A 144,179-nucleotide genomic window follows, 5' to 3' on the forward strand; every position below is an offset into this window, starting at 1 on the left:
CCAGCAAACCTAAAAGAGAGAGAAGGAAGTGAAAGAAAAGTGAAAGTGGAGGGAAAGGGAAAGGAAAAAAAAAAAAGAAAGTAAAAAGGTACGGGAGATTAGTTGCGATTTTCCCCGCGAACAAGGTGTCAATCGGGGGGGGGGGGGGCAGATGTCACCCGCTAAATACCGGTGATTTACACATGTTGCTGAAATTACATGACTTTCCACACATTTTCCTCACTTTTTAGTAAAATATACTTGTTTATGCGTTTGTTGGAAATTGACTTATTCCTAAATTTACAGTCGGGCAAGAAATATGCTTATTGAGTGGCCTATGCCCGCGGTACGGCGGGGGTCGGGGCCTCGAGCATCAAAATATGCTCATCTGACCGTAATTTATTGCCTAAAACCCCTGAGCTTCTGGGGGCTCTGCTCCCTGGATTCCACCTAGGGCCCTAAAGCGGGGCCCTAGACGCTCATCTGACGGTAATTTAATGCAAAAAAACAACAACAAAAAACAGAGCTTTTCGGGGCTCAGCCCTCTGGACGCCACGCCAATTAGTGACCTGCCAGTGTCATGAATAAGATATCAAAATATGCTCATTTGACCATAATATGCCGATACCCCCTGAGCTTTCTGTGGCTCCGCCCCGAGATCCCACACCCATTTACGCTACGCTTTACCTGATCGTAAATACTTTAGCCTCCCCCACACACTTTGAAAAACGTTTAGGGGGGGCCTGCATATAAGAGAGGGGGGGGGGGGTGGTGCGGATTTTTTGCACCTAGGTGGGTTCAAGGGGGCAGAGTCCCGTAAGCTCAGGGGTTTGAGGCATTTAATTATGGTCAGATGAGCATATTTTGATACCTCATTTTGTGACATTGGCAGGTCACTTATTTTTTTTCTCTCTCTTTCTTTCTTATTCTCTGTAACATACTTTTTCAAAAATTGAGGGGGGCTTGTGCCCCCGAGCCCAGTCGTTCCGCAGGCCCTGACATAAGGCTTCTAAATAAGCATATTTTTCGCCCGACTGTAAATTTGGGAATTTCTAGTAAGTTTTCCAATAAACGCATAAAAAAGTATGCATTACAAAAAAAATTGAGCAAAATATCAGAAAATATCATTCAGCAACATTTGTAAATCACTGGTATAGTATTAGAAATACCCCCCCCCCCCATCAGTTCGCCAGCGTTCAGTGGTCCATGTCTTTTCATCCCGATAATAAAAAACACAAACGATCCTCTCACAATATTTCCACGATATGCGCGTATCCATATTATAAAAACCTCCATTGATAAATATAGGTGGCATGCGGAATGTTAGGAAATTTAATTCCTGTTAACTTTCCTTTTCTTTGAATGGAATATAACTTAGGCCTATATATATATCAATTCAGGTTTTTATTATTTTTATGTCATGTTTAGTTAAAAATACAAACCATCTTTACTCCTTTACAGATTTTCTTCTTTTTTTAGGAGGGGCGGGGGCAAAAATGCGTTTTGCCCCCCTTCCACTTCCGGCGCCTATAATGATTAAACTTAAGAACGAGACTAGGAGTCAATAGTCAAATTTGACCGAACGCCCAGAATATAACAAACAAGAACAACAATATTCACCCACATAGAGTGGTGAAGTGTACGTCATCAAAAATCTTTTTTTTAAATTTTTTAATTTCTCAATTTTTTCTTCATTTTTCGAAAAAGCATCAAAAATAAAGTCCGAATGTAGAAAACCAATTGAATATGTTAAGTATTGGCTGAGATATGACCATCTGAATAAATATATTTCCAATGGACTTTATTTTGCTCTGGCTCATTTAGGAGCTAGAGCACTTAACACTGAGCTCTTATCACTGACCTCTAGAGGTCAGTGGCTCATATATAGGAAATCTATTTATTCAAATGGTCATAGATATTAAATGGGTTTGACATTTGAACTTCATTTTTCATGCTCTTTCCGAAAATGAAGAGAGAGAAAAAAAAGAGAAATTCTAAAAATAGATTGTTATGAAGTCACAGCTTCGGTAGGCCTACTCGAGTAAAGAGTTACAATTAATTAAATGCATTGAAGAGGGCGCTATTTCATACGGTTACGATCGCAGAAATTAACCCTCTGTTTGGAAGCTAAAATTTCACATTATCGGAAACGTTATCTTGAAAAAACAGTTCTTCATCACTAGGATGGATATACAAACGGGAAAACCAGCTGACGTTGAAATTCAAGTGAGAAGCGATGGAAGAGATAGGGGTGGATTAAGGAAGGAGGTGAATAACACGTATGCTGAGAAAACGGTGGCCGACATACAAGCCCGGAGAGACCCCGGTTCGAAGCCCGTGTTCATGCGCCAGTCAGACATCCCAAATGCGGAGCGGAACCAGCCTACAGGAGAGGAGATTTATCTCACACTATCTAAGGTAGTATCTCCTGATACCATCATTGGCATACAGAAGGTGGGTGGACTGTGGCGCATATATCTCAAGGACAGAGAAAGTAGATTACCTTTGCTGATACAAGGATTGAGAATGAGAGGGGTGAATGTGCCAGTTTTTGACACCAACCCTTTTCTAAGGGAAAACAGTGAAAATCTTCTCCGAGTTACTGTAAAAGATGTTCCCCTGTCTGTGAGTGATGAGGTAATTATTCATGAGCTAGAAGGAAAAAAATGTAAAGTGAGAGGGAAAATAGTGAGACAACGTCTGCGAGTGAATGGCCAGCTTACATCATGTTTGAACGGCGACAGGGTCCTGTACATGGAATTGCTGGAGAAACCGCTCGACCGCCATGTTAGGCTTGCCTCGTTCAAGGCTCGCATCTTCCACGATGGTCAAATATCAGGAGCGTCTTTAGCAACGTGCTCGAGATGCCTAGAGACCGGTCACCATGCATCAACGTGCGTCAAGCCATTCGTATGCAAACGATGCAAAGGAACAGGTCACAAAAGCTATGAATGTGAAGCGTCACGTGATCAGACCCCGAGCGTCGGCACCACAGGTGAGCATGAGCCGAAGAATGGTGAACGCCCTAGTGGCACTGAGAGTTCGGTGAACACGAGTCACACAACACGAGTAGTAAACACAGCTGTGGAAAAAAATGTAAACAACACAAGTTCATTGGCGCAGAAAGAGGTAAATAGTCGTACAACACACGATGAGCGATCGACACAACGAAGTCTGACGGATCTTTGGTCAAAGAGCACACCTGTCAGTGCAAGTCAAAGCTCGGATCCCGAGAACAGCGATAACACTGACGGATATGAATCAACCGACCACCGATCAGAAAATGCGGAGAGCGACAAAGATAAGAAACGAAAAGATCGACAAGAAAGAAAAAGGAGAAAAAAGGGTTCAAACAAAAAATAGTTCAGGTAACTATACTCAACAGAAGAAAATCGAAGAAACGAAGGAGAAGCCTGGTTACATATAACAACTTTGGGACATTATATCAATGATCGAAGGTGTTAATTGTTTAAATCTCTTTTCTCTGAATGTGAGAGGGCTAAGAAATAAGCAAAAAAGAAATATGTTGTTTCAATTTCTTGTTAGACAAAAGTCAAATGTAATTTTATTACAGGAAACATTTTTGACAGAAGAAATACAAAAAAAAATTGATGAAGAATGGGGAGGTAAAACTTTTCACTCGTTTGGATGCAATTCAACTTTAAATTTATGTATAATATTTTACCAACACCTGTTAATTTATTCAAATGGAAAATCAAAGAAAACAATTTGTGTTACTGCTGTAATAAACCTGGTACTATTATACATGTATTTTTTGAATGCGAAAATATTTACCGATTTTGGAACGTTATCGAAATATTATTATGTAACTCCTTCTGTAAAGATTTTAAATTCTCAACCATTTGTGTTGTATATGGTTTTCATGACGCAAAAGAAAATGTTATAGATATTGACCTAATACTTCATTATGCTTTATTTGCAATCTATAAAGCGAGTGTTGGAAATCAATTTAATAAAAATGTAGTGACGAGAATAATAAGCAAATATTTTTTGTTTATGTTAGAATACAAAATAGAAGTTGAGGAAAACAGAACTAAAACAACGAATTTGAATATTATTAAGTGGAAGGAAACTATAACTAATTTAAAATCTGCTATTAAGTAAATAGAAATATAATTTGATTTGACCTCATTTAGACATGTGATTCAGTGATTTGTTATGAATATTTATGTACTATGATGTTATCCATGATTTTACCTGAATAAAGATTTATTTCAAAAAACAAAAAAACAAAAAATTAAATGCATTCACTCTCAGTATTGACATTTTCTAGCTCTGACATTGTAAACAATGCAAGTCACGTGGTCGATCGTGAGAACTAGTGGTAGAAATTACGGTAGGTAAATGTATGGTTTTGACTACACACTTGCATCAATCAAGTTATTGCATTGTACATTTGTATTGCGCTAATCTGTAATTCACTCTTGCTGATCTAAATATGCGAAGTCGTCTTGGGTACCATGTGCGAAGGTGCCTGAGCTGAGCATCCGTACCTGTACGACTCTCCCTGCCTGTACGTAGCCCATTGGCGGATCCAGGGGGGGGGCCGAAACGGCCGCGGCCCCCCCCCCCTATTGGCGGCGCAAAAAAAAAGAGAAAAAAAAAAGGAGAAGAGAAGAAAAAAAGGAGAAGAGAAAAGAAAGGAGAAGAGAAAAGAAAAGAGAAGAGAAAAGAAAGAAGAGAGAGAGAGAGAGAAAAAAAAAGAAGAAGACCCCCCCCCCCCAACCTCACTCCCACTCCGGGGTCGGAGGGACCGATTTTGTGTTCCCAAAATTTCCGATGAAGGGTTACTTTTCACGCAACAAAGTCCGGCCCGTAATATACACAAATCCGGCCCGCACTGACTCTACACACCGAAGATAAAGGGGTGCTTTCAAACTAAGAGAGGGAACATACATGCGCATACCCTAGATAACACTGAGTGGGTGGGGGGGGGGGTGGGAAGGGGAAGAGAAAAGTCGGGTGAGAAAGGGGGAAAGACAAGGAAATGGCGCTAAGTGACAGTAACGACGAATAAGGGAAAAACTGTAATCGGGAGATTTGGGGTCATTCCAGAAGGCTTGGGAAACGTTATTGAATAGAGGGGGCCGGGCCGGCCGCATAAAATCTCGAGCCACGGATTAAAAGTTAAACGTTACAAACAGCCCCTGCTTTTTGAAAAAAAATGAAAAGGGCACAATGTTTTGGATGTCTTTCAAATAGAAGCTATATACTTCACAGTCAAATTTTTAATTAACGGTAGGGCCGCTTCACAATTCTTATTTTGCCCTTCATTTGGATTCAGCTCATACCAACTCGCTTGTGCTTATATTTGAACTCATGTAGGTAGTGATAATGGACAGCGGCGGCGATCCTGGGCCCGATAGAGAGACACGTCCCCCCGGAAATTTAGATATATAGCTAGAAAGAAATATACATGTAACGGAAAGAACGTACATATTGGACTAAAGGATTTTCTAGAATGCATAATTTCAGCATTCTACATTGCAAAATCTCGCTTGGTCGCTCCGCTCCGGCCCTCGCCCGATAACACAAAACTAAGATATATGACGCTCCCGGTCGCGATTATTTCATGGTTGGTGTTTACATAGATCTTTTTTCCCCTTTCATTTCTACTGACCTAACTGTATGCTATCACAATCATTATTGTTTCATTTTCCCTTTAAAGCATGCGTAGCTAGGGGCTGTAGGGGCAGTAAGAGGACATAGGACGAAAAAAGGAGCAGACAAAGAAACATTTTTGACAAGTCTAAAACGGGACAACGAATCATCTTCTAATTTAATGAAAACATTTAATGAATAATTTAATGAAACGTTAAGCTTCTGCGCTTTGCGCTGGAGGGGAAAACTGAATTCAGAGAAGGATTAAGAGTCGGGAATGGAACAACGAATTATCTTCTTTCTCTAATAATTTCATTAAACTATGAAAGGTCAGAGATTCCGCGCCTCGCGAGGAAGGTGGAAAATGAATTCAAACAAGGATTAAGAATCGAGCATGAGACAACGAATCATCTTCTTTCTCTCATAATTTGATAAAGCGTCAGAAGCTTACGCGCTACGCGCGGGAGGAGGAAAACTGAATTCAGACAAGGATTTAGAGTCGAGAATGAAACAACGAATCATCTTCTTTCTCTAATAATTCAATGCAACGTCAAAGCTTCCGCGCTTCGCGCGGGAGAGGGGGGGGGGGGGGGGGGGAACTCAATTCAGACAAGGATTAAGAGTCGAGAACGGTACTCTTTCTCTAATGATTTAATGAAACGTCAAAGCTTCTGCGCTTTGCGCTGGAGGGGGTAATCTGAATTCAGAGAAGGATTGAGGGTCGAGAATGGAACAACGAATTATCTTCTTTCTCTAATAATTTCATTACACTATGAAAGGTCAAAGCTTCCGTGCTTCGCGCGGGAGGGGGAAAACTGAATTTAGACAAGGAATAAGAGTCGAGAATGGTACAACCAATCATCTTCTTCCTCTAATAATTCAATGAAACGTCAAAGCTTCCGCGCTTTGCGCGGAGGGGGGAAACTGAATTCAGACAATGATTAAGAACCAAGAACGGAACAACGAATCGTCTTCTTTCTCTAATAATTTAATGAAACGTCAAAGCTTCTGCGCTTCGCGCGAGAGAGAAAGGGGGGAACTCAATTCAGACAAGGATTAAGAGTCGAGAACGGTACTCTTTCTCTAATAATTTAATGAAACGTCAAAGCTTCCGCGCTTCGCGCGGGAGGGGGTATGGAAACTGAATTCAGACAATGATTAAGAATCGAGAACGGTACAACGAATCGTCTTCTTTCTCCAATAATTTAATAAAACGTTAAGCTTTTGCGCTTAACGCGGGAGAGGGGGGAACTCAATTCAGACAAGGATTGAGAGTCGAGAACGGTGCTCTTCTTTAATGATTTAATGAAACGTCAAAGCTTCCGTGCTTCGCGCGGGAGGGGTATAGAAACTGAATTCAGACAATGATTAAGAATCGAGAACGGTACAACGAATCGTCTTCTTTCTCTAATAATTTAATGAAACGTCAAAGCTCCCGCGCTTCGCGCGGGAGAGGGGGGGGGGGGGGGGGGACTCAATTCTTACAAGGATTAAGAGTCGAGAACGGTATTCTTTCTCTAATGATTTAATGAAACGTCAAAGATTCCGCGCTTCGCGCGGGAGGGGGTATGGAAACTGAATTCAGACAATGATTAACAACCGTGAACGGTACAACGAAACGTCTTCTTTCTCTAATGATTTAATGAAACGTCAAAGCTTCCGCGCTTCGCGCGGAAGGGGGTATGGAAACTGAATTCAGACAATGATTAACAACCGAGAACGGTACAACGAATCCTCTTCTTTCTCTAATAATTTCAAGAACATTAAAGCTTCTGCGCTTCGCGCGTAATGGGGGGGGGGGGGGGGACAGTGAGCTGCCCGAATATGAATTTTTTATATCTTTTCTCGTGTATTTTGGTGATAAATAACACTTTCACAAAATACATATTATCCTCAAATTTTTGCTCGCTCGCTTCGCTCACTAGCCGAATTGTGAAACCAGAAAATTACTTTTTCGGGCAAGAGGCTTCAGCCCCCCCCCCCCCCCCCCCCCCCCCCCCCCTATGAAAATGTCAAAAAAAATTACCGGTATGGTGCTTCTAATATGACCTTGTCAGTATTGGCATCGTGAGTTGAAAAACTGTCTGCGCAATTTTCAAATTTCCGGCCCCCCTATTGGACAATCCTGGATCCGCGCCTGGTAGCCTATAAATATTCATTAAGGGGCGGGGCTATCGTCAACGTTTCATTCGTACGGTGACGTGCGCAAACCTCAAAGATAGAAATTTTGGAACACGTAGAATGCAGCTTGGAACATGTACAATGCAATAATTTCGATGATGGGAGTGTGTAGGCAAAACAATATTATCCCCCAAAGATAGACATTTTGGAACACGCAGAATGCAGCTTGGAACATGTACAATGCAATAATTTGAATGATGCGAGTGTGTAGGCAAATAATATTATCCCCCAAAGATAGAAATTTTGGAACACGTAGAATGCAGCTTGGAACATGTACAATGCAATAATTTGAATGATGGGAGTGTGTAGGCAAAACAATACAATTACCTACCTACCTTTTTTGCATGTTTGTCTGTATTGCCAGCCACCTACTATACATTACTCTCATGTTATGTTGCACATTCAGTATCAATATGGCTTAAATGGATGATGAAATTTGTAGATTGTATGAAGACAATATTAGCAATTTATGTGACGGTTATGATATCCCTAATGTATATTGTAATTTTCATACAGAAGATCAATTTTTTGAAACAGCATCTAAATATAATCATGCGAACAGTGCATTAACTCTTCTTCATTTAAACATGCGTAGTGTTTTTAAGAATTTTGACAAAATGTTAAGATTCATTGATAATATCAATCTAGGACGTGTAATACTTGGTGTCGCTGAGACATGGTTTACGAGTGAAGCCGATAGGAGCCTTTTTTTCCATTTCTGGTTTTAGTCTTGTGAACAACAATAGACAAAGTAGACGTGGAAGAGGTGTTGCTTTGTATATTCCTTCCCAAGTAGAATACCAGATACATCACGATCATGATATAATGTTAGATCATATAAAAACTATCTTTGTTGAGATGTTAACCCTGGTCAAAAGAATCATTTTATAGCAGTTGTATATAGGCCCTCAAATGGTAACTTTAATGATTTTGTAAATGAAATTCAGTCAATTTTAGACAATCTACTTTTAGTTGGAAAGTCACTTTATCTCATGGGAGACTTTAATTTGAATTGATTACTTTGTAATAACGATAATCGACTTGATGTTTTTCTAAACATGTTAATGTCTTTCTCATTATTGCCCCTAATCACTAATCCAACAAGAATAACAGAAGTTTCCAGTACTTTAATTGACAATATTTTTTGTAATGTACAACCATATCCACCCTCTGGAATTATAGTATCTGACATGTCTGATCATTTTCCTGTATACTGTATGTTGTCTTCGGTGAAATTGAATTGTGAGCCTAGAGGCCGCACGTCTGTCCGTATTAAGGAACTCCTGAAAATATTGCCAAATTGAGAGAGGCATTAATTGCAACTGATTGAAATGATGTTTTTTCAGACCAAAATGTTGAAAGTGCTTTTGATAATTTCTTTAATAAATTCATGTTGTTGTATGGTGAGAATGTTCCTCTCGTTGAATATAAAAAGAAGAATTATAATAAAGTTCTCGTATACCATGGATAACTAAATCAATATTAAAGATAAACTTTAGTACTGGTAATGCGATTGCATTGTGAAAGAAAAGGTGTGGAAAGGATCAGAAACAGTTGATCATGTAGCATGTAAGTATTGGTGTGCCATGCAAGGTTCTGGAGTCATCAAAAGCATAATACATTTGACCGAGTCTTGGTAAAGTAACAAGCACTATACACAGAAAGCTATATATGGGACAACACACATGGTGTCGGGGCTATAGCACTACCTTGATTTCTTTGTCTTTCTATGCTCATTACTCAGCCAGTATACATTTTCTTCCAAAATTGTTTGGCACATGTCATTTATTTATAATCCTGAACATTCAGTGTAAGTTTCGTTTGATTCTGTGAGAATTAATTTTCTTTTTTTTTTTCTACCAGAACTGGAGTTTATCTTTAAGGTCAATTACTAAGAAAAATAAGTTGTATAATCAATATAAAAGGAGAAGCTCTGATTTTTTGTGTAGAAAGTATTCTTATTATAGAAATACTCTTACTTCTGTATTGCGTGATGCTAAGAAAAAATATTACTCTGTTCAATTTCAAATGACATTTAATAATATTAAGAATACATGGAAAGTAATTAGAAGTTTTTTAAAACCATCAGTAAAAACTACAAATGTCGAATGTATAAATGTGAATGGTTGTTCCGTAGAAGATAGACACATTATTGTGAACAATTTTAATGATTATTGTTGTAATGTCGGGCTGAAACTTCAGGACTCTATTCCTAGATGTCAGAAAAGCTTTATTGAGTTTATGCAAGAACCCAATATAGATAGCCTGTTGTTAATGCCCACAAATTAAATAGAATTGTTTAAACTTGTGAGCTCGCTTAAAAGTAATAAGAGTCCTGGCTTTGATGGCATAAAAATGAATTGATTAAGGATATTATACATGGAATTGTGATACCACTTGTTCATATTTATAATTTGTCTTTCTTATCTGGTATTGTACCAGGAAAAAATGACAATTGCTAAGGTAGTGCCAACATTTAAAAAGGGTGATCCTCAAACATTAAGTAATTATAGACCCATTTCATTATTGACATCCTTTTCAAAGCATTTAGAAAAGCTTATATGTGATAGAACAGTGATATTTTTTAAAAAGACAAAAATATTTTCAAAATTCCAGTTTGGCTTTTGTGAAAAGCACACCACTATACATGCATTTTTACACTTTGTTGATAAAATAGCTCAAGCACTAGATGGTCACCTTCATACAATTGGTTTGTTTTTGGATTTCTCGAAGGCGTTTGATACGGTTGATCATGAAATTTTAATAAGTAAATTGTCATATCATGGAGTGAGGAGCATCTCTTAGCTGGTTCAGGAGCTATTTAACAGGCAGAAAACAATATGTATCATTAAATGGAACTGACTCAAGTCATCAACCTATATCTTGTGGGGTCCCTCAGGGGTCCCTTCTTGGCCCCTTCTTTTTATATTATATATTAATGATTGTTATCTTTCATCTGATTTACTATCTTTCATATTTTTTGCAGATGATTCAAGTGTATTTTTTTCTCATAAAACCCTAAAGTTTTATTAGATACAGTTAATATTGAATTAAAGAAAGTTATTTTGTGGATTCATGCAAATAAGTTGTCCTTGAATCTTCAAAAGACAAACTATATGTTTGAATGATGGGAGTGTGTAGGCAAAACAATATTATCCCCTAAAGATAGACATTTTGGAACACGTAGAATGCAGCTTGGAACATGTACAATGCAATAATTTGATTGAAGCTTGGATACAGGATTTTCCAAAAGGGAGGGGGAGGGGGGGGGGAAATTTAAAAATTGCGCAGACCGTTTTTGTCCAACTCAATATACCAATACTGACAAGGTCATAATAGAGGCACCATACCGGTACATCGGGGGGGGGGGGGCTATAGCCCCTTGCCCGAAAAAGTAATTTTCTGGTTTCACAATTCGGCTAGTGAGCGAAGTGAGCGAGCAAAAAATTGAGAATAATATGTATTTTGTGAAAGTGTTATTTGTCACCAAAATAAATGAGAAAAGATATCGAAAATTCATATTCGGGCAGCTCGCTGTTCCCCCCCCCCCCTATTACTGGCGAAGTGCAGAAGCTTTGATGTTTCATAAAATTATTAGAGAAAGAAGAGGATTCGTTGTACCATTCTTGACTCTTAATCCTTGTCTGAATTCAGTTTCCTCCCGCCCGCGAGAAGCGCGGAAGCTTTGAACTTTCATTAATTATTTGAGAAAGAAGACGATTATGTTGAACCATTCTTTACTCTTATTACTTGACTGAATTCAGCCCCCCCCCCTCCTCCCGTGCGAAGCGCAGAAGCTTTGACGTTTCATTAAATTATTCAAAGAAAGAAGACGATTCGTTGTTCCGTTCCCGACTCTTTGTCCTTGTGTGAAAATCAGCTTTCCCCCTTCCGAATGAGGCGCGGAAGCTTTGACGTTTCATTTAATTTAAGAAGATGATTCGTTGTTCATTTCTCGACTCTCAATCTTTGTCTAAATTCAATTTTTTTTCCCCGCGCGTAGCGCGTAAACTTCTGACGCTTCATTAAATTATGAGAGAAAGAAGATGATTCTTTGTTCCATTCTCGATTCTTAATCCTTGTTTGAATTCAGTTTTCTTTAAATTATTAGAGAAAGAAGACGATTCGTTGTACCATTCTCGTCTCTTAATCCTTGTTTGAATTCAGCTTTCCCCCTTCAGCACGAGGCGTGGAAGCTTTGACGTTTTATTAAATTATTAGAGAACGAAGATAATTCGTTGTTCCATTCCCGACTCTTAATCCTTGTTTGAATTCAGCTTTTCCCCTTCAGCACGAGGCGTGAAAGCTTTGACGTTTTATTAAGTTATTAGAGAACGAAGATAATTCGTTGTTCCATTCCCGACTCTTAATCCTTGTTTGAATTCAGTTTTCATTAATTTTTTTAGAGAAAGAAGACGATTCGTTGTTTCATTCTCGACTCTCAATCCTTGTCTGAATTCAGTTGCCCCCGAGCGAGCGAAGCGCGGAAGCTTTGAAATTCAATCAATCAAATCAATCAATATCAATCAATCATATCAAAGTTTATTCAACACTCTTCATAAAAAAACATTTAAAACATACAAATAAAGAATGGAGTTATACAAAAAATATTGAAAAAAACCAAGAAAGTTATAACAAATACAATGGCAATTTATAAGAGCATTTGGGATAGGCAGAAAGGAGGGAAGTTCCTTATATAAAAGCCTACCCCTAAAAACACACATAAAGGCAAACGAGAACAAAAGAACAGAACAAAAAACAAAGAACATATTAAAAATTACTATCACACACGATTAGAGTATAAAAAAAATGTCAAAAATTGCCCATACTATTAATACTGATTTTTATACTTGTTTAACAGAAATTGTTTATATTTAATTTTAAAAAAGATTGAGAGTTTTGCATTTTTTAATTTCCTGAGCTATTCTATTCCATATTAATGGTCCTTTAAAAAAAAAATGAATTTTTCATACAAGTTGTTCTAATCTTGGGGAGGTGATAATTTAGGGCATTTCTAATATTAAAATTATGCACATCACAATTCAAGTTAAAACATGTTGATAAAAAGGTAGGCAAGTTGCCATTAAATCTTGAAAACATGAAAACTGCAATATAAAAATTATGCATATCGATTACATTCAAAATTCCTAGTTTACAAAATAAAGGATTACAGTGAGCATAATATTGGGAATGAGTTATAATGCGTATTGCTTTCTTTTGAAGCTTAAGTAACCTTAACATATCATTTTTATTAAAATTTGCCCATGCAACTATACAGTAATTAAAATATGGTGTTATTAAAGTATGATACAACATTTTCAAAATATTTAAGGGATAAAAATGAACTTTATATAAAATACCAATATTTTTTGCTATTTTATTGCACACCACATTTTTATGCTCATGCCACTTCAATTTATGATTAATTACAATACCTAAAAACTTAAGATTATCTACACGTTCAAAATTATGATCATTTACTCGTAAGTGAATGTTGTTAAAATCAATATTTCTATTTGTAAAAACCATAAACTTAGTTTTATCATAATTTAAAACCAATTTATTATATAAGAACCAATTAGAAAGTTTCAAAATTTCTTGCTTAAAAACAGTTTGTAAAACCTGGACATCAGAATGAGACATAAAAACACTTGTGTCATCAGCAAATAAAATAAACTTCAGTTTATCAGAAACACTGCACATGTCATTTACATAAATAATGAATAAAAGAGGCCCAAGGATGGATCCTTGAGGCACTCCACATCTAAAAAAAAATTTATATTAGACTTATCTTTATTTATTTGAACAAATTGGGTTCTAATTTCTAAATAACTTTCAAACCATTTTAAAGTTACTCCACGAATACCATAATAATAGATTTTTTTCAATAAAATAGTGTGGTCTAATTTTAAATGCTTTACTTAAATCTAAAAAAAGGCCCATTAAGATATTATTATTTTCAAAAGTTTTCAAAACATTATAAATAAAATGCATAATTGCATTAGATGTAGAGTGCCCAGGTCTAAAACCATATTGACATTCAGTGATAATATTACACTTATTTAAAAACATAAGAAGTCGATTATAAACAGCTCTTTCTAAAATCTTTGAGAAAACAGGGAGTATAGATATAGGTCGATAATTAGAAACATTTTCTTTAGTGCCATTTTTAAAAACAGGAATAACCTTTGCAAGTTTTAATTGCTCTGGTACTATACCTGCAGATAAAGAAATATTAAATATTGCACTTAAAGGACATGATATAATATGAACAACTTTTTTCAATAATTTAACACTTACATCATCATGACCACAACTCTTATTATTTTTTAATTTACTTACAATATTGATTATTTATGTGGGGGTAATGGGATTAAAAAAGCTGTACATGAATTAAAATCAATATTACTATAAATGTCATCATTATCTATGTTGTCTAAATTATCAGTTAAGCTAGGTCCTATATTAAACAGAGCATATTTCTTTCTTATCACATATAGCTTGATCATTACACATAACCGAGTCGGGCATATTATGCTTACTCGTACTCTTACCGAGACTTTCATTGATTAGTTTCCATGTTTTCCGTATGTTTCCTGATGCATTTTCAAATTTGGCCTTAAAATATTCTATTTTAGCTTTTTTAATTTTACCATAAACCATATTTTTATATTTGTAATATTTATCTTTTTTATATTCAATTGGATCTTTCAAGTACTTCTGATATAATTCACACTTTTTTTTTGCACATTTTGCGTAACTCTTTAATAAACCATCGGTTATTATATTTTTTTTTTTACTTTTTACACATTTTTTCAAAGGAAAACATTTATTAAAAATACGAACATACTGTCTTAAAAAATATTCATAACTATAATTTGGATCATTAGAACATAAAGTCCAATCAGAGTTATACATTTCATGCATAAATTTTCCAATATTTTCCTCATTTAGGTCACGTAAAAGAAAATTATTATCTTCATTTTGTATACACTGTTTTTTATTGATTAAAAATACTGGCAAATGGTCACTTACGTCACTTAAAATTGTTCCACACCAAACTTCTTCTAAATTATTCGAAAAAATATTATCAATTAAAGCACAAGACCTGTCAGTTATTCGGGTTGGACAATGAATCATGGGATATAAAAAATGAGTCATCAATAATTCTAAAAAATCATTAACAGATTGACAAGAGTTAACATCAAATAAATTAATATTAAAATCGCCCATAAGATATATGTCTTTATTTTCCTTATGAACAACATTCAAAGTATCTTCTAAAATATCTAAGAACGATTGTACTGGTTGATTTGGAGGCCGGTAAATAACACCAATTAAAACATTTTTCTTTACCTTTTCAATTTCTATAAACATTGACTCAAAACATTCATTATTTACATCTAAATCCTTACGTTGTTTATATTTTAAATTATTATTTAATAAAAGCCCTACACCTCCTCCTTTCTTACCTTGTCTTACATTCAATAAAAAAAAATCATTAAAATTGTAGAATGGGACAGCCTCTTTAATCCAAAATTCAGTAAAACCAATTGCAGAAAATTGCACATCAATAGCATCTAAAAGCGAACATATTGCACTATAATTCTTATTTAAACTACGACAATTTTTATGAAGGTAACTTGATGTAAAATATACTTTAGAATGAGAATTAAAAGTGTTTAAACGTATAACAAAAACTATTTGGTCCATATTCTTCATCCTCCCCTGTAGTTGGACTCAATAACTGATGAATATCTTGGGGTTCTATAGGCATTTGTATTTCACATTCATTCCGGTCATTTTTACTGGCATTTTGACATAAAAAATAAAGAGATAGTAAAAAAACGTGTACTTGACACAAATAATATAAACGAACATTCAAAACTAAGGTTTACGAAACCAAAGCCTGAAACACACACAATTAAAACCAATAACTTAAAACAATTCTACAACTTAAACAAACTACACAAAAGTTCAGAGATTTAAAATATTGTTGAAATAAAAGAACAATTCATCAATGGAAGAAAAAATGAAGTCAAAAATTAATGACAACAAGTAACATTCAAAATTTACTTATAATAAGAATACAACACGAAATATTAAAAACAAATCAGGACTAATTTGGTAAATTGTGGGGAAAATGCTAGTCAGAGAAGTGGAATGTATCATCGCATGCATGTGTCCATTTATTTATTGTGGTATTTTATTCAAATCATGTAATTTCATTTATTGTTAGAGAAAGAAGACGATTCGTTGTACCGTTCTCGACTTGTCAGAATTTCCAAAAATGTTGCTTTGTCTGCTCCTTTTTCGTCCTATGTCCTCTTACTGCCCCTACCGCCCCTAGCTACGCGCCTGCTTTAAAGGGAAAATGTAACAATCATGATTGTGATAGCTCATAATTAGGTTAGTAAAAATGAAAGAAAAAAAACAGATCTATTACACCAACTATGGATAAATCACGGCCCGGGAGCGTCATACCATAGTTTTGTGTTATCGGGCGAGGGCCGGGGCGTATGTAGCGACCAAGCGAGATTTTGCAATGTTGAATGCTGAAATCATGCATTCTAGAAAATCCCTAAGCCCAATATGTACGTTCTTTTCGCTAGATTTCTTTCTAGCTATATTTCTAAATTTCCTGGGGGACGTGTCCCCCTATCGGGTCCAGGATTGCCGCCCCTGTCCATGATTACTACCAACATGAGTTCAAATACAAGCACAAGCGAGTTGGTGTGAGCTGAATCCAAATGAAGGGCAAAATAAGAGTTTTGAAAGCGACCCTACCGTTAATTAAAAATTTGACTGTTGAGTATATAACTTCTATTTAAAAGACATCCAAAATATTGTGCCCTTTTCAAATTTCTCACTAAAGAGTGATGACCGCAGGGGCTGTTCTTAACGTTTAATTTTGAATCCGCGGCTCGAGATTTAATGTGGCCGGCCCCCCTCTATTTAATAACGTTTGCCAAGCCTTCTGGAATGACCCCAAATCTCCCGATTACAGTTTTCCCTAATATTCGTCGTTATTGTCACTTAGCGCCATTTCCTTGTCTTTCCCCCTTTCTCACCCGACTTTTCTTTTTCCCCACCCCCCCCCCCCACACCCACTTAGTGTTATCTAGGGTATGCACATGTTCCCTCTCTCTGCACCCCTCTATCTCCGGTGTGTAAAGTCAGTACGGGCCGGATTTTTGTGTATTACGGGCCGGACTTTGTTGCGTGAAAAGTAACTTTTTATCGGAAATTTTGGGAACACAAATTCGGTTCCTCCGACCCCGGAGTGGGAGGGAGGGGGGGGGGGGGGGCTTTCTTCTTTATCTTTTCTCTTCTCTTTTCTTTTCTCTTCTTTTTTTCCTCTATTTTTTCTTCCTTTTTTTGCGCCGCCAATAGGGGGGCCGCGGCCGTTTCGGCCCCCTGGATCCGTCACTGCTATGACAACGAAAAAGGCGCAATTATCAGAAGGAAAATGGTACTAATTAACGAGGATATTAAATGTGTCAAAAAAGAAGGGCAAATTATCAGAGGAGAAAAGGGGCACTTATTACAGAGTTAAAGGAGGCATCTCTCAAGTTTGAATAAGGGCACTCATCTGGACTTGAGAAATGGTGGAAAGATGCCCCAGATAAATATGATGAAAACCCCAACCAAGCAAAACCATGGATAGGAACAACAGTCTAAAGACTGAATAATCCTGGATCAAGTGAGTAAGATAAATAGGGGCACTTATACGAGAAAAAAAAAATCCCTCGCACAAATTATGTAAAAGCGGTAAGTAATAGCGTCCCGCAGGACACAACAAAATTCCCAGGTTGGTTTCCGGAAGCTGGAGAAGAATCATTTTCGCATTGTTTACTGATTATATCCATCTTGTTTAACAGTAATGACCCATATGTGACACTGATAAACGATATGCATGAAACTAATTTTGTTAGGCATAATTTTGCAGATTGAATGCGCAGATTAAAAAAGAAAAATGTTGACTGACAGTTCATCTTCTGCGCACCTGTACAACTGAATGGAATGTTTTTACCCAGATTCTTGCGATAAAAGTGTGTAATTTTTTGAACAAATTTGGCTTTTACGATCGCCTTTATGGAACTGGAACTTATGAATTCACAAACTGCCGAACTCGAAAGCTTTGCTGACGTCCTTGACGATGCCCCACTTCTAACTCGTTTTGTTTTAGTCCTTTTTTCTTCCCTTTTCCTTTCCTTTCCTTTCCTTTCCTTTCCTTTTTTTTTTAGAGGGGGGGAAGGGGTGCTCCTGGACCCGTTGGCCACCCCCACCCCCCCCCCCCCGTGTATCCGCGCCTGGTGACAGGAGTAGTATAAGAAGTCTGTTTAAGTCTGTTAAGTCTATGTAAATACAGGGTCAATGACAACGAATGTTTAGAAAACAGGATTTCGTGTAAAAGTGGAATATATGACAAACGACTGACTTTTAATGAATAACACGTGTGTCTGTGGGATTTTGACGTTTTTAATTAACATAGCGAACTTTCATTATCCTCTTGACATTGTTTTTTTAGAGCAAAAATGACTTTTCACATGTGTGTTTCCCATTTTTCGTGTGCATATATGATTGAGAAAAAACACGAGGGAAAGTCGAAATTTCAGATATTTTTCTTTATTACATGCAGAGGCCAAAGCAATATTATCACAGAGTTGCCAATTTGTGTTTGACGGATTGCAACTTAACAAAGTCAACTTTCTTATTTTTAATCCGCGAATTTTTTCATAACTCTTATTGATCTATCCCTCTCATTTTTCTGTCTCTATTGAATTAAAATCAACTTAATATCAGGGTGGACTTCCCTTTTAGTGGATCCTAATTACCTAGGGGTTTAAGTATTGTGTAATATAGTTATGGGTTGTAAATAACGAGGAATTTGGCCTTTTAAACATTTTCTTAGAGATTTTTCATCCTACGGACTTATTTTTTTTTCTCGAGCAAATAGTGACTTAAAACACGTATTTCTATGGGAATTTTAACGTTTTGAATTTCACTCGTGTGTTTTTTTATGGGAATATTTGACGTTTTGAATATTGGATAGGCATTTTCTTGTAGGACTTAATTATAACACATGATTGTATCTATGGAATTCATTCATCAAATATCATACCTCTTTTCATTCATCTGATTTTAAACCCCTCTCCCTCTCCATCGAATTCATACCTCTATATTTCTTCATCGAATTCATACCTCTATCTTTCTCAATCGAATTCATATCTCTATCTTTCTCAATCGAATTCATATCTCTCTTCTACATCAAATATCTTACCTCTCTTCTTTCATCGAATTTCATACTTCTCTTCATTCATCGCATCTTTACCCCTCTCCCTCTCCATCAGATTCATACCCCTGTCTCTAGTCTTCCTCTCTCTATCGAATTCATACCTCAGCTTCATTCACCGAATATTATACCCCTAGCTCTCCCTCTCCATCGATTGAATTCTTACCTCTTTTCATTCATCGCATAATTACCCCTCTTTCTCTATCAAATTCATACCTCTCTTCATTCATCGAATATTATACCCCCTCCCTTTCCATCGAATGTCTATACTTTGTGTTTGACTTTCTGAGGAATGTTTACGCCGTTGGAGGTTGGACCAATATCTAATGTTCGATCAACTAAATAAAGGAACAAAGGGTATAGGTCTAGGTGTCTTTTGTATTTACAATACCTCTTTTCAGACTCATTTCTCTCTTAAGACTTCTGCCCAGTTTGATTTTTCCAATGTATGACGACGCATTGACTCCTGTCTCCAAGGACGCTCTGGATCCATCTCAACAGGTTTCCGCTAACGCCATGAGCTCTGATCTTCTTGAGTAGTCTCTGGTGCGGTACAGAGTCGAAAGCCTTGCCACATCAACGCCACCTTCTTCATCAATCATGCCAGTCCACTCATTTAACACTTCTATCAATTGTGTTACCCACGACCTGCTGGGACCGAAGCAATGATGGTGATCACTCAAAAGCTGATTAACATCCATAAAATCCATAATCTGGTCACGTAGAATAGACTCCATCATCACCTTACACACAATTGAGGTAAGGCTTACAGACCAATAGATTCCCGGAGATGTAGTTTTTCCTTTTTTTGTAGATAGCCCTTACATGAGCAACCTTCCATGAACCAGGAAGTTTTCCCTCCTGGAGTGACTTGTTGAAGATGGTGGTCAATGGATCAGCGATACTATCTGCAGTCTCCTCCAGTACTCTGGGGTGTATGCCATCTGGTCCAGGAGACTTTGATAGGTTTATTTTTTTTAATTTCTTCTCCACTTCAGTAATACTTATGTCGTATTCTTCTAGGGCTGCACCTTCAAACTTTGATTCGACATCATTATACACCACTGCATTATTTGCACATGCCATTAAGTAGGGTCGCTATAGGCACAATCAGGGTGCAACTATTTTACCTACAATGTTACGCATCTCTCCTGGAAACACAAAGTCATTTAATCAAATGTTTGTGGCCTGAAATGTTGGACCATATGAGTTTTCATCAGGCAGCAACTTTTGTTGGAATCATATTGCTCCGATTGTCTCATTTTCGCTCGCGTGAACATTGCCAGCACAAACCACTGACCTCTACCTCCTGAACGGATCATCGCCCATTCCCATTCACTATACGTTACGTACTAAAAGGCTGTATTGTCTGACCGTTCATGAATATTCATGTTTTTGCTAAACTCGGCAAAATGTTTGCTTTTACTAAATGGAAAAATTACGGTGGGGGGGGGGGGGGGGGGGGTTGGATGAAATGGACATAATGAAATAGGCAGAAGTGATCCATGATAATTCATGCTTTTTATGTTTCGTGTGCTCGACATGTGTATTATAGGCAATGACGAGCTTGCAACCTATTTTGAAAAATTACGGTGGGTGAACTTTCAAAAGTCAATGAGACATGAGGGCTCCAATGAAAGAGCTAGTGATAACATACGTCGGGGTGGATGTGCTTTTCGTTTAAACAAAAAATGAATTTTTAACGATTTTTAAAAAGTCCATAGGCTAACATGTTAGGCTGCTGACTCTGATCATGCTCTGACGATAAGGGGCGTTGTGAAATGAGACTAAACGGAGCCATATGTTAACTTGTTTTAGCTGTGGAAATAGAGGGCCAAAAATACCACTTTTTGGCTGTTACCCATTTGTACTTTGAAAATGGATTTTTTTTTCATCAGTTGTTAAATATGCTATGTCTTTCCATGTCCATGACGGCTTGAGAATTGACCCAAGAAATTGCGATACAGTGGTTATTTCTGTAAAGAGACAAGCGTAACACTTTTTTGAAAAACAGCTAAGTGCATACTATTGCCTCTATGATTAATATATTTCAGCTTTATATTAATTGGTTATTGGTTATATTTTCTGGGTTACATATTGTCCTATCATCATCAGAAAAAAAATCGAACATAGATACAAACTTTACAAAAATATATCCCCCATTGCGAGCATAAATTTTGTCCGGAATTTCCTGTAGTGTCCGTAACGGTGTCATTCCTGCTATATGAAAATGTTTTCAAAGTTCTTATATAGTTTGCTTCGTGTAACTACCCCGGGGACTAGCTGTGGTAGAATAATATTCAAAATATATTGCACCCTGATTGTTGCAATACCGAGTACGTACACAGACCCCAAATCCAGAGTTTCCATTGCCTAATATTGTTTTCCATTTTCCTTTCTTTGTTTTTTGTTTTGTTCTTGTTTATCATGTATGTGTGTGCGTGTGTGTGTGTGTGTGTGTGGGGGGGGGGGGAGGGGGTACAACTTAGTTTTTTTTATAGTGCTTGCTATATTCCTAAATGTCTCTAAAAGAATTGGCACCATTTGTATAGCTTGCAGTGTGAGGGTTTTATGATTACAGTAATATATAATCACAAAACGAAAAACAACGTTGTGGGTCACAGAAAAAGCTTTAGTGATAGCCACTTCAACTCTTCCATGGTTTTGAAAATAATAAAAGCAACAACAGTAGGCCTACTAGAATACATAATTCATTTTATAGATATAAGAAACGATAATTATAATGATAATAATAAAACAAATAATAATGAAAAATATGATAATATAATGATGATATTTACGAAATGATATTTACAATTTCTGATTTTCAAACTGAAAGATATAGGCCTGCATCGTCATCACTATTTATATCTCGCTCTCCCGTCTCTCCTTTTCCCTCGTCCCCTCTCTCCTCTCCTCTCTTTCACACACCAATACATAAACACCAACTCGGCCCTTTCCCCCTTCCCCTTAAAGGTACTATGTCCCATTTGCAGGCCAAAAAAATGAAAAAGTTAAATTCCAACTGCATTTGAAAGATAATACTAATTTAGAACTTCTCTAAAAAAGGTGGGGCTTGAAAATGTCTTCAAGTGGGAAAATAACGACTATTAGTTGTCAAATCGACTTTAGGGCTATAGAGCCCAAAAGTAATAGTCTTCATTTTTAGACAATTGTACCGAATGGTCATACGTTTTATGCTGCGCAAAGATTTAATCAGTTTAATCTTGGCCATCACAAGAAGTGGATTATTGATGTAGACAAATGCTCATGTACCCTTTACAACTCTTTTCATATATGTTATTACCAAAGAAGAAAAAAGCCAGTCAGTCACTCAATAGTCTCTGACAGTGAAGTGTAGCAAGTAAACGGGTTTCCTTGCATAATTTGAATATAAGGACACTGCTAACGTTTAAATTTCACAGATAGTACATACATGACATATTCGTAATTCCTGCAAAGTTCTACAGAATTTGAGGTTGGCTGCAAAAGGGACATAGTACCTTTAACACTCTTCATTTCCAGTCATATTTTGTTCCCTTCTATGGTAAACCAAGTCTCTTTAGAATAGTACTACAATAAATCATTATTATTATTGTTATTATATTGGTTTGGTTGTTTGTTTGTAAATGTGTATTTCTATTGTACTTTGTTTTTCTGTCTTGCTTTCTTGTATTGCCTCTTATTGGTTTTGGAAAGCATATTTCCAGATTTGTGGACAAGAATAAATAAATGATGATTGATCAATGAATCCAAAGGGTTCTTGCTATAGCCCTGTTTACTGGCGACTCACAAATATGGGTCTTACTCGAACTAGGATGTCTCTACCGGGACCTGGGGGGTGTTTCACAAAGATCCTTAGTTGATCTTAACTCCATGTTGGACTTAAAAATTATGGAGAGCCATTTGTAGCCTTAAAATTTAATATATTCAAAAGCAAAAGTTATTCTAGACTTTTTATAAATTGCACATTAAGAACATGAAATCTCCTTGATATTAGAAAATATGAATGATTTGAATCAACATTTTATGCCTTTTAAAATAACTTTTACGAAATATTTTCATAGATGCTAACGGCTTCCCATGACTTTTAAGTCCAACTTAGAGTTAAGTTCGACTTAGAATCTTTGTGAAACACCCCCCCCCCCCTGATCTCATATGTCCCGGTAAACCCCAGTGCTTTCTTCGTTAAACAAATATATATATATATATATATATATATATATATTATCTTCTTGTTACGTATAAAATGTGATAACCAAAAAGTGAGAAGACTAAGAACTTTTCTTATTTTGTTTTGCTTAAATTTGTTATTCATTTCAAAGAAGAAAAAAAAAAAGCAAAAAAAAAAAGCAGAAATTACAATAATCTGAAGGAAAACAATGCCGCAGTTTCCCGAGGCATATTTGAGGGAGCCGTTATTGAAATCGAAATGAAGTGTATGTACTATTAGTAAATAGTGATATCCATTGAAAAAAGATGCTATATAATATTGGATTTTATACATCTACCTTGATTATAAATAACATGAATACTGAAAATGAAACTTCAAAGAAAAGCAGAACCATGATATTTGTTTAACACCAAGAATTAAGTTTATTGCACATTGCCAAAAAAGTTTTATAATGGTACATTTCAAGTAATTTATGACTGTCTTGTTTTACAGTAGAACATGTGTTAGAGCCTTTCAATTCTAGATAGATGTGATCATCTTTCCAACTATTTGAGTTGAACATTTCTGCCGCTCTTCACTATGGCAAATAACCAAGATTAATGCTGTTTAAATTTGTTGTGACGGCAAACAGAACGGGTGGCACGTAATAGAGATAGCTGACACAGTGGACAAGGTTGCTGGTTCTATACAAGTTTGTGCTAAACAATGGCGTGGTGATCACACCAGCGCTAAACACTGAATTTGCCCCAGTCTAGTCCGATGCTTGAATGAATGAGTTCGAAGTTTTATAGAAGTGACAAGAGTATTGCCTCAAAATATTGATGATTTTATGAGCAGCATACTTTTTAACCATAATGCTATCAATGTTTCCGATCAAGATCATGTTAATGCCTTTAATATAAACACATTATTCCTTTGCTTCTCGTCGGTAATAAATGATTTTTATTTAAATTACTGAATTGGTTGAGATTTTAATTTCGGAGCAACAACTCCAATGGAATGTGCACATTCCGGACCAGCCAAAGATATGTGCAGATTCCATGCGAGAACTGTTGCTCTATCCAATTAACTTAAAAGCTCTTGAGTTATTTTTATTTTTTCTTGTTTAGGGATGGCATCAAGTACCATCTTATCATTGCGTGACATTTGAATCAATGGAAATACTTCAATCATGTAAAGGAAGGAAAACGTAATGGATGTCAATTATATACATGATTAAGCATTGACATAATTAAGTATATGACATAAATATCATAAAATAGAGGTTGAAGATTTTTCCACCAATTAACACATTATAATGACTGTGTGCTTATAGATATATACAACAGATTCAAATTCCTTCGAATAGAAGGTTTGTTGAAAAAGAAAAAGGAAATTTCCCCCACATTCAGTTCAATTTTAAAAACGGATGTCAGTAAAGATTGCTTTGAATGTTAAGTTTATCTCAGACACAATGTTAACCAGATTGAATCTATAGTTTACAGTTTAATAGTGTGTATATTGCACAATAATTGGACAGAGTTCCAATAGAAAATGGTAATGCTGATAACTATACAACGTTCACAGACCTCCTCAGCGAATCTTCAAATAACATGAAGTGCTTGGATGCCAACGTAATTGATTCTTTGTCTAGAAAGTATAATTGAAGTTTACAGCATTAATACCTTAAACTACATAGCGACAGTAAAGTATACTTTAGTGTGATAGTTTTCTTCAAAATGGCGGCAGGTGAACCAAAACGTAATGACAGATATTTGAAGATCTTTGTATTATCATTCCAATATAAACACTATGCCCTTTTGCGAACAGAGATGTCAATTTATGTGTCTAGTTTGAGGAGAGTCACTTCCGTTTGTATATATATATATATATATCTATATATATATATATATATATATATATAAGGTGACGAGAGTTCATAGGTCACAGGTCAATTGTGGACAGCTTTTCCCCGCTCCTGCGTTGAGGTTGAAAAGGGCCATTTCCATATAGGCGTCAAAGGTGAGAAGAGTTTAAAGGTCATAGAAAAGAGTCGGGTCTGCACACCAAAGTAAGTCAAGTGTTTCAAATGTCAGCTGGAAAAAAAAAGAAAAAAGGAAAAGAAAAGGCAAACACTTTGGTTAGAATAGAGTAGGATACTGAATGTAATAAATATTTGTGAGCTATCCATTACTATTTTTCTTTATTTAAGTGAACCGGTAACATTGTAAAAGGTTGAACAAAGAAGTGCGTAAGTATTGTACGACATGTTATTTTTATATTCCTTTTACTGTACAGGCCCTCTAACATAACAATTATTAATTATAGGTATTTCTATAGCGCCGTCTATCTAGAAATTCTATTCCGAGGCGCATTAATTATTACCCCGGCTTTAGCCTAGCTGCCATTACAGCGCTCCAGCATTTCAAGGAATAATTCTTGCTAGGTACCCATTTACCTCACCTGGGTCGAGTGGACATTAGTGCCGTATCGGGGATCGAACCACGACCTTTGAATTTCAAGTCAAGTGCTTAAACCACTCGACTACAACACTTCTACAACATGCAAAAAATCCCGAAAACAATTATTGAACCCCAAAGATATTTATGGTTTTCTTAGAAGGCTTAACAGTACATTCCTACCAGATTCAACCTTTTTCCAAACCGTTTTTCAATGAAAAAAAGAATTAAAGCAGGCATTTAATGATCTTGTTCACACTTTAAAGTTTGGAATGGTATATAGATGAAATGCAGTGCTATGTGACGATTTACATTAACCTAATATTAATTTTATGTGAAGTATAATAATATAGTTCGAAGAATTTAGGAATCGATCAGATAATTGTTTCCAATTGTTATCAGTGATAGTGGTCTGTTTTCATTAAATTTTCAGATTATCATTGATTGTACATCTATCACTGAAGTCACTACCTTAGTACCACTTTTTCTTATCTGAACAATGTTACCAAATCCCTTAAATGATAGAACAATCTTTGATTGTACGTCTATCACTGAAGTCACTACCTTAGTACCAGTTTCTCTCCTCTGAACAATGTTACCAAATCCCTTAAATGATAGAACAATCTTTGATTGTACATCTAGCACTGAGGTCACTACCTAAGTACCACTTTCTCTTATCTGAACAATGTTACCAAATCACTGAAATGATAGAACAATCTTTGAATGTATATCTAGCACTGAAGTCACTACCTAAGTACCACTTTCTCTTATCTGAACAATGTTACCAAATCACTGAAATGATAGAACAACGTAAAGGCAATGCACATTATAAGAGCAGTGGTATCACAAAAGGCCAGTTTGTAAATACAATATGCGCATGAGCACATAAAGGTCATTTGTCCAAAATTTTAAACCAAGCGATTCGAATACTGGATACGTGCTCATGAAAGATTGAAATGTATGTACTTATTATTCATTAAAGACCGTCAATACTACTTGACCAGAAGGAATTAGACTGCGAGGTCACTAACAGGTGGCTATCTCATTAACTCAGCTTTCAACTAACATAAGAAAAAGAGGATCATGGGGGACCAACAGGCACCGATTGGGGAAATTTTCTATATAAAGGGAGCAAGTAGCTACAAGTAGGACAGTGGAGCTTTAAGAACCGACAGTACATGTTTTTGTACACAGGTGCATAGAGTTGGACTTCTCTATGGACGTGTAAAAGATCTTTGTACATTTTGGGTCACTTTTACTATGTGCTAACTGTTAGCAAGGCATAATATAAAGGAAGTAGGGTAGTCCACATGGCAGGATTAAATGTTCAGTAATCACAAAGTACATGCAGGTTCGGATAATATTGGCCGCCTGTTTGTGTAGTTTATTCCTGACTATGTGCATTCATTTTTTAAAAATATAAATAATGCTATTTTTATTTTTTAGAGCCAAACTGTGCTAAGGTATACCTTTTATACATGTCTATTAAAAAAGCGACGTGCTCTGTACATGCTAAAATATTTTCCCATTATTTCTTAAGCTACATTTAAACACTTTAACGCTTTGTTTCTCATCACATTTGCAAGACATTCCTGTCGGATACTGCAGTGCTTTTAGGGAGCAAATACAAGGGTTTTAACACCCAACACTGTAAAATCGGTAAAAGATAAATAACTAAATAAAAATGAAAGTACCTAAAAGTGTTCTATATGAGACAATATATGTATATGCTTTGGAACAGATGATTATACAAATGAAAACAAAACTACCTAATATTGCTCCCTGCTTTCGGGTCGGGAAACATGGTTAAACAGGTGAAAATGAAAGTACCTATTGTGCTCCCTGAGGGACGCTACTTCTTTAGTGGCAAAGAGCATACAGCACGTAGCTTCTCGTAGCAGCATCCCATGGCAATTCCATCGGAATTCAGAAGGCAGCAGTCTCTCTCTGCGTTATTTCCACTGACCTGACTAGAGAATCCGATGCTAAGTAAACAATGAGAATTGAGAAGACATGTATTTAAAAACTCGTAAGTACAGATTTTGATTTGGGATTATTTCCTACTTTTTCATTAACGTACACTGCAATACACATAAGAGTACTATGATGTTTATTTCTAATTGGTCTATTTTTTATTTTTTATTTCAACAATAATCTGGTCACTAAATTAACTGTTGCGTTAAACAGAGTCATGGCATGGATTAAGGAAAGTCGTCTTGTTCTTAACACTGAAAAAACTTGTGTCATGTTAATAGGCTCTCCTGCTAATCTCAAAAAATTGAATCTTTCACCATTTCATTAAACGGCAATTTGATCAAAAGAGTTCAATTCACCAAATGCTTAGGACTTTTGATAGATGAAGAATTGTAATGGTCTAAACAAATCGAAAACGTAAGTAAACTTACCCAGAAAAACAATAGCATGATAAAGAGAGCAAAGAGTTTTTTGCCTCAAAAATCCTTAAAGTTACTTTATAACAGTCTAGTGTTGCCACGATTAGATTACTGCTCTGTTGTATGGTCGAACCGATTTCATTCTCATACAACTAAGCTGCAAAAAATTCAAAAGAGGGCCGCAAGAATAATATTGAACAAGACATATGACACACCGTCGGCTGATTTGTTCACAAGTCTTAAATGGATGACACTAGACAAGCGGTTTGAGTTAAGTCGCGTTATGATGATATATAAATGCGTTCATAACTTAGCACTTTCTTACCTTCAGGTAGGCTTAATCAATCCTAATGATGTACATGAGCATCGTACAAGGCAAATAGACAGTGGATGTTTACGTGTGCCTAGATTTCACACTGATTGTTATAAGTGTAGCCCAATTGTTTCTTCCATATTTGAATGGAATAAGCTAGATAATTCATTGAGAACGGCTTCCTCTGTCAATTCATTTAAGAGATTGTTTAAACAAAGTTGTAATTTGTGAATGGCTCAGCCGTACATACACTACGTGCATGTTCTGTAATATTTACATGACGTATTCACATAATTGCGACTTAATTAATATTTTCCTATTGACATTACTGTTTACTAGGTTGATGATTATGTTTATTTTGCAAAACGAGTATTATTTTTGTAACTGTTCTGTATAAATGTTATAAACGATGTAAATATGTTCATTCAGGGCCCCATGGAAGACCACTACTTGTTGGCGAATGGGCTACCCTGTCAAAATATCAGAAATAAATAAATAAATAAAAAATAAAATAGTGCTTAGTACGGGAATGACGTGTAGGAAATCAGCCGCAGGAAAATTATTGCTGAGCTTGTGTTATTCAACCCCAGATGCAAGTGCACGTAGGCGTGTCACAAATATTACTACTTCTACTATCAATACTAATACTACTCGTACTACAACTACTACTATTACTATTCGTACTACTACTACTACTACTACACTGTCGCTCATATAGTTGGAATATTTTTGTTTTACCCCAATTTACGGAATTATTCTAAAAATAATTTATTCCTAATAGATTTAGATAATAGTATACATTCTCAGATTTTATTGAATAATTATTTGCCAATGTGTGTTTTGCGTGACTGCTAAAGCATGTGTATGCTACTATGCTTATCAACTAGGGGACCTACGCCCTTAAGTCATAAATGACAAAAATGAGGATTAATGCCCCACAAAAGGGCACTAAAATAGCACATCGACACGGTTTTGATCCTGGGGCCTCACAGTTACGAGGATATTGCTTTGTCACTGAACCATGACTGTACGCAGCGGGGTCTAGGGTAGGGGGCAGTTTCCATTAATGAAAAAACCCAAAGAAAATGCAATACATTTTAAATAATCTATTGCATGTTACCCCGGTCCCCAACATAAACAAATCCTCTGGACGGTCATGCATTATGGCTCAAGGCATGGGCACACAGAGGATTTTGTTATGTTGGGGACCGGGGTAAAATATATAGTATAGCAAAGCGCAAATCAGGCATCGATTGCAACGTCCCTACCTCCTTCACACACACACACACACACACACACACACACACACACACACACACACACACGGACACTCTCGCGTTCATGTACAGGCTCATTGCATGGCATAGGCCTATATAAATTATGGTTGTCTTTTCTGAACTGAATTGCCATTTTGGGTCATTAGCATTTTGACATGATATAATGTAGTACAGAAGTTGTTTATAAATTGTTCATTTTCACAAAGAGGGATTATTATTAAGCAAACATCTCTTTAATCAATTTTTTCATGATACGTTGCTGCCTGAAGCATGTGAAATGCATGCCGATATCTTTCGAATCCATATCCAATTAAATAAAAAACAAAGCTTTACCTTTGTCAATACGTTTCCTTTCTAAATTCCTAATTCAGCATCAACAATATGTTTCTCTGGCCTTGTGACTTTTAAGATGAATTAGAAATTTAAAAAGGAAACCTTTTTTGTTGCACCTGCACGGGGTGGTAATCACCTCGAACGTTCTTGCAGGTAAGGGGGTAGTATTTTCTTGAGGAGAATACAAGGCGGCCTCGTCGCAAGTCCATCGTAAGAAGGACGTGTGAATCGCAGGAGTTGGCCTACAACCCGACCGCAGCTGCGGACCTGCACTTGCAAAAAGACCCGCGGCGAGTTGTGACCGTTTTACATAAATACTCACTCCTTTAGGAATGGTGTTTGGATCTTCTTTTCCTCGACCTGGTCATGACAGCCAATCCAGGAACCTTCGCTCACAAACGTACTGCCTATGCCAAGGAGTCCAAGGAGTTGGCTACGGGTGCTCGCGTCCCGGAATACCAATAAGCTTGCTCCTTCCTTGCGGCATTTCTGTCGGGTACATATTGAGCATCGGTTAAATATTCATCCACTTTTATCAATACTATTAACTTCTATCAACATTACGTACATGCTACAAATATATATATATATATATTAAAAGCTAATAGTTATATTTCTTATTGGCGGTATATTTCTTTGTAATAATGCTTTTTTGTTATGACACCTTGTATTATATATTTTATCAATATTTTTTTCGGGTTGCAAACGTGTAAGAGTTTTTAAATATTTCTTTTCTCAGATATGTATTCTTTTTTAAATGAATGTAAATCTTAATTTTGTTGTTGATTGATGTATATTCCATAATGATTTTAAATTCATCATGAAATGACCAAAAATTTGAGAAACTTGTCTAAACTCTTGGGGCATTGCAACCTCAACTACATTCTCGATGGACAGTCACCTTAGACGTATCTATGTATTTCACGTATTTGCAGGGTTCGTAGCTTATGAACCCTTGGTCATAATCTCTGGAGTTAAAACTAGCAAGGGAAGGCTTTTACCCTACATTCATTAACGCTTATATTATAACGGGAGCTCTTTGTCTGTGCACCTCAAATTTGACTTGAAATTATTCAGGATTTTCTTTTATATTCATGTATAATGCTGAATTTGATACAATTCAACATTTTATAAAGACTTAAAGTGTGGCAAAGGTTCTGTCATTATTTAAGTAAGAACAATTTTATTTTCACAAGAAAAGGCGGCGTGACCATTCTAACATTCCAAAAAGACAGGTTCCTTTGTCAGACCACTCGTTATTTCGAGCGCAATTGTCACGTAAATTTCGAGGATTTTAGATGAAAATGTCTTCAATTATAATTTTCACGATAGACTTTAATGTTTTTTTCACGGATACTTAAAGCTTCAATAGAAATTAAAAACTTTCGTTCGGTACCTAGTTTTGTCTTCTTCTTGATCTTCTACTATATTTACGTGTGGCGCACACAAATTACCTGCTTCGAAGACACGGACACTTTAGCTATTTTATATCATTAATTACTTCAACAGAAACTAAGTCTCGTTCAGATATGGCACTGCAAAGCCGCTGCAGTTTTTGTTAATGATGACGTAAGGTGGAATTCATTTCGTATTTTTGTATCGAATTATATCACAGAGCTCAGTTAACACGCGCAGGACTTGCTTTACTGACTGTATAATAGGGCCCGACAGTGCCTTAACAGGACGTCACATTGCCTTAAAAGGAGGTCACATTGCCTTAAAAGGATGTCACATTGCCTTAAAAGGACGTCACATTGCCTTAAAAGGACGTGACATTGCCTTAAAAGGACGTCACATTGCCTAAAAAGACGTCGCATTACCTTAAAAGGACGTCACATTGCCTTAAAAGGATGTCACACATAGAGGTCCACGTTCTCGTCGCGTAAATCTAAAAGTTCCTATCATCTCACCTTCTCACTGGCTTCCCAGGTATCGGGTGTCTGGAGTAGACGGACACAGGTATCACCGCTTTTTTTCACCAGTTTTCGTTAATGATGACGTAAGGTGGAATTCATTTCGTATTTTTGTATCGAATTATATCACAGAGCTCAGTTAACACGCGCAGGACTTGCTTTACTGACTGTATAATAGGGCCCGACAGTGCCTTAAAAGGACGTCACATTGCCTTAAAAGGACGTCACATTGCCTTAAAAGGATGTCACATTGCCTTAAAAGGACGTGACATTGCCTTAAAAGGACGTCACATTGCCTTAAAAGGACGTCACATTGCCTTAAAAGGACGTGACATTGCCTTAAAAGGACGTCACATTGCCTTAAAAGGACGTCACATTGCCTAAAAAGACGTCGCATTACCTTAAAAGGACGTCACATTGCCTTAAAAGGACGTCACATTGCCTTAAAAGGATGTCACATTGCCTTAAAAGGACGTGACATTGCCTTAAAAGGACGTCACATTGCCTTAAAAGGACGTCACATTGCCTTAAAAGGACGTGACATTGCCTTAAAAGGACGTCACATTGCCTAAAAAGACGTCGCATTACCTTAAAAGGACGTCACATTGCCTTAAAAGGATGTCACACATAGAGGTCCACGTTCTCGTCGCGTAAATCTAAAAGTTCCTATCATCTCACCTTCTCACTGGCTTCCCAGGTATCGGGTGTCTGGAGTAGACGGACACAGGTATCACCGCTCTGTATGTAATGTTGTGGGCATCCTGGGAGGCAGCAAGATAGAGGGAAATATGTTATCATTTATCCAGTATTATATTTTGTGTTTGTTTATTTTGTGTCATCTAATTATGTTCGTTCTTTCCTTATTAATTCATTTAATTCTTTTACATGATTATTCAGAGGGGTGTGTTAATTACTTCAAAACTGATCCACCACAAAGACATGATTAGATAAAAGCTTACATATAAACTATCGAAAGGTCTATGCCTGAATTGAAGAATTCAGAGAAAAATCAGAAAATATTCGAAATGACAGGACAGAATATGATTGTTACATTATTATAAACACAACAGAAATACACAAATGATAATAATGTATGTCAATCAGCATGTTACCACAATATTTTAAGATATGAAGGTCAACATTCTATTTCAAGAGACCTCTAAATCTGAGAATTAAATAAAAGTTAGAGAAAAGAGAAGAACGATGGTAATAATGCAAACGCTACAATCAAACAGATGTTATAAAAGAGATGTTATACGTCACAAATGTGAAAATTTGTAGATTTTTTGGTACAAATAATATGACTGTTGCTAACTATTCTTTTAAGTTCTGAAGTCAAACTCGCTTATTTGCTTACGATTCAGTTCACATACTGCAGGAAGTTTATCGTGGCAACACTCTTTTCCCCATCCGCCAGACCCTATGTTCACACATCGATCACTGTCTGAAGATCTGCCAGGAAGTTTAGAGAAAGTCGACCTGGAATAGAAGAAGAAAAAAAATCATTCAGCTTAGCTACGTCAGGTCACATCAGGCCATGTTAATTCATTCAGTTCAGCCTCAGTTCAGTCAGTTCAGCCTCAGTTCAGTCAGTTCAGCCTCAGTTCAGTCAGTCCAACCTCAGTTCAGTCAGTTCAGTTGAGGTCAGTATAGGCTCATTTGAGGTACATGTATATTTAAAAGGTTAAGGTCAGTTCAGGGCAGTGCAGGTCAGTTTAAATTTAGTAGGTTGAGGTCAATTGAGGTCACTTTTGTTCACATAAATTCAGTCATTCCCGGTCAGTTCAGTACAGTCATAATTTCTTTTCACTTTTATTCAGTTCTGTACAGCAAACATAAAATGTGCATGAAAGTTTTGAGTACAGACTTACTTACAAGATTTTTATTACAAGGTTATACGATGTAATGTATATAAAGAGCATAAGTTCCTAAGTGGGAAGACCTGATAAAGGCTACGCTTGTACTTTGATCCTCAGAATACCCCCACATACAAGTAAGGTTGATCGTAGACCTAAGCCTAAGGTCAAACAACCCTAAATCCACGCCAAGGGCTTAAACGTGATCCCACCTCTGATCCCAACCCCAAAGGTTGATCGTAGACCTAAGCCTAAGGTCAAACAACCCTTAATCCACGCCAAGGGCTTAAACGTGATCCCTCCTCTGATCCCAACCCCAAAGGTTGATCGTAGACCTAAGCCTAAGGTCAAACAACCCTTAATCCACGCCAAGGGCTTAAACGTGATCCCACCCCTGATCCCAACCCCAAAGGTTGATCGTAGACCTAAGCCTAAGGTCAAACAACCCTTAATCCACGCCAAGGGCTTAAACGTGATCCCACCCCTGATCCCAACCCCAAAGGTTGATCGTAGACCTAAGCCTAAGGTCAAACAACCCTTAATCCACGCCAAGGGCTTAAACGTGATCCCACCTCTGATCCCAACCCCAAAGGTTGATCGTAGACCTAAGCCTAAGGTCAAAAAACCCTTAATCCACGCCAAGGGCTTAAACGTGATCCTACCCCTGATCCCAACCCCAAACCTCACCCCAGGCATTTTCTTTATTATGTCACTTACCATGCCCCCTATTCCTTTAACTCTGAACCTAATGCGCTCGAATGGTTAAAGGGAAACAAAAACCTTCATACTAAGTTACTTTTATTGTTAAGTTCAAGATATTTGAATAAAATCAGTGAAAATTTGAACAAAATCGGGCAAGGAATAAGGAAGTTAAAGCTTTTTTAAATGACTGGTCACTAGAAGGCGATATTCAATTTTATGACATCATCTGTGGACAACTCTCCATGCCTTTTGTACATCCAATTTCATGTTTTTCCTTCTTTCTTATGATAATCTATTCCCTGAAAGCAAGGTATAGAATGCAAAATGATATTCTACTTCACATGTTATGAAGTCGGATCAAGAACACAAATAAATACGAAGAAAACGAAAGAATTGTGAAATTTGATGTACAGAGCTTTTGAAATTTACAGGATTTCTTGCAGATACGCTGATAAACTAACATGAAAGTAATATTTAAGTAACAATTCAATGCAAATAAGTAGCGCAAAGATTTAACATCAGTACATGGTGTGGTGAATTTTTAATTTGCCCTTTTTATAAGATAAGAAGCATTTATAGGTCTCTTGTAAACTCACAAGAAATTTGTACTGGAAGAACACATAAAATGCTTAAACTGGTTACATAATTGAGAGCAATATTACATGAAGGAAAACAATACACAAAGAAGAACAACTAATAATTTACTGTATAACCCAAATTTTCTTTGAGTTGCAATGACATTTTAACAGAGAGAAGGAATGGCATTTAAATTATCTCATTCATATCTTGTTATTCTTATGATAATGATAATTATTATTATTATTATTATTATTATTAACATCATTATCATCAAAAACATCATTATTATTTATTTGTATTACTATTATTATCATCATCATCATTATTATTAATATTATTATTATCCTTTTTATTATCATCATTATTATTATTATTATCATTATTATCATTGTTATCACTATTGTTAAATTATCATTAATATTAATACTAATAACATTACCATTACTTCCATTATTATTATTATCATAACTATTATTGTTATTGTTATTATCATTATTATTGTCATTATCATCTTCATTAGTTTAAATCTTTTATTGTTATCATCACTATAATTCCATTCATTATCATTACTATGATTGTTATTGTTATTATCATTATTATTATTATAATTATCTTATTATTATATTCATCAAATGAGATGGAATCAAATCGAATCATATCAAACTTACGTGAGAAGTTCAGTGGTTTGATAGTTACTACTCGAGATGAGATTGTGTAGGTTAAACCATGCTGGCTTGCCGTTGGCTGGCGATTCAGATTTGTAGAATGCAAGCAGAGCTTCATTTTGTGCTTCGTTCAGAGATGGGGCTAGGCGACCTTTGAGCCTTCTGCATTCCTTCAAATTTAGTGGAAAATGCGTGGTTATTATTATTTATTAACCCTGCAACTACTGCAACTACTACTACTACTACTACTACTACTACTACTACTGCAACTACTACTACTACTACTACTACTACTACTACTACTACTACTACTGCAACTACTGCTACTACTACTGCAACTTATACTACTACTGCAACTACTGCTACTACTACTGCAACTAATACTACTACTGCAACTACTGCTACTACTACTGCAACTACTACTACTACTACTACTACTACTACTACTACTACTGTAACTACTACTACTACTACTACTACCACTACTACTACTACTACTACTACTACTGCAACTAATACTACTACCACTACTACTTCTACTACTACTACTACTACTGCAACTACTACTACTACTACTACTACTACTACTACTACTACTACTACTACTACTGCAACTACTACTACTACTACTACTACTACTACTACTACTACTACTACCGCTACTACTACTACTACTACTACTACTACTACTACTACTACTACTACTACTGCAACTACTACTACCACTACTACTACTACTAATACCACTATTTAAAGGTATTAAAAGGTACTCTTGAACTATACCTCCTCCTCGTTTTAATGATTTGTGGATACTTGAAATTAGTTTAACAAGTGCTGCCTCTGAAGTGGTCCTATGTAAACCTTCATTTGTCCACATTATGGTCTTGTCACAAGAGAAACCATGATTCTAGATTATCGCTGTCAGTAAGATGTCCTTCAAATATGCCTTTCCAGTGGACATGCACAGAGCCATCAAAATGCCTTTACCTAATTTGCCGAACCTTCATCTAGCTGGCTATCATATGGCGAATACTACTACCAAATAAAAGAATAATTTTGATGCACCATGTTATGACTATTAAACCGAAACCAAGTTGGCCAGACTCTGTATATAGATCGCTGTGGTCATGTGCAAACATTTTATTGTTGAGTGAATATTAGAGGTCAAAGGTCAAACTTACATGGCATTGGGCTTCAAAGGAATCCGGATTGGTTATAAACCTCAGGCAACGATCTTGGAAGAAGATGTACCCGCTAACATCACCGCACTCTTATGTCACAAACAAGAGAACAAACAAAGAAATTCAGCATGAATTTACAATTGACAACTTTCTAATGTCATTGCATTTTGCCCCGATCCCCTACATTATGTGGGCATGCCTTGAACCATAATGCATGGGCTTTCTCTAGCTGTTGGGGACCGGGGGAAAGTGCAATGAATTATTGATCATTTATTGCATTTTCTTTGTTTTTTGTATTTGTGGGGGGCGGCGACGTACAGTGAGTGAGCTGAATGAGAAATGACGCTACAAACCTTCAAATACTCTAGATGCAGATATGGGAGGGAGGATATTGACTGAGCTGAATGGGAAATGACGCTACAAACCTTCACATACTCTAGATGCAGATATGGGAGGGAGGAAAGTGACTAAGCTGAATGACACTACAAACCTTCAAATACTCTAGATGCAGATATGGGAGGGAGGAAAGTGACTAAGCTGAATGACGCTACAAACCTTCACATACTCTAGATGCAGATATGGGAGGGAGGAAAGTGACTAAGCTGAATGACGCTACAAACCTTCACATACTCTAGATGCAGATATGGGAGGGAGGAAAGTGACTAAGCTGAATGACGCTACAAACCTTCACATACTCTAGATGCAGATATGGGAGGGAGGAAACATTAAATAGTACGCACTTTGCCCGCTATTCGGGCACAAATCATCAAAATTATCAATTTTAACTTTTCTCCCATAGCTCTTTCCATCTTTTGCATGTCGGCGCCCTATGTCACCCCAACCCCTCTGTCACCCCCTATGTCATCCCCACCCCCCTGTCACCCCACCCCCTATGTAGATACACAATTGAGAACATCCATACCGGGATCGCCGATGGGCCCAGTTTCACAAATAGCAGGATGGCGGGTGTAACAACATTCGTTGGTCCATTTGCCGTTCTGCGCACTTACAGACACACAATCGGGTCCTTGTCCTTTGCCACTTGCTCGTTCTGGCCTCTTGTTCTTAAAGTAAGTGAAGGAAAGCCTGGACAACAAAAATAATACAATGATTACAGAACTCTCTGTAAAAGAAGTTTTTTTTTTTAAACTACCCTGTATGAAGAACAAAAACTAAATAAATAAGTAAATAAATCGATGAACATTTTGTTTAATGAATGCATAAAAAAGTTGTCTGAATAGCTGAATAAATTTAAACATGAATTAGAATACATTTTTTTTTTTTAAATACCTCTCTACAGTATTTTGAATAAAATTAGTCATCTAATTGGTCAAAATTGGAGTCATGATTTTAGTCAGGCTCACAAAGAAACGAACCATGCCCGTTGCCCTGGCGAAAGGGGATAGTCAATTAAAAATATGCCCGTTGCCCCGGGTATAGTTAAATTTGCTGAGATCCCCATTGGTTTACGTGAAAAAAGTTTCTTTATGCGAGCGCGGATACCATACAGTGTGTGTACGATTCCCAAATGATCTTAAAATTCAGGCAACTTTCCATCGAAGATTAACATACAGTGTCTCAGATTATTTGTGATGTTTGAACCAATCTTTACTTAAGAAGAGGATAATAAGGCAAGTATATTTTGTAGACTATATTGTGAATTTGGTATATAAAAGTTAAATAGACTACTGACTCTCGGGGCGTTACATCCTGCTAAGAACCCTTGGCGCACCGAGGGGTGATTGGGGTGGACATTGGGGTGGTGGACATTAATGCACCAAATGTGGTTCTCAAATGAAGTGCCTGAAAATGCGCCTAATGTGGTTCTAAAATTGCAAATGCTTCCTACTCAGGGAGGGGGTTCTGAACGTATCATTTTAAAGAGTAACTAATATAATAATAATAATAATATTTTAAAGTCCACTCCAAATTGTAATTGAATTAAAGCGAAAATGAAAATTCTTTTTGCCAAATTGATCGTGAGCCCGGCAGCCACTGAGCAGCGCCAGATCGACGTTGCTCTATCCCCTATTGTTGAACGCCAAACAAGGTAGCAGCAACTCCCGTCTTTTAACGTCTTTTGGTGTGACGCGGCCGGGGTTCGAACCCACGACGTCCCGGTTGTGAGGCGGACGCTCTACTGACTGAGCCAACACCCCGTCTAATGATACCTTATTCATACCTCTGCGGTCCAAGATGACAATACATTTTTTCTTCTTCAAACATTATTTCACCAAGTTATGTCCGTCCAGTAAGAATTGCTGATTTATGTATATTAACTTTTGTCCATTTTCAATAGAAAAGGTGTCAATGTCAACTCAGACTGAAGATTGGTAATGATATTCCGGTCAATCGAATCACAACATTTGATTTCGACGATATGTCTGGGGACAAAGCCACTGGCGATGACCTCATTTCTTGTCGCCTTCTAAAAATGACGAAATAGGTGATTGCAGAATCGTTGACCGATATCACAAACAAACCTTTGACCACGAGACGTGTACCCAAATGGCTGGAAAGCAGCTCGAGTAATTCTAATTTTTAAAAGCTGGTGATATGTCTGATCAAAGCAATTACCGCCCAATTTATATTTTGTCTGTTGTTAGCAAAATCATAGAGAGGGCTGTACATCACCAACTTTATGAGTTCATTAACGATAATATTATCTTGAATTAATCAATCTGGGTTTCGAGCGAAGTATTCTACAACAGCACTCAGGAAGTTATTTATCTTGGAACATTGAAAACATAAAGATCTCTGATGTCGCTTTTATCGACCTTCGTAAGGCATTTGACACCGTTGATCACAATCTTGTATGAACAAAATTAACTACTATTGGATGTTCTCATGAATGTGTGAAATGGTTTAGATCCTATTTAACACGCCATAAACAGACTGTTCATTTTAATAGTGCTAAATCTAATCAATTAACAGTATTGATGGGCGTATACCACGGGGATCTATATTGGGTCCTTTATTATTTTTCAATCTATGTGAATACTTTACCAAGTTTTATATATGGTGGTAATGGGGATATGTATGCAGACGATTCCACTTTAACCGTAAATGGAAGCAGTGTAGCTTTGCACTGCAAGCATTATTGGTTTGGGATAATCAACTAAACACAAACAAAACATGGTCATGGTGATAGCTCCGCGTGCAAATTTAAACAAAATAACAACCTTCAACGTTTCTATAAATCGAAAGGTACTGATAAGAGTTAGCGTCGTCAACTTTCTTGGTACAATAATTGGTGAAGAATTGAATTGGCCCAAACACGTTGACAAAGTAACAAAAGTAATGCACAGAAACACCATCCTTTCAAAACGAGCTATTAAGGACTGTTTACCAATAACTTCTTTAAAGTTGTTGTATAATGCACTCGTATCGCCTAACTTTGCTTATTGTTACTATGTGTTGTCAAATAGGTATCGGGAACAAACGGATAAACTCAAGAAAGTTCAAAATCGATCTGCTATGATAATTTCAAACAGAAGTTACGAGACTCCATCAAGTGAATTGATTAGCAATCTAAAATGAATGCCAATTGAGAAACGTCTTTAATTTCAGCGTGAAAATATGATGTACATGCAAACATAATTTGGCGCCATCCTATTTACAAGAAAGGTTTATTAAAGTAAGTGACATTCATCGGTATAATACGGGGCACGCAGTTAAAGGTTTTCTTTCTGTGCCAAAGTAGACAACAGAATGTTTTTTAAACATAGCCCCCTCGTTTCTTCAATTATAGCATGGAATCAGTTGGACAGATCATTGAAAATTGCAAGCCTTTAATACATGTCTAAACAGTCTTGCAATATCGATTCCCTTTAAGATAAAATGACAAAAGGAATTTTGTTTAGTGTCTTAACACAAGTTTTACTTTGATTCCTTTTTTTTATTTTTTTATTTTTTTTAGCTTTCTAGCACATTTCTCTTGTAAAAATCAAACGATTGGTTAATGATGCGCTTGCAGAACAACATGATAAAATTTGGTTTTCATATACATCCTCATTGCTAGGAAAATGTCACTTGATGCTTTTTATCAAAATTAAAAAAAGTTAATTGAGATGCTAGCTGTATCTCTTTTTAATGGAAATCCTCTGTCATTATATTTGGTAGGTATAAACATGTGTTCTTTCTTGCATTTCCTAAATCAATGAGGGTGGTCAACCTCAATCTCATTATGCGTATGAAATGGTGCAACAGAGACCTTATATATCATGAGACAATAAGTTGGTGGGCTAAAGATAATTTAAGGTTATCCTGTTGACTTATACAAGACAAGAAGTTGGTGGGCTAAAGATAATTTAAGGTTATCCTGCTGACTTATACAAGACAAGAAGTTGGTGGGCTAAAGATAATTTAAGGTTATCCTGTTGACTTATACAAGACAAGAAGTTGGTGGACTAAAGATAATTTAAGGTTATCCTGCTGACTTATACAAGACAAGAATTTGGTGGGCTAAAGATAATTTAAGGTTATCCTGCTGACTTATACAAGACAAGAAGTTGGTGGGCTAAAGATAATTTAAGGTTATCCTGTTGACTTATACAAGACAAGAAGTTGGTGGGCTAAAGATAATTTAAGGTTATCCTGCTGACTTATACAAGACAAGAAGTTGGTGGGCTAACGATAATTTAAGGTTATCCTGTTGACTTATACAAGACAAGAAGTTGGTGGGCTAAAGATAATTTAAGGTTATCCTGTTGACTTATACAAGACAAGAAGTTGGTGGGCTAAAGATAATTTAAGGTTATCCTGCTGACTTATACAAGACAAGAAGTTGGATGGCTAAAGATAATTTAAGGTTATCCTGCTGACTTATACAAGACAAGAAGTTGGTGGGCTAAAGATAATTTAAGGTTATCCTGTTGACTTATACAAGACAAGAAGTTGGTGGGCTAAAGATAATTTAAGGTTATCCTGCTGACTTATACAAGACAAGAAGTTGGTGGGCTAACGATAATTTAAGGTTATCCTGTTGACTTATACAAGACAAGAAGTTGGTGGGCTAAAGATAATTTAAGGTTATCCTGTTGACTTATACAAGACAAGAAGTTGGTGGGCTAAAGATAATTTAAGGTTATCCTGCTGACTTATACAAGACAAGAAGTTGGATGGCTAAAGATAATTTAAGGTTATCCTGTTGACTTATACAAGACAAGAAGTTGGTGGGCTAAAGATAATTTAAGGTTATCCTGTTGACTTATACAAGACGATTAGTTGGTGGGCTAAAGATAATTTAAGGTTATCCTGTTGACTTATACATAACAATTAGTTGGTGGGCTAAAGATAATTTAAGGTTATCCTGTTGACTTATACAAGACAATTAGTTGGTGGGCTAAAGATAATTTAATGTTATCCTGTTGACTTATACATAACAATTAGTTGGTGGGCTAAAGATAATTTAAGGTTATCCTGCTGACTTATACAAGACAAGAAGTTGGTGGGCTAAAGATAATTTAAGGTTATCCTGTTGACTTATACAAGACAAGAAGTTGGTGGGCTAAAGATAATTTAAGGTTATCCTGCTGACTTATACAAGACAATTAGTTGGTGGGCTAAAGATAATTTAAGGTTATCCTGTTGACTTATACATAACAATTAGTTGGTGGGCTAAAGATAATTTAAGGTTACCCTGTTGACTTATACAAGACAATTAGTTGGTGGGCTAAAGATAATTTAAGGTTATCCTGTTGACTTATACATAACAATTAGTTGGTGGGCTAAAGATAATTTAAGGTTATCCTGCTGACTTATACAAGACAAGAAGTTGGTGGGCTAAAGATAATTTAAGGTTATCCTGTTGACTTATACAAGACAAGAAGTTGGTGGGCTAAAGATAATTTAAGGTTATCATGTTGAGTTATACAAGACAAGAAGTTAGTGGGCTACAAGACAAGAAGTTGGTGGGCTAAACATAATTTAAGGTTATAACAAGGTCCTGTGAAAGCTTAGATACACATGATTCGCTTAAGCATGAATCTGAATTCAACATTTAAAATGATTTAAGAACAAAGTAACACGTGTATAATAATCCTTGACCCATTACAATCAGTGCATCATCCTGCACAAGGGCAATTAGACGGCACTGTTTAAAAACCAGTTTGCTCAGTCACCCGTTGCGAAAAATTATGAATAGGGTAACGTTAGATAGAATACAAGTTACACTGTACATGTTTTACAAACCTGTTTAACTCAAAGTCAGTAAAGACATTGCTGACAACAAGAGATTGGGGTCCAATCCACACGTCGTTTCTGAGGTTCTCTGTGTGATATCTTTGTAGAACTTCGGCTTTGTCTTCGGAGCGAGGTATTGCAAGTTGTCCCTTCTTGGCCTTGCATTTCTAGAAGGTAATGTTTGAATCTGATATTATTACCAAAAACTATATGTGGATAAAAGGGTTAAGCTTATAAAGCGTTTGGGGAGCTGCGAATTATATGTTTACTAGAAGAATGCTGAGGATGCCGTTGACAGATAGAGTGAGTAATGAGCAGAAGAGAGAGATGATATGTAAGAGATGGATTCAGCAAATGAGATTAATGGGATATCCGATACGAAAAGGAGGTTTGGGGAATGCTCAATTTCAATCTCAAATTTTGCCCTGAGCCAATCAAATGCCACGATTTCAGTAGCTACTAAGAGTTATTGATGACAACTTTTATTAAAACAGGGCCCTCACATTGATATCAAGGATGGGGGAAGAGGCGGGTAGTGGAAGGAGTGTAAGTGTAGTCAGCAAAGATGGGGCAATTAGGATCGAGAGAGGAATGAAAGGCCAGGGAATGAAGCTGTTGGCAATGCAAGAAACAAGGAGTTATAACGCAAATAGGTAAAGAGAGATATATCTATATATATATATAGAGAGAGAGATAGACCAATAACTTACAGCGCTCATATATACAACAATTTTAACTCACTAACGGAATTTCTTGCATTTCTAGCTTATGTATGAAATAAATTTGTTCAAAAAGAAAGACATTACCAACAAATAAACAATGAAATAACAACATGCAAACAAACAAAAATAAAATAACTTTTTATCAACAACAACAAAATAAATTAACTTTTTATTAACAATAACAATCAGTCAGAGTATCTTAGTATGACGGAATCACCTCACACACTGAATTGCTTACGCTATTACTATGTTTAATATACAGACAACTAAAAATAAGAGAGCGTTTTTGTATGAATCAATAAAGGTTATTGACTAGATTTCATAAATGTCGAGAAAAGAGCTATGTTTAAACAAGTTCAGATTGTTTCGAATTTACGATTACTCAATCATAGGCTCATTCACATACCACTGAACATTCAACAACCTTTGTGCACGGTAAATTCGATACAAGAATTAGTTGAGCCTCGTACAGACATGACGCGGCAAAACCACGGCGGTTTTGTATGATTACATAACGTGTAATACGTTTCACATTTAGTTTCTGTATCTTATATCACATCAGAGCTCAGTGAATACACGCGGGACCTTTGTTGTGCGCAATTGCCATACATGTACAGAAACCGCGTCATTTTGTAACAAGCCTTTAAGCTGCCCATCACTCTTCCTTTAAGCCCCTTCCACACCGGGCCATGCGTAGAGTTGCGAAGTGTTGCGTACCGACTACGCCGAGCGTACGCTGCCCTACGTGGCCTACGTAACTAAACGCGGCTGGACGCAAAGGGGAACGCGAGATGGACGCACACAATTAAACATGTAAGCAAGAACCTCAGTAAGCGACTTCGTTGAAATAAAACATTGCACGGGACAGTTTGCATCATTCGGGTCGTAATTTGATGCTATTGATATCCATGGCCCTGTCCTATAACAGAGATGCGATTGATTACAAGTGACTTTCAATTCATATCGATCGCAAATCTTTAGTACACACGGTTGACATCAATTTATTGTAATGTATCGCTAATTCTCTTTCGAAGCAGGACCCAGAGCATTCAATTAATATATGCATGTTTATTCAATTTTCATATAACAATTTCTTCGTGTACAGAGCATCATTATTTCTTCTACTTTTGTGTATTTTCTTGAACTCCAAGCGGAAATCTAGCCTTTCTTAAAGTGCATGTTCATAATACATATATTTATATAACACCAAAGACAAGGAAGAAGAAAAGTTTTATCATACAGTTTTCATGTTCCCCTTTCCCGCGTGGTGTGTAAATGAAATATTAAACCAAGCCTCCCCTTTCCCGCGTGGTCTGTAAACGAAATATTAAACCAAGCCTCCCCTTTCCCGCATCGTGTGTAAACGAAACATTAAACCAAGCCTCCCCTTTCCCGCATCGTGTGTAAACGAAACATTAAACCAAGCCTCCCCTTTCCCGCATCGTGTGTAAACGAAACATTAAACCAAGCCTCCCCTTTCCCGCACGTGTGTAAACGAAACATTAAACCAAGCCTCCCCTTTCCCGCATCGTGTGTAAACGAAACATTAAACCAAGCTTCCCCTTTCCCGCACGTGTGTAAACGAAATATTAAACCAAGCCTCCCCTTTCCCGCATCGTGTGTAAACGAAAAAAAAAATTTGGATTTTATTTCATTTCTGCATTTTTTCCACATAAAATATAACTGAATAACAAAGAACATATAAATGTAAGGTATAATACAACATAAATAAACAATAATTTCTTCATGTCAAAATGTTTTTTTTACATAATATATGTACACATAATAACGAAACCTAATATTTCCATAACATATAATCATAAATTTAAAGTATTAACCGAACTATTCTGTTGGAAAAGTGCAGGAGACCGCAATCATAAGCAAAGCTTGACAAGGATGGCGGCCTAAAAAAAAAAAAACAACAAAAAAATATTAAGGTAAACCTTAAAATGAAAAAGTGTTTAAACGACCTTTGTGTATGAGTTGGTGAGGGTGTTGTGCAAATGTATATGTATATATATATATATATGTATTGTGTGTGTGTGTGTACGCGTGTGCGTGCGTGTGTGTGTGTGTGTGCATGTGTACGCGAGCGTGCGTGGTTGTATGTGTTTGTAACGAATATATGAAAGTGCACGTAGCTCTGTGTGGTATAGAGGAGTGGAAACCATTAAACCAAGCCTCCCCTTACCCGCATCGTGTGTAAACGAAACATTAAAGGGATTGTTTAACAATGTTAAATCTGAGATACACGGTCCTACATGTTACCAGTGTCTGTGATATGGTGTAATATTGAAGCCCTAAAAAAATCGCGCTTCAAAATGATCAAGAAGTGCAAAAAAAAGTAAAAATCTTTGAGTGACAGGTTTTACCATACTCGTTTTCCCCAATAGACTAGTGTTATGAAAACCGTTCGGCGAACGGTTTTCGAAATTTGTAATTCCAATCATTAATATATTGATAATCAGACAGGCGATCGGCTTGCAAAAGTCATGGAGTACCTGACTGACCTAAAGGTTTATAATTATCATTGCAGCATGAGCTAAATCAAGGATTATTTCTAAAGGATCTAAGACAAAGTTACCGGATCCCTTTAAACCAAGCCTCCCCTTTCCCGCGTTGGTGTAAACGACTTACCCGTGCCTGTACTTCCCATATGTCGGCCTTGCTTATTATGAGGAAGCAATATTTCCCTTCAAAAAGTTCAAAGCCTCTTGGACATCTGAGGGGAGTTCCTTGGGTTGAACTTCTTTCCGCTATAGGGATGCGCAATAGAAAATAAAATGAAAAGAATATGACTCGTCAATTCTCTCCCCATATTTATAATATCACCAAAGTCAACGAAGGTCCGCGTATTACAACAGTTAGACTTTCTGTAGATAAGTACAAATATTTGGTTTTAAAGGTAGTTTAAGTCCAACTCCTGCGCTTCCTATTACACTGTAGCTAAGGAGCAACTATGAAATATTAGGCTGAATTCTCAGGGATCTGCCCGAATACAGGAATATAAATTGTGTACCATGAAAACACAGAGTAACACAACGAAAGACGGAAAACAAAAACGATAAGAACGCAGAGTAGCATAGCGAAAGACAGAAAGTGAAAAATGGTAAAAGTATATTAACATAGAGTAACATAACGAATGTTAGAAAGGGAAAATGATAGAACGGTATATATAAGGAATATATCAGGGAAGGAAAAAAAGAGAGGATATCAACACAAAGTAACAGAACAAAAGACAGAAAGTAAAAATGATATCAACACAGGGTGGCTTAGCGAAAGACAGAAAGTAAACAAGATAAAAGGATATCAACACAGAGCAACATAGCGAAAGACAGAACGCAAAAATGATAAAAGGATACCAACACAGAGTAACAAAATAAAGAAGTAGAAAGAGACAATGATAGCACGTTATAAATAAAGAATATATCAGGGAAGGAAAAAAGAGAGGATATCAACACAGAGTAACACAACGAAAGACAGAAAGCAAAAACGATAACAACACAGAGTAACATAGCAAAAGACAGAAAGTGAACAAGATAAAAGGATATCAACACAGAGTAGCATAGCGAAAAACAGAAAGCGAAAGTGATAAAAGGATAACAATACAGAACAACTTAACGAAATACAGGAAGAATAATGATAAAAGGGTAACGAAACAGAATAACATAAGGAAAGGTAGAAATCCGAACTTTTGAATTGATAAATACACAGAGTAACATAAAGAAAGGTGGAATTACAAAATAATAACAAGATACCCACAGAGAATAACATATGTGAATGGGACCTTGGCTTTTAACACAATACATACCTTCGCAAGTGGGTGGATCTTTAGACCACTTTCCAGTGGGTGCGTTACCGCTTAGTTCACAGACGGTATTTAGTTCTTCAGAGGTGGCGGTGAAGCCGGGTTTGCAGGAATAGGTATAATCCTGGTTAAGGTTCCTTCGTCCACCAGACACTGGTATTGTATTAGTACCTGCTCCAGGCTTAGCACAAATGATCTCTGTATTGGTTAAAGAATAATGTGGAGGGCTCATGTAGTTCAGCAGTTCAATGAAGATACACAATAGAAATTAAAATTAAAAGAATATGCCTCATCAATTCTTTCCTCAAATTTATCATCTCACCAAACTGAACGAATGCCCGCGTATTTCAACAGTTAGACTATCTGAGGATAAGTACAAACATGTGGCTGTTAAAGGTAGTTTAAGTCCAATTCCTGCGCTTCCCATTACACTGTAGCTGAGGAACAACTATGAATTATTAGGCTGGAATCTCAGGGATCTGCCTAAACACATGAATAATTGTGCAGCGTAAAGACGGGTTGAAATTATGCTACATTTGCAGGTCCTTCCACGCAAAGGAATGAATCTACAAAAGAGGATTGAGACAACGTTCATTTTATTTCTCTACGTCACTAAAGGATTCATTTGTGAACCATGACGATATAGCCGAAATACAAAATTTCAATTCGAAATGAATACAAATGGGGAAAATAGAATCACTGTCTTTCCCGTCGGACGGACCTCCCGAATAGCATAGAGTAACTAGCGAAAGACAGAAAGTGAAAAATTATGAAAGTATATCAACACAGAGTAACATAACTAAAGTTAGAAAGGGAAAATGATAGCATGTTATATATAAAGAATATATCAGGAAGGAAAAAAAGAGAGAATATCAACATAGAATAACACAACGAAAGACAGAAAGCAAAAAGGATAACAACACAGAGTAACATAGCAAAAGACAGAAAGCGAATGTAATAAAAGGATAACAATACAGAACAACTTAACGAAATACAGGAAGAATAATGATAAAAGGGTAACGAAACAGAATAACATAAGGAAAAGTAGAAATCCAAACTTTTGAATTGATAAATACACAGAGTAACATAAAGAAAGGTGGAATTACAAAATAATAACAAGATACCCACAGAGAATAACATATGTGAATGGGACCTTGGCTTTTAACACAATACATACCTTCGCAAGTGGGTGGCTCTTTAGTCCACTTTCCAGTGGGTGCGTTACCGCTTAGTTCACAGACGGTATTTAGTTCTTCAGAGGTGGCGGTGAAGCCGGGTTTGCAGGAATAGGTATAATCCTGGTTAAGGTTCCTTCGTCCACCAGACACTGGTCTTGTATTAGTACCTGCTCCAGGCTTAGCACAAGTGATCTCTGTATTGGTTAAAGAATAATGTGGAGGGCTCATGTAGTTCAGCAGTTCAATGAAGATACACAATAGAAATTAAAATTAAAAGAATATGCCTCATCAATTCTTTCCTCAAATTTATCATCTCACCAAACTGAACGAATGCCCGCGTATTTCAACAGTTAGACTATCTGAGGATAAGTACAAACATGTGGCTGTTAAAGGTAGTTTAAGTCTAATTCCTGCGCTTCCCATTACACTGTAGCTGAGGAACAACTATGAATTATTAGGCTGGAATCTCAGGGATCTGCCTAAACACATGAATAATTGTGCAGCGTAAAGACGGGTTGAAATTATGCTACATTTGCAGGTCCTTCCACGCAAAGGAATGAATCTACAAAAGAGGATTGAGACAACGTTCATTTTATTTCTCTACGTCACTAAAGGATTCATTTGTGAACCATGACGATATAGCCGAAATACAAAATTTCAATTCGAAATGAATACAAATGGGGAAAATAGAATCACTGTCTTTCCCGTTGGACGGACCTCCCGAATAGCATAGAGTAACTAGCGAAAGACAGAAAGTGAAAAATTATGAAAGTATATCAACACAGAGTAACATAACTAAAGTTAGAAAGGGAAAATGATAGCATGTTATATATAAAGAATATATCAGGAAGGAAAAAAAGAGAGAATATCAACATAGAATAACACAACGAAAGACAGAAAGCAAAAAGGATAACAACACAGAGTAACATAGCAAAAGACAGAAAGCGAATGTAATAAAAGGATAACAATACAGAACAACTTAACGAAATACAGGAAGAATAATGATAAAAGGGTAACGAAACAGAATAACATAAGGAAAAGTAGAAATCCAAACTTTTGAATTGATAAATACACAGAGTAACATAAAGAAAGGTGGAATTACAAAATAATAACAAGATACCCACAGAGAATAACATATGTGAATGGGACCTTGGCTTTTAACACAATACATACCTTCGCAAGTGGGTGGCTCTTTAGTCCACTTTCCAGTGGGTGCGTTACCGCTTAGTTCACAGACGGTATTTAGTTCTTCAGAGGTGGCGGTGAAGCCGGGTTTGCAGGAATAGGTATAATCCTGGTTAAGGTTCCTTCGTCCACCAGACACTGGTCTTGTATTAGTACCTGCTCCAGGCTTAGCACAAGTGATCTCTGTATTGGTTAAAGAATAATGTGGAGGGCTCATGTAGTTCAGCAGTTCAATGAAGATACACAATAGAAATTAAAATTAAAAGAATATGCCTCATCAATTCTTTCCTCAAATTTATCATCTCACCAAACTGAACGAATGCCCGCGTATTTCAACAGTTAGACTATCTGAGGATAAGTACAAACATGTGGCTGTTAAAGGTAGTTTAAGTCTAATTCCTGCGCTTCCCATTACACTGTAGCTGAGGAACAACTATGAATTATTAGGCTGGAATCTCAGGGATCTGCCTAAACACATGAATAATTGTGCAGCGTAAAGACGGGTTGAAATTATGCTACATTTGCAGGTCCTTCCACGCAAAGGAATGAATCTACAAAAGAGGATTGAGACAACGTTCATTTTATTTCTCTACGTCACTAAAGGATTCATTTGTGAACCATGACCATATAGCCGAAATACAAAATTTCAATTCGAAATGAATACAAATGGGGAAAATAGAATCACTGTCTTTCCCGTTGGACGGACCTCCCGAATAGCATAGAGTAACTAGCGAAAGACAGAAAGTGAAAAATTATGAAAGTATATCAACACAGAGTAACATAACTAAAGTTAGAAAGGGAAAATGATAGCATGTTATATATAAAGAATATATCAGGGAAGGAAAAAAAGAGAGGATATCAACATAGAATAACACAACGAAAGACAGAAAGCAAAAAGGATAACAACACAGAGTAACATAGCAAAAGACAGAAAGCGAATGTGATAAAAGGATAACAATACAGAACAACTTAACGAAATACAGGAAGAATAATGATAAAAGGGTAACGAAACAGAATAACATAAGGAAAAGTAGAAATCCAAACTTTTGAATTGATAAATACACAGAGTAACATAAAGAAAGGTGGAATTACAAAATAATAACAAGATACCCACAGAGAATAACATATGTGAATGGGACCTTGGCTTTTAACACAATACATACCTTCGCAAGTGGGTGGCTCTTTAGTCCACTTTCCAGTGGGTGCGTTACCGCTTAGTTCACAGACGGTATTTAGTTCTTCAGAGGTGGCGGTGAAGCCGGGTTTGCAGGAATAGGTATAATCCTGGTTAAGGTTCCTTCGTCCACCAGACACTGGTCTTGTATTAGTACCTGCTCCAGGCTTAGCACAAGTGATCTCTGTATTGGTTAAAGAATAATGTGGAGGGCTCATGTAGTTCAGCAGTTCAATGAAGATACACAATAGAAATTAAAATTAAAAGAATATGCCTCATCAATTCTTTCCTCAAATTTATCATCTCACCAAACTGAACGAATGCCCGCGTATTTCAACAGTTAGACTATCTGAGGATAAGTACAAACATGTGGCTGTTAAAGGTAGTTTAAGTCTAATTCCTGCGCTTCCCATTACACTGTAGCTGAGGAACAACTATGAATTATTAGGCTGGAATCTCAGGGATCTGCCTAAACACATGAATAATTGTGCAGCGTAAAGACGGGTTGAAATTATGCTACATTTGCAGGTCCTTCCACGCAAAGGAATGAATCTACAAAAGAGGATTGAGACAACGTTCATTTTATTTCTCTACGTCACTAAAGGATTCATTTGTGAACCATGACCATATAGCCGAAATACAAAATTTCAATTCGAAATGAATACAAATGGGGAAAATAGAATCACTGTCTTTCCCGTTGGACGGACCTCCCGAATAGCATAGAGTAACTAGCGAAAGACAGAAAGTGAAAAATTATGAAAGTATATCAACACAGAGTAACATAACTAAAGTTAGAAAGGGAAAATGATAGCATGTTATATATAAAGAATATATCAGGGAAGGAAAAAAAGAGAGGATATCAACATAAAATAACACAACGAAAGACAGAAAGCAAAAAGGATAACAACACAGAGTAACATAGCAAAAGACAGAAAGCGAATGTGATAAAAGGATAACAATACAGAACAACTTAACGAAATACAGGAAGAATAATGATAAAAGGGTAACGAAACAGAATAACATAAGGAAAAGTAGAAATCCAAACTTTTGAATTGATAAATACACAGAGTAACATAAAGAAAGGTGGAATTACAAAATAATAACAAGATACCCACAGAGAATAACATATGTGAATGGGACCTTGGCTTTTAACACAATACATACCTTCGCAAGTGGGTGGCTCTTTAGTCCACTTTCCAGTGGGTGCGTTACCGCTTAGTTCACAGACGGTATTTAGTTCTTCAGAGGTGGCGGTGAAGCCGGGTTTGCAGGAATAGGTATAATCCTGGTTAAGGTTCCTTCGTCCACCAGACACTGGTCTTGTATTAGTACCTGCTCCAGGCTTAGCACAAGTGATCTCTGTATTGGTTAAAGAATAATGTGGAGGGCTCATGTAGTTCAGCAGTTCAATGAAGATACACAATAGAAATTAAAATTAAAAGAATATGCCTCATCAATTCTTTCCTCAAATTTATCATCTCACCAAACTGAACGAATGCCCGCGTATTTCAACAGTTAGACTATCTGAGGATAAGTACAAACATGTGGCTGTTAAAGGTAGTTTAAGTCTAATTCCTGCGCTTCCCATTACACTGTAGCTGAGGAACAACTATGAATTATTAGGCTGGAATCTCAGGGATCTGCCTAAACACATGAATAATTGTGCAGCGTAAAGACGGGTTGAAATTATGCTACATTTGCAGGTCCTTCCACGCAAAGGAATGAATCTACAAAAGAGGATTGAGACAACGTTCATTTTATTTCTCTACGTCACTAAAGGATTCATTTGTGAACCATGACCATATAGCCGAAATACAAAATTTCAATTCGAAATGAATACAAATGGGGAAAATAGAATCACTGTCTTTCCCGTTGGACGGACCTCCCGAATAGCATAGAGTAACTAGCGAAAGACAGAAAGTGAAAAATTATGAAAGTATATCAACACAGAGTAACATAACTAAAGTTAGAAAGGGAAAATGATAGCATGTTATATATAAAGAATATATCAGGGAAGGAAAAAAAAGAGAGGATATCAACATAAAATAACACAACGAAAGACAGAAAGCAAAAAGGATAACAACACAGAGTAACATAGCAAAAGACAGAAAGCGAATGTGATAAAAGGATAACAATACAGAACAACTTAACGAAATACAGGAAGAATAATGATAAAAGGGTAACGAAACAGAATAACATAAGGAAAAGTAGAAATCCAAACTTTTGAATTGATAAATACACAGAGTAACATAAAGAAAGGTGTGGTATGTGGGTAAAAGGGGGGAGAGAGAGGATGATTGGGTTCAGATACACTTACGATTGCAGGAATTTCCATCGCCTACGAATCCTTCATTGCATTCACACTCATAAAATCGTTATCAGAATCATTCGCGCAATCCTCATTTTCAGAATAACCAGAGATTTTATTTTCAATACCTGTTCTTGCATTAAAATCTCCTAAAATTCAAAATAGCATATTATGTACACGTTTTACCATGAAAAAATAAGAAACAATGTCATCAACATAGACTCGTTGAAATATTTAGAAACAGCATCAAGTATAAAGGCAAATCCAAATGCTTTTTCGCTGATCTTTAACCAAAATACTGGTTCGGATTTAACCTGTTTAATAATTGACACAAAATTGAACATTTCTTTTCGTAATAGAACACCAAGTCCATGAACGCCACGTAATTAGAAGTTGCTTTGACTTGGTTTGCCTTTAAACAGGTATTTGAAGCCATCTGGTAAAATAGATTCATGAATATTTTCAGTTTTAGTTTTATTTAAACTTACAATATTAAAATCATTAATGTACTGTTGTAATATTCCATCATTTGATTTTATTCTTAAAGGTAATGCAAAGTTTAGGCCAATAATTTCGAAAATTGGATTGATAGTAATTCTTTACAATTTAGGTATATTTGGACGCCCCTGTAGATGTGTTATAAGCACTAGAAAATGTAGCCCCTTAAACACTTTCACTTTCGAGAAATTGAATAATCAAAAACTTAACGGTGCTCCCGTTAAATTTCTAATATTTCCAATAAAGCCTAAGGCCATTCCATGGTACATGCGACCATGAAAATATCAGAATATGCAGTTCTGACAGTTACGTACGCAAGATTTTTTCAAGGGGGGGGGGGGGGGGGGGGGGGGGGGTAAGAGCACATTTTTTTTGTGTCCCAAAATTTGAAAATTTTACCGATCGATATTGGGGGGGGGGGGTAAGGTCTGCTCTTTTGGGTCATCAATTACCACAACTTTATTTTTTTTTTCATAATTATTATGGAAAAAGAAAAAAAGGGGGGGGGGGGGTATCCAAAACGTACACATGAGAATTGTTAAAGGGGGGGGGGGTTCCCCCCCCCCTGTGTACACGCCTGAGTTCTGATATATAATTCCAAACGGGAATAGCAAATTGGTCGATCGTAGTCAAGAGACATTGTTTTAGAGCTAAAGTAATATTAGTCTTGAGAGGGCGCTATACAGCATAAAGAGTTTATTATCTACAATTTCATCACTTTGGGCTCGATTTCAACCGCGACAACGATCATTGAATATTGTAAAATCGCATATGCTTCCAAATTCATTTGAACCAAATTCATGACCCCATACAAAAACGTTACCTTTAACCCGCAATATTAGATGCGCTCAAGGTAAGCTACGCTTAATTTGGCACCTTGGTAGAAAAAGATCAAGCTGACTCTGGACAATAAAGGGGATGTCTAATTTATGGGAAATTTGTAAAAATACTAGTTGTAATTAATGGGTCAAAAATTATTTATGTTTAGAAAGATCTCATTAAAAGAGATCGGACAATTTTAAGTCGTTTTCGCTGTGCAATCATTACCTGCCGATTGTAGCTGGTCGACATTCAAATACTCCCATGAAAATGAGGTTATGAACGCTTTGCAATTTGCAATCAATTTGGGACGAGTTTCATCACTTGTTTGTTTGCCCTGTCTTTCGTTCAGACAGAAAATTGTCCATCAATAAATATTTAATTGAAAGACCAAATACACTGAAAATGGGTCAGCTGTTTAAAGGCCCACTGCACTACTTGTAGCTACTTGCGCCCTCTATATAACAAACAATGCCTAATCGGTGACCATTGGTCCCCCATGATCCTCTTTTTCTTATGTTAACTGAGAGCTGAGTTGATGAGATAACCACCCGTCCAGTGACCTTGCAGGGCGGTCTAATCCCTCCTGTTAACTACGGCAGGTAAGCTTTAAGTCCTGGCCATGTGAACAAACACGTTTAAACTTAGTAAAATGCTGTTGACAAATAATGCTTTGTTCTCTTTAATTTAATTATGTGCACAAAACATGTTATGAGTTCAATATTAATAAACTTTATGTTTCTCTTTTTTGTGTTTTATCAAATTATTAAATTGATATCAAGAATATTTTCAGTAATTCTATACATTCAGATATCAGTTAATTGATGCCAGTAACTTTCCTTTTTTCTTCAATTGCTTCCATCAATAAAATTTTGTCATTAATTATTGTTGTTATTATTATCATCGTTTATAAAAAAAATAGTAGTAGTATTATCATTATAATTAAATATAATATTGTTATTACTATCTTTATAATTATTATCATTATCATCATAATTTTTCTCACTATTGCCGATAGTGTAATTTTATTGAAAGTGATAGTTAAGTTCTTGTTTCAGACCGCAAATACCTTCAAAGCGCATGGTTATTGCTCTTATTCTTATTTATGACATTTCTAGTGCTCTGTTAGAACCTAACATTGCTAGGAAGGTAATTATAGACCCCAAAATGTGTGAAAATTATCCAATACGATCATACCTTAAAAAATTAAAAAACGGTGACCGTTAATCAATCAATTAGTTAATAATAATAAAATTTGGGCCGGCTGGCTGTGCGTATTATTATCAACATGAAAAAGCCAACAAAAAGCCAACATCGGCATTGGCTGCAATAAAATGTATAAGGCTCCATCTCGTTTTTTCCAACTGCTGGCTATGTGGGGCTCCCCACGTATTAGAAATCGTTATATTTATGGATAATTTTATGTCAGCCGTCTCTGAACCGATTTTGATCAAACAAAGATGATTTTGTCATTTAATTTGTATGTACTTTCAAATGTAACACTCAGTTTTTCATTATCTCACACAAATTATTGTGTGTAGCGCCCTCTGCAACAAAACTCAACTATTAATTCGATTTGAATTGTATATTGTACAATGTTAAATTGACAAATTCAAACTGATTGTAGTTTAACTTCCACAATACCCCAATGTGGGTGACATGAGAATAAATTGTCATTGTCATTGTCATTGCTCTAATCTTAAACCTGGCCATGGGTTATGTAAATGTTAATTAGGCGTATTGGGTCAAACACAAAATGTGGAATGTTGTCTCGAAAGGGTTTACTCACCAACTTTGACGGTCAGGAGATACTTGTAGGTGCAGCATGCACCGCCCTCACAGGCCTTGCATTCAATATCGCATTCGCCGAGGGCGACCTGCAGTCGTTTTCCGCTAACATAGGGACCACAATCGAGCGATTCGACCTCTCCAGATATTGTTTTCCATTCTGTTAGCGTGACCCACGTGGACGTTTCGTCGGAAGCCAGGTAGTGAACCTCGTCCTCATGCGAAATGACGGGACACACGGCTGCGTAAAATAAGAAGTGAAATTTGGTTACTTTTGGAAGTTTTGGGCGGACTCTTTGTATTTTTTTGTTTTGTTTTAGTAAGATCTCGAAATCAATGTCTTTCTTCCAGGAAGAGGGGTCATGGTTTAGTGGATACGTCAGGGACTATGGATCACACGTTTGGTTCGCGGATCGAGCCCCGCGCTTCGACACGACGTGTGCGATTTGACTGTAGCTACTATACTATACTCCCTTCACACAAGACGTTATTTCGATCTCGCAATACATGAATAGCTGCGCCATCAAGCCTATCAAAAAATATATTAGCACAATATTTAATAACATTGCGAATTTAAAGTTAGAAATATATATGCATTTTTCTTTCCAAGTTAGTTGAACTGTTTTTTAAAATAATTTATTTTATATTTTTCCCGTATCGAAATTAACCTTATTTGCAGAATTTCCTCAAATTTATTCCAAGTAATCAGCCGCAAGCATATCAGTTACTCCTATACACAGAGTGTGGAGAGTGGCAAATGTTGAAAAAAGGTTTTGCCGTAAGCCTAGTTATGCCAGGTTGGTATTCAATCCCTAATTTGTGAAGGTGCTGTGGTCCAGTGGATACGTGGCAGGACTGTGAAGGGCAAGGTACGACATTATTAAAAGGTACTATTTGCAGTCCAAAAATTGAAAAATTTGAATTGAAAGATAAAACTTATTGAGAACTTCCTTCAAAACGAAAAGGCTTGAAAATGTCTTTTTTTCGTGGGAAAATAACGACCATTAGTAATTGTTGAATTGATTTAGTAGATATTCTGATTTTGTTACCCCTATACCAAATGGTCGTATGTTTTGACCTGCGTAAAGATTTAATCAGTTTAATTTTGGCCATTACAAGAAGTGGGTTATTGATATATAGACAAATGCTCATGTACACTATACAGTTCATTTTATGTCTATGTAATTACCAAAGAAAAAAAGAAGTCGGTCAGTCACTCAATAGTGTTTGACAATAAAGTCCAGAAAGTAAACGGGTTTCCTTGCATATTTTGAATACCAGATTACCGCTAATGTTTACATTTCACAAATAGGACAAACGTGACGTATAATTCATAATTCCTGCAAAGTTCTGCAGAATTTGATGATGGCTGCAAAAGGGATACAGTACCTTTAAAATTCCTATTGCAGCAGCTAATGTCCTCTGGCAATACATTAATCTACATTTTCCACACTCCACCCAGTAAAAAAGATAAAGTTTACCTCGCAGGAACTAATCATTAAAACACACTATATATACAAAATGGTAATTAAGATGCAAACTAAAATTAATATCTAAACATTGAAGCCGAATCAAACACCTTCGTTGAACATAAATCAAAATACAATCGTATTAACAACAATAAAACTCAGGAAAAAATGATTTTCTTCGATTCACACTGAGACTCTTCCATACTGGAGCCCTATATCCCATGTATTCAAAGATTCAAATTGCAGTATTGTTAAATAATCTTATTTTATTATGAAATTAACAATTAATCCGGAATATTGTTTCAAAAGAACGAAAAGACATTTTGTACAATTGAATCATCCTATGTTGATTTCATCGCACAGGCAGTTCTTACCAATTTAAGACAGGAAATAATATTCTTATCAACTATAATTGATTTTGTGGATGTGAACCAAGTTTTATTTTCGGCATTCTATTCTGTACTTTTGATAGTCTACCAGGTATTCCTCAAGAGATGACCATGCCCAATTGCAATAATCCAAGAGTGCTGGGCAGACTAATGGAACAACGTAACATTTTCAAAAAGCTCATTCGGTAATACAGGTTAACATATCGTCTCAAGAGCCTGATTCGTTAAGAGACCTTTTTATCAAGCATTACGCCAACTTATTTTAATATCTAAACTCTTTTAATCTGATTATCATGGAGAATTAATTATACATCACAAAATGTTCGAAGTCTGTGACGTGTACATAATAACATAATCGATAATCGATAATCGATTTAAGTGTCAGCTTTGAAGAAAAATGTAATATTTGTAGTCCGCGTTGCATATAATTTTGTAAATAATGTGCATTTTGCCCCTTGTGATCCATAAGTCCGCTGACTTGGTCAATATATATTACAGATATCACTCCACACAACACATTCACAAACGTCCACGCACACAAATACACCCACACAAATCAAATTAGCAGAGAAAATCAGGACATTTGTAAATCATGTGCATTTTGCCCCTTGTGATCCACAAGTCCGCTGACTTGGGCAATATAAATATAAATGAGTTTAACATAATGATACAAAGTTATTAGGCGCGGAATCTCCCTATTAGCCTATGTAATAACTTTAACATATCATATACAAAACTTCGTTTTCTGCTGAAAAAACACACAACATTTGTCATACAATATTGTTTATAATTACTCAATATCATGGTACTTACGAATAATAACATTTGCGTTCGTGCCCACGAACAGGGCTGCCAACATGAGCCCAATCACACGCCACATGCTGGCTTTGGTCCTGAACTTCTGCGTAGAACTTGTAGAATAAAATCGTCTTCGTTTTGCGGCTGCTCTCGTCCAATAGTTAGGATGGAAGTGATGACTGGGTCTTAAGCAGTATACAATATCAAGGGATCCGAGAAGCAGAGAGAACGCAAAGGGTGTAACCACTCTCTTTCTAGTGGGACAGGTGCAGCCAATAGCAGTAAGTATACTAGGAAAGGGCGTAACACATACACCATAATTTCTAGCTATATCAAAAAAGCACGCACTAAATAGACAAAGGTGTTGCAAAATTGTGGATATATGACAGCTTTATCCAATAAAAACAAGCATTACAATCAACTCCATATTTGGTAGCGCTTTGAGTGATGTAAGCGTCAGAAACAGTGCTTCAGAAATCTGTATGGGTTTAATTTTGATTATTAACATCCGTAAGAGACAATGATAAAAATAAAACACTTTCATTTACATATGTTCAGCTTTGTCCAATAAAAGCATTCATGAAGTACGAAAGGGCGCTACCTTCATTTGCATATTAGTCTAGTACAGCCAGTATATTTTAGGTAGTAATGACGTCTTTGATTGTATTTACATAATGTAAAATGATGCAAGAGGGGTTTAGGGAGTTTGGAGTCTCTCTTTTCCATCTCTTCTTCGCCCTGGGTTGCGCTCATGCTGGGCTCAACACCACGCATGAAGGGGTGATATGGGGACTATGTCTTTTCATCCATTCCCCAGTCTGTGTAGGACTCAATCCCTTTCTGTCTTCGGGAGACTTCAATCTAGATCATGTCAAATAATGCCTCAAAACATATCTATTTCGGCAAGTGTGAAAAATACTCTTTTCATTGGAGGGGCCTGTGCTTTTGAATGTTCTTTAATCAGAAATATGTCACCATATAAACGGAGTAAATTATCAGTACCATCATCATCATCATCATCATCATCATCATTATCATCATCATCATCATCATTATCTTCATCAACATCATCCCCCACCCTCTTTAAAATTGTCTTCTCTTTTCATTTTCGCCATGATACGCATACCAGAAAATAAAATAACGACATAACCGGATAGCACTAAATTAATATTTTAAAAAACCGGCGAGAATTCTACCTTATAACATTTTTTAAAACTGAAATCTTACCGATAGAGCTAACTATTGATTAACAATCTTTATCATTTCTCATCATACACTGTCGCTCATAAAGGTGGAATATTTTTTTTTTATTCCAAATTATGAAATTATTTTAAAAATAATTAAAAAAATAATAGATCTTGATAATAGTATACATTCTCAGATTTTATTGAATAATAATTTGCCAATGTGTGTTTTGCGTGACTGCTTAAGCATGTGTATGCTACTATGCTTATCAACTAGGGGACCTATGCTCTTAACTCATAAATGACAGTAATGAGGATTAATGCCCCACAGAAGGGCACTAATATAGCACATCGACACGGTTTTGATCCTGGGGCCTCACAGTTACGAGGCCATTGCTTTGTCACTGAACCATGACTGTACGCAGCGGGGGCTAGGGTAGGGAGCAGTTTCCATAGATTTAAAAAAAAAACCTCTTCTCCTATTACGTATTATGAGGTTCGCTATTCATAATAGGAGAAGAGGGTCGCTATTCATAATAAGAGAAGAGGGTCGCTATTCATTATAGGCGAAGAACTATTCATAATAGGAGTAGAGGGTTGCTATTCATAATACGAAATGAGGGTCGCTATTCATAATAGGAGAAGAGGGTCGCTATTCATAATAGGAGAAGAGGGTCGCTATTGATGATACGAAATGAGGTTCGCTATTCATAATATGAGAAGAGGGTTGCTATTCATAATAGGAGAAGAGGGTCGCTATTCATAATAGGAGAAGAGCTATTCATAATAGGAGTAAAGGGTTGCTATTCATAATACGAAATGAGGGTCGCTATTCATAATAGGAGAAGAGGTTCGCTATTCATAATAGGAGAAGAGCTATTCATAATAGGAGTAGAGGGTTGCTATTCATAATACGAGAAGAGGGTCGCTGCTCATAATAGGAGAAGAGCTATTCATAATAGGAGTAGAGGGTTGCTATTCATAATACGAGAAGAGGGTCGCGGTTCATATTACGAAATGAGGGTCGCAATTCATAATATGAGTAGAGGTTCGCTGTTCATAAGAGGAGTAGAGGTTCGCTGTTCATAATACGAAATGAGGGTCGTTATTCATAATAGGAAATGATGGTCGCTATTCATCATAGGACTAGAGGTTCGCTGTTCATAATAAGGAAGGAGAGTCGCTATACTTAATACGACTAGAGGTTCGCTATTCATAATACGAAATGAGGGTCGCTATTCATAATGCAAAATGAGGGTCGCTATTCATAATACGAAATGAGGGTCGCTATTCATAATACGAAATGAGGGTCGCTATTCATAATAGGAGAAGAGGGTCGCTATTCATTATAGGAGAAGAGGGTCGCTATCCATAATACGAAATGAGGGTCGCTATTCATTATAGGATAAGAGGGTCAATATTCATAATACGAAATGAGGGTCGCTATTCATAATAGGAGAAGAGGGTCGCTATTCATTATAGGAGAAGAGGGTCGCTATCCATAATACGAAATGAGGGTCGCTATTCATAATAGGATAAGAGGGTCAATATTCATAATACGAAATGAGGGTCGCTATTCATAATAGGAGAAGAGGGTCGCTATTCATAATGGGAGAAGAGGATCGCTATTCATAATACGAAATGAGGTTCGCTATTCATAATAGGAGAAGAGGGTCGCTATTCATAATAAGAGAAGAGGGTCGCTATTCATAATAGGGGAAGAGCTATTCATAATAGGAGTAGAGGTTCGCTATTCATAATACGAAATGAGGGTCGCTATTCATAATAGGAGAAGAGGGTCGCTATTCATAATAGGAGAAGAGGGTCGCTATTCATAATACAAAATGAGGTTCGCTATTCATAATATGAGAAGAGGGTTGCTATTCATAATAGGAGAAGAGGGTCGCTATTCATAATAGGAGAAGAGCTATTCATAATAGGAGTAAAGGGTTGCTATTCATAATACGAAATGAGGGTCGCTATTCATAATAGGAGAAGAGGGTCGCTATTCATAATAGGAGAAGAGGGTCGCTATTCATAATAGAAAAAGGGTCGCTATTCATAATAGGAGTAGAGGGTTGCTATTCATAATACGAGAAGAGGGTCGCTGCTCATAATAGGAGAAGAGCTAGTCATAATAGGTGAAGAGGGTTGCTATTCATAATATGAGGAGAGGGTCGCTGTTCATAACACGAAATGAGGGTCGCTATTCATAATATGAGTAGAGGTTCGCTGTTCATAAGAGGAGTAGAGGTTCGCTGTTCATAATACGGAATGAGGGTCGTTATTCATAATAGGAAATGATGGTCGCTATTCATCATAGGACTAGAGGTTCGCTGTTCATAATAAGGAAGGAGAGTCGCTATACTTAATACGACTAGAGGTTCGCTATTCATAATACGAAATGAGGGTCGCTATTCATAATGCAAAATGAGGGTCGCTAATCATAATACGAGAAGAGGGTCGCTATTCATAATAGGAGTAGAGGGTCGCTATTCATAATAGGAATAGAGGGTCGCTATTCATAAAACGAAAAGAGGGTCGCTAATCATAATATGAAATGAGGGTCGCTATTCATAATATGAGTAGAGGTTCGCTGTTCATAAGAGGAGTAGAGGTTCGCTGTTCATAATACGGAATGAGGGTCGTTATTCATAATAGGAAATGATGGTCGCTATTCATCATAGGACTAGAGGTTCGCTGTTCATAATAAGGAAGGAGAGTCGCTATACATAATACGACAGAGGTTCGCTTTTCATAATACGAAATGAGGGTCGCTATTCATCATAGGACTAGAGGTTCGCTGTTCATAATAAGGAAGGAGAGTCGCTATACATAATACGACAGAGGCTCGCTTTTCATAATACGAAATGAGGGTCGCTATTCATCATAGGACTAGAGGTTCGCTGTTCATAATAAGGAATGAGAGTCGCTATACATAATACGACTAGAGGTTCGCTATTCATAATACGAAATGAGGGTCGCTATTCATAATACGGTATAAGGGTTGCTATTCATAAAAAAAAAGTAAATTAAATAAGCAATAAACATTAGTAGGCGAAATAATGGATAGGGGATACCCCACGTCTGTAGCGTAGGCGGGAGGGGGCCATATGGCCCCGAATATTTGTAGAAAACATTTATTGAAAACATATTGAAAACATTTCTGAACAAAAGAAAAGAAAAAGGCGTGCCCCCCCCCCCCCCCCATCAGTCCGACCATTCGGCCTACCCTCCCTGCAGTATTTCCGTGGTACAAGTACATATTACTGACAATTCTCGTCCAATTAGTTCATAGATGGCGTAGACTGTTTGTGTTTCACGGGGGGGGGGGGGGGTGCGGTTGGGGGGTAGCAGTGTTGCCATCAAGGGGTTGATCTATCATGTCCCTTACCTTCAGCAAAGGATGGAAGCGACAAAAAGGGGGTTGTAGGCAGGGGCGTCGCTAGACCTTTTTCAGTTTCAGGGTGGGGGGTGAAGAGGCCACCGAATACCGACAAAAATAGCTACCACTTATATATTAACATACATATATATGTTAATGCCAATGTCCCAATGTCTACAAATTTAACCCTATAAATCCGGGGCCAGAAGCGAAATTATTGTCACCCCCCCCCCCTTCCGGTGCGAAGCGCGGAAGCTTTGACGTTCCATTAAAATATTAGAGAAAGAAGACGATTAGTTGTACCGTTCACTACTCTTAATCCTTGTCTGAATTCATTTTCCCCCGTATAAGTGCCCTTTAAAGCTTATTTTGATCCCTCCCCTGTTGTTTTCTAGAACTTTCATGATGACCTAGTACATTGTATAATGCTTTACTTGCAGATGGTTTACCTAGTAAGAGGCATGTGCTTGCTTGCATTGAGGTCAATTCAAGTCTTACATATTGATGAGCTGTTTGAAATTAACTAGGAGGTATGCGCGTATTGGGGAATGTGGCTTGCTGCTCTACTTTTTAAAAAAAACTTCCCACGACATGTAATGAGTGTTTAGTGTACATTATATGGGACGTACAGTGATAGATGGAAAGTTATTTCAGTATATTCGAAATGAATTTTAGGTAACTCCTTTTTCCTCCCACATCATCAACATTCATTCATTTCATTTCATCTACATTAGTTCATGAAATGCATTCGAAAAATTAAGAAAAAAAGAAACGAAAATAACCCGTTAAAGCGCGGAAGCTTTAACGTTTCATTAAAATATTAGACAAAGAAGACGATTCGGACGATTCGGGCGACTCTTAATCATTGTCTGAATTCATAAAAATGTTTCTTTATCCGATAAAAAGTCACACTTCCTAGGGGAAAATTACCGACTTAATACATCTCACCGACTTCAAACTTCTACATAAATATAGTATACGAAGATCGAGCAAGAATACCGACACAGCGGACCCGACACAGCAACAAAATTATCTATGCGTATCTTTCTTGCTCCCTCGACGTGGCGACTCCACCAAACATAACCCTCTCTCTCTTTCTCTTTAATCCCCTTTTTCTTTTGCTCCTTTTCTTTCTTTTTTCTTCTTTTCCTTTCTTTCCTCTCCTTCGTCTTTGTCTTTTTTCTCTTTCTTTCTTCTCTTCTCTTTCCTTTCTTTCCTTTCTTTTCCTTTTCTTTCCCTTTCCCTCTCCTTTTTCTCCTCCCCTTTTTCTCATTTTTAAGCGTGAGGATGTTTCATGATTAAAATGTTATTGATTAAAATTCTCAATTATGTTTACAACATTGGATAACAAATTTCAAACCTACTTAAAAACAAGACAAATATTTAGGGCCATGTATCGCCTTGGGGGTGTCCTCCGTCCAATATTTCCATTTGTTATGACCATTTTGGATATTGCTTAGGCCTATTTCATTTTATGAATAAAAACCCTCATCCCGTATTATGAATAGCGACCCTCTACTCCTATTATGAAAAGTGACCCTATTATGAATAGCGACCCTCATTTCGTATTATGAATAGCAACCCTCTACTCCTATTATGAATAGCTCTTCTCCTATTATGAATAGCGAACCTCATTTCGTATTATGAATAGCGACCCTCTTCTCCTATTATGAATAGCGAACCTCATTTCGTATTATGAATAGGGACCCTCTTCTCCTATTATGAATAGCGAACCTCATTTCATATTATGAATAGTGACCCTATTATGAATAGCAACCCTCTACTCCTATTATGAATAGCTCTTCTCCTATTATGAATAGCGACCCTCTTCTCCTATTATGAATAGCGACCCTCTTCTCCTATTATGAATAGCGAACCTCGTTTCGTATTATGAATAGCGACCCTCTTCCCCTATTATGAATAGCGAACCTCATTTCGTATTATGAATAGCGACCCTCTTCTCCCATTATGAATAGCGAACCTCATTTCGTATTATGAATAGCGACCCTCATTTCTTATTATGAATAGCGACCCTCATTCCGTATTATGAATAGCAACGCTTTACTCCTATTATGAATAGCGACCCTCATTTCTTGTTATGAATAGCGACCCTCTTCTCCTATCATGAATAGCGATCCTCTGCTCCTATTATGAATAGCGAACCTCATTTCATATTATGAATAGTGACCCTATTATGAATAACAACCCTCTTCTCCTATTATGAATAGCGACCCTCTTCATCGATCATGAATAGTGACCCTTATGAATAATGACCCTTATGAATAGCGACCCTCATTTCTTGTTATGAATAGCGACCCTCATTTCGTATTATGAATAGCAACCCTCTACTCCTATTATGAATAGCGACCCTCTTCTACTATTATGAATAGCGACCCTCTTCTCCTATTATGAATAGCGACCCTTTTTTCTATAATGAATAGCGACCCTCTTCTCCTATTATGAATAGCGACCCTCTTCATCGATTATGAATAATGACCCTTATGAATAGCGACCCTCATTTTGCATTATGAATAGCGACCCTCATTTCGTATTATGAATAGCGACCCTCATTTTGCATTATGAATAGCGACCCTCTTTCTGTGTTATGAATAACGACCCTTTTGTAATATTATGAATAGGGACCCTTATGAATAACGACCCCGATCTCGTATTATGAATAGCGACCCTCTTCTAATATTATGAATACCGACCCTCTTCTTTGATTATGAATAGCGGTCCTTATGAACAACGACCCTATAATCACCCTTTTCTCCAATTATGAAAAGCGGACCTTATGAATAGCGGTCCTTATGAACAGTGGACCTTATGAATAGCAAACCTTATGAATAGCAGTCCTTATGAATAGCGATATTGACCCACTGTGAGGCCCCAGGATGAAAACCGTGTTGATGTGCTTTATTAGTGCCCTTTTGTGGGGCATTAATCCTCATTACTGTCATTTATGACTTGAGAGCGTAGGTCCCCTAGTTAATAAGCATAGTAGCATACACATGCTTTAGCAGTTCCGCAAAACACACATTGGCAAGTTATTATTCATTAAAATCTGAGAATATATACTATTATCTATATCTATTATTTTTAAATAATTTTTAAAATAATTCCATAAATTGGGGTAAAACTAAAATATTCCACCTTCATGAGCGACAGTGTATCTAAATGCTACATCTTATATATTTGATATCAAAGCATGGATATTCAATATGATATGATATCATAACCGGGCATGGTGGCTCAGTGGTTAGAGCGCCCGCCTCATGAACGGGAGGTCGTGGGTTCGAACCCCGGCCGAGTCATACCAAAGACTTATAACAATGGGACCTTCTGCCTTCTAGCTAGGCGCTCAGCATATTAGATTAGAGAAGGGTAGTAATAACATTATGTTATGCAGGGCCCGCTGGAAGAACAGTTTCATAACTGAAGTGGCTACCCTGGTTAAATAAACGTTATTATTATTAGTATTATTTATCATAATCTACCCATATAATATAGTAATATCATTTTTCCACATTCGCAATTTATTCCGAAAATTGATGACAGCAACTAAAAGTATCTAGGAAATCAATGCACATGTATTTCCCTGGCGTTTGATTTCTGTTTCGTCTTCGATATTCTTTCTTTCTTTCAAAATATTCTTTCAACCTGAAATTCCTGCCAAATTCAAAACCATCTTATTTTATGAAATCGCAAAGATTTGTAATTCAATTTTTTTTAATCAGCATTAATATGCTCTCTTAAAGTAGGTCGGATAGAAATTGTATAATGAAAAAATATGCATCAGTATAAACAATTATATGGTCTCGAACAAGCTTGACACTTCTATGGCGTGGGAAAGGGGTGTACCCTGTTGTTCAGACGAAAAACAAATCCGTCAAATTATTAACATTTGCATTTCATAAAGTAAGGCTTGTGTCTCTTTCGATTAGAAGCCTTTTGATTATGTAGGACAGTGCCATCGTAAACAGACAGTAAGGTGGCAAATTAATTGTTTAGTAATAAAAACGAAAAATCTAATAACCAACAGATGGAGCGTTCTCTGTGATACAAATATTGTTGTATTAACAATAAATTCTGTCTGTGTGGGAGGCAACTCTCTCGCCCCCTTATTGTACCTTGCTGTGCCAGTGGCGGATGTATATTTAGAAGATAGTGGCAATTAACAAAAAAGTTATTAACTAATTTCATATAGCCTTTCATTTTTTTTCAAAGTGAATGCAGAAAAATCGGAGAAACATGCCCGTCTTTTAGAAATAGAAAAAATATACCACATAATAAGTATTTAGATATAGGCCTAAGATATTTCTAGATGCTTCGGAGTAGAGAACACAGTAGATAATAGCAAAACTGATATCGGCGAACTGGTTGATCAATTGTGACCGTGTTTAACTCTCCCATTTCTAGGGCATAAAAGTATCAATATACATTTCTTCATTAATCTTTTATCGGATTGTTCTCAATTATGTTCACACATTGATACGAGCAATAACTGCATGCCTTCAACAAAAACATTAAAGGGATTGGGTAAATTTGTCTCAGATTCTGAAACAAAATTCTGGATTTAGCTCATGATGCAATGATAATTATAAACCTTTAGGTCAGTCAGGAACCCCATGACTTTTATAAGCCGATCGCCTGTCTGATTATCAAGATATTTATGATTGGAATTACAAATTTTGAAAACCGTTCGCCTGACGGTTTTCATAACACTACAGTCTATTGGGGAAAACAAGTATGGTAAAACCGGTCATTCAAAGATTTTTTACTTTTTTGAGGCACTTCTTGATCATTTTGAAGCGCAATTTTTTTAGGGCTTCAATATTACACCATATCACAGACACTGAAAACACGTAGGGCCGTGTATATCAAATGTAACATTATTAAACGATCCCTTTAAGAAATACCATGTTTATGTCTGGAGCAAGTCTCAAGCAAATGAATGGGGGAGAGGTCCACCATTAAATATCCTGATCTTACGTTGTATCATTATTTAGCTAGGTTGTTTTTCAATTCAATAGTTACCGCCACAGAAAACCAACAAATGCAATTTACGAAGTGTTAATAAATATGACGGATTTCCATGTAAAACTAAGCGATTACAGAACAGTGCTCTTCCCAATCTCACACTTATATTATACTTTCACTATGTAAATCCAAGCTAATAATTGCTTTAACAAATTACTGTGCAATGTTATGTTATTTTTAACAGTTAGGCATGATCAATCAATCACTTTAAAGTCCGTATATATTTTACTACGTATCAAATTTTAAATTATGCTTGTACACATCATATTTAATATCATTTTTCCTGATCTCATGTTGTCATTTCATACTTGCATCGTATTTTACCTGCACTGTGAAAGCATGTATAAATCAGTCTATGACTGCCATTCATGACATAAGCCTTGATTGAATTGAATTGAATTGATGTTTCCCCACAAAATCATCCTTTTCGATTGTAATTATCTTCGAGAATGTACTGTATAAAACCAGGGAATTGGTCCATTCCAACTCCCTGGTAAAACGTATAGAGATTTCATGAGCACGCCTCATATGCGCTATGTAAAATATAACTTATATCTGTGCGCCCCTCAGAAAATAGTGCTATTTCTAGCCACCTCGATCAATATAGACTATAGAGCCTCTCGGTGCATGGTATATTTGTTTATTATTGTTATTATTATTAAAATGTCTACATCTGACGAAATAATGATTGACCTGCCAGTGTCACAAATAAGGTATCTAAATATGCATATTTAGATCCCTTATTTGTAAAACTGGCAGGTCACTAATTGGCGAGGGGTCCAAGGGCAGGGCCCCCGGAAGCTCAGGGGTATTAGGTATTGAATTACGGTCAGATGAGCATTCAGGGCCCCCCTTAGAGCCCCCCGGAAGCTCAGGGGGTTTGGGCCCATATATTCTAATTTCGGTCAGATGAGCATTCAGGGGGCAGCCTTATGACCCTCAGGCGCGGATCCAGGTGGGGCCGAGCGGGCCTTGGCTCCCCATTCCCCCGCAAAAGAAAAGTGAGAGATAGAGAGAAAGAAGGAAAAAGGGGAAAGGGAAAAAGGAGAGCAAGAGAAAGAAAAAAGAGGAAGAAGAAGAGAAAAGAGGGAAAAGAAGGAAATCGGGGGGGGGGGTAGCCTTATGACCCTCAGGCGCGGATCCAGGTGGGGCCAAGCGGGCCTTGGCTCCCCCTTCCCCCGCAAAAGAAAAGTGAGAGATAGAGAGAAAGAAGGAAAAAGGGGAAAGGGAAAAAGGAGAGAAAGAGAAAGAAAAAAGAGGAAGAAGAAGAGAAAAGAGGGAAAAGAAGAAAATCGGGGGGGGGGGGGGCTCTTGCCTCCCCCCATCAAAACAAAATAAGAGAGAAGGAAGGAAAGGAAAAGAAAGCAGGAAACGAGATTATAAAGGGAAGGTAAATAAGAGGAGGAAGAAAAGAAAAGAAGAGGGAACCATAGACAATGCGTGTAATGCATGGGCGGAAAACGTACAGGATCTGTATTATGACCGGAGTTAAATTGTTTTTTCTCTCTCTCTCTTTATGTCTCTTTATGTCTCTTTATGGGTCGTATTTGGTATCATTAGAAAGAGGATTTCATGGTTGTTATTGTAAACCACTCTCTTTTTTTCTATGATAATCCTATCGAAACACGTGATGTAAAATAGATTTATAGGACAAAATGGCGTCTTAAATGGCCCCCTTGACCAATTTCAAAAATCCGGCCACGAGGTGCCCTGCGTATTGGAACTCGGCATGTTTTCAAAGAAAAATAAGGACGTTTAAAGGGCGAAAAGTAGTCTGAAAAAGTGACGTCTTAGACGATACGTGTTAGATTCGGGCGGAAACTTGGCGGAATTCGTGTAGTGACCTTTAATTGTTCAAATGCAATTTACTCACAATTTTCTGTGTGAACATATATTATACTTGGTATCATTCGAAAGGGCACTTCATGGCGGTCAGGTTGACACCATTGTTAACTGCGCGCAATGTATTGCACGCACTTAACGCGCTATTACGTAATGCATAGTAAACTCATCATTTTGGCGATAACTTTGCGCTGACATATTTGAATTTTACCAAACATAGCAAACAGTTGTCACGTATATGGATACATATGTCTGCCAAGTTTCATTGATGTAGGTATAAAGATCGCCATTTTAGAGCAAGTTGAAGTTATTTTGGAATTCTCTTGAAAATGGCGAATTTGGAGGGCATTTTTCTGAAAGTCGGTCAGTGTTAGGGTATATAATTTTGTATATGGCTGGAAAAGGCATATCTTCAAGTATCTAAATCCACAAAAGGGTACGGGTTTGCCAAGCCATAATGGAGATACGGCCACAGAAAGAAAGCCAATTCCCAGAACTTTAGAGGGCGCAATTTATGTTGTGCAAAGCCATTGGAACTTGAAATTTGGCATGGCTATGTGCAATTATGAGATAAAGATACTGTGAGATTTAAATTCAAAACGGAATTTATATGAGAAAGTTATGGCAGTTTAAGATTATTTAGGGGTCAATTTTTCAAGAATTTGAGAGATTGTTGACGGGGTCGGTTTCAGATTTGAATTTTGAGTATGAAGATGGCACTTTGAAGGGACAGGTTATACATCGCAGATTAAAGAACATCACTTAGACTATCTACAGGAATTTGTTAGAAGTTTGTAGGATCTAGGATAGTGGAGATAGGAAGGAAGATAGAAAGGCCTTATAATGGACCAGAAACGGACAAAATAGCGCCTGGACGGTTATGCATGAGTGATTTCGAAAATCGAAAAAGTAGGTGACCTTGATGAGATGCTAGAGATGATGCCTACGAAATTTGAAAGGAAAAGAACTTGAGAAAAGTACCTAACTAGGAATAACAAACACTACGTGCAAAATGAATGGGATTCCGGACGATAAGGACAAGAAGGATAAGTATATTAATGGGGCAGAATGTGAACGAAAACAAGGCAATGGCGAAGGTCGTCATTGCAATAAGAGGAGAAAGAAAAGAAAAGAAGGGGGATATCAGTTGCAACTTTCCCGCCAACAAGTTGTAAACGGGGGGGGGGGGGAGGGGGGAGAGGCCCTTGAGGAAGAAGAAAAGAAAAGGGTGAAAAGAAGGGGAGATCAATTGCGACTAATCCTGCCAACAACATAGTAGATCGGGGGGGACCGAAAGACCCTTGCCTTCCTCCTCCCCCCAGCAAACCTAAAAGAGAGAGAAGGAAGTGAAGGAAAAGTGAAAGTGGAGGGAAAGGGAAAGGAAAAAAAAAAAGAGAAAGTAAAAAGGTACGGGAGATTAGTTGCGATTTTCCCCGCGAACAAGGTGTCAATCGGGGGGGGGGGGGGCAGATGTCACCCGCTAAATACCGGTGATTTACACATGTTGCTGAAATTACATGACTTTCCACACATTTTCCTCACTTTTTAGTAAAATATACTTGTTTATGCGTTTGTTGGAAATTGACTTATTCCTAAATTTACAGTCGGGCAAGAAATATGCTTATTGAGTGGCCTATGCCCGCGGTACGGCGGGGGTCGGGGCCTCGAGCATCAAAATATGCTCATCTGACCGTAATTTATTGCCTAAAACCCCTGAGCTTCTGGGGGCTCTGCTCCCTGGATTCCACCTAGGGCCCTAAAGCGGGGCCCTAGACGCTCATCTGACGGTAATTTAATGCAAAAAAAACAACAACAAAAAACAGAGCTTCTGGGCGCTCAGCCCTCTGGACGCCACGCCAATTAATGACCTGCCAGTGTCATGAATAAGATATCAAAATATGCTCATTTGACCATAATATGCCCATACCACCTGAGCTTTCTGTGGCTCCGCCCCGAGATCCCACACCCATTTACGCTACGCTTTACCTGATCGTAAATACTTTAGCCTCCCCCACACACTTTGAAAAACGTTTAGGGGGGCCTGCATATAAGAGAGGGGGGGGGTGGTGCGGATTTTTTGTTAGTCTTCCCTCCCCAAACTTTTTTGCTCATAACGCCATTGTTGGTCACCATTACGTACCAATATTTGACTCGCATGATTTTAAATTTGGGCCCCCCTAAACAAATCATGGATTTGCACCTAGGTGGGTTCAAGGGGGCAGAGTCCCGTAAGCTCAGGGGTTTGAGGCATTTAATTATGGTCAGATGAGCATATTTTGATACCTCATTTTGTGACATTGGCAGGTCACTTATTTTTTTTCTCTCTCTTTCTTTCTTATTCTCTGTAACATACTTTTTCAAAAATTGAGGGGGGCTTGTGCCCCCGAGCCCAGTCGTTCCGCAGGCCCTGACATAAGGCTTCTAAATAAGCATATTTTTCGCCCGACTGTAAATTTGGGAATTTCTAGTAAGTTTTCCAATAAACGCATAAAAAAGTATGCATTACAAAAAAAATTGAGCAAAAATATCAGAAAATATCATTCAGCAACATTTGTAAATCACTGGTATAGTATTAGAAATACCCCCCCCCCCCCCATCAGTTCGCCAGCGTTCAGTGGTCCATGTCTTTTCATCCCGATAATAAAAAACACAAACGATCCTCTCACAATATTTCCACGATATGCGCGTATCCATATTATAAAAACCTCCATTGATAAATATAGGTGGCATGCGGAATGTTAGGAAATTTAATTCCTGTTAACTTTCCTTTTCTTTGAATGGAATATAACTTAGGCCTATATATATATCAATTCAGGTTTTTATTATTTTTATGTCATGTTTAGTTAAAAATACAAACCATCTTTACTCCTTTACAGATTTTCTTCTTTTTTTAGGAGGGGCGGGGGCAAAAATGCGTTTTGCCCCCCTTCCACTTCCGGCGCCTATAATGATTAAACTTAAGAACGAGACTAGGAGTCAATAGTCAAATTTGACCGAACGCCCAGAATATAACAAACAAGAACAACAATATTCACCCACATAGAGTGGTGAAGTGTACGTCATCAAAAATCTTTTTTTTTAATTTTTTAATTTCTCAATTTTTTCTTCATTTTTCGAAAAAGCATCAAAAATAAAGTCCGAATGTAGAAAACCAATTGAATATGTTAAGTATTGGCTGAGATATGACCATCTGAATAAATATATTTCCAATGGACTTTATTTTGCTCTGGCTCATTTAGGAGCTAGAGCACTTAACACTGAGCTCTTATCACTGACCTCTAGAGGTCAGTGGCTCATATATAGGAAATCTATTTATTCAAATGGTCATAGATATTAAATGGGTTTGACATTTGAACTTTATTTTTCATGCTCTTTCCGAAAATGAAGAGAGAGAAAAAAAAGAGAAATTCTAAAAATAGATTGTTATGAAGTCACAGCTTCGGTAGGCCTACTCGAGTAAAGAGTTACAATTAATTAAATGCATTGAAGAGGGCGCTATTTCATACGGTTACGATCGCAGAAATTAACCCTCTGTTTGGAAGCTAAAATTTCACATTATCGGAAACGTTATCTTGAAAAAACAGTTCTTCATCACTAGGATGGATATACAAACGGGAAAACCAGCTGACGTTGAAATTCAAGTGAGAAGCGATGGAAGAGATAGGGGTGGATTAAGGAAGGAGGTGAATAACACGTATGCTGAGAAAACGGTGGCCGACATACAAGCCCGGAGAGACCCCGGTTCGAAGCCCGTGTTCATGCGCCAGTCAGACATCCCAAATGCGGAGCGGAACCAGCCTACAGGAGAGGAGATTTATCTCACACTATCTAAGGTAGTATCTCCTGATACCATCATTGGCATACAGAAGGTGGGTGGACTGTGGCGCATATATCTCAAGGACAGAGAAAGTAGATTACCTTTGCTGATACAAGGATTGAGAATGAGAGGGGTGAATGTGCCAGTTTTTGACACCAACCCTTTTCTAAGGGAAAACAGTGAAAATCTTCTCCGAGTTACTGTAAAAGATGTTCCCCTGTCTGTGAGTGATGAGGTAATTATTCATGAGCTAGAAGGAAAAAAATGTAAAGTGAGAGGGAAAATAGTGAGACAACGTCTGCGAGTGAATGGCCAGCTTACATCATGTTTGAACGGCGACAGGGTCCTGTACATGGAATTGCTGGAGAAACCGCTCGACCGCCATGTTAGGCTTGCCTCGTTCAAGACTCGCATCTTCCACGATGGTCAAATATCAGGAGCGTCTTTAGCAACGTGCTCGAGATGCCTAGAGACCGGTCACCATGCATCAACGTGCGTCAAGCCATTCGTATGCAAACGATGCAAAGGAACAGGTCACAAAAGCTATGAATGTGAAGCGTCACGTGATCAGACCCCGAGCGTCGGCACCACAGGTGAGCATGAGCCGAAGAATGGTGAACGCCCTAGTGGCACTGAGAGTTCGGTGAACACGAGTCACACAACACGAGTAGTAAACACAGCTGTGGAAAAAAATGTAAACAACACAAGTTCATTGGCGCAGAAAGAGGTAAATAGTCGTACAACACACGATGAGCGATCGACACAACGAAGTCTGACGGATCTTTGGTCAAAGAGCACACCTGTCAGTGCAAGTCAAAGCTCGGATCCCGAGAACAGCGATAACACTGACGGATATGAATCAACCGACCACCGATCAGAAAATGCGGAGAGCGACAAAGATAAGAAACGAAAAGATCGACAAGAAAGAAAAAGGAGAAAAAAGGGTTCAAACAAAAAATAGTTCAGGTAACTATACTCAACAGAAGAAAATCGAAGAAACGAAGGAGAAGCCTGGTTACATATAACAACTTTGGGACATTATATCAATGATCGAAGGTGTTAATTGTTTAAATCTCTTTTCTCTGAATGTGAGAGGGCTAAGAAATAAGCAAAAAAGAAATATGTTGTTTCAATTTCTTGTTAGACAAAAGTCAAATGTAATTTTATTACAGGAAACATTTTGGACAGAAGAAATACAAAAAAAAATTGATGAAGAATGGGGAGGTAAAACTTTTCACTCGTTTGGATGCAATTCAACTTTAAATTTATGTATAATATTTTACCAACACCTGTTAATTTATTCAAATGGAAAATCAAAGAAAACAATTTGTGTTACTGCTGTAATAAACCTGGTACTATTATACATGTATTTTTTGAATGCGAAAATATTTACCGATTTTGGAACGTTATCGAAATATTATTATGTAACTCCTTCTGTAAAGATTTTAAATTCTCAACCATTTGTGTTGTATATGGTTTTCATGACGCAAAAGAAAATGTTATAGATATTGACCTAATACTTCATTATGCTTTATTTGCAATCTATAAAGCGAGTGTTGGAAATCAATTTAATAAAAATGTAGTGACGAGAATAATAAGCAAATATTTTTTGTTTATGTTAGAATACAAAATAGAAGTTGAGGAAAACAGAACTAAAACAACGAATTTGAATATTATTAAGTGGAAGGAAACTATAACTAATTTAAAATCTGCTATTAAGTAAATAGAAATATAATTTGATTTGACCTCATTTAGACATGTGATTCAGTGATTTGTTATGAATATTTATGTACTATGATGTTATCCATGATTTTACCTGAATAAAGATTTATTTCAAAAAACAAAAAAACAAAAAATTAAATGCATTCACTCTCAGTATTGACATTTTCTAGCTCTGACATTGTAAACAATGCAAGTCACGTGGTCGATCGTGAGAACTAGTGGTAGAAATTACGGTAGGTAAATGTATGGTTTTGACTACACACTTGCATCAATCAAGTTATTGCATTGTACATTTGTATTGCGCTAATCTGTAATTCACTCTTGCTGATCTAAATATGCGAAGTCGTCTTGGGTACCATGTGCGAAGGTGCCTGAGCTGAGCATCCGTACCTGTACGACTCTCCCTGCCTGTACGTAGCCCATTGGCGGATCCAGGGGGGGGGCCGAAACGGCCGCGGCCCCCCCCCCCCCTATTGGCGGCGCAAAAAAAAAGAGAAAAAAAAAAGGAGAAGAGAAGAAAAAAAGGAGAAGAGAAAAGAAAGGAGAAGAGAAAAGAAAAGAGAAGAGAAAAGAAAGAGAGAGAGAGAGAGAAAAAAAAAAGAAGAAGACCCCCCCCCCCCCAACCTCACTCCCACTCCGGGGTCGGAGGGACCGATTTTGTGTTCCCAAAATTTCCGATGAAGGGTTACTTTTCACGCAACAAAGTCCGGCCCGTAATATACACAAATCCGGCCCGCACTGACTCTACACACCGAAGATAAAGGGGTGCTTTCAAACTAAGAGAGGGAACATACATGCGCATACCCTAGATAACACTGAGTGGGTGGGGGGGGGGGGGTGGGAAGGGGAAGAGAAAAGTCGGGTGAGAAAGGGGGAAAGACAAGGAAATGGCGCTAAGTGACAGTAACGACGAATAAGGGAAAAACTGTAATCGGGAGATTTGGGGTCATTCCAGAAGGCTTGGGAAACGTTATTGAATAGAGGGGGCCGGGCCGGCCGCATAAAATCTCGAGCCACGGATTAAAAGTTAAACGTTACAAACAGCCCCTGCTTTTTGAAAAAAAATGAAAAGGGCACAATGTTTTGGATGTCTTTCAAATAGAAGCTATATACTTCACAGTCAAATTTTTAATTAACGGTAGGGCCGCTTCACAATTCTTATTTTGCCCTTCATTTGGATTCAGCTCATACCAACTCGCTTGTGCTTATATTTGAACTCATGTAGGTAGTGATAATGGACAGCGGCGGCGATCCTGGGCCCGATAGAGAGACACGTCCCCCCGGAAATTTAGATATATAGCTAGAAAGAAATATACATGTAACGGAAAGAACGTACATATTGGACTAAAGGATTTTCTAGAATGCATAATTTCAGCATTCTACATTGCAAAATCTCGCTTGGTCGCTCCGCTCCGGCCCTCGCCCGATAACACAAAACTAAGATATATGACGCTCCCGGTCGCGATTATTTCATGGTTGGTGTTTACATAGATCTTTTTTCCCCTTTCATTTCTACTGACCTAACTGTATGCTATCACAATCATTATTGTTTCATTTTCCCTTTAAAGCATGCGTAGCTAGGGGCTGTAGGGGCAGTAAGAGGACATAGGACGAAAAAAGGAGCAGACAAAGAAACATTTTTGACAAGTCTAAAACGGGACAACGAATCATCTTCTAATTTAATGAAAACATTTAATGAATAATTTAATGAAACGTTAAGCTTCTGCGCTTTGCGCTGGAGGGGAAAACTGAATTCAGAGAAGGATTAAGAGTCGGGAATGGAACAACGAATTATCTTCTTTCTCTAATAATTTCATTAAACTATGAAAGGTCAGAGATTCCGCGCCTCGCGAGGAAGGTGGAAAATGAATTCAAACAAGGATTAAGAATCGAGCATGAGACAACGAATCATCTTCTTTCTCTCATAATTTGATAAAGCGTCAGAAGCTTACGCGCTACGCGCGGGAGGAGGAAAACTGAATTCAGACAAGGATTTAGAGTCGAGAATGAAACAACGAATCATCTTCTTTCTCTAATAATTCAATGCAACGTCAAAGCTTCCGCGCTTCGCGCGGGAGAGGGGGGGGGGGGGGGGGAACTCAATTCAGACAAGGATTAAGAGTCGAGAACGGTACTCTTTCTCTAATGATTTAATGAAACGTCAAAGCTTCTGCGCTTTGCGCTGGAGGGGGTAATCTGAATTCAGAGAAGGATTGAGGGTCGAGAATGGAACAACGAATTATCTTCTTTCTCTAATAATTTCATTACACTATGAAAGGTCAAAGCTTCCGTGCTTCGCGCGGGAGGGGGAAAACTGAATTTAGACAAGGAATAAGAGTCGAGAATGGTACAACCAATCATCTTCTTCCTCTAATAATTCAATGAAACGTCAAAGCTTCCGCGCTTTGCGCGGAGGGGGGAAACTGAATCAGACAATGATTAAGAACCAAGAACGGAACAACGAATCGTCTTCTTTCTCTAATAATTTAATGAAACGTCAAAGCTTCTGCGCTTCGCGCGAGAGAGAAAGGGGGGAACTCAATTCAGACAAGGATTAAGAGTCGAGAACGGTACTCTTTCTCTAATAATTTAATGAAACGTCAAAGCTTCCGCGCTTCGCGCGGGAGGGGGTATGGAAACTGAATTCAGACAATGATTAAGAATCGAGAACGGTACAACGAATCGTCTTCTTTCTCCAATAATTTAATAAAACGTTAAGCTTTTGCGCTTAACGCGGGAGAGGGGGGAACTCAATTCAGACAAGGATTGAGAGTCGAGAACGGTGCTCTTCTTTAATGATTTAATGAAACGTCAAAGCTTCCGTGCTTCGCGCGGGAGGGGTATAGAAACTGAATTCAGACAATGATTAAGAATCGAGAACGGTACAACGAATCGTCTTCTTTCTCTAATAATTTAATGAAACGTCAAAGCTCCCGCGCTTCGCGCGGGAGAGGGAAGGGGGGGGGGACTCAATTCTTACAAGGATTAAGAGTCGAGAACGGTATTCTTTCTCTAATGATTTAATGAAACGTCAAAGATTCCGCGCTTCGCGCGGGAGGGGGTATGGAAACTGAATTCAGACAATGATTAACAACCGTGAACGGTACAACGAAACGTCTTCTTTCTCTAATGATTTAATGAAACGTCAAAGCTTCCGCGCTTCGCGCGGAAGGGGGTATGGAAACTGAATTCAGACAATGATTAACAACCGAGAACGGTACAACGAATCCTCTTCTTTCTCTAATAATTTCAAGAACATTAAAGCTTCTGCGCTTCGCGCGTAATGGGGGGGGGGGGGGACAGTGAGCTGCCCGAATATGAATTTTTTATATCTTTTCTCGTGTATTTTGGTGATAAATAACACTTTCACAAAATACATATTATCCTCAAATTTTTGCTCGCTCGCTTCGCTCACTAGCCGAATTGTGAAACCAGAAAATTACTTTTTCGGGCAAGAGGCTTCAGCCCCCCGCCCCCCCCCCCCTATGAAAATGTCAAAAAAAATTACCGGTATGGTGCTTCTAATATGACCTTGTCAGTATTGGCATCGTGAGTTGAAAAACTGTCTGCGCAATTTTCAAATTTCCGGCCCCCCTATTGGACAATCCTGGATCCGCGCCTGGTAGCCTATAAATATTCATTAAGGGGCGGGGCTATCGTCAACGTTTCATTCGTACGGTGACGTGCGCAAACCTCAAAGATAGAAATTTTGGAACACGTAGAATGCAGCTTGGAACATGTACAATGCAATAATTTCGATGATGGGAGTGTGTAGGCAAAACAATATTATCCCCCAAAGATAGACATTTTGGAACACGCAGAATGCAGCTTGGAACATGTACAATGCAATAATTTGAATGATGCGAGTGTGTAGGCAAATAATATTATCCCCCAAAGATAGAAATTTTGGAACACGTAGAATGCAGCTTGGAACATGTACAATGCAATAATTTGAATGATGGGAGTGTGTAGGCAAAACAATACAATTACCTACCTACCTTTTTTGCATGTTTGTCTGTATTGCCAGCCACCTACTATACATTACTCTCATGTTATGTTGCACATTCAGTATCAATATGGCTTAAATGGATGATGAAATTTGTAGATTGTATGAAGACAATATTAGCAATTTATGTGACGGTTATGATATCCCTAATGTATATTGTAATTTTCATACAGAAGATCAATTTTTTGAAACAGCATCTAAATATAATCATGCGAACAGTGCATTAACTCTTCTTCATTTAAACATGCGTAGTGTTTTTAAGAATTTTGACAAAATGTTAAGATTCATTGATAATATCAATCTAGGACGTGTAATACTTGGTGTCGCTGAGACATGGTTTACGAGTGAAGCCGATAGGAGCCTTTTTTTCCATTTCTGGTTTTAGTCTTGTGAACAACAATAGACAAAGTAGACGTGGAAGAGGTGTTGCTTTGTATATTCCTTCCCAAGTAGAATACCAGATACATCACGATCATGATATAATGTTAGATCATATAAAAACTATCTTTGTTGAGATGTTAACCCTGGTCAAAAGAATCATTTTATAGCAGTTGTATATAGGCCCTCAAATGGTAACTTTAATGATTTTGTAAATGAAATTCAGTCAATTTTAGACAATCTACTTTTAGTTGGAAAGTCACTTTATCTCATGGGAGACTTTAATTTGAATTGATTACTTTGTAATAACGATAATCGACTTGATGTTTTTCTAAACATGTTAATGTCTTTCTCATTATTGCCCCTAATCACTAATCCAACAAGAATAACAGAAGTTTCCAGTACTTTAATTGACAATATTTTTTGTAATGTACAACCATATCCACCCTCTGGAATTATAGTATCTGACATGTCTGATCATTTTCCTGTATACTGTATGTTGTCTTCGGTGAAATTGAATTGTGAGCCTAGAGGCCGCACGTCTGTCCGTATTAAGGAACTCCTGAAAATATTGCCAAATTGAGAGAGGCATTAATTGCAACTGATTGAAATGATGTTTTTTCAGACCAAAATGTTGAAAGTGCTTTTGATAATTTCTTTAATAAATTCATGTTGTTGTATGGTGAGAATGTTCCTCTCGTTGAATATAAAAAGAAGAATTATAATAAAGTTCTCGTATACCATGGATAACTAAATCAATATTAAAGATAAACTTTAGTACTGGTAATGCGATTGCATTGTGAAAGAAAAGGTGTGGAAAGGATCAGAAACAGTTGATCATGTAGCATGTAAGTATTGGTGTGCCATGCAAGGTTCTGGAGTCATCAAAAGCATAATACATTTGACCGAGTCTTGGTAAAGTAACAAGCACTATACACAGAAAGCTATATATGGGACAACACACATGGTGTCGGGGCTATAGCACTACCTTGATTTCTTTGTCTTTCTATGCTCATTACTCAGCCAGTATACATTTTCTTCCAAAATTGTTTGGCACATGTCATTTATTTATAATCCTGAACATTCAGTGTAAGTTTCGTTTGATTCTGTGAGAATTAATTTTCTTTTTTTTTTTTCTACCAGAACTGGAGTTTATCTTTAAGGTCAATTACTAAGAAAAATAAGTTGTATAATCAATATAAAAGGAGAAGCTCTGATTTTTTGTGTAGAAAGTATTCTTATTATAGAAATACTCTTACTTCTGTATTGCGTGATGCTAAGAAAAAATATTACTCTGTTCAATTTCAAATGACATTTAATAATATTAAGAATACATGGAAAGTAATTAGAAGTTTTTTAAAACCATCAGTAAAAACTACAAATGTCGAATGTATAAATGTGAATGGTTGTTCCGTAGAAGATAGACACATTATTGTGAACAATTTTAATGATTATTGTTGTAATGTCGGGCTGAAACTTCAGGACTCTATTCCTAGATGTCAGAAAAGCTTTATTGAGTTTATGCAAGAACCCAATATAGATAGCCTGTTGTTAATGCCCACAAATTAAATAGAATTGTTTAAACTTGTGAGCTCGCTTAAAAGTAATAAGAGTCCTGGCTTTGATGGCATAAAAATGAATTGATTAAGGATATTATACATGGAATTGTGATACCACTTGTTCATATTTATAATTTGTCTTTCTTATCTGGTATTGTACCAGGAAAAAATGACAATTGCTAAGGTAGTGCCAACATTTAAAAAGGGTGATCCTCAAACATTAAGTAATTATAGACCCATTTCATTATTGACATCCTTTTCAAAGCATTTAGAAAAGCTTATATGTGATAGAACAGTGATATTTTTTAAAAAGACAAAAATATTTTCAAAATTCCAGTTTGGCTTTTGTGAAAAGCACACCACTATACATGCATTTTTACACTTTGTTGATAAAATAGCTCAAGCACTAGATGGTCACCTTCATACAATTGGTTTGTTTTTGGATTTCTCGAAGGCGTTTGATACGGTTGATCATGAAATTTTAATAAGTAAATTGTCATATCATGGAGTGAGGAGCATCTCTTAGCTGGTTCAGGAGCTATTTAACAGGCAGAAAACAATATGTATCATTAAATGGAACTGACTCAAGTCATCAACCTATATCTTGTGGGGTCCCTCAGGGGTCCCTTCTTGGCCCCCTTCTTTTTATATTATATATTAATGATTGTTATCTTTCATCTGATTTACTATCTTTCATATTTTTTGCAGATGATTCAAGTGTATTTTTTTCTCATAAAACCCTAAAGTTTTATTAGATACAGTTAATATTGAATTAAAGAAAGTTATTTTGTGGATTCATGCAAATAAGTTGTCCTTGAATCTTCAAAAGACAAACTATATGTTTGAATGATGGGAGTGTGTAGGCAAAACAATATTATCCCCTAAAGATAGACATTTTGGAACACGTAGAATGCAGCTTGGAACATGTACAATGCAATAATTTGATTGAAGCTTGGATACAGGATTTTCCAAAAGGGAGGGGGAGGGGGGGGGGGGAAATTTAAAAATTGCGCAGACCGTTTTTGTCCAACTCAATATACCAATACTGACAAGGTCATAATAGAGGCACCATACCGGTACATCGGGGGGGGGGGGGGGCTATAGCCCCTTGCCCGAAAAAGTAATTTTCTGGTTTCACAATTCGGCTAGTGAGCGAAGTGAGCGAGCAAAAAATTGAGAATAATATGTATTTTGTGAAAGTGTTATTTGTCACCAAAATAAATGAGAAAAGATATCGAAAATTCATATTCGGGCAGCTCGCTGTTCCCCCCCCCCCCCCATTACTGGCGAAGTGCAGAAGCTTTGATGTTTCATAAAATTATTAGAGAAAGAAGAGGATTCGTTGTACCATTCTTGACTCTTAATCCTTGTCTGAATTCAGTTTCCTCCCGCCCGCGAGAAGCGCGGAAGCTTTGAACTTTCATTAATTATTTGAGAAAGAAGACGATTATGTTGAACCATTCTTTACTCTTATTACTTGACTGAATTCAGCCCCCCCCCCTCCTCCCGTGCGAAGCGCAGAAGCTTTGACGTTTCATTAAATTATTCAAAGAAAGAAGACGATTCGTTGTTCCGTTCCCGACTCTTTGTCCTTGTGTGAAAATCAGCTTTCCCCCTTCCGAATGAGGCGCGGAAGCTTTGACGTTTCATTTAATTTAAGAAGATGATTCGTTGTTCATTTCTCGACTCTCAATCTTTGTCTAAATTCAATTTTTTTTCCCCGCGCGTAGCGCGTAAACTTCTGACGCTTCATTAAATTATGAGAGAAAGAAGATGATTCTTTGTTCCATTCTCGATTCTTAATCCTTGTTTGAATTCAGTTTTCTTTAAATTATTAGAGAAAGAAGACGATTCGTTGTACCATTCTCGTCTCTTAATCCTTGTTTGAATTCAGCTTTCCCCCTTCAGCACGAGGCGTGGAAGCTTTGACGTTTTATTAAATTATTAGAGAACGAAGATAATTCGTTGTTCCATTCCCGACTCTTAATCCTTGTTTGAATTCAGCTTTTCCCCTTCAGCACGAGGCGTGAAAGCTTTGACGTTTTATTAAGTTATTAGAGAACGAAGATAATTCGTTGTTCCATTCCCGACTCTTAATCCTTGTTTGAATTCAGTTTTCATTAATTTTTTTAGAGAAAGAAGACGATTCGTTGTTTCATTCTCGACTCTCAATCCTTGTCTGAATTCAGTTGCCCCCGAGCGAGCGAAGCGCGGAAGCTTTGAAATTCAATCAATCAAATCAATCAATATCAATCAATCATATCAAAGTTTATTCAACACTCTTCATAAAAAAACATTTAAAACATACAAATAAAGAATGGAGTTATACAAAAAATATTGAAAAAAACCAAGAAAGTTATAACAAATACAATGGCAATTTATAAGAGCATTTGGGATAGGCAGAAAGGAGGGAAGTTCCTTATATAAAAGCCTACCCCTAAAAACACACATAAAGGCAAACGAGAACAAAAGAACAGAACAAAAAACAAAGAACATATTAAAAATTACTATCACACACGATTAGAGTATAAAAAAAATGTCAAAAATTGCCCATACTATTAATACTGATTTTTATACTTGTTTAACAGAAATTGTTTATATTTAATTTTAAAAAAGATTGAGAGTTTTGCATTTTTTAATTTCCTGAGCTATTCTATTCCATATTAATGGTCCTTTAAAAAAAAATGAATTTTTCATACAAGTTGTTCTAATCTTGGGGAGGTGATAATTTAGGGCATTTCTAATATTAAAATTATGCACATCACAATTCAAGTTAAAACATGTTGATAAAAAGGTAGGCAAGTTGCCATTAAATCTTGAAAACATGAAAACTGCAATATAAAAATTATGCATATCGATTACATTCAAAATTCCTAGTTTACAAAATAAAGGATTACAGTGAGCATAATATTGGGAATGAGTTATAATGCGTATTGCTTTCTTTTGAAGCTTAAGTAACCTTAACATATCATTTTTATTAAAATTTGCCCATGCAACTATACAGTAATTAAAATATGGTGTTATTAAAGTATGATACAACATTTTCAAAATATTTAAGGGATAAAAATGAACTTTATATAAAATACCAATATTTTTTGCTATTTTATTGCACACCACATTTTTATGCTCATGCCACTTCAATTTATGATTAATTACAATACCTAAAAACTTAAGATTATCTACACGTTCAAAATTATGATCATTTACTCGTAAGTGAATGTTGTTAAAATCAATATTTCTATTTGTAAAAACCATAAACTTAGTTTTATCATAATTTAAAACCAATTTATTATATAAGAACCAATTAGAAAGTTTCAAAATTTCTTGCTTAAAAACAGTTTGTAAAACCTGGACATCAGAATGAGACATAAAAACACTTGTGTCATCAGCAAATAAAATAAACTTCAGTTTATCAGAAACACTGCACATGTCATTTACATAAATAATGAATAAAAGAGGCCCAAGGATGGATCCTTGAGGCACTCCACATCTAAAAAAAAAATTATATTAGACTTATCTTTATTTATTTGAACAAATTGGGTTCTAATTTCTAAATAACTTTCAAACCATTTTAAAGTTACTCCACGAATACCATAATAATAGATTTTTTTCAATAAAATAGTGTGGTCTAATTTTAAATGCTTTACTTAAATCTAAAAAAAGGCCCATTAAGATATTATTATTTTCAAAAGTTTTCAAAACATTATAAATAAAATGCATAATTGCATTAGATGTAGAGTGCCCAGGTCTAAAACCATATTGACATTCAGTGATAATATTACACTTATTTAAAAACATAAGAAGTCGATTATAAACAGCTCTTTCTAAAATCTTTGAGAAAACAGGGAGTATAGATATAGGTCGATAATTAGAAACATTTTCTTTAGTGCCATTTTTAAAAACAGGAATAACCTTTGCAAGTTTTAATTGCTCTGGTACTATACCTGCAGATAAAGAAATATTAAATATTGCACTTAAAGGACATGATATAATATGAACAACTTTTTTCAATAATTTAACACTTACATCATCATGACCACAACTCTTATTATTTTTTAATTTACTTACAATATTGATTATTTATGTGGGGGTAATGGGATTAAAAAAGCTGTACATGAATTAAAATCAATATTACTATAAATGTCATCATTATCTATGTTGTCTAAATTATCAGTTAAGCTAGGTCCTATATTAAACAGAGCATATTTCTTTCTTATCACATATAGCTTGATCATTACACATAACCGAGTCGGGCATATTATGCTTACTCGTACTCTTACCGAGACTTTCATTGATTAGTTTCCATGTTTTCCGTATGTTTCCTGATGCATTTTCAAATTTGGCCTTAAAATATTCTATTTTAGCTTTTTTAATTTTACCATAAACCATATTTTTATATTTGTAATATTTATCTTTTTTATATTCAATTGGATCTTTCAAGTACTTCTGATATAATTCACACTTTTTTTTTGCACATTTTGCGTAACTCTTTAATAAACCATCGGTTATTATATTTTTTTTTTTACTTTTTACACATTTTTTCAAAGGAAAACATTTATTAAAAATACGAACATACTGTCTTAAAAAATATTCATAACTATAATTTGGATCATTAGAACATAAAGTCCAATCAGAGTTATACATTTCATGCATAAATTTTCCAATATTTTCCTCATTTAGGTCACGTAAAAGAAAATTATTATCTTCATTTTGTATACACTGTTTTTTATTGATTAAAAATACTGGCAAATGGTCACTTACGTCACTTAAAATTGTTCCACACCAAACTTCTTCTAAATTATTCGAAAAAATATTATCAATTAAAGCACAAGACCTGTCAGTTATTCGGGTTGGACAATGAATCATGGGATATAAAAAATGAGTCATCAATAATTCTAAAAAATCATTAACAGATTGACAAGAGTTAACATCAAATAAATTAATATTAAAATCGCCCATAAGATATATGTCTTTATTTTCCTTATGAACAACATTCAAAGTATCTTCTAAAATATCTAAGAACGATTGTACTGGTTGATTTGGAGGCCGGTAAATAACACCAATTAAAACATTTTTCTTTACCTTTTCAATTTCTATAAACATTGACTCAAAACATTCATTATTTACATCTAAATCCTTACGTTGTTTATATTTTAAATTATTATTTAATAAAAGCCCTACACCTCCTCCTTTCTTACCTTGTCTTACATTCAATAAAAAAAAATCATTAAAATTGTAGAATGGGACAGCCTCTTTAATCCAAAATTCAGTAAAACCAATTGCAGAAAATTGCACATCAATAGCATCTAAAAGCGAACATATTGCACTATAATTCTTATTTAAACTACGACAATTTTTATGAAGGTAACTTGATGTAAAATATACTTTAGAATGAGAATTAAAAGTGTTTAAACGTATAACAAAAACTATTTGGTCCATATTCTTCATCCTCCCCTGTAGTTGGACTCAATAACTGATGAATATCTTGGGGTTCTATAGGCATTTGTATTTCACATTCATTCCGGTCATTTTTACTGGCATTTTGACATAAAAAATAAAGAGATAGTAAAAAAACGTGTACTTGACACAAATAATATAAACGAACATTCAAAACTAAGGTTTACGAAACCAAAGCCTGAAACACACACAATTAAAACCAATAACTTAAAACAATTCTACAACTTAAACAAACTACACAAAAGTTCAGAGATTTAAAATATTGTTGAAATAAAAGAACAATTCATCAATGGAAGAAAAAATGAAGTCAAAAATTAATGACAACAAGTAACATTCAAAATTTACTTATAATAAGAATACAACACGAAATATTAAAAACAAATCAGGACTAATTTGGTAAATTGTGGGGAAAATGCTAGTCAGAGAAGTGGAATGTATCATCGCATGCATGTGTCCATTTATTTATTGTGGTATTTTATTCAAATCATGTAATTTCATTTATTGTTAGAGAAAGAAGACGATTCGTTGTACCGTTCTCGACTTGTCAGAATTTCCAAAAATGTTGCTTTGTCTGCTCCTTTTTCGTCCTATGTCCTCTTACTGCCCCTACCGCCCCTAGCTACGCGCCTGCTTTAAAGGGAAAATGTAACAATCATGATTGTGATAGCTCATAATTAGGTTAGTAAAAATGAAAGAAAAAAAACAGATCTATTACACCAACTATGGATAAATCACGGCCCGGGAGCGTCATACCATAGTTTTGTGTTATCGGGCGAGGGCCGGGGCGTATGTAGCGACCAAGCGAGATTTTGCAATGTTGAATGCTGAAATCATGCATTCTAGAAAATCCCTAAGCCCAATATGTACGTTCTTTTCGCTAGATTTCTTTCTAGCTATATTTCTAAATTTCCTGGGGGACGTGTCCCCCTATCGGGTCCAGGATTGCCGCCCCTGTCCATGATTACTACCAACATGAGTTCAAATACAAGCACAAGCGAGTTGGTGTGAGCTGAATCCAAATGAAGGGCAAAATAAGAGTTTTGAAAGCGACCCTACCGTTAATTAAAAATTTGACTGTTGAGTATATAACTTCTATTTAAAAGACATCCAAAATATTGTGCCCTTTTCAAATTTCTCACTAAAGAGTGATGACCGCAGGGGCTGTTCTTAACGTTTAATTTTGAATCCGCGGCTCGAGATTTAATGTGGCCGGCCCCCCTCTATTTAATAACGTTTGCCAAGCCTTCTGGAATGACCCCAAATCTCCCGATTACAGTTTTCCCTAATATTCGTCGTTATTGTCACTTAGCGCCATTTCCTTGTCTTTCCCCCTTTCTCACCCGACTTTTCTTTTTCCCCACCCCCCCCCCCCCACACCCACTTAGTGTTATCTAGGGTATGCACATGTTCCCTCTCTCTGCACCCCTCTATCTCCGGTGTGTAAAGTCAGTACGGGCCGGATTTTTGTGTATTACGGGCCGGACTTTGTTGCGTGAAAAGTAACTTTTTATCGGAAATTTTGGGAACACAAATTCGGTTCCTCCGACCCCGGAGTGGGAGGGAGGGGGGGGGGGGGGGCTTTCTTCTTTATCTTTTCTCTTCTCTTTTCTTTTCTCTTCTTTTTTTCCTCTATTTTTTCTTCCTTTTTTTGCGCCGCCAATAGGGGGGCCGCGGCCGTTTCGGCCCCCTGGATCCGTCACTGCTATGACAACGAAAAAGGCGCAATTATCAGAAGGAAAATGGTACTAATTAACGAGGATATTAAATGTGTCAAAAAAGAAGGGCAAATTATCAGAGGAGAAAAGGGGCACTTATTACAGAGTTAAAGGAGGCATCTCTCAAGTTTGAATAAGGGCACTCATCTGGACTTGAGAAATGGTGGAAAGATGCCCCAGATAAATATGATGAAAACCCCAACCAAGCAAAACCATGGATAGGAACAACAGTCTAAAGACTGAATAATCCTGGATCAAGTGAGTAAGATAAATAGGGGCACTTATACGAGAAAAAAAAAATCCCTCGCACAAATTATGTAAAAGCGGTAAGTAATAGCGTCCCGCAGGACACAACAAAATTCCCAGGTTGGTTTCCGGAAGCTGGAGAAGAATCATTTTCGCATTGTTTACTGATTATATCCATCTTGTTTAACAGTAATGACCCATATGTGACACTGATAAACGATATGCATGAAACTAATTTTGTTAGGCATAATTTTGCAGATTGAATGCGCAGATTAAAAAAGAAAAATGTTGACTGACAGTTCATCTTCTGCGCACCTGTACAACTGAATGGAATGTTTTTACCCAGATTCTTGCGATAAAAGTGTGTAATTTTTTGAACAAATTTGGCTTTTACGATCGCCTTTATGGAACTGGAACTTATGAATTCACAAACTGCCGAACTCGAAAGCTTTGCTGACGTCCTTGACGATGCCCCACTTCTAACTCGTTTTGTTTTAGTCCTTTTTTCTTCCCTTTTCCTTTCCTTTCCTTTCCTTTCCTTTCCTTTTTTTTTTAGAGGGGGGGAAGGGGTGCTCCTGGACCCGTTGGCCACCCCCACCCCCCCCCCCCCCGTGTATCCGCGCCTGGTGACAGGAGTAGTATAAGAAGTCTGTTTAAGTCTGTTAAGTCTATGTAAATACAGGGTCAATGACAACGAATGTTTAGAAAACAGGATTTCGTGTAAAAGTGGAATATATGACAAACGACTGACTTTTAATGAATAACACGTGTGTCTGTGGGATTTTGACGTTTTTAATTAACATAGCGAACTTTCATTATCCTCTTGACATTGTTTTTTTAGAGCAAAAATGACTTTTCACATGTGTGTTTCCCATTTTTCGTGTGCATATATGATTGAGAAAAAACACGAGGGAAAGTCGAAATTTCAGATATTTTTCTTTATTACATGCAGAGGCCAAAGCAATATTATCACAGAGTTGCCAATTTGTGTTTGACGGATTGCAACTTAACAAAGTCAACTTTCTTATTTTTAATCCGCGAATTTTTTCATAACTCTTATTGATCTATCCCTCTCATTTTTCTGTCTCTATTGAATTAAAATCAACTTAATATCAGGGTGGACTTCCCTTTTAGTGGATCCTAATTACCTAGGGGTTTAAGTATTGTGTAATATAGTTATGGGTTGTAAATAACGAGGAATTTGGCCTTTTAAACATTTTCTTAGAGATTTTTCATCCTACGGACTTATTTTTTTTTCTCGAGCAAATAGTGACTTAAAACACGTATTTCTATGGGAATTTTAACGTTTTGAATTTCACTCGTGTGTTTTTTTATGGGAATATTTGACGTTTTGAATATTGGATAGGCATTTTCTTGTAGGACTTAATTATAACACATGATTGTATCTATGGAATTCATTCATCAAATATCATACCTCTTTTCATTCATCTGATTTTAAACCCCTCTCCCTCTCCATCGAATTCATACCTCTATATTTCTTCATCGAATTCATACCTCTATCTTTCTCAATCGAATTCATATCTCTATCTTTCTCAATCGAATTCATATCTCTCTTCTACATCAAATATCTTACCTCTCTTCTTTCATCGAATTTCATACTTCTCTTCATTCATCGCATCTTTACCCCTCTCCCTCTCCATCAGATTCATACCCCTGTCTCTAGTCTTCCTCTCTCTATCGAATTCATACCTCAGCTTCATTCACCGAATATTATACCCCTAGCTCTCCCTCTCCATCGATTGAATTCTTACCTCTTTTCATTCATCGCATAATTACCCCTCTTTCTCTATCAAATTCATACCTCTCTTCATTCATCGAATATTATACCCCCTCCCTTTCCATCGAATGTCTATACTTTGTGTTTGACTTTCTGAGGAATGTTTACGCCGTTGGAGGTTGGACCAATATCTAATGTTCGATCAACTAAATAAAGGAACAAAGGGTATAGGTCTAGGTGTCTTTTGTATTTACAATACCTCTTTTCAGACTCATTTCTCTCTTAAGACTTCTGCCCAGTTTGATTTTTCCAATGTATGACGACGCATTGACTCCTGTCTCCAAGGACGCTCTGGATCCATCTCAACAGGTTTCCGCTAACGCCATGAGCTCTGATCTTCTTGAGTAGTCTCTGGTGCGGTACAGAGTCGAAAGCCTTGCCACATCAACGCCACCTTCTTCATCAATCATGCCAGTCCACTCATTTAACACTTCTATCAATTGTGTTACCCACGACCTGCTGGGACCGAAGCAATGATGGTGATCACTCAAAAGCTGATTAACATCCATAAAATCCATAATCTGGTCACGTAGAATAGACTCCATCATCACCTTACACACAATTGAGGTAAGGCTTACAGACCAATAGATTCCCGGAGATGTAGTTTTTCCTTTTTTTGTAGATAGCCCTTACATGAGCAACCTTCCATGAACCAGGAAGTTTTCCCTCCTGGAGTGACTTGTTGAAGATGGTGGTCAATGGATCAGCGATACTATCTGCAGTCTCCTCCAGTACTCTGGGGTGTATGCCATCTGGTCCAGGAGACTTTGATAGGTTTATTTTTTTTAATTTCTTCTCCACTTCAGTAATACTTATGTCGTATTCTTCTAGGGCTGCACCTTCAAACTTTGATTCGACATCATTATACACCACTGCATTATTTGCACATGCCATTAAGTAGGGTCGCTATAGGCACAATCAGGGTGCAACTATTTTACCTACAATGTTACGCATCTCTCCTGGAAACACAAAGTCATTTAATCAAATGTTTGTGGCCTGAAATGTTGGACCATATGAGTTTTCATCAGGCAGCAACTTTTGTTGGAATCATATTGCTCCGATTGTCTCATTTTCGCTCGCGTGAACATTGCCAGCACAAACCACTGACCTCTACCTCCTGAACGGATCATCGCCCATTCCCATTCACTATACGTTACGTACTAAAAGGCTGTATTGTCTGACCGTTCATGAATATTCATGTTTTTGCTAAACTCGGCAAAATGTTTGCTTTTACTAAATGGAAAAATTACGGGGGGGGGGGGGGGGGGGGGGGGTTGGATGAAATGGACATAATGAAATAGGCAGAAGTGATCCATGATAATTCATGCTTTTTATGTTTCGTGTGCTCGACATGTGTATTATAGGCAATGACGAGCTTGCAACCTATTTTGAAAAATTACGGTGGGTGAACTTTCAAAAGTCAATGAGACATGAGGGCTCCAATGAAAGAGCTAGTGATAACATACGTCGGGGTGGATGTGCTTTTCGTTTAAACAAAAAATGAATTTTTAACGATTTTTAAAAAGTCCATAGGCTAACATGTTAGGCTGCTGACTCTGATCATGCTCTGACGATAAGGGGCGTTGTGAAATGAGACTAAACGGAGCCATATGTTAACTTGTTTTAGCTGTGGAAATAGAGGGCCAAAAATACCACTTTTTGGCTGTTACCCATTTGTACTTTGAAAATGGATTTTTTTTTCATCAGTTGTTAAATATGCTATGTCTTTCCATGTCCATGACGGCTTGAGAATTGACCCAAGAAATTGCGATACAGTGGTTATTTCTGTAAAGAGACAAGCGTAACACTTTTTTGAAAAACAGCTAAGTGCATACTATTGCCTCTATGATTAATATATTTCAGCTTTATATTAATTGGTTATTGGTTATATTTTCTGGGTTACATATTGTCCTATCATCATCAGAAAAAAAATCGAACATAGATACAAACTTTACAAAAATATATCCCCCATTGCGAGCATAAATTTTGTCCGGAATTTCCTGTAGTGTCCGTAACGGTGTCATTCCTGCTATATGAAAATGTTTTCAAAGTTCTTATATAGTTTGCTTCGTGTAACTACCCCGGGGACTAGCTGTGGTAGAATAATATTCAAAATATATTGCACCCTGATTGTTGCAATACCGAGTACGTACACAGACCCCAAATCCAGAGTTTCCATTGCCTAATATTGTTTTCCATTTTCCTTTCTTTGTTTTTTGTTTTGTTCTTGTTTATCATGTATGTGTGTGCGTGTGTGTGTGTGTGTGTGTGGGGGGGGGGGGGGGGAGGGGGTACAACTTAGTTTTTTTTATAGTGCTTGCTATATTCCTAAATGTCTCTAAAAGAATTGGCACCATTTGTATAGCTTGCAGTGTGAGGGTTTTATGATTACAGTAATATATAATCACAAAACGAAAAACAACGTTGTGGGTCACAGAAAAAGCTTTAGTGATAGCCACTTCAACTCTTCCATGGTTTTGAAAATAATAAAAGCAACAACAGTAGGCCTACTAGAATACATAATTCATTTTATAGATATAAGAAACGATAATTATAATGATAATAATAAAACAAATAATAATGAAAAATATGATAATATAATGATGATATTTACGAAATGATATTTACAATTTCTGATTTTCAAACTGAAAGATATAGGCCTGCATCGTCATCACTATTTATATCTCGCTCTCCCGTCTCTCCTTTTCCCTCGTCCCCTCTCTCCTCTCCTCTCTTTCACACACCAATACATAAACACCAACTCGGCCCTTTCCCCCTTCCCCTTAAAGGTACTATGTCCCATTTGCAGGCCAAAAAAATGAAAAAGTTAAATTCCAACTGCATTTGAAAGATAATACTAATTTAGAACTTCTCTAAAAAAGGTGGGGCTTGAAAATGTCTTCAAGTGGGAAAATAACGACTATTAGTTGTCAAATCGACTTTAGGGCTATAGAGCCCAAAAGTAATAGTCTTCATTTTTAGACAATTGTACCGAATGGTCATACGTTTTATGCTGCGCAAAGATTTAATCAGTTTAATCTTGGCCATCACAAGAAGTGGATTATTGATGTAGACAAATGCTCATGTACCCTTTACAACTCTTTTCATATATGTTATTACCAAAGAAGAAAAAAGCCAGTCAGTCACTCAATAGTCTCTGACAGTGAAGTGTAGCAAGTAAACGGGTTTCCTTGCATAATTTGAATATAAGGACACTGCTAACGTTTAAATTTCACAGATAGTACATACATGACATATTCGTAATTCCTGCAAAGTTCTACAGAATTTGAGGTTGGCTGCAAAAGGGACATAGTACCTTTAACACTCTTCATTTCCAGTCATATTTTGTTCCCTTCTATGGTAAACCAAGTCTCTTTAGAATAGTACTACAATAAATCATTATTATTATTGTTATTATATTGGTTTGGTTGTTTGTTTGTAAATGTGTATTTCTATTGTACTTTGTTTTTCTGTCTTGCTTTCTTGTATTGCCTCTTATTGGTTTTGGAAAGCATATTTCCAGATTTGTGGACAAGAATAAATAAATGATGATTGATCAATGAATCCAAAGGGTTCTTGCTATAGCCCTGTTTACTGGCGACTCACAAATATGGGTCTTACTCGAACTAGGATGTCTCTACCGGGACCTGGGGGGTGTTTCACAAAGATCCTTAGTTGATCTTAACTCCATGTTGGACTTAAAAATTATGGAGAGCCATTTGTAGCCTTAAAATTTAATATATTCAAAAGCAAAAGTTATTCTAGACTTTTTATAAATTGCACATTAAGAACATGAAATCTCCTTGATATTAGAAAATATGAATGATTTGAATCAACATTTTATGCCTTTTAAAATAACTTTTACGAAATATTTTCATAGATGCTAACGGCTTCCCATGACTTTTAAGTCCAACTTAGAGTTAAGTTCGACTTAGAATCTTTGTGAAACACCCCCCCCCCCCTGATCTCATATGTCCCGGTAAACCCCAGTGCTTTCTTCGTTAAACAAATATATATATATATATATATATATATATATATTATCTTCTTGTTACGTATAAAATGTGATAACCAAAAAGTGAGAAGACTAAGAACTTTTCTTATTTTGTTTTGCTTAAATTTGTTATTCATTTCAAAGAAGAAAAAAAAAAAGCAAAAAAAAAAAGCAGAAATTACAATAATCTGAAGGAAAACAATGCCGCAGTTTCCCGAGGCATATTTGAGGGAGCCGTTATTGAAATCGAAATGAAGTGTATGTACTATTAGTAAATAGTGATATCCATTGAAAAAAGATGCTATATAATATTGGATTTTATACATCTACCTTGATTATAAATAACATGAATACTGAAAATGAAACTTCAAAGAAAAGCAGAACCATGATATTTGTTTAACACCAAGAATTAAGTTTATTGCACATTGCCAAAAAAGTTTTATAATGGTACATTTCAAGTAATTTATGACTGTCTTGTTTTACAGTAGAACATGTGTTAGAGCCTTTCAATTCTAGATAGATGTGATCATCTTTCCAACTATTTGAGTTGAACATTTCTGCCGCTCTTCACTATGGCAAATAACCAAGATTAATGCTGTTTAAATTTGTTGTGACGGCAAACAGAACGGGTGGCACGTAATAGAGATAGCTGACACAGTGGACAAGGTTGCTGGTTCTATACAAGTTTGTGCTAAACAATGGCGTGGTGATCACACCAGCGCTAAACACTGAATTTGCCCCAGTCTAGTCCGATGCTTGAATGAATGAGTTCGAAGTTTTATAGAAGTGACAAGAGTATTGCCTCAAAATATTGATGATTTTATGAGCAGCATACTTTTTAACCATAATGCTATCAATGTTTCCGATCAAGATCATGTTAATGCCTTTAATATAAACACATTATTCCTTTGCTTCTCGTCGGTAATAAATGATTTTTATTTAAATTACTGAATTGGTTGAGATTTTAATTTCGGAGCAACAACTCCAATGGAATGTGCACATTCCGGACCAGCCAAAGATATGTGCAGATTCCATGCGAGAACTGTTGCTCTATCCAATTAACTTAAAAGCTCTTGAGTTATTTTTATTTTTTCTTGTTTAGGGATGGCATCAAGTACCATCTTATCATTGCGTGACATTTGAATCAATGGAAATACTTCAATCATGTAAAGGAAGGAAAACGTAATGGATGTCAATTATATACATGATTAAGCATTGACATAATTAAGTATATGACATAAATATCATAAAATAGAGGTTGAAGATTTTTCCACCAATTAACACATTATAATGACTGTGTGCTTATAGATATATACAACAGATTCAAATTCCTTCGAATAGAAGGTTTGTTGAAAAAGAAAAAGGAAATTTCCCCCACATTCAGTTCAATTTTAAAAACGGATGTCAGTAAAGATTGCTTTGAATGTTAAGTTTATCTCAGACACAATGTTAACCAGATTGAATCTATAGTTTACAGTTTAATAGTGTGTATATTGCACAATAATTGGACAGAGTTCCAATAGAAAATGGTAATGCTGATAACTATACAACGTTCACAGACCTCCTCAGCGAATCTTCAAATAACATGAAGTGCTTGGATGCCAACGTAATTGATTCTTTGTCTAGAAAGTATAATTGAAGTTTACAGCATTAATACCTTAAACTACATAGCGACAGTAAAGTATACTTTAGTGTGATAGTTTTCTTCAAAATGGCGGCAGGTGAACCAAAACGTAATGACAGATATTTGAAGATCTTTGTATTATCATTCCAATATAAACACTATGCCCTTTTGCGAACAGAGATGTCAATTTATGTGTCTAGTTTGAGGAGAGTCACTTCCGTTTGTATATATATATATATATCTATATATATATATATATATATATATATAAGGTGACGAGAGTTCATAGGTCACAGGTCAATTGTGGACAGCTTTTCCCCGCTCCTGCGTTGAGGTTGAAAAGGGCCATTTCCATATAGGCGTCAAAGGTGAGAAGAGTTTAAAGGTCATAGAAAAGAGTCGGGTCTGCACACCAAAGTAAGTCAAGTGTTTCAAATGTCAGCTGGAAAAAAAAAGAAAAAAGGAAAAGAAAAGGCAAACACTTTGGTTAGAATAGAGTAGGATACTGAATGTAATAAATATTTGTGAGCTATCCATTACTATTTTTCTTTATTTAAGTGAACCGGTAACATTGTAAAAGGTTGAACAAAGAAGTGCGTAAGTATTGTACGACATGTTATTTTTATATTCCTTTTACTGTACAGGCCCTCTAACATAACAATTATTAATTATAGGTATTTCTATAGCGCCGTCTATCTAGAAATTCTATTCCGAGGCGCATTAATTATTACCCCGGCTTTAGCCTAGCTGCCATTACAGCGCTCCAGCATTTCAAGGAATAATTCTTGCTAGGTACCCATTTACCTCACCTGGGTCGAGTGGACATTAGTGCCGTATCGGGGATCGAACCACGACCTTTGAATTTCAAGTCAAGTGCTTAAACCACTCGACTACAACACTTCTACAACATGCAAAAAATCCCGAAAACAATTATTGAACCCCAAAGATATTTATGGTTTTCTTAGAAGGCTTAACAGTACATTCCTACCAGATTCAACCTTTTTCCAAACCGTTTTTCAATGAAAAAAAGAATTAAAGCAGGCATTTAATGATCTTGTTCACACTTTAAAGTTTGGAATGGTATATAGATGAAATGCAGTGCTATGTGACGATTTACATTAACCTAATATTAATTTTATGTGAAGTATAATAATATAGTTCGAAGAATTTAGGAATCGATCAGATAATTGTTTCCAATTGTTATCAGTGATAGTGGTCTGTTTTCATTAAATTTTCAGATTATCATTGATTGTACATCTATCACTGAAGTCACTACCTTAGTACCACTTTTTCTTATCTGAACAATGTTACCAAATCCCTTAAATGATAGAACAATCTTTGATTGTACGTCTATCACTGAAGTCACTACCTTAGTACCAGTTTCTCTCCTCTGAACAATGTTACCAAATCCCTTAAATGATATAACAATCTTTGATTGTACGTCTATCACTGAAGTCACTACCTTAGTACCAGTTTCTCTCCTCTGAACAATGTTACCAAATCCCTTAAATGATATAACAATCTTTGATTGTACGTCTATCACTGAAGTCACTACCTTAGTACCAGTTTCTCTCCTCTGAACAATGTTACCAAATCCCTTAAATGATATAACAATCTTTGATTGTACGTCTATCACTGAAGTCACTACCTTAGTACCACTTTCTCTCCTCTGAACAATGTTACCAAATCCCTTAAATGATAGAACAATCTTTAATTGTACGTCTATCACTGAAGTCACTACCTTAGTACCACTTTCTCTCCTCTGAACAATGTTACCAAATCCCTTAAATGATAGAACAATCTTTGATTGTACGTCTATCACTGAAGTCACTACCTAAGTACCACTCTCTCTTATCTGAACAATGTTACCAACTCCCTTAAATGATATAACAATCTTTAAATGTACGTCTAGCACTGAAGTCAATACCTAAGTACCACTTTCTCTTATCTGAACAATGTTACCAAATCCCTTAAATGATAGAACAACGTTAAAGCAATGCACATTATAAGAATCTACCTAGCAGTGGTATCACAAAAAGCCAGTTTGTAAATACAATATGCGCATGAGCACATAAAGGTCATTTGTCCAAAATTGTAAAACCAAGCGATACGAATACTGGATACGTGCGCATGAAAGATTGAAATGTATGTACTTATTATACATTAAAGACCGTCAATACTACTTGACCAGAAGGGATTAGACCACACAGCGAGGTCACTGACAGGTGGCTATCTCATTAACTCAGCTCTCAACTAACATAAGAAAAAGAGGATCATGGGGGACCAACAGGCACCGATTGGGGAAATTTTCTTTATAGAGGGAGCAAGTAGCTACAAGTAGGACAGTGGGGCTTTAAGCACCGACAGTACATGTTTTTGTAAACAGGTGCATAGAGTTGGACTTCTCTATGGACGTGTAAAAGATCTTTGGATATTTGGGGTCACTTTTACTATGTGCTAACTGTTAGCAAGGCATAATATAAAGGAAGTAGGATAGTCCACATGGCAGGATTAAATATTCAGTATTCACAAAGTACATGCAGGTTCGGATAATTTTGGCCGCCTGTTTGGGTAGTTTCTTCCTGACTATGTGCATTCATTTTTTTAAAATATAAATAATGCAATGTTTTTGTTAAGAGCCAAACCGTGCAAAGGTATGCCTATATACATGTCTATTAAAAAAGCGACGTGCTTTGTACATGCTAAAATATTTTCCCATTAATTCTTAAGCTATATTTAAACACTTTAACGCTTTGTTTCTCATCACATTTGCAAGACATTCCTGGTGGATACTGCGGTCCTTTTAGGGCGCAAATACTAGGGTTTTACCACCCAACACTGTAAAATCGGTAAAAGATAAATGACTAAATAAAAATGAAAGTACCTAAAAGTGTTCTATATGAGACACTATATGTGTATGCTTTCATAGAACACACAGCAGGTTTGAAACAGATGATTATACAAATGAAAACAAAACTACCTAATATTGCTCCCTGCTTTCGGGTCGGGAAACATGGTTAAACAGGTGAAAATGGAAGTACCTATTGTGCTCCCTGAGGGACGCTACTTCTTTAATGGCAAAGAGCATATAGCACGTAGCTTCTCGTAGCAGCATTCCATGGAGACTCCATCGGAATTCAGAACGCAGCAGTCTCTCTCTGCGTTATTTCTGTTGATCTCAACGCCGAGTCTAAGTAAACAATGAGAATTGAGAAGACATGTATTTCAAAACTCATAACTACAGATTCATATTTGGGAATATTTCCTACTTTTTTCATTAACGTACACTGTAATACACACAAGAGTACTATGATGTTTATTTCTAATTTGTCTATTTTTTATTTTTTATTTCAACAATAATCTGGGTTTAGTTTTTTAGGTCACTAGTGCTTAGTACGGGAATGATGTGTAGGAAATCAGCCGCAGGAAAATTATTGCTGAGCTTGTGTCATTCAACCCCAGACGCAAGTGCACGTAGGCGTGTCACAAATATTACTACTTCTCAGGCGCGTACACAGGGGGTGGGGGAGTTAACCCCCCAAACCCCCCCCCCTTTGGTAATTTTTTGTGTGTAAACCCCCCTAAATTTCTCTAAACCCCCCCCCCCCTTTTGGATTTTTTTTTTTTTTTTAATTTTTTATTAAAAAAAAAAAAATAAAAATAAAAAAAATATTCCCATGGTTGACCTAAAAAAGCTGACCTTACCCCCCCCCCCAACGGAGCAAAATGTCAAATAATAATAGCCTAATAGTCCACTCCAAACTTTATTAAACCGAAACGGAAATTCTTTTTGCCCAATTGATCGTGAGCCCGGCAGCCACTGACGCGGCCGGGGTTCGAACCCACGACCTCCCAATGTGTGTTTTGCGTGACTGCTAAAGCATGTGTATGCTACTATGCTTATCAACTAGGGGACCTACGCCCTTAAGTCATAAATGACAGTAATGAGGATTAATGCCCCACAAAAGGGCACTAATATAGCACATCGACACGGTTTTGATCCTGGGGCCTCACAGTTACGAGGCCATTGCTTTGTCACTGAACCATGACTGTACGCATCGGGGGACTAGGGTAGGGGGCAGTTTCCATAAATAAAACAAAACCAAAAAAAATGCAATACATTTTCAATAATTTATTGCATGTTACCCCGGTCCCCAACATAAACAAATCCTCTGGACGTCATGCATTATGGCTCAAGGCATGGGCACACAGAGGATTTTGTTATGTTGGGAACCGGGGTATAGTATAGCAAAGCGCAATTCAGGCATCGATTGCAACAACCCCTACCTCCTTCACACACACACACACACACACACACGGACACTCTCGCGTTCATGTACATGCACATTGCATGGCATAGGCCTATATATGGTTGTCTTTTCTGAACTGAATTGCCATTTTGGGTCATTAGCATTTTGACATGATATAATGTAGTACAGAAGTTGTTTATAAATTGTTCATTTTCACAAAGAGGGATTATTATTAAGCAAGTAATTTATTTCATTTGTCACATCTCTTTAATCAATTTTGTTCATGATACGTTGCTGCCTAAAGCATGTGAAATGCATGCCGATATCTTTCGGATCCATGTCCAATTGAACAAAAAACAATGCTTTACCTTTGTCAATACATTTCCTTTCTAAATTCCTAATTCAGCATCAACAATATGTTTCTCTGGCCTTGTGACTTTTAAGATGAATTAGAAATTTAAAAAGAAAACCTTTTTTGTTGCACCTGCACGGGGTGGTAATCACCTCGAACGTTCTTGCAGGTAAGGGGGTAGTATTTTCTGAGGAGAATACAAGGCGGCCTCGTCGCAAGTCCATCGTAAGAAGGACGTGCGAATCGCAGGAGTTGGCCTACAACCCGACCACAGCTGCGGACCTGCACTTGCAAAAAGACTCGCGGCGAGTTGTGACTGTTTTACATTAATACTTACTCCTTTAGGAATGGTGTTTGGATGTTCTCTTCCTCGACCTGGTCATGACAGCCAATCCAGGAACCTGCGCTCAAAAACTTACTGCCAAGGAGTTCTTCGAGTTGGTCGTCTCCATCTATCACTAAGCTTGCCCCGTCCTTGCGGCATTTCTGTTGGGTACATATTGAGCATCGGTTTAACATTCATTCACTTTTATTAATACTCTTTGTACAAGTTATAAATATATATATATATATTTCAAAAGCTAATAGTTATATTTCTTATTAGCGGCATATTTCTTTGTAATGATACTTGTTTGTTATGACATCTTGTATTATATATTTTATCAAGATTTTTTTCGGGGTTGCAAACGTGTAAGAGTTCTTAAAATATTTCTTTTCTCAGATATGTATTCTTTTATAAATGAATACAAATCTTAATTTTGTTGTTGATTGATGCATATTTCATTATGATTTTAAATTTATCATAAAATGACCCAAAATTAGAGAAACTTGTCTAAACTTTTGGAGTATTGCAACCTCAACTACATCCTCGATGGACAGTCACCTTAGACGTATCTATGCATTTCACGTATTTGCAGGGTTCGTAACTTATAAACCCTTGGTCATAATCTCTGGAGTTGAAACTAGCTAGGGAAGACTTTGACCCTACATTCATCAACGCTTCTAGTATAACGGGAGCTCTTTGTCTGTGCACCTCAAATTTGACTTGAAATTATACAGGATTTTCTTTTATATTCATGTATAATGCTGAATTTGATACAATTCAACATTTTCTAAAGACTTAAAGTGTGCCAAAGGTTCTGTCATTATTTAAGTAAGAACAATTTCATTTTCACAAGAAAAGGCAGTGTGACCATTCTGACATTCCAAAAAGACAGGTTCCCTTGTCAGACCACTCGTTATTTCGAGCGCAATTGTCACGTGAATTTCGAGGATTTGAAATGAAAATGTCTTCAATTATAATTTTCACGATAGACTTTAATGTTTTTTTCACGGATACTTAAAGCTTCAATAGAAATTAAAAACTTTCGTTCGGTACCTAGTTTTGTCTTCTTCTTGATCTTCTACTATGTTTACGTGTGGCGCACACAAAGTACCTGCTTCGAAGACACGGACACTTTAGCTATTTTATATCATTAATTACTTCAACAGAAACTAAGTCTCGTTCAGATATGGCACTGCAAAGCCGCTGCAGTTTTTGTTAATGATGACGTAAGGTGGAATTCATTTCGTATTTTTGTATCGAATTATATCACAGAGCTCAGTTAACACGCGCAGGACTTGGTTTACTGACTGTATATTAGGGCCCGACAGTGCCTTAAAAGGACGTCACATTGCCTTAAAAGGACGTCACATTGCCTTAAAAGGACGTCACATTGCCTTAAAAGACGTCGCATTACCTTAAAAGGACGTCACATTGCCTTAAAAGGATGTCACACATAGAGGTCCACGTTCTCGTCGCGTAAATCTAAAAGTTCCTATCATCTCACCTTCTCACTGGCTTCCCAGGTATCGGGTGTCTGGAGTAGACGGACACAGATATCACCGCTCTGTATGTAATGTTGTGGGCATCCTGGGAGGCAGCAAGATAGAGGGAAATATGTAATCATTTATCCAGTATTACTTTTTGTGTTTGTTTATTTTGTGTCATCTAATTATTTTCGTTCTTTCCTTATTCATTTATTTAATTATTTTACATGATTATTCAGAGGGGTGTGTTAATTACTTCAAAACTGATCCACCACAAAGACATGATTAGATAAAAGCTTACATATAAACTATCGAAAGGTCTATGCCTGAATTGAAGTAATCAGAGAAAAATCAGAAAATATTCGAAATGACAGGACAGAATATGATTGTAACATTATTATAAACACAACAGAAATACACAAATGATAATAATGTATGTCAATCAGCATGTTACCACAATATTTTAAGATATGAAGGTCAACATTCTATTTCAAGAGACCTCTAAATCTGAGAATTAAATAAAAGTTAGAGAAAAGAAGAGAAGAACGATGGTAATAATGCAAACGCTACAATCAAACAGATGTTATAAAAGAGATGTTATACGTCACAAATGTGAAAATTTGTAGATTTTTTTGGTACAAATAATATGACTGTTGCTAACTATTCACTTAAGTTCTGAAGTCAAACTCGCTTATTTGCTTACGATTCAGTTCACATACTGCAGGAAGTTTATCGTGGCAACACTCTTTTCCCCATCCGCCAGACCCTATGTTCACACATCGATCACTGTCTGAAGATCTGCCAGGAAGTTTAGAGAAAGTCGACCTGGAATAGAAGAAAAAAAAATCATTCAGCTTAGCTACGTCAGGTCACATCAGGCCATGTTTTTTCAGTCAGTTCAGCCTCAGTTCAGTCAGTTCAGCCTCAGTTCAGTCAGTTCCGCCTCAGTTCAGTCAGTCCAACCTCAGTTCAGTCACTTCAGTTGAGGTCAGTATAGGCTCATTTGAGGTATATTTAAAAGGTTAAGGTCAGTTCAGGGCAGTGCAGGTCAGTTTAAATTTAGTAGGTTGAGGTCAATTGAGGTCACTTTAGTTCACATAATTCAGTCATTCCCGGTCAGTTCAGTACAGTCATAATTTCTTTTCACTTTTATTCAGTTCAGTACAGCAAACATAAAATGTGCATGAAAGTTTTGGGTACAAACTTACTTACAAGATTTTTATTACAAGGTTATACGATGTAATGTATATAAAGAGCATAAGTTCCTAAGTGGGAAGACCTGATAAAGCTACGCTTGTACTTTGATCCTCAGAATACCCCCACATACAAGTAAGGTTGATCGTAGACCTAAGCCTAAGGTCAAACAACCCTTAATCCACGCCAAGGGCTTAAACGTGATCCCACCTCTGATCCCAACCCCAAAGGTTGATCGTAGACCTAAGCCTAAGGTCAAACAACCCTTAATCCACGCCAAAGGCTTAAACGTGATCCCTCCTCTGATCCCAACCCCAAAGGTTGATCGTAGACCTAATCCTAAGGTCATACAACCCTTAATCCACGCCAAGGGGGCTGATAAATCGTAAGATCCCACGCCCCTGATCCCAACCCCAAAGGTTGATCGTAGACCTAAGCCTAAGGTCAAACAACCCTTAATCCACGCCAAGGGCTTAAACGTGATCCTAACGAATTTCATGTTTCATCCTTCTTTCTTATGATAATCTATTCCCTGAAAGCAAGGTATAGAATGCAAAATGATATTCTACTTCACATGTTATGAAGTCGGATCAAGAATACAAATAAATACGAAGAAAACGAAAGATTTGTGAAATTTGATGTACAGAGCTTTTGAAATTTACAGGATTTCCTGCAGATACGCTGATAAACTAACATGAAAGTAATATTTAAGTAACAATTCAATGCAAATAAGTAGCGCAAAGATTTAACATCAGTACATGGTGTGGTGATTTTTTAATTTGCCCTTTTTATAAGATAAGAAGCATTTATAGGTCTCTTGTAAACTCACAAGAAATTTGTACTGGACAATTTTTTGTTCTAAAAATAGAAGAACATATAAAATGCTTAAACTGGTTACATAATTGAGAGCAATATTACATGAAGGAAAACAATACACAAAGAAGAACAACTAATAATGTACTGTATAACCTAAATTTTCTTTGAGTTGCAATGACATTTTAACAGAGAGAAGGGATGGCATTTAAAATATCTCATTCATATCTCGTTATTTTTATGATAATGATAATTATTATTATTATTATTACTAACATCATTATCATCAAAAACATCATTATTATTTATTTGTATTACTATTATTATCATCATCATCATTATTATTAATATTATTATTATCATTTTTATTATCATCATTATTATTATTATTATTATCATTATTATCATTGTTATCACTATTGTTAACTTATCATTAATATTAATACTAATATCATTACCATTACTTCCATTATTATTATTATCATAACTATTATTGTTATTGTTATTTTTATTATCATTATTATTGTCATTATCATCATCATTAGTTTAAATCTTTTATTGTTATCATCACTATAATTCTCATCATTATCATTACTATGATTGTTATTGTTATTATCATTATTATTATAATTATCTTATTATTATTTTCATCAAATGAGATGGAATCAAATCGAATCATATCAAACTTACGTGAGAAGTTCAGTGGTTTGATAGTTACTACTCGAGATAAGATTGTGTAGGTTAAACCATGCTGGCTTGCCGTTGGCTGGCGATTCAGATTTGTAGAATGCAAGCAGAGCTTCATTTTGTGCTTCGTTCAGAGATGGGGCTAGGCGACCTTTGAGCCTTCTGCATTCCTTCAAATTTAGTGGAAAATGCGTGGTTATTATTATTTATTAACCCTACTACTACTGCTACTACTACTACTACTACTACTACTACTACTACTACTACTACTACTGCAACTACTGCTACTACTACTGCAACTAATACTACTACTGCAACTACTGCTACTACTACTGCAACTACTACTACTACTACTACTACTACTACTACTACTACTACTGTAACTACTACTACTACTACCACTACTACTACTACTACTACTACTACTACTACTACTACTACTGCAACTACTACTACTACTACTACTACTACTACTACTGCAACTACTACTACTACCACTACTACTACTACTACTACTACTACTGCAACTACTACTACTACTACTACTACTACTACTACTACTACTACCGCTACTACTACTACTACTACTACTACTACTACTACTGCAACTACTACTACTACCACTACTACTAATACTACTACTACTGCAACTACTACTACCACTACTACTACTACTACTACTACTACTACTACTACTACTACTACTGCAACTACTACTACTACTACTTCTACTACTACTACCGCTACTACTACTACTACTACTACTACTACTACTGCAACTACTACTACTACTACCACTACTACTAATACTACTACTACTGCAACTACTACTACCACTACTACTACTACTACTACTACTACTACTACTACTACTACTGCAACTACTACTGCAACTACTACTACTACTACTACTACTACTACTACCGCTACTACTACTACTACTACTACTACTACTACTACTACTACTACTACTGCAACTACTACTACCACTACTACTACTACTACTACCACTATTTAAAGGTATTAAAAGGTACTCATGAACTATACCTCCTCCTCGTTTTAATGATTTGTGGATACTTGAGATTAGTTTAACAAGTGCTGCCTCTGAAGTGGTCCTATGTAAACCTTCATTTGTCCACATTATGGTCTTGTCACAAGAGAAACCATGATTCTAGATTATCGCTGTCAGTAAGATGTCCTTCAAATATGCCTTTCCAGTGGACATGCACAGAGCCATCAAAATGCCTTTACCTAATTTGCCGAACCTTCATCTAGCTGGCTATCATATGGCGAATACTACTACCAAATAAAAGAATAATTTTGATGCACCATGTTATGACTATTAAACCGAAACCAAGTTGGCCAGACTCTGTATATAGATCGCTGTGGTCATGTGCAAACATTTTATTGTTGAGTGAATATTAGAGGTCAAAGGTCAAACTTACATGGCATTGGGCTTCAAAGGAATCCGGATTGGTTATAAACCTCAGGCAACGATCTTGGAAGAAGATGTACCCGCTAACATCATCGCACTCTTATGTCACAAACAAGAGAACAAACAAAGAAATTCAGCATGAATTTACAATTGACAACTTTCTAATGTCATTGCATTTTGCCCCGATCCCCTACATTATGTGGGCATGCCTTGAACCATAATGCATGGGCTTTCTCTAGCTGTTGGGGACCGGGGGAAAGTGCAATGAATTATTGATCATTTATTGCATTTTCTTTGTTTTTTGTATTTGTGGGGGGCGGCGACGTACAGTGAGTGAGCTGAATGAGAAATGACGCTACAAACCTTCAAATACTCTAGATGCAGATATGGGAGGGAGGATAGTGACTGAGCTGAATGGGAAATGACGCTACAAACCTTCACATACTCTAGATGCAGATATGGGAGGGAGGAAAGTGACTAAGCTGAATGACACTACAAACCTTCAAATACTCTAGATGCAGATATGGGAGGGAGGAAAGTGACTAAGCTGAATGACGCTACAAACCTTCACATACTCTAGATGCAGATATGGGAGGGAGGAAAGTGACTAAGCTGAATGACGCTACAAACCTTCACATACTCTAGATGCAGATATGGGAGGGAGGAAAGTGACTAAGCTGAATGATGCTACAAACCTTCACATACTCTAGATGCAGATATGGGAGGGAGGAAAGTGACTAAGCTGAATGACGCTACAAACCTTCACATACTCTAGATGCAGATATGGGAGGGAGGAAAGTGACCGAGCTGAATGACACTACAAACTTTTAAATAGTACGCACTTTGCCCGCTATTCGGGCACAAATCATCAAAATTATCAATTTTAACTTTTCTCCCATAGCTCTTTCCATCTTTTGCATGTCGGCGCCCTATGTCACCCCAACCCCTCTGTCACCCCCTATGTCATCCCCACCACCTGTCACCCCCTATGTCACCCCCACCCCCTATGTAGATACACAATTGAGAACATCCATACCGGGATCGCCGATGGGCCCAATTTCACAAATAGCAGGATGGCGGGTGTAACAACATTCGTTGGTCCATTTGCCGTTCTGCGCACTTACAGACACACAATCGGGTCCAAGTCCTTTGCCACTTGCTCGTTCTGGCTTCTTGTTCTTAAAGAAGGTGAAGGAAAGCCTGGACAACAAGAATAATACAATGATTACAGAACTCTCTGTAAAAGAAGTTTTTTTTTTTAAACTACCCTGTATGAAGAACAAAAACTAAATAAATAAGTAAATAAATCGATGAACATTTTGTTTAATGAATGCATAAAAAAGTTGTCTGAATAGCTGAATAAATTTAAACATGAATTAGAATACATTTTTTTTTTTTAAATACCTCTCTACAGTATTTTGAATAAAATTAGTCATCTAATTGGTCAAAATTGGAGTCATGATTTTAGTCAGGCTCACAAAGAAACGAACCATGCCCGTTGCCCTGGCGAAAGGGGATAGTCAATTAAAAATATGCCCGTTGCCCCGGGTATAGTTAAATTTGCTGAGATCCCCATTGGTTTACGTGAAAAAAGTTTCTTTATGCGAGCGCGGATACCATACAGTGTGTGTACGATTCCCAAATGATCTTAAAATTCAGGCAACTTTCCATCGAAGATTAACATACAGTGTCTCAGATTATTTGTGATGTTTGAACCAATCTTTACTTAAGAAGAGGATAATAAGGCAAGTATATTTTGTAGACTATATTGTGAATTTGGTATATAAAAGTTAAATAGACTACTGACTCTCGGGGCGTTACATCCTGCTAAGAACCCTTGGCGCACCGAGGGGTGATTGGGGTGGACATTGGGGTGGTGGACATTAATGCACCAAATGTGGTTCTCAAATGAAGTGCCTGAAAATGCGCCTAATGTGGTTCTAAAATTGCAAATGCTTCCTACTCAGGGAGGGGGTTCTGAACGTATCATTTTAAAGAGTAACTAATATAATAATAATAATAATATTTTAAAGTCCACTCCAAATTGTAATTGAATTAAAGAAAAAATGAAAATTCTTTTTGCCAAATTGATCGTGAGCCCGGCAGCCACTGAGCAGCGCCAGATCGACGTTGCTCTATCCCCTATTGTTGAACGCCAAACAAGGTAGCAGCAACTCCCGTCTTTTAACGTCTTTTGGTGTGACGCGGCCGGGGTTCGAACCCACGACGTCCCGGTTGTGAGGCGGACGCTCTACTGACTGAGCCAACACCCCGTCTAATGATACCTTATTCATACCTCTGCGGTCCAAGATGACAATACATTTTTTCTTCTTCAAACATTATTTCACCAAGTTATGTCCGTCCAGTAAGAATTGCTGATTTATGTATATTAACTTTTGTCCACTTTCAATAGAAAAGGTGTCAATGTCAACTCAGACTGAAGATTGGTAATGATATTCCGGTCAATCGAATCACAACATTTGATTTCGACGATATGTCTGGGGACAAAGCCACTGGCGATGACCTAATTTCTTGTCGCCTTCTAAAAATGACGAAATAGGTGATTGCAGAATCGTTGACCGATATCACAAACAAACCTTTGACCACGAGACGTGTACCCAAATGGCTGGAAAGCAGCTCGAGTAATTCTAATTTTTAAAAGCTGGTGATATGTCTGATCAAAGCAATTACCGCCCAATTTATATTTTGTCTGTTGTTAGCAAAATCATAGAGAGGGCTGTACATCACCAACTTTATGAGTTCATTAACGATAATATTATCTTGAATTAATCAATCTGGGTTTCGAGCGAAGTATTCTACAACAGCACTCAGGAAGTTATTTATCTTGGAACATTGAAAACATAAAGATCTCTGATGTCGCTTTTATCGACCTTCGTAAGGCATTTGACACCGTTGATCACAATCTTGTATGAACAAAATTAACTACTATTGGATGTTCTCATGAATGTGTGAAATGGTTTAGATCCTATTTAACACGCCATAAACAGACTGTTCATTTTAATAGTGCTAAATCTAATCAATTAACAGTATTGATGAGCGTATACCACGGGGATCTATATTGGGTCCTTTATTATTTTTCAATCTATGTGAATACTTTACCAAGTTTTATATATGGTGGTAATGGGGATATGTATGCAGACGATTCCACTTTAACCGTAAATGGAAGCAGTGTAGCTTTGCACTGCAAGCATTATTGGTTTGGGATAATCAACTAAACACAAACAAAACATGGTCATGGTGATAGCTCCGCGTGCAAATTTAAACAAAATAACAACCTTCAACGTTTCTATAAATCGAAAGGTACTGATAAGAGTTAGCGTCGTCAACTTTCTTGGTACAATAATTGGTGAAGAATTGAATTGGCCCAAACACGTTGACAAAGTAACAAAAGTAATGCACAGAAACACCATCCTTTCAAAACGAGCTATTAAGGACTGTTTACCAATAACTTCTTTAAAGTTGTTGTGTAATGCACTCGTATCGCCTAACTTTGCTTATTGTTACTATGTGTTGTCAAATAGGTATCGGGAACAAACGGATAAACTCAAGAAAGTTCAAAATCGATCTGCTATGATAATTTCAAACAGAAGTTACGAGACTCCATCAAGTGAATTGATTAGCAATCTAAAATGAATGCCAATTGAGAAACGTCTTTAATTTCAGCGTGTAAATATGATGTACATGCAAACATAATTTGGCGCCATCCTATTTACAAGAAAGGTTTATTAAAGTAAGTGACATTCATCGTTATAATACGGGGCACGCAGTTGAAGGTTTTCTTTCTGTGCCAAAGTAGACAACAGAATGTTTTTTAAACATAGCCCCCTCGTTTCTTCAATTATAGCATGGAATCAGTTGGACAGATCATTGAAAATTACAAGCCTTTAATACATGTCTAAACAGTCTTGCAATATCGATTCCCATTAAGATAAAATGACAAAAGGAATTTTGTTTAGTGTCTTAACACAAGTTTTACTTTGATTCCTTTTTTTTTATTTTTTTATTTTTTTTTAGCTTTCTAGCACATTTCTCTTGTAAAAATCAAACGATTGGTTAATGATGCGCGTGCAGAACAACATGATAAAATTTGGTTTTCATATACATCCTCATTGCTAGGAAAATGTCACTTGATGCTTTTTATCAAGATTAAAAAAAGTTAATTGAGATGCTAGCTGTATCTCTTTTTAATGGAAATCCTCTGTCATTATATTTGGTAGGTATAAACATGTGTTCTTTCTTGCATTTCCTAAATCAATGAGGGTGGTCAACCTCAATCTCATTATGCGTATGTAATGGTGCAACAGAGACCTTATATATCGTGAGACAAGAAGTTGGTGGGCTAAAGATAATTTAAGGTTATCCTGTTGACTTATACAAGACAAGAAGTTGGTGGGCTAAAGATAATTTAAGGTTATCCTGTTGACTTATACAAGACAAGAAGTTGGTGGACTAAAGATAATTTAAGGTTATCCTGCTGACTTATACAAGACAAGAAGTTGGTGGGCTAAAGATAATTTAAGGTTATCCTGCTGACTTATACAAGACAAGAAGTTGGTGGGCTAAAGATAATTTAAGGTTATCCTGTTGACTTATACAAGACAAGAAGTTGGTGGGCTAAAGATAATTTAAGGTTATCCTGCTGACTTATACAAGACAAGAAGTTGGTGGGCTAACGATAATTTAAGGTTACCCTGCTGACTTATACAAGACAAGAAGTTGGTGGGCTAAAGATAATTTAAGGTTATCCTGTTGACTTATACAAGACAAGAAGTTGGTGGGCTAAAGATAATTTAAGGTTATCCTGCTGACTTATACAAGACAAGAAGTTGGATGGCTAAAGATAATTTAAGGTTACCCTGTTGACTTATACAAGACAATTAGTTGGTGGGCTAAAGATAATTTAAGGTTATCCTGTTGACTTATACATAACAATTAGTTGGTGGGCTAAAGATAATTTAAGGTTATCCTGTTGACTTATACAAGACAATTAGTTGGTGGGCTAAAGATAATTTAAGGTTATCCTGTTGACTTATACATAACAATTAGTTGGTGGGCTAAAGATAATTTAAGGTTATCCTGCTGACTTATACAAGACAAGAAGTTGGTGGGCTAAAGATAATTTAAGGTTATCCTGTTGACTTATACAAGACAAGAAGTTGGTGGGCTAAAGATAATTTAAGGTTATCCTGTTGACTTATACAAGACAAGAAGTTGGTGGGCTAAAGATAATTTAAGGTTATCCTGCTGACTTATACAAGACAAGAAGTTGGATGGCTAAAGATAATTTAAGGTTATCCTGTTGACTTATACAAGACAAGAAGTTGGTGGGCTAAAGATAATTTAAGGTTATCCTGTTGACTTATACAAGACAATTAGTTGGTGGGCTAAAGATAATTTAAGGTTATCCTGTTGACTTATACATAACAATTAGTTGGTGGGCTAAAGATAATTTAAGGTTACCCTGTTGACTTATACAAGACAATTAGTTGGTGGGCTAAAGATAATTTAAGGTTATCCTGTTGACTTATACATAACAATTAGTTGGTGGGCTAAAGATAATTTAAGGTTATCCTGCTGACTTATACATAACAATTAGTTGGTGGGCTAAAGATAATTTAAGGTTATCCTGCTGACTTATACAAGACAAGAAGTTGGTGGGCTAAAGATAATTTAAGGTTATCCTGTTGACTTATACAAGACAAGAAGTTGGTGGGCTAAAGATAATTTAAGGTTATCCTGCTGACTTATACAAGACAAGAAGTTGGATGGCTAAAGATAATTTAAGGTTATCCTGTTGACTTATACAAGACAATTAGTTGGTGGGCTAAAGATAATTTAAGGTTATCCTGTTGACTTATACATAACAATTAGTTGGTGGGCTAAAGATAATTTAAGGTTATCCTATTGACTTATACAAGACAATTAGTTGGTGGGCTAAAGATAATTTAGGTTATCCTGTTGACTTATACATAACAATTAGTTGGTGGGCTAAAGATAATTTAAGGTTATCCTGCTGACTTATACAAGACAAGAAGTTGGTGGGCTAAAGATAATTTAAGGTTATCCTGTTGACTTATACAAGACAAGAAGTTGGTGGGCTAAAGATAATTTAAGGTTATCCTGTTGACTTATACAAGACAAGAAGTTGGTGGGCTAAAGATAATTTAAGGTTATCCTGCTGACTTATACAAGACAAGAAGTTGGATGGCTAAAGATAATTTAAGGTTATCCTGTTGACTTATACAAGACAAGAAGTTGGTGGGCTAAAGATAATTTAAGGTTATCCTGTTGACTTATACATAACAATTAGTTGGTGGGCTAAAGATAATTTAAGGTTACCCTGTTGACTTATACAAGACAATTAGTTGGTGGGCTAAAGATAATTTAAGGTTATCCTGTTGACTTATACATAACAATTAGTTGGTGGGCTAAAGATAATTTAAGGTTATCCTGCTGACTTATACAAGACAAGAAGTTGGTGGGCTAAAGATAATTTAAGGTTATCCTGTTGACTTATACAAGACAAGAAGTTGGTGGGCTAAAGATAATTTAAGGTTATCATGTTGAGTTATACAAGACAAGAAGTTAGTGGGCTACAAGACAAGAAGTTGGTGGGCTAAACATAATTTAAGGTTATAACAAGGTCCTGTGAAAGCTTAGATACACATGATTCGCTTAAGCATGAATCTGAATTCAACATTTAAAATGATTTAAGAACAAAGTAACACGTGTATAATAATCCTTGACCCATTACAATCAGTGCATCATCCTGCACAAGGGCAATTAGACGGCACTGTTTAAAAACCAGTTTGCTCAGTCACCCGTTGCGAAAAATTATGAATAGGGTAACGTTAGATAGAATACAAGTTACACTGTACATGTTTTACAAACCTGTTTAACTCAAAGTCAGTAAAGACATTGCTGACAACAAGAGATTGGGGTCCAATCCACACGTCGTTTCTGAGGTTCTCTGTGTGATATCTTTGTAGAACTTCGGCTTTGTCTTCGGAGCGAGGTATTGCAAGTTGTCCCTTCTTGGCCTTGCATTTCTAGAAGGTAATGTTTGAATCTGATATTATTACCAAAAACTATATGTGGATAAAAGGGTTAAGCTTATAAAGCGTTTGGGGAGCTGCGAATTATATGTTTACTAGAAGAATGCTGAGGATGCCGTTGACAGATAGAGTGAGTAATGAGCAGAAGAGAGAGATGATATGTAAGAGATGGATTCAGCAAATGAGATTAATGGGATATCCGATACGAAAAGGAGGTTTGGGGAATGCTCAATTTCAATCTCAAATTTTGCCCTGAGCCAATCAAATGCCACGATTTCAGTAGCTACTAAGAGTTATTGATGACAACTTTTATTAAAACAGGGCCCTCACATTGATATCAAGGATGGGGGAAGAGGCGGGTAGTGGAAGGAGTGTAAGTATAGTCAGCAAAGATGGGGCAATTAGGATCGAGAGAGGAATGAAAGGCCAGGGAATGAAGCTGTTGGCAATGCAAGAAACAAGGAGTTATAACGCAAATAGGTAAAGAGAGATATATCTATATATATATATAGAGAGAGAGATAGACCAATAACTTACAGCGCTCATATATACAACAATTTTAACTCACTAACGGAATTTCTTGCATTTCTAGCTTATGTATGAAATAAATTTGTTCAAAAAGAAAGACATTACCAACAAATAAACAATGAAATAACAACATACAAACAAACAAAAATAAAATAACTTTTTATCAACAACAACAAAATAAATTAACTTTTTATTAACAATAACAATCAGTCAGAGTATCTTAGTATGACGGAATCACCTCACACACTGAATTGCTTACGCTATTACTATGTTTAATATACAGACAACTAAAAATAAGAGAGCGTTTTTGTATGAATCAATAAAGGTTATTGACTAGATTTCATAAATGTCGAGAAAAGAGCTATGTTTAAACAAGTTCAGATTGTTTCGAATTTACGATTACTCAATCATAGGCTCATTCACATACCACTGAACATTCAACAACCTTTGTGCACGGTAAATTCGATACAAGAATTAGTTGAGCCTCGTACTTGAATAACAAAGAACATATAAATGTAAGGTATAATACAACATAAATAAACAATAATTTTTTCATGTCAAAATGTTTTTTTACATAATATATGTACATATAATAACGAAACTTAATATTTCCATAACATATAACCATAAATTTAAAGTATTAACCGAACTATTCTGTTGGAAAAGTGCAGGAGACCGCAATCATAAGCAAAGCTTGACAAGGATGGCGGCCTAAAAAAAAAAAACAACAATTTTTTTTAAGGTAAACCTTAAAATGAAAAAGTGTTTAAACGATCTTTGTATATGAGTTGGTGAGGGTGTTGTGCAAATGTATATGTATATATATATATATATATATATATATATGTATTGTGTGTGTGTGTATATGTGTGTGTTTGCGCGCGCGTGTGTGTGTGTGCATGTGTACGCGAGCGTGCGTGGTTGTATGTGTTTGTAACGAATATATGAAAGTGCACGTAGCTCTGTGTGGTATAGAGGAGTGGAAACCATTAAACCAAGCCTCCCCTTACCCGCATCGTGTGTAAACGAAACATTAAAGGGATTGTTTAACAATGTTAAATCTGAGATACACGGTCCTACATGTTACCAGTGTCTGTGATATGGTGTAATATTGAAGCCCTAAAAAAATCGCGCTTCAAAATGATCAAGAAGTGCAAAAAAAAGTAAAAATCTTTGAGTGACAGGCTTTACCATACTCGTTTTCCCCAATAGACTAGTGTTATGAAAACCGTTCGGCGAACGGTTTTCGAAATTTGTAATTCCAATCATTAATATATTGATAATCAGACAGGCGATCGGCTTGCAAAAGTCATGGAGTACCTGACTGACCTAAAGGTTTATAATTATCATTGCAGCATGAGCTAAATCAAGGATTATTTCTAAAGGATCTAAGACAAAGTTACCGGATCCCTTTAAACCAAGCCTCCCCTTTCCCGCGTTGGTGTAAACGACTTACCCGTGCCTGTACTTCCCATATGTCGGCCTTGCTTATTATGAGGAAGCAATATTTCCCTTCAAAAAGTTCAAAGCCTCTTGGACATCTGAGGGTAGTTCCTTGGGTTGAACTTCTTTCCGCTATAGGGATGCGCAATAGAAAATAAAATGAAAAGAATATGACTCGTCAATTCTCTCCCCATATTTATAATATCACCAAAGTCAACGAAGGTCCGCGTATTACAACAGTTAGACTTTCTGTAGATAAGTACAAATATTTGGTTGTAAAGGTAGTTTAAGTCCAACTCCTGCGCTTCCTATTACACTGTAGCTAAGGAGCAACTATGAAATATTAGGCTGAATTCTCAGGGATCTGCCCGAATACAGGAATATAAATTGTGTACCATGAAAACACAGAGTAACACAACGAAAGACGGAAAACAAAAACGATAAGAACGCAGAGTAGCATAGCGAAAGACAGAAAGTGAAAAATGGTAAAAGTATATTAACAAAGAGTAACATAACGAATGTTAGAAAGGGAAAATGATAGGACGGTATATATAAGGAATATATCGGAAGGAAAAAAGGTAGGATATCAACACAAAGTAACAGAACGAAAGACAGAAAGTAAAAATGATATCAACACAGGGTGGCTTAGCGAAAGACAGAAAGTGAACAAGATAAAAGGATATCAACACAGAGCAACATAGCGAAAGACAGAACGCAAAAATGATAAAAGGATACCAACACAGAGTAACAAAATAAAGAAGTAGAAAGAGACAATGATAGCACGTTATATATAAAGAATATATCAGGGAAGGAAAAAAGAGAGGATATCAACACAGAGTAACACAACGAAAGACAGAAAGCAAAAACGATAACAACACAGAGTAACATAGCAAAAGACAGAAAGTGAACAAGATAAAAGGATATCAACACAGAGTAGCATAGCGAAAGACAGAAAGCGAAAGTGATAAAAGGATAGCAATACAGAACAACTTAACGAAATACAGGAAGAATAATGATAAAAGGGTAACGAAACAGAATAACATAAGGAAAGGTAGAAATCCAAACTTTTGAATTGATAAATACACAGAGTAACATAAAGGAAGGTGGAATTACAAAATGATAAAAAGATACCCACAGAGAACAACATATGTGAATGGACCTTGGCTTTTAACAAAATACATACCTTCGCAAGTGGGTGGATCTTTAGACCACTTTCCAGTGGGTGCGTTACCGTTAACTACACAGACGGTATTCAGTTCATCAGAGGTGGCGGTGTAGCCGGGTTTGCAGGAATAGGTATAATCCTGGTTAAGGTTCCTTCGTCCACCAGACACTGCTATTGTATTAGTACCTGCTCCAGGCTTAGCACAAGTGATCTCTGTATTGGTTAAAGAATAATGTGGAGGGCTCATGTAGTTCAGCAGTTCAATGAAGATACACAATAGAAATTAAAATTAAAAGAATATGCCTCATCAATTCTTTCCTCAAATTTATCATCTCACCAAACTGAACGAATGCCCGCGTATTTCAACAGTTAGACTATCTGAGGATAAGTACAAACATGTGGCTGTTAAAGGTAGTTTAAGTCCAATTCCTGCGCTTCCCATTACACTGTAGCTGAGGAACAACTATGAATTATTAGGCTGGAATCTCAGGGATCTGCCTAAACACATGAATAATTGTGCAGCGTAAAGACGGGTTGAAATTATGCTACATTTGCAGGTCCTTCCACGCAAAGGAATGAATCTACAAAAGAGGATTGAGACAACGTTAATTCTATTTCTCTACGTCACTAAAGGATTCATTTGTGAACCATGACGATATAGCCGAAATACAAAATTTCAATTCGAAATGAATACAAATGGGGAAAATAGAATCACTGTCTTTCCCGTTGGACGGACCTCCCGAATAGCACAGAGTAACTAGCGAAAGACAGAAAGTGAAAAATTATGAAAGTATATCAACACAGAGTAACATAACTAAAGTTAGAAAGCGAAAATGATAGCATGTTATATATAAAGAATATATCAGGGAAGGAAAAAAAGAAAGGATATCAACATAGAATAACACAACGAAAGACAGAAAGCAAAAAGGATAACAACACAGAGTAACATAGCGAAAGACAGAAAGCGAATGTGATAAAAGGATAACAATACAGAACAACTTAACGAAATACAGGAAGAATAATGATAAAAGGGTAACGAAACAGAATAACATAAGGAAAAGTAGAAATCCAAACTTTTGAATTGATAAATACACAGAGTAACATAAAGAAAGGTGTGGTATGTGGGTAAAAGGGGGAGAGTGGATGATTGGGTTCAGATACACTTACGATTGCAGGAGATTCCATCGCCTACGTATCCTTCATTGCATTCACACTCATAACCTCCTTCCGTGTTGTCACATTGTGCGTTAGGATCGCAGGGGTCCTGTCCGGACGTGCACTCATCGACGTCTAAAAATGATAATGATAATAATATTACTTCTACTAATACTCAGGCGCGCTGGAGGCAGCTTAAGAATTGGGGGGGGGGAGGGGAGATGGGCAAACATTCCAGAGGCTCACCTTTCAGGAGGATTGGCGTAATGAGCATAAACGTTTAGGGGGAAAAGAAAAATATGCATCACCATCACTTCTACATGTAACATGCAGGTCGAGCGGAACGTTTTTCAAAGCGGAGTATTCATGATAAAGGTAGAGCATAGCGAGTGGAGCGTAATTTGGGGCGGGATCCATGGAGTTTGCACTGGCGGAGGTCAAGGGAAGGAGCCCATGAAAGCTCAGGGGTAGGCATTAAATTATGGTCCGATAAGCATATTTAGATACCTTATTCGTGACATTGAGAGGTCATTAATTGGGGAGGGGGGTCCAGGGGGCTGAGTCCCCAGAAGCTCAGTGGTTTTAGGCATTTAATTACGGTTAGATGAGCAACCAGGGGCCCGGTTTGGCCTTGCGAGAGTGCAAAAATCGACTTGCAAAACTCGCTCGCACTCTTACAACAAACTTGCTGCAAGCTTGTAGGATTGAGGTCGGAATTCCAGTTGAAACCAGTAGGCAACTAGTACCAGTTGAAACCAGTAGGTTCAACACAGAGTAACATAGTAAAAGACAGAAAGCGAAAGCGACAAAAGGATAACCATACAGAACAACTTAACGAAATACAGGAAGAATAATGATAAAAGGGTAACGAAACAGAATAACATAAGGAAAGGTAGAAATCCAAACTTTTGAATTGATAAATACACAGAGTAACATAAAGGAAGGTGGAATTACAAAATGATAAAAAGATACCCACAGAGAACAACATATGTGAATGGACCTTGGCTTTTAACAAAATACGTACCTTCGCAAGTGGGTGGAGGTACAGACCACTTTCCAGTGGGTGCGTTACCGTTAACTACACAGACGGTATTCAGTTCATCAGAGGTGGCGGTGTAGCCGGGTTTGCAGGAATAGGTATAATCCTGGTTAAGGTTCCTTCGTCCACCAGACACTGCTATTGTATTAGTACCTGCTCCAGGCTTAGCACAAGTGATCGCTGTATTGGGTAAAGAATAATGTGGAGGGCTCATGTAGTTCAGCAGTTCAATGAAGATATACAATAGAAAATGAAATTAAACAAATATGCCTCATCAATTCTTTCCTCAAATTTATTATCTCACCAAACTAAACGAATGCCCGCGTATTTCAACAGTTAGTCTTTTTGTGGATAAGTACAACTATGTGGCTATAAAAGCAGTTAAGTCCAATCCTGCCATGCCTATTACACTTTAACTAAGGAACAACTATGAAATATTAGGCTAAATTCTCATGGATCTGCCCAAACACATGAATAATGGTGCACCATGAAGACGGGTTGAAATTTTGCTACATGTGCATGTCCTTCCACGCAAAGGAATGAATCTACAAAAGAGAATTGAGACAACCTTCCTTTTTTCTTTACGTCACTAAAGGATTCATTTGTGGACCATGACAAGATAGCCGAAATACACAATTTAAATTTGAAAAGAATACACATGGGGAAAACAAAAGAATCACTATGTCTTCCCCATTGTACTTACCTCCCGAATAATATAGAGTAAACTAGCGCAAGACAGAAAGTGAAAATGATAAAAGTATATCAACACAGAGTTACATAACTAAAGTTAGAAAGGGAAAATGATATGACGGTAAATATAAAGAATATATCAGGGAAAGAAAACAGAGAGGATATCAACACAAAGTAACAGAACGAGAGACAGAAAGTAAAAACGATAACAACACAGAGTAACATAGCGAAAGACAGAAAGCCCAAAGCCCTCAAAGATAGGTTTTTATATAAATTGGATCAATTTCACAAATGGTCCCAAGTTTTAATTTAAAAAAAAAATGTTATTAGATCAAAATGTTGCACTCATTATATCGAATCACGTTTTTCTCACGAAGATTAATGCAATGTTTTCAAAATTTGGTAACATAAAACAAAAAAGTATACCCAGATGTTGTGTCCGGACAGGTTAAAACAGCAATTTGAAGAAGTTTACAGGTAATATTTCATCCGATGCATATGATTTTAATTCTGATGATATACAGTCATTTACAGGGTCTCCGATATTAAAGCCTTACTTCACTACTTATAGCTACTTGCGCCCTCTATATAGCAAACAATGCCTTATCGGTGACCGTTGGTCCCCCATGGTCTCCTTTTCTATAGTTGATTTGATGACATAACCACCTGTCAGGGACCATGCAGGGAGGTCTAATCCCTCCTGGCCAAACTAGTGCAGATAGGCTTTATAGTCTGCTATTAGGTTAGGTGACTATTTAATAAACTCATATGCATGTATATAATCTACTCACCTTTGCATTCTGGCATATTTTCCCAAAAACAACTATTTTTTCCAAGTTCCTCGGGACCCCCATCTGCGTCCTTGAAATTCACTCTGGATTTGCACGTGATTGGACCTGGATCACCGACTGACGCGAAACCATCATTACAGGTGACTGTAGCTTCACTGCCGATCAAGAGAGATTCACTGGTCATCTTACCGTTTTCAATGTTTTCAACAGAACATCTCCTTTCTGCCATATAAAAGAGAAAACATCAAATTGTAACTAGAGGTGGTACATTGCTACATGGACATGGTTATTTCATATATGTATAAATCATGTATCAATATGCACACTGTCGCTCATATATTTTTTTTACCCCAATTTATGGAATTATTTTGATAATTTTGATTATGATTTATTCTCTAAACTTTATTTTTTTACCAAGAAATTTCACATCAAAGTTACAGATATATTTTACAGAGGAACCTGCGGCTCATAAAACATAAAACAAACCCCACGAAAATGGGATACTTATTTTGCATTTCCTCTTGATAAACTAAACGTTACCCTTTATTTACTTGTTTATAGGCAAAATGGGGTCAAAATTTGTGGAAAATGTTTTTGAAAGTCCGCGAATAGGGGGTCATTTTCGACTCCGCTAACGATCAGGCGTTTAATATCGCTTGAATATTAAAGAACTGTAGTACCAAAAGTTAATCACAACACAATTAGGCCTCTTGCAGATTTGGCGAGGCAACACAGCGGTGTTTATTTTTAGATGACATAAAGTGTACAACAACGTCACTTTTCTGTATTTAAATATCACAGAGCTACGTGAATACACGCAGTTGCCATTCTACTGTATTTCATTAATGGTCTTTAAACATAAGCATAACAAATTACCATATAATTATGTCTCTATTATTAAATGTAAAACAGAAATGCATAATTATAATACCAGAAATCCAGAAAATTACTATGTCGAAAAATGTAAAAATACAGCATCATCTTTTTCTTTCAAATCAAAAGGACCGTCAACATGGAACTCTCTTCCTCATTATATTAAAACAATTTCGTTTCTTAATTCTTTTAAATCAAAACTTAAGTTTTTTTTATTCACATACTCTACAAAATAATTAATCCATCCTAACTTTTTTTAACTTTTATAACTTTTAAACTTTTTTAACTTTTAAACTTTTTTTGCCATAATGTCACTATGCTTTTCTAATTCTTTTTCAATAAAATTTTTGGTATTTTAATAAGCTGGGAATTGCCTCGATAGAACCTTTATTTGGTTCTTTTGCAATTTCCATTTCATGTTCATTATCTATTTCCTTGATTTCTTACTCTTGTCTTTACTTCTCTTTTTAATTATTATTATTATTTAAGGAAATATGTTAATATTTGTACAATGTTTTTCAATGTACTTTTTTTAAATGGACTTGAATAAAATAAAATTGAATTGAATTGAATTAAATTCGTTTACACATTTTTATCCCCTGAGGTTTAACGTGTCATATCTGAACAAGCATTTACACATTGGAAAAAACAATTCTGTGGTAAAGAGACATTGCTTGACAGTAGGACTATTACGGCGCCCTTGTTAAGCAAATTACATGATAGGAATATGGTATACATCCCCTGTGACAAATACGAATAATAGCTTACACTACACCAGGGGCGTCAATCCTTTTAAAAAATATGTTGGTGGGGGGGGGGACACAATGGTGTCAAATATGAAGTGGCGTGTTACAGGGTTGTGTCTGAGGGGGGATGGGGCCCACTCAGAAGTCGAAAGAAAATTGAATTTTCAAACTCATTTTGCGCGATTTGGTGCATGCTTTTTTAGTAATATTTGACTGAAAATCATTGACAAGATTCCAATGAACTTTTTCTTTAAAAGAGAAATTTTCTATGTCACTATTACAAAGACTTGGAGACATAACCATTTGCTATGCAAGCTTTATTATTGTCATTTTTGTGTGAAACGATTCCATGGAGTATCTTGATTACAAAAGTTAGGTTTAAGATAAGTTCTTACATGAACCTGTCTTGTTATTCACTATCGCTAACATAACGTTTTGGTACTTTATTTTGGTATATTTTAAGATATTTATTTCATAATTTTCGTCTAATATTGAATGTCCATCCATCGTGATACTGTGTAAGGCAAACAAAAGAGGCAACTTGTAAGTCATGGCTATAAGCTGTTAAAATGAAACTATATACAATATTATATTAAGTATAAATAAAATGTATGTCAGTGAGTAATAAGTGAACATCTAGATATTGATGATTATGAGAACTCTTAAAAATCTCACAATAATATACAAGGTAACATTCTATTTACCATACCTGTTAGTATGATAACATTCCATTGATCATCAATGAAATGTCTACAAATTGCCCAGTCCCTCTCATATTAACGATAAGGAAAAAAAATCTTAAATTTACACATCTTCACTTGAAATGAAGTATGACATATCTCGTGATTAGTGAATCCAACATTTCAGTAAGTCGAAATGTTACAACTCGGCGATAATCATGTGTTATGCTTGAAATCAGAGAGTTTTAGGTATATAATGTTTAAAGTTGGCAACAGAAATATCTTTCTTTTAATGCAACAGTGTCTGAAATAATGCCTATGAAACACAAATATCATCGATCTTGTCGAAAGGTAAAACAAAAATGAATGGAAAAAAAACACAGCAATGGTTATGAAACTTTAGACTGGTTGTCAATAAAGGTATTTTAAATCTTATTTTCCTGGCGTCGGTCTAACGCAAAATGGTTATGCAACAAAGTTAGATGGATAGGACATTAAATGGAGGCCCCATGTAGAGAAGAGTCACTACCTTTGCACGCTAAGAACCCACTGCACTATTCGTATAGGAGTAGGGGAAAACCCCGGTGTAGTGGTCCACCTGCACACAACCCCAGTACAAGTTAGCGACATGCGGAATACCGCCCTGCTGACTCCAAATTCAGAAGATTCAGAAGATTCAACAATCAAATTCTGATTATACCAACCGTATATAATTCTCTGTCCTTTCTACTTCTCATGCATCTGGTATATTTTGTAATGGTTCTAAATCAGAATTTATTGGCCCGAATTTACAAAGGAGGTTTGAATGGGGTATTGGAGAAGTTTACAATCAGTTTGAAAATGTCAATTTAACACTGAACAATATACATTTCAAATCGAATTAATGTTAATCAATTAAAAATAACACTATCCACAATAGTAAGAAAATAATATAATAATAGTAATAATAATAATAATAATTAAAAAAATTAAATAATAATAATAATAACAACAATAATTAATGACAAAGTTGATGGAAGCAATTGAAGAAAAAAAGGAAAGTTCTTGGCACCTGTCCAGTAAACGGATATCTGAATTTATAGAATTACTGAAAATATCCTTGATATCAATTTAATAATTTGATGAAACACAAAAAAGAGAAACATAAAGTTTAATAATATTGAACTCATAACATGCTTTGTGCACATAATTAAATTAATGAGAACAAATCATTATTTGTAAACAGCATTTTTCTAAGTTTAAACGTGTTTGTACATTATTGGAGTTAAAAAGCTGATCCATTTTCAGTTTTTTCGGTCTTTCAATACATTTGTTTATCGATGAAAAACTGTCTGAACGAATGGCAGGACATACAAACAAGTAATGAAACTCATCCCCAAGTGACTACAAATTACACAGCGTACATAACTTCATTTTTTCCTGGAAGTATTTGAATATCTACCAGCTACAATCGGCAGGTAATGATTGCCACAGCGAAAACGATTTAATATTGTCCGATCTCTTCTAATGAGATCGATTAAGTATCGTTCTAAACATAAAGAATGTTTGAAGATTCGCATTATCTTACAAACAAGCAGACCAATACTGGGCACGGGAATCGTTCAATCGCCCTTCCAATTGGTTTAACCCAATCACAACTAATATTTTCACAAATTTCCCATGAATTAGACCTCCCCATATTTTCCAGAGTCAGCTTGATTTTTTGTTAACCAAGGTACCTGATAGATATTGTGCTCAAAGAGTAATTTTAAGATAATATACACCTTACCAGACAATTAATTTTGTCCACTATATACAATCCTACACCAGAAGCTTATCATTCTGCTTTCGATATATTTCTCAAGTTTAAGCCTCCCCAATTCACCAAGTACCATACAATTTGCCGTTGTTTTGCTCACATACATGAATTGCTTACAACATTTCATGTGGAAATTTCAAGATAATGCAGCACTTCAAATCTCCATATCTCACTTCCATAGAGCAGAATGGCAACACAAGTTGATCAAGTAATTCCAGGAGGTTATAAATAGGTAAGTGCAGTTGGTAAGGTTGAGATAACAGACTATACATTGCTCGTCTAGCTTGATTGAGTTGCTTAATTTGTTTTTATAGTTACATGTAATAAAGTACTTCCAAGGTAGACGTATTCACTAACTACTTCTACAATATCATAAACAAATTTAAATATAGTAATATAGGAACATATTTCTTCAATTTCGCTATACGGCCATTCTTGAACTGATTGATAGCAATGATAAATATATCAATTTAGAATAGCCATATACTTTCATTAATTGAATTTTCCCCATTAATGTTAAATCACCATGCTTCCACCACGTTTTTTTTTTTTTTTTTTTTATCTTGCTCAATATTTCTTTATAATTCATTTTTTCTTTGATATCTTCGTGTATTGAAAAATAAATCCTTTTATTTTAACAAACGGAAATGTATGAGTGAATAATTGTGGACCTACGGGTAAAATGAATGTCTTGCCCTTGTTTAACTTTAATCCTGAAATGCTATAAAACATTCAATAATTTGTTTAATTTCCTTAAATGAATTCGAATCTTTAATGAAAAGCGTTATATCGTATGCGTACAGAACTTGGGTTGTTTCTGTATTTCCAAAACTGATTCCTTTTATCTGATGACTATTATTCATCATATATGAGCTAAAATTTCAATGCACAAATCAAATAAATAAGGAGAGAGGGGATCTCTCTGCCTTATTCCTCTTTCAACCTTGACATAACCTGTTGATGTGTATCCATTTATAACACAATTTTCTGCTTTAGTAGAGGGGTGCGTTCACGCGATTTTTCGAAGCTAGAATCACAAACATGAATCACAAATCAAAACGCCGTTACAAAAACAAGGTCACTGCGGGAAAGCGTTCAAGCGATTTTCCATTAACGCTGATTCTAGCTCATTTCGAGCCCAGCCACTGCGCATCACACTGCGCAGTTTGACCCAGGAAGTATAGGTCAACTTCGGCGCGAGCTTTCTGGAATTGTTTACGGCCGACTGTCGACTGCTGTTTTGTGCATAGATCGCAATAATAAAACAAAGAATGAGAAGGTGATAGAAGGAAGAAACAAAGAATAACATAAGAAAAGACAGGAAGAGAAAGTCGATAGAATGATTAAAACAAAAAATAACGGAAGAGAAAGTGAATGTGATATAAGAAAGGACAGACAGAGAAAGTGATAGAAGGAAGAAACAAGGAATAACACAAGAAAAGACAGAAAGAGAAAGTCGATAGAATGATTAAAACAAAGAATAACATAAGAGAAAGTGATAGAAGGAAGAAACAAAGAATAACATAAGGAAAGACAGAAAGAGGAAGTGATAGAATGATTAAAACAAAGAATTACATAAGAAAATGGGATAGAAGCAAACAACAAAGAATAACATAAGAATAGAAGGAAGAAACAAAGAATAAAATAAGGAAAGACAGAAAGAGAAAATGATAGAATGATTAAAACAAAGAATAAATAAGAGAAAGTGATAGAATTATAAAAACAAAGAATAACATAAGAGAAGGTGATAGAAGGAAGAAACAAAGAATAATATAAGGAAAGACAGAAAGAGAAAGTGATAGAATGATTAAAACAAAGAATTACATAAGAAAATGGGATAGAAGCAAACAACAAAGAATAACATAAGAATAGAAGGAAGAAACAAAGAATAACAAAAGAGAAAGTGATAGATTTATAAAAACAAAAAATAACAAAAGAAAATGTGATAGAAGCAAAAAACAAAGAATAACATAAGAATAGAAGGAAGAAACAAAGAATAACATGAGGAAAGACATAAAGAGAAAATGATAGAATGATTAAAACAAAGAATAACATAAGAGAAAGTGATATATTTATAAAAACAAAGAATAACATAAGAAAAGGTGATAGAAGGAAAAAACAAAGAATAATATAAGATTAGAAGGAAGAAACAAAGAGAAAATTATAGAAGGAAAACAAGGAATAACATAACGGAACAGGCCACGATAAAGAGCATGGTATAGTGAACGCAAATTGCATGAAAAGCAGGCGCGCGGTTTTTGCCCAAACCGGAACAGGCCACGAAAATGACGCCATAGAATCATGATTGAGAATTCCGTTCGTTCAATCGAATTTTAGCGACCATGATTCTGCAGAATCATTATACAAAACGCATCTTTTTCAGCGTTTCATGTTTGTGTTTTTAAACACGTTTATTTTTACGACCGACGATAAAATTGCTTGAACGGAACGTGTCTTAAACTAAACGTCTTTAAATATCGTGATTCTAGGGTTAAAAAGTGTCGATTAAACGCACCCTAAGAAATATTAATCCATTTACAAAACCTTGGTCCAAAATTAAATGATTTTAAAACCTTATGTAAAAATAAATGTTAAACAAAATCAAATGGCTACCCAAAAAGCGTGTTCTCTGTAAAAGAAGTTTGACATGACGTCTATTATTCGTATCGCTTCTTCAATGTTCCTAACCTTAACACATCCCAACTGATCTAAACCAACAATTGCAGGTAAAACTTATTGTATTCTCTTTGAAAGTATCTTAGATAGAATTTTATAATCTACATTTAGCAACGAAATCGGTCTGTAATTCTTAATAAGCTCCAGATCTTTGCCATCTTTGTGTATCAATGTAATAACTGCTTACCTTTGAGAGGCTGATAATTCCCCTTTAAGAGCTTCATTTAAAGAACTAGAACTCCAATTACTGGCCCAAATTTCTGATAAAATCCTACACATTTCCCGGAGATTTGTTAAGTTCTATATCTTTTAGTATTTCTATGGCACATTCCCTTTCTACGATCGTTTCATAACTTTCGTTCAGACAGAAAATTGTCTGTCGATAAATATTTAATTGAAAGACCAAATACACTGAAAATAATTCAGCTTTTTAACTCCACTAATATACAAACCCTATTAGACTTAGTAAAATGCTGTTGGCAAATGATACTTTGTTCTCATTAATTGAATTATGTGCACAAAACATGTTATGAGTTCAATATCAACTTTATGTTTCTCTTTTTTGCCTTATATCAAATTATTAAATTGATATCAAGAATTTTTTTCAGTAATTCTATAAATTCAGATATCAATTTACTGGTGCCAGTAACTTTTTGTCATTATTTATTGTTATATTGTTAATATCATTATCGTTTTGTTTTTTAATTATTAGTAGTATTACTATTATTATAATTAGAAATAATATTGTTATTACAATTATTATCACTATTACCATTATCATCATAATTTTTTCCACTATTGTCGATAGTGTTATTTTTATTGATTAAAGGGAAAGTTGAGTTCTTGTTTCAGACCGCAAATACCTTCAAAGTGCATGGTTATTGCTCTTGTTCTTATTTATGACATTCCTAGTGCTCTTTAAGGAACTAAAATTGCTAGGACGGTCATTTTAGACCCCCAAATTTGTGAAATTGAGCCAATACGATCATACCATTTCAGCTCCTCTTTAAATAAAACCGTGACCGTAAATTCGTCGCTGTTTTCACGAAGTGACGGTAGTGAAAAAAAATTGCATTCACTTTGCGTTACGATTTCCCTCACTACCGTCACTTCGTGAAAATAGGGACGAATTATTCAGTTAGTTAATAATCATAATAATTGGGCCGGCTGGCTGTGCGTATTATAACCAACATGAAAAAGCCAACAAAAAGCCAACATCGGCATTGGCTGGAATAAAATGTATAAGGCTTTATCTCGTTTTTTCAACTGCTGGTTCAAATTATCAAATATTTGTGGAGCACCCCACGTATTAGAAATCGTTATATTTATGGATATTTCAGCCGTCTCTGAACCGATTTTGATCAAACAAAGATGATTTTGTCATTTAATTTGTATGTTCTTTCAAATTTAACACTCAGTTTTTCCTTATCTCACAAACATTATTTTGTGTAGCGCCCTCTGCAACAAAACTCAACTATTAAAGTTACTATGTCTAATTTGCAGGCCAAAAAAATGAAAAAGTTAAATTCCAACTGCATTTGAATTATAATACTAATTTAGAACTTCCCTAAAAAAGGTGGGGCTTGAAAATGTCTTCAAGTGGGAAAATAACGACTATTAGTTGTCAAATCGACTTTAGGGCTATAGAGCCCAAAAGTAATAGTCTTGATTTTCAGACAATTGTACCGAATGGTCATACGTTTTATGCTGCGCAAAGTTTCAATCAGTTTAATCGTGGCCATCACAAAAGGTGGGTTATTGATGTAGACAAATGCTCATGAACACTTTAACTCTTTTCATATATGTTATTACCAAAGAAGAAAAAAGCCAGTCAGTCACTCAATGGTGTATGACAGTGAAGTCTAGCAAGTAAACGGGCTTCCTTGCATAATTTGAATATGAGGACACTACTAACGTTTAAATTTCACAGATAGGGTATGCATGACATATTCATAATTCCTGCAAAGTTCTACAGGATTTGAGGTTGGCTGCAAAAGGGACATAGTACCTTTAATTCGATTTGAAGTGTATATTGTACGATGTTAAATTGACAAATTCAAACTGATTGTAAACTTCCCCAATACCCCAATGTGACGTGACATGAGAATAAATAGTCATTGTCATTGCTCTAATTTCAAACCTGGCCATGGGTTATGTAAATGTTAATTAGGCCTATTGGGACAAACACAAAATGTGGAATGTTGTCTCGAAAGGGTTTACTCACCAACGACGGTCAGGACATACTTGTAGGGGCAGCATGCACCGCCTTCACCACAAGCCTCGCATTTAATATCGCATACGCCGGGCGTAACCTTCAGTGTTTTTCCTTCAACGTAGGCACCACAATTGAGCGATACGACCTTTCCACTGGTTTCTGTCCATTGTGTTAGCTGGACCTCTTTGTATTCTGCGCCGGAAGTTAAGTAGTAAAACTCGTCATCATGGGAAATGACGGGACACACCGCTGCGTAAAATAAGAAGTGAAATTTGGTTACTTTTTGGCGGACCCTTTGTATTTTTTTCGTTTTGTTTTAGTAAGATCTCGAAGTCAGTGTCTTTTTTCCAGGAAGAGGGGTCATGGTTTAGTGGATACGTCAGGGACTGTGGTACGTTTGGTTCGCGGTTCGAGCCTAGTCTGCAGGCACAAACCCTGGTCAGTCGTAAAAGTAAGTCTGCACTATAAGACTACCATAGGCCATGTACTGTAGCTGCTCACCATTAGGTAGCTGGGCTAGGCTTCTCTCAAGGAACAATTATTTTTTTTTTGGATAAAGTGTCAAATTAGGGTCTGTGCTTGCAGACTAGTTCGAGCCCGCGCTTCGACACGAACGTCCTTTGGCAAGTCATTAGTCTACATTTGCATTCTTTAGTAGGAATTATATACCTCACTTAAGAAATCCAGCCATCTGATTGGTCGTAATTGCATTCATAAACTTTAACTATTCCTGTAAAATTCCCGGTAAAATTCCAAACCCATGTAATAGTTCTAAAAAAATAGTTCTAAAATCCCAGTAACCATGGTTACCGGGAAAATAGTTCAGTCTTGGTGAAATACTCATAGGTTTACATGTTAAAAACTGGTCTTTGCGATGGAGGATACCATGGGTGTCTATCCGGGGGGGGGGGGGGATGGGGGGATACCCCCCCCCCCCCCAATATTTCAGGTGGGGGGATGGCCTGTACAATCATCCCCCCCCCCAATAATTCACCATCAAAAACAAACAAAAAAAATGAAGAGAAAAATTAAGGATGAGAGCCCGATGAGAGTAGTTAATGGTTACTACTCGCAAGATGACCATCAATATACACATTTTGCTATCTCATTTTCATAATACATACATATATACGAAGTAAATAAGAGAACCGTATATGAGACAAGAATAAATTGAATTCTCGCTCATACGGCTTCATCAGGAATTGATGAATTTATTCAATTTGTTCAATCAACAGCATCATAGAAATGCAGTGCGTGAAATGCAAAGACGCAGCGTCAAAAAAGCAACGAGCTAAATGTTAAGCGCGAAGCGAAAAAATAGCTATCTGCAATGCACATCAGACAATCCTGGACAGTGTAAACATAGATGAACTCTGTGACGATTTCTTGATGAGATCGGAGACAAGGAGAAAGATTTTCGGACATTAGTATGACTTATAAAATAGTTCTCTAATTGTTATGTTGTTTCCGTTCACCCTTTTTAAAATTCACGTCATTGTATCTTTAATTTTGTTTTTTTCACTCATTTTATTTCCTGATATTTCTTAAAAGATTTTTCATTTTTGGAGAAAGATTATTAAGTCACAACTTATTTGTAACACAAATTATTTTCAGTGGGGAAACTGAATTCAGACAAGGATTAATATAGAGAACAGTACAACGAATCGTCTTCTTTCTCTAATAATTCAGTGAAAAGGGCAAAGCTGTTAGGGGGCAACTGAATTCAGACGTGGATTAAGCGTAATAATCAAATGAAACGTCAGAGTACACGATACAACGAAGCGTCTTCTTTTACGAATAATTTAATGAAACGTGAAAGCTTCCGCGCTAAGCGCGGAATGGGCGAAAATGAATACAGACAAGGATTAAGAGTAATAATTAATTGAAACGTTAAAGCTTCTGCGCTTCGCGCGGTAGGGGGGAAACTGAGTTCATGAAGGACACGATACAACAAATCGTCTTCTTTCACTAATGTGAAAGCTTCCGCGCTTCGCGCAGGAATGGGCGAAAATGAATTCAGACAAGGATTAAGAGTCGAGAATGGTACATAGGATCGTCTTCTTTCTTTAATCATCTAATGAAACATCAGAGCTTCCGCGCTACGCACGGGGAAGGGGGAATTTGATTCAAACATTAAGGAGTAAGAGTCGAGAATGGTACATCGAATCGTCTTCTTTCTTTAATAATCTGATGAAACGTCAGAGCTTCCGCGCTACGCGCGGAGGAAGAGGAACTTGATTCAAACAAGGATTAAGAGTCGAGAACGGTCCAACGAATCGTCTTCTTTCTCTTATAATTTAGTGAAACGTCAAAGCTTCCGCGCTTTGCGCGGTAGGGGAGAAACTGAATTCATGAAGGACACGATACAACAAATCGTCTTCTTTCTCTAATGTGAAAGCTTCCGCGCTTCGCGCAGGAATGGGCGAAAATGAATTCAGACAAGGATTAAGAGTTGAGAATGGTACATCGAATCGTCTTCTGTCTTTAATAATCTAATGAAACGTCGGGGCTTCCGCGCTACGCGCGGAGGAAGGGGAACTTGATTCAAACAAGGATTAAGAGTCGAGAACGGTCCAACGAATCGTCTTCTTTCTCTAATAATTTAGTGAAACGTCAAAGCTTCCGCGCTTCGCGGGGGGAACTCCCCCTCCCTGCACGCAACCCCCTAGGGACCGCGCTTCGCGTGCTCACTACCGCCCCCTAAAATGAAATCCTTGGGAGGGGTGCAACTTGCCACACGCTTCTACCTCTTGATTGCTTTGAACCATTGCCGAAAATATTTTGGCACCTATCATCCCCCCCCCCCCCCAACCACGGATACAAATCGACACCCTTGGAGGATACCGTACGTGTGCGAAGAATTGGTCGGTAATTTCAATACAATTGAATCTCGATCGATCTTACCGACAATTTTATCTTGCATTGTTGACATGAAGACGAAAATAAACTTCCAAAAACATCATCTGCCGATAGATCTTGATCTAAGTTCGTGCCAATGCATTGCAAAAGTTGAAGCATCCAGCACGCGAAGCCGTTTTCAATCCATTTTAATGTAAACATCAGAGAAAACTGCTTAGTATGATATCAGTGTGCGATGGCCGAGCGGTCTAAGGCGATAATTTTAGTTACATCAACGTTTGAACGCAAGAGATCGAATCCCGTCTTCGACAAAAGTTGTTTTATTTTTCATTTTTTAGTCTACTCTCATAAAAAAACAACCGTGTTTTGAGTTGAACGAATAGCTTTTTTTAATACATTTTCTTATATTTGGTATATTCCTTTTCAATACTACCAAATTTGTCAATCTTCCTCAGACTTTTTAGATGAAATACTGAGCCCTTAACCGAGCACAATTTGCATTAAACAATTGTTTCCCATTTCGAACAGATTTACAAGGCTTCCACTTACGCGGTTTATGATTTCCATGGATTTTTACCATTCCGCTTTTGGGGCCGCCGCAAGGTAAATATTATTTAATAAACAAACTACGTAATATCGATTAATTCCTGATCAACCTGAATGTCGAGACCCTCCAGACGATCAACGGCATAATGTATATTTTCAACTAGACTTTGATCGATGTTATTAATAAAATCTTTAGAAGAATTGACACGCCTTTTATTTTTCGTTGTTGATCTCGAATTTCTTATACCTTTTTTCACTTTTACGTTTTTCATACCTGCTTTCGATATTTCATCTGAATACCATGGGATTATGTTTATCAGACATAAAGGGGATCATATACATCAAACGCACAATATTATTATTGAGAACATGAAATCATTCGAGCGATGCGGCACAATAATCAAATTTTATTTGTGTTAGCACATGTAACATCCCCTTGTTTATCCACGCCTACTCGACCATGTGCAATGATCAGTTTAAAATGTCTACAAATTTTTAAAAACATCTTGCCGTGGTTATTAATTACAGTATCGCTGTTGCATCTTCTCAAAACTCATGTTAGAAGTCTGAAAATTCACAGTATCGATATAATCGTTATCAGAATCTGTCGCTGTTTTCACGAAGTGACGGTAGTGAAAAAAATTGCATTTACTTTGCGTTACGATTTTCCTCACTACCGTCACTTCGTGAAAACAAATTCACGCAATCCTCATTTTCAGAATAACCGGAGATTTTATTTTCAATTTCTTGCATTAAAATCTCCTAAAATTCAAAATAGCATATTATGTAAACTTTTTAACATGAGAAAATAAGAACAATGTCATCAAACATAGACTCGTTGAAATATTTAGAATTTTCAGGGTAAATGTAAATAGCACCAAGTATAAAGGCAAATCCAAATGCCTTTTCGCTAAACTTTAACCAAAATACTGGTTCGGATTTAACCTGTTTAATAATTGACACAAAATTGAACATTTCTTTTCGTAGTAGAACATCAAGTCTACCAAGGTGCTTTGACTTGGTTTGTCTTTAAACAGGTATTTGAAGCCATCTGGTAAAATAGATTCATGAATATGAAGTGATATCAGTCTTGAGAGGGCGCTATACAGCATAAAGAGTTTATTATCTACAATTTCATCACTTTAGGCTCAACTTAAAACCGCAACATTGATCATTGAGTATTTTAAAATCGCTTATGCTTCCAAATTCATGACCCCATACAAAAGCTTTATAATACCTTTAATCCGCAATATAAGATGCGCTCAAGGTAAGGTATGCTTAATTTGGCACCTTGGTAGAAAAAGATCAAGCTGACTCTGGACAATAAGGGGGTGTCTAATGGGAAATTTGTGAAAATACTAGTTGTAATTAATGGGTCAAAAATTCTTTATGTTTAGAAAGATACTTAATCGATCTCATTAAAAGAGATCGGACAATTTTAAGTCGTTTTCGCTGTGGCAATCATTTTACCTGCCGATTGTAGCTGGTTGATATTCAAATACTCCCATGAAAATGAGATTATGAACGCTTTGCAATTTGCAATCACTTTGGGACGAGTTTCATTACTTGTTTGTATGCCCTGCCCAGGCGCGGATCCAGGATTTCTTGGGGGAGGGGGCCCAACTTTTTTTTCTTTGCTCCCGAAAATTTGAAAATCGCGCCGGCCGAAAATTCGCTTAGTGGGCGGGGGGGGGGGGGGGGGGGGGGGGGGGGGGGGGTAGTGAGCACAATTTTAAAATTTGGCGCCCAAGGGGGGGGGCCATCCCCCAAAATGGTTAAAATCACGTGTTTTTACACTTTTTTCCCCAGGGGAGGGGGGGGGGCCGGGCCGGGCCCCCGGCCCCCCTGGATCCGCCACTGGCTCTGCCTTTCGTTCAGACAGAAAATTGAAAGACCAAATACACTGAAAATGGGTCAGCTTTTTAAGTCCTGGCCATGTGTACAAACACGTTTAAACTTATTAAAATGCTGTTTACAAATAATGATTTGTTCTCATTAGTTTAATTATGTGCACAAAACATGTTATGAGTTCAATATTATTAAACTTTATGTTTCTCTTTTTTGTGTTTTATCAAATTATTACTTTGATATCAAGGATATTTTCAGTAATTCTATAAATTCAGATATCCGTTTACTGGACAGGTGCCAAGAACTTTCCTTTTTTTCTTCAATTGCTTCCATCAACTTTGTCATTAATTATTGTTGTTATTATTATTATCGTTCAAAAAATATTAGTAGTAGTATTATCTTTATAATTAAATATAATATTTTTATTACTATCATTATAATTATTATCATTATCATCATTATTTTTCTCACTATTGCCGATAGTGTTATTTTTATTGATTAAAGGGAAAGTTGAGTTCTTGTTTCAGACCACAAATACCTTCAAAGCTCATGGTTATTGCTCTTATTTTTATTTATGTCATTTCTAGTGCTCTGTTAGGACCTAAGATTGCTAGGAAGGTAATTATAGACCCCAAAATGTGTGAAAATTAGGCAATACGATCATACAAATTCAGCTCCACTTATAAAATTAAAAAACGGTGACCGTTAATCAATCAATCAGTTAATAATAATAAAATTTGGACCGGCTGGCTGTGCGTATTATAACCAACATGAAAAAGCCAACAAAAAGTCAACATCGGCATTGGCTGTGGAATTAATGTAGGCTACAAGGCTCTATCTCGTTTTTTTCAACTGCTGGGTCAAATTATCATTTTGTGGGGCTCCCCACATATTAGAAATCGTTATATTTATGGATATTTCAGCCGTCTCTGAACCGATTTTGATCAAACAAAGATGATTTTCAATTATTAAATATATTTGTGGCATTCCACCCAGTAAATAAGATCGATTGATCGATCTGTATCAATATTTCTCCCAGGAAGCATTACATTTATAATGTGATGTCCTATGGCGGACTAATGAATATTAATGAGTCAGAATTAATCAGGAGAGCTTAGGTATTTGTTTCTAGTTCATCGTGACTGTGCCATGGACCAGTGATGGCCTGGTGGTAGAGTCGCTGCCCGGCAAGCAGTAGATGGCAGGTTCAAATCCCGCTGGTTCCAAGATTTTTTCTGACTTGTGTTTTTTCAATACAGGTCGATCAATCGACCTTATTGATACAGATCGATCAATCGATCTTATTTACTGGGTGGAATGCCACAAATATATTTAATAATTGAAATTTCTCCCAGGAAGCATTACATTTATAAAAGATGATTTTGTCATTTAATTATATGTTCTTTCAAATTTAACACTCAGTTTTTCATTATCTCACAAAAATTATTGTGTGTAGCACCCTCTGCAATAAAACTCAACTATTAATTCGATTTGAATTGTATATTGTACAAATTCAAACTGATTGTAAACTTCCCCAATACCCCAATGTGGGCGACATGAGAATAAATTGTCATTGTCATTGTCATTGCTCTAATCTTAAACCTGGCCATGGGTTATGTAAATGTTAATTAGGCCTATTGGGTCAAACACAAAATGTGGAATGTTGTCTCGAAAGGGTTTACTCACCAACTTTGACGGTCAGGAGATACTTGTAGGTGCAGCATGCACCGCCCGCATTACAAGCCTCGCATTCAATATCGCATTCGCCGAGGGCGACCTCCAGTTCTTTTCCTGCAGTGTAGGGACCACAATTGAGCGATTCGACCTCTCCAGATTTTGTTTCCCATTCTGTTAGCGTGACAAGCATGGACGTCTGGTCGGAAGGCATGTAGCGAACCACGTCCTCATGGGAAATGACGGGACAGGCTGCGTAAAATAAAAAATGAAATCTGGTTACCTTTTTGCGGACTCTTTGTTTTTTTAATATTTTTTTTTAGTAAGATCTCGAAATCAATGTCTTTCTTCCAGGAAGAGGGGTCATATTAGTGGATAGGTCAGGGAATGTGTTCGAGCCCTGCGCTTCGACACGAACGTCCTTTGGCAAGACATTAGTTTACATTTGCCATTCTTCACCCAATGATTAGGAAATGGGTACCTAATAGGAACTATATATTTGTAATGTTTTTGGCGTCTTAAGGCATCTGAGCTAAAGCCAGGGTAATAATAATACTTTGTATGCCCCTTGAGCATCCGGCTTCTGGGAATGGATACGTGTGCGATTTGAGTGTAGCTATATACTATACTCCCTTCACACAAGACATTATTTCGATCGCGCAATACATGAATAGCTGCGTCATCAAGTCTGTTTAAAAAGATATTGGCACACTATTTAATCGTATTGTGAGTTTCAAGTTAGAAATATATGCATTTTTCTTTCCAAGTTAGTCAAACTGTTTTTTTTTATTATATTTTTTTGCCGTATCGAAATTAACCTTATTTGCAGCATTTCCTCAAATTTAGTCCAAGTAATCAGCCGCAAGCATATCAGTTACCCCTTTACACAGGGTGTGCATGGGGAGTGGCAAATGTTGAAAAAAGGTCTTGCCGTAAGCCTAGTTATGCCAGGTTGGTATTCAAACCCTAATTTGTGGAGGTGCTGTGGTCCAGTGGATACGTGGCAGGACTGTGAAGGGCAAGATTATGTCCCATTTGCAGTCCAAAAATTGAAAAATTTGAATTGAAAGATAATACTTATTGAGAACTTCCTTCAAAACGAAAGGGCTTGAAAATGTCTTTTTTTGTGGGAAAATAACGACTATTAGTAATTGTTGAATCGATTTTAGGAATCGTAATCATTTTAGTAGATATTCTGATTTTGCTACCCCGGTACCAAATGGTATATGTTTTGACCTGCGCAAAGTTTTAATCAGTTTAATTTTGGCCATTACAAGAAGTGGGTTATTGATATATAGACAAATGCTCATGTACACTATACAGTTCATTTTATGTATATGTAATTACCAAAGAAAAAACGAAGTCGGTCAGTCACTCAATAGTGTTTGACAATAAAGTCCAGAAAGTAAACAGGTTTCCTTGCATATTTTGAATACCAGATTACCGCTAATGTTTACATTTCACAAATAGGACAAACGTGACGTATAATACACAATTCCTGCAAATTTCTGCAGAATTTGATGTTGGCTGCAAAAGGGATACAGTACTTTTAAAATTCCTATCACAGCAGCTAATGTCCTCTGGCAATACATTAATCTACATTTACCACACTCCACCCAGTAAAAAAAAGTTTACCTCGCAGGAACTAATCATTAAATACATATATACATAATAGTAATTATAATGCAAACTAAGATTTATATCTAAACATTGAAGCCGAATTCAAACACCTTCCTTGAACATAAATCAAAATACAAACGTATTAACAACAATAAAACTCAGGAAAAATGATTTTCTTCGATTCACCTGAGACTCTTCCATACTGGAGGCCTATATCCCATGTATTCAAAGATTCAAATTGCAGTATTGTTATTATAATCTTATTTTATTAGGAAATTAACAATTAATCCGGAATATTGTTTCAAAAGAACGAAAAGGCATTTATACAATTAAATCATCCTATGTTGATTCCATCGCACAGACAGTACCAATTTAAGACAGGAAATAATATTCTTATCAGCTATATAATTGATTTTGTGGATGTGTGCCAAGTTTTATTTTCGGCATTCTATTCTGTACTTTTGATAGTCTACCAAGTATTCTTCAAGAGATGACCATGTCCCATTGCAATAATCCAAGAGTGCTGGGCAGACTAATGGAACAACGTAACATTTTCAAAAAGCTCATTTGGTAATACGGGTTAACAGATCGTCTCAAGAACCCGATTCGTTAAGAGACCTTTTTATCAAGCATTACGCCAACGTATTTAAATATATAAACTCTTTCAATCTGATTATCATAGAGAATTAATTATACATCACAAAATGTTCGAAGTCTGTGACGTGTACATAATAACATAAATCTGGCCTTCTTCGATTTAAGTGTCAGCTTTGAAGAAAAATGTAATATTTGTAGTCCGCGTTGCATATAATTTTGTAAATAATGTGCATTTTGCCCCTTGTGATCCATAAGTCCGCTGACTTGGTCAATATATAACAGATATCACTCTGCACAACGCATTCACAAACATCCACGCACACACCCACACACATCAAATTAGCAGAGAGAATCAGGACATTTGTAAATCATGTGTATTTTGCCCCTTGTAATCCACAAGTCCGCTGACTTGGGCAATATAAATATAAATGAATTTAACATAATGATACAAGGTTATTAGGCGCGGAATCTCCCTATTAGCCCTCGTAATAACTTTAATATATCATACAAAACTTCGTTTTCTGCTGAAAAAAACACACAACATTTGTCATACAATATTGTTTATAATTACTCAATATCATGGTACTTACGAAGAACAACATTTGCGTTCGTGCCCACGAACAGGGCTGCCAACATCAGCCCAATCACACTCCACATGCTGGCTTTGGTCCTGAACTTCTGCGTAGAATAAAATCGTCTTCGTTTTACGGCTGGTCTCGTCCAATAGTTAGGATGGAAGTGATGACTGGGTCTTAAGCAGTATACAATATCAAGGGATCCGAGAAGCAGAGAGAACGCAAAGGGTGTAACCACTCTCGTTCTAGTGGGACAGGTGCAGCCAATAGCAGTAAGTATACTAGGAAAGGGCGTAACACATACACCATAATTTCAAGCTATATCGAAAAAGCACGCACTAAATAGACAAAGGTGTTACAAAATTGTGAATATTTGACAGCTTTATCCAATAAAAACAAGCATTACAATCAACTCCATATTTGGTAGCGCTTTGAGTGATGTAAGCGTCAGAAACAGTGCTTCAGAAATCTGTATGGGTTTTATTTTGATTATTAACATCCGTAAGAGGCAATGATAAAAATAAAACACTTTCATTTACATATTTTCAGCTTTGTCCAATAAAAGCATTCATGCCGTACGAAAGGGCGCTACCTTCATTTGCATATCCGCCTAGTACAGCCAGTATATTTTAGGTAGTAATGACGTCTTTAATTGTATTTAAATAATGTAAAATGATGCAAGAGGGGTTTAGGGAGTTTGGAGTCTCTCTTTTCCATCTCTTCTTCGCCCTGGGTTTCGCTCATTCTGGGCTCACTCCCCATATACCAAAACCACGCATGAAGGGATGATATGGGGACTATGTCTTTTCATCCATTCCTCAGTCTGTGTAGGACTCAATTCCTTTCTGTCTTCGGGAGACTTCAATCTAGATCATGTCAAATAATGCCTCAAAACATATCTATATCGGCAAGTGTGAAAAATACACTTTTCATTGGAGGGGCCTGTGCTTTTGAACGTTCTTTAATCAGAAATGTCGCCATATAAACGGTGTAAATTATCAGTACCATCATCATCATCATCATCATCATCATTATCTTCATCAACATTACCCCCCCCCCCTCTTTAAAATGTTCTTCTCTTTTCATTTTCGCCATGATACGCATACCAGAAAATAAAATAATGAACATAACCGGATAGCACTAAATTAATATTTAAAAAAACCGGCGAGAATTCTACCTTATAACATTTTTTAAAACTAAAATCTTACCGATAGAGCTAACTATTGATTAACAATCTTTATCATTTCTCATCAGCATATCTATATACTACATCTTATATATTTGATATCAAAGCATGGATATTCAATATGATATGATATCATAACCGGGCATGGTGGCTCAGTGGTTAGAGCGCCCGCCTCATGAACGGGAGGTCGTGGGTTCGAACCCCGGCCGAGTCATACCAAAGACTTATAACAATGGGACCTTCTACCTTCTAGCTAGGCGCTCAGCATATTAGATTGGAGAAGGGTAGTAAGCCTAATAACATTATGTTATGCAGGGCCCGCTGGGAGAACAGCTTCATAACTGAAGTGGCTACCCTGGGTAAATAAACGTTATTATTATTATTATTTATCATAATCTACCCATATCATTATTATCATATAGTAATATCATATTGTTTTTTCATAATCATACCTTGTCACACTGTTACTATATCACATCGTATCTTTTCATATGATATGATATCATAATTAATATTATATCATATTCATATCGTATCTTTTCATATAAAACATTATCATAGCATTCTTGCATCACATGATATCGTCTCGTATAATAGATATTTTGTTATCATTTCGTGCAATGTTAAGTCAGGGGATATCACATGAATGCAATAACATAAAGATATCATATTTACATCATGATCATATTATGTAAAGCAATACCAATCATGTCGATCATAATTATCTCCTTTATATCATGATATTCATAACATTGTGAGGGTAAAGAGTAAAATTGATTTCTTCAATCGTTAAGAGTTTATTTTTACTGTACAAGTGTTGTCGTATTTATATCTCGCATTTATAATTTGAAAAGATGAATATAAATGTATTTATTCCTGTTATATTCTGGCCCGTCTCCTTGGTTCAGTGGTCAAGACATTGGCCGGCGGAGTCATTTTTCCGCATTCCCAATTAATTCCGAAAAGTGATGACAGCAACTAAAAGTATCTAGGAAATCAATGCACATGTATTTCCCTGGCGTTGGATTTCTGTTTCGTCTTCGATATTCTTTCTTTTTTCGAAATATTCTTTCAGCCTGAAATTCCTGCAAAATTCAAAACCATCTTATTTTATGAAATCGCAAGGATTTGTATTTCATTTTTTTAAAATCAGCATTAATAAGCTCTCTTAAAGTAGTAGGTTGGATAGAAATTGTATAATGAAAAAATATGCATCAGTATAAACAATTATATTGTGTCGAACAATCTTGACACTTCTATGGCGTGGGAAAGTGGTGTACCCTATTGTTCAGGGGAAAAACAAATCCTGATCTATAATTTGTTCCGTCAAATTATTGACGTTTGCATTTCTAGAGCAAGGTACGTGTCTCTTTCGATTAGAAGCCTTTTGATTATGAAAGACAGTGCGATCGTAAACAGACAGTAAGGTGGCAATTTAATTGTTTAGTAATACAAACGAACAATCTAATAACCAACAGATGGAGCGTTCTCTGTGATACAAATATTGTTGTATTAACAATAAATTCTGTCTGTGTGGGAGGCAACTCTCTCGCCCCCTTACTGTACCTTACTGTACCAGTGGCGGATGTGTATTTAGAAGATAGTGGCAATTAACAAAAAAGTTATTAACTAATTTCATATAGCCTTTCATTTTTTTTTCAAAGTGAATGCAGAAAAATCGGAGAAACATGCCCGTCTTTTAAAAATAGAAAAAATATAGATATAGGCCTAAGATATTTCTAGATGCTTCGGAGTAGAGAACACAGTAGATAATAGCAAAACTGATATCGGCGAACTGGTTGATCGATTGTGACCGTGTTTAACTCTCCCATTTCTAGGGCATGAAAGTATCAATATACATCTCTTCATTAATCTTTTATCGGATTGTTCTCAATTATGTTCACACATTGATACGAGCAATACCTGCATGCCTTCAACAAAAACATTAAAATTTCAAGTGAATTTTGACACCAACCCTTCCATAGCAATGCACGTAATTTACCACGTTTATGTCTGGAGCAAGTCTCAAGCAAATGAATGGGGGAGAGGTCCACCATTAAATATCCTGATCTTACGTTGTATCATTATTTAGCTAGGTTGTTTTTCAATTCAATGGATACCGCCACAGAAAACCAACAAATACAATTTACGAAGCGTTAATAAGTATCAGGGATTTCCATGTTAAACTATGCGATTACAGAACAGTGCTCTTCCCAATCTCACACTTATATTATACTTTCACTATGTAAATCCAAGCTAATAATTGCTTTAACAAATTACTGTGCAATGTTATGTTATTTTTAACAGTAAGGCACTATCAATCAATCACTTTAAAGTCCGTATATATTTTACAACGTATCAAATTTTAAATTATGCTTGTACACATCATATTTAATATCATTTTTCCTGATCTCATGTTGTCATTTCATACTTGTATCGTATTTTACCTGCACTGTGAAAGCATGTACAAATCAGTCTATGACTGTCATTCATGTCTTTAATAAACCTTGATTGAATTTAATTGAATTGATGTTTCCCAACAAAATCATCCTTTTCGATTGTAATTATCTTCTAGAATGTACTGTATACTGAAAGCCAGCAATAATATTGGTCGATTCCAACTCCCTGGTAAAACGTGTAAAGATGTCATGAGCACGCCTCATAATATGCGCTATGTAAAATATAACTTATATCTGTGCGCCCCTCAGAAAATAGTGCTATTCCTAGCCACCTCGATCAATATAGACTATAGAGCCTCTCGGTGCATGGTATATTTGTTTATTATTGTTATTATTATTAAAATATCTACATCTGACGAAATAATGATTGACTAGCTACCAGTGTCACAAATAAGGTATCTAAATATGCATA

The 144,179-nt window shown here is 36.4% G+C and overlaps 2 protein-coding genes across 2 annotated transcripts; both read right to left on the bottom strand.

Annotated features, from left to right (window-relative positions):
- Positions 1–23,650: 23,650 nt before the first annotated feature.
- On the bottom strand, positions 23,651–52,560 carry LOC105438612. The gene is made up of 15 exons (XM_030992892.1): positions 52,317–52,560; positions 51,142–51,336; positions 49,967–50,161; positions 48,793–48,987; positions 47,619–47,813; positions 46,445–46,563; positions 43,095–43,252; positions 37,825–37,988; positions 36,903–36,991; positions 35,725–35,891; positions 33,277–33,398; positions 32,598–32,680; positions 30,329–30,495; positions 27,521–27,675; positions 23,651–25,327 (listed from the first exon to the last, which is right to left on the bottom strand). Exons 1-14 carry the CDS (start codon positions 52,543–52,545, stop codon positions 27,543–27,545), a joined length of 2,211 nt encoding a protein of 736 aa, XP_030848752.1. The 5' UTR covers positions 52,546–52,560; the 3' UTR covers positions 23,651–25,327; positions 27,521–27,542.
- Positions 52,561–95,755: 43,195 nt separating this feature from the next.
- Positions 95,756–140,315, bottom strand: LOC105442002 (fibrillin-1-like). The gene is made up of 17 exons (XM_030992893.1): positions 140,138–140,315; positions 137,343–137,582; positions 130,413–130,652; positions 121,416–121,637; positions 119,920–120,114; positions 118,908–119,030; positions 117,759–117,953; positions 116,589–116,707; positions 114,441–114,598; positions 108,565–108,728; positions 107,539–107,627; positions 106,097–106,263; positions 104,103–104,224; positions 103,420–103,502; positions 101,928–102,076; positions 100,030–100,178; positions 95,756–97,430 (listed from the first exon to the last, which is right to left on the bottom strand). The coding sequence occupies exons 1-16, from the start codon at positions 140,202–140,204 to the stop codon at positions 100,052–100,054; spliced, it is 2,460 nt and encodes an 819-aa protein (XP_030848753.1). The 5' UTR covers positions 140,205–140,315; the 3' UTR covers positions 95,756–97,430; positions 100,030–100,051.
- Between the last annotated feature and the right edge of the window lie 3,864 nt (positions 140,316–144,179).

The sequence above is a fragment of the Strongylocentrotus purpuratus genome, unplaced genomic scaffold (genome assembly GCF_000002235.5).
Source record: "Strongylocentrotus purpuratus isolate Spur 01 unplaced genomic scaffold, Spur_5.0 spur5_scaffold_20, whole genome shotgun sequence".
Taxonomy (NCBI): domain Eukaryota; kingdom Metazoa; phylum Echinodermata; class Echinoidea; order Camarodonta; family Strongylocentrotidae; genus Strongylocentrotus; species Strongylocentrotus purpuratus.

Bases quoted from the DNA above. Each gene is read 5' to 3' on its own strand.
- LOC105438612 (XM_030992892.1), bottom strand. From the start codon at position 52,545: ATGAGCCCTCCACATTATTCTTTAACCAATACAGAGATCACTTGTGCT. The intron at 51,337-52,316 runs GTATGTATTGTG...TAACCAATACAG, and splicing joins AGAGCCACCCACTTGCGAAG to AGATCACTTGTGCTAAGCCT. The intron at 36,992-37,824 runs GTATGGATGTTC...TTGTGACATAAG, and splicing joins TGGGCCCATCGGCGATCCCG to AGTGCGGTGATGTTAGCGGG.
- LOC105442002 (XM_030992893.1), bottom strand. From the start codon at position 140,204: ATGTGGAGTGTGATTGGGCTGATGTTGGCAGCCCTGTTCGTGGGCACG. The intron at 114,599-116,588 runs GTAAGTCGTTTA...ATTACCTTCTAG, and splicing joins TATGGGAAGTACAGGCACGG to AAATGCAAGGCCAAGAAGGG. The intron at 108,729-114,440 runs GTTTGTAAAACA...CTTGTTGTCCAG, and splicing joins ACTGACTTTGAGTTAAACAG to GCTTTCCTTCACCTTCTTTA.